This window comes from Amphibalanus amphitrite, unplaced genomic scaffold (assembly GCF_019059575.1).
Source record: "Amphibalanus amphitrite isolate SeventyFive unplaced genomic scaffold, NRLGWU_Aamphi_draft 000610F_arrow, whole genome shotgun sequence".
NCBI lineage: Eukaryota > Metazoa > Arthropoda > Thecostraca > Balanomorpha > Balanidae > Amphibalanus > Amphibalanus amphitrite.
Genome location: NW_024882104.1, coordinates 27,790 through 144,357, shown reverse-complemented (window position 1 = coordinate 144,357; position 116,568 = coordinate 27,790). Strand labels below are relative to the sequence as shown.

The 116,568-nt window shown below is 48.5% G+C and overlaps 7 protein-coding genes across 12 annotated transcripts in view; 4 read left to right on the top strand and 3 right to left on the bottom strand.

The window, feature by feature from the left end:
* Window positions 1–19,177: 19,177 nt before the first annotated feature.
* Window positions 19,178–28,551, top strand: LOC122363202. Of its 3 annotated transcripts, XM_043332175.1 has the most exons (9): window positions 19,215–19,369; window positions 19,750–19,948; window positions 20,909–21,083; window positions 22,305–22,537; window positions 23,556–23,766; window positions 24,274–25,483; window positions 25,805–25,921; window positions 26,317–26,585; window positions 26,857–28,551. In XM_043332175.1, exons 2-9 carry the CDS (start codon window positions 19,752–19,754, stop codon window positions 27,922–27,924), a joined length of 3,480 nt encoding a protein of 1,159 aa, XP_043188110.1. In that variant the 5' UTR covers window positions 19,215–19,369; window positions 19,750–19,751; the 3' UTR covers window positions 27,925–28,551. The 3 variants fall into 3 exon arrangements, with proteins under 3 accessions (XP_043188113.1, XP_043188110.1, XP_043188112.1); XM_043332178.1 differs by lacking the exon at window positions 20,909–21,083 and having other exon boundaries at window positions 19,178–19,369; XM_043332177.1 differs by lacking the exon at window positions 20,909–21,083 and having other exon boundaries at window positions 19,218–19,369; window positions 19,750–19,779.
* Window positions 28,552–32,754: 4,203 nt separating this feature from the next.
* Window positions 32,755–63,047, top strand: LOC122363211. Of its 4 annotated transcripts, XM_043332202.1 has the most exons (9): window positions 32,755–32,882; window positions 38,091–38,289; window positions 38,413–38,587; window positions 49,018–49,250; window positions 57,158–57,368; window positions 58,938–60,153; window positions 60,452–60,568; window positions 61,344–61,612; window positions 61,750–63,047. In XM_043332202.1, the coding sequence occupies exons 2-9, from the start codon at window positions 38,093–38,095 to the stop codon at window positions 62,398–62,400; spliced, it is 3,069 nt and encodes a 1,022-aa protein (XP_043188137.1). In that variant the 5' UTR covers window positions 32,755–32,882; window positions 38,091–38,092; the 3' UTR covers window positions 62,401–63,047. The 4 variants fall into 4 exon arrangements, with proteins under 4 accessions (XP_043188137.1, XP_043188138.1, XP_043188139.1 ...); XM_043332203.1 differs by lacking the exon at window positions 38,091–38,289 and having other exon boundaries at window positions 32,765–32,882; window positions 61,750–63,041; XM_043332204.1 differs by lacking the exons at window positions 38,091–38,289; window positions 38,413–38,587 and having other exon boundaries at window positions 32,772–32,882.
* A 755-nt stretch (window positions 63,048–63,802) lies between these two features.
* LOC122363204 (adult-specific cuticular protein ACP-20-like) lies at window positions 63,803–64,679 on the bottom strand. The gene is made up of 2 exons (XM_043332180.1): window positions 64,674–64,679; window positions 63,803–64,381 (listed from the first exon to the last, which is right to left on the bottom strand). Exons 1-2 carry the CDS (start codon window positions 64,677–64,679, stop codon window positions 63,803–63,805), a joined length of 585 nt encoding a protein of 194 aa, XP_043188115.1.
* Window positions 64,680–65,745: 1,066 nt separating this feature from the next.
* LOC122363203 (cuticle protein 7-like) lies at window positions 65,746–66,550 on the top strand. The gene is made up of 2 exons (XM_043332179.1): window positions 65,746–65,751; window positions 65,972–66,550. The coding sequence occupies exons 1-2, from the start codon at window positions 65,746–65,748 to the stop codon at window positions 66,548–66,550; spliced, it is 585 nt and encodes a 194-aa protein (XP_043188114.1).
* A 1,570-nt stretch (window positions 66,551–68,120) lies between these two features.
* LOC122363217 lies at window positions 68,121–96,207 on the bottom strand. Its single transcript, XM_043332213.1, has 9 exons — window positions 96,019–96,207; window positions 90,608–90,806; window positions 90,326–90,500; window positions 75,881–76,119; window positions 74,410–74,620; window positions 70,856–72,053; window positions 70,416–70,535; window positions 69,722–69,990; window positions 68,121–69,504 (listed from the first exon to the last, which is right to left on the bottom strand). The coding sequence occupies exons 2-9, from the start codon at window positions 90,802–90,804 to the stop codon at window positions 68,854–68,856; spliced, it is 3,060 nt and encodes a 1,019-aa protein (XP_043188148.1). The 5' UTR covers window positions 90,805–90,806; window positions 96,019–96,207; the 3' UTR covers window positions 68,121–68,853.
* Window positions 96,208–111,496: 15,289 nt separating this feature from the next.
* On the top strand, window positions 111,497–113,065 carry LOC122363215 (adult-specific cuticular protein ACP-20-like). Its single transcript, XM_043332211.1, has 2 exons — window positions 111,497–111,786; window positions 112,189–113,065. The coding sequence occupies exons 1-2, from the start codon at window positions 111,781–111,783 to the stop codon at window positions 112,912–112,914; spliced, it is 732 nt and encodes a 243-aa protein (XP_043188146.1). The 5' UTR covers window positions 111,497–111,780; the 3' UTR covers window positions 112,915–113,065.
* A 161-nt stretch (window positions 113,066–113,226) lies between these two features.
* The window catches only part of LOC122363214, a 3,346-nt gene continuing 4 nt past the window's right edge, over window positions 113,227–116,568 (bottom strand). Inside the window, exons 1-5 of the mRNA XM_043332209.1 lie at window positions 116,352–116,568; window positions 115,776–115,951; window positions 115,392–115,538; window positions 114,043–114,169; window positions 113,227–113,686 (exon numbers count right to left, since the gene is read on the bottom strand). The exon at window positions 116,352–116,568 is cut by the window's right edge and continues 4 nt beyond it. Coding sequence (XP_043188144.1) covers window positions 113,403–113,686; window positions 114,043–114,169; window positions 115,392–115,538; window positions 115,776–115,951; window positions 116,352–116,406 — 789 coding nt within the window. The 5' untranslated portion in view covers window positions 116,407–116,568 and the 3' untranslated portion in view covers window positions 113,227–113,402. The remainder of the gene's footprint in view (window positions 113,687–114,042; window positions 114,170–115,391; window positions 115,539–115,775; window positions 115,952–116,351) is intronic.

Here is a 116,568-nt window from a genome sequence, read left to right as displayed (position 1 = left end):
CGACAGTACTCAACAGCAGGTCACTTGGTGCTTCTTTGTTTGGTGTACCTATCCATGGGTCAGGTCAAATGAGGTCAACTGAGGTCAAATGACGTTTTTGCCAATAACTTGGCACATAATGACGCTAGAGCTTAAAAAATGAAGTCATTGTGTTCCTGGTGATCAGCCGAATCGAATGATATGCGATATGATGCAATTTGGTTAGTGTTGAATATTCTACCGAGAGCGCTCCCGGAAATGATCACGCGTGAGCGAAGTGTTTTAATTGTTGTAAATATTTTGATTGAAGAAAGGTCAAGGTTTTAGTTAGTTAGTAAGGAGGACAAAAACTTCGTAACGGGGGAAAATATTAAGGAAATAGCAAATGTGAAACATTTAAGAGAAATATTCATATAATGTAGACAGTGCATATTACGATAAGGAATTGCTGGTGACCACGATTGAAACGGTAATGTTTTGCGTTAAGATACCGCCTATGAGAGTGTCACTCAAGCAATAAACCCCGTAGAAGATGTCCTTTCTTTCTCTATGACTCAAGAAGACTCCGACTACAAGAAAATATAAAGAAACTATATATTTATAATTAACAGTACCAGAAGATCCCTCCAGGGAATTAACAGTTACGAAGTTTGTTCTTGCTCATAACAAAGGAATAGTTTCATTATATTAAATACGAACGATATGACCACGTAAAATCTACCTATTCAAGCATCACAAGGTACTCAATTTTGATGTGATGCGGATGGATCAGCGCTGCTACAAGGTAATTTACGAATCTTATTCATGTCCTTTTATTGCCATTCGTTTCGTGTCATGATGCTATAAGACCAGCTGCAAGATGCTGCTAAATATGAACGTCAAGGACTTGAAGCGCGAGTTAAAGGCACGAGGTTTGTCATGCCAGGGAAATAAGGAAAAGCTTAGGCTTAGATTTGCAGAGGCTCTAGAAGAACATGACAACGTAGAGCCAAATGACAGCGTATCCCAAGCAGGTACAAGAGTAACGACGTCAGAGTCTCTGACTTTGCGACAGGCAGATGAAGCTGCCGCCAGAGCTGGACTGCTGGCACGTTTGAAGGCCGTTAAGGAAAAACAGGAAATAGAAAGACAGGTTGCCGAGCTTAAACGTAAAGAGGAACTGCTAGATTTGGAAGCCAAGATAGCAGAAGTGTCCGCTAGAGAGCAGGCTATTAAATGTTTCCAGGATCAAGAAATGGCAGGTGCCGCAGTCAACGAATGTAATACCTCGCAAGGATCTCACCGTTGTCCAGTGCCGACCGCCGAGTCTGGTGTCGGTGGAGACAAGTCAACGAGCGCGGTTGTCATCGATGACCAGCCTGCCACGTCATCAAACAGGGTGAGCTTCGCCAGGGACGACGGCGCGTCAGATAACCCCGAGCCGGACAACAGACAGCTGACCCAAGAGCGCGAGCGAACTGCCTCACTGATGCGCTTACCGATCATAGAGATGAAGAAATTCGGAGGAGACGTGACCGAGTTCGCTCAGTTCATGAAGGGTTTCCAGCTCAAGATAGCCTCAAAGCTGGATTGCGCACAAGAGAAGCTCTATTATCTTGAACAGCACATGACACCGGGCAGCAAACCGCACGCTATAGTGACAAGTTGCATGTATCTGGAGAACGGATACCAAGAGGCTATAAGAATGCTGAATAAGAGGTACGGCCAGCCTAGCCATATAGCATCAGCATTCATGGATCGTATTAACTCGTTCAGTCCGATTAAGGCGAATGATGTCGAGGCGCTCGACCGATTTGCGCTGTTGCTGCTCAGCTGCAAAAATGCCCTCGGCTCTTCCTCGCACATGATGGGAGATCCCAGAACAATGCGATCTTTGACCAGCAAGCTACCGGAGACGATGCTGAACAGTTGGAGGAGACATGCCGATGACATTGAAGAGAGGCAGGGACGTGAAGTGAAGTTTGAAGACGTCGTGAAGTTTGTAGGAGATGAGGCTAGGATAGCAGCCAATCCCACCTACGGTCGTCTCATGTACAGTCGCGACAACAGCGCAGTGCTCCCCTCCCAAGGCAGAGCAGGCAGCAGCAGTGTGAGGCGCACCAGGCCCGTTGTTGCAGCCGCCCAAACCCAGAATCAGGCAGCCTGCGTGTTCTGTGACGTTATAGGGCACGTCACAGCCGACTGTGAGCAGCTTCGAGCTACTTCACCGGAGCAGAGAAAGGCGTTCGCAATGAGCAGGTCCCTGTGTTTCTCTTGCCTAAGACAAGGTCACATGAGCGCCGATTGCCGAAGACGAGCTGAGTGCAGAATATGCAAAAGACGTCATCCGACTGCGATGCATCTGGAACGCCCACAGAGAGAGAACCGAGCCCAAGGACGCCATGAACTCGCCATTCAAAGTCGTGGCCATGAAACTGGACCACCGAGAGAGACAGTTCAGCCACCACAAGAGAGGACCGGTACTACTGGTGCGACAGTGTGCGGAACTGCAGGAGCGGAAAACTCAGATCGGCCCACACTACCCCTGGTCCCAGTCATCGTCTGTAACGGCAACATAAAGATTAAGACATTCGCATTCCTCGACAGTGGGTCTACCCATTCGTTCGCTACTGAAAGCTTGATGGATCAACTCGGCATTAAACAACAGCCCAGCAGGCACCTGACCATCACGACTGTGGCTCAGGAGGACATCAGCATTCCGACACGGGAAGTGGAAGGACTTCACATCACGGACCTGTGCGGAGATAACAGAATGGACTTACCAAAGCTCTTCAGCATGGAGAATATACCTGCCGACCCAAGCGACTACCCCAAGACAGACGATGTAAGAAGATGGGATCACCTCAGATATTTAGAGCTACCAGAGCCCGAGATAAGTGAAGTTGGATTGCTCTTGGGAGCAAATGCGTTCCTAGCCATGGAACCAGTGAGAGTGATTCCAAGTGTAGACGGAAGCCCATACGCGGTGCTGACTAGATTTGGTTGGGTGGTCAGCGGTCTTGATTCACCATCACGAAAGTCGCACACCACAGTGTGTAGAGCGGCTGTGAAAGACGAGAGAGCGTCCATCGAAGAAATGGTGCGTAACATGTACGACAGCGAATATGAGGAGAAACTGCACTGCACAAGAAGAGGCCTATCAGTGGAAGACAAAGAATGGGTTCAAAAAATTGAATCCTCAATGGAGATGCAAGAAGGCCATTACAGCGCTGTTTTGCCAACAAAAACGCCAGAAGAGAAGATGCCAGCGAATGTGAAGATGGCCGAAAACCGACTGGAGCATCTCCGATCACGACTGCGAAAGGATGCAAAACTTGCTGAGGACTATAAAGGCTTTATGGAAGAAATGATCAACAAGGGGTATGCAGAAGAAGTGCCGGAAGAAGAACAGAGAAGAGCAGATGGACGAGTGTGGTACCTGCCACATCACGCAGTGTATCACCCGACAAAACCTGACAAGATACGCGTTGTCTTTGATTGCGCAGCAAGATACAATGGCGTATCACTCAACGACATGCTCCTGACTGGTCCAGATCAGACGAATTCATTGGTGGACGTGCTGCTGCGATTCAGGCTAGAACGGGTGGCGGTCACAGCCGACGTTGAAGGAATGTTTAACCAAGTGAAGGTCGATGGAGCCGATCGAGATCTCATCAGATTCCTCTGGTTTGAGAACGGAGACATCAGTGGTCGCGCTCGTCACTACCGAATGACGGTCCACTTATTTGGGGCCACAAGCTCACCCAGCGTAGCATGCTATGCTTTAAGAAAGACTGCAGCCGACGCGGGTGACGACTTCTCGCAAGAGTGCGTGACAACTGTCAATGAAAACTTCTATGTAGATGACGTGCTACGATCAGTTCCGACAGACGAAGAGGCCATCACTCTAGCAAATGAGCTAAAGGACCTGTGCAAACGGGGAGGGTTCAATCTGACTAAATTCGCATCGAACAGCCCAGCCGTGGTAGAAGCCATCGAAAACGAAGACAGATCGACTGAAATGAAGAAATGGTCTGGCCTCTGGGATGAGCTGCCGACCGAGAGGGTGCTCGGGGTGATATGGCACCCAGAACATGATCTTCTGAAGCTGTCTCCACAAATAGAGGGCGCGAAGGTGAAGACCTGCTCAAGACGCGGTTTGCTTTCTGTGGTGAGCTCGGTATATGACCCGCTAGGTATGGCTGAACCGACCGTGATACAGGGACGTCGTCTCCTGCAAGAGTTGACCCGGAAGCAGATGGACTGGGACGCTGAACTGGAAGAAGAGGACAAACTAGCTTGGAATGGCTGGCTTTCGACTCTGGAAGGCTTGGACAGTCTGAGCATCTCGCGATGCATAAAGCCTAGGGACTTTGGGAGTATCACCACTTGTCAGATACACACGTTCGTCGACGCGAGCGAGGCAGCTTACGGCGCTGTGTCATACATCAGGCTGGCGAACGCTGCCGGTGCCGTTCAGGTGAGCTTTCTGAAAGGGAAGGCACATCTGGCTCCTCTGAAAATGGTAACAATCCCACGACTCGAACTGATGGCCGCGGTGACAGGCGTGAGACTCAGTGCACTGATCCTGGGTGCATTGAAGATCCAGTTGGAGCGCTTGTCGGTTGAAGTAGAAGAGTTCTTCTGGACAGACAGCACTACGGTGTTGAGATACATCAACAACCGCAAAGCAAGATTTCACACATTCGTTGCGAACAGGCTGGCAATCATACATGACGGCTCACACCCTGCTCAGTGGAGGCATGTGCCCAGCTCTCAAAATCCGGCGGACGATGTGTCAAGAGGAACTCAGAGTGACAGGTGGCTGACAGGGCCAGAATACCTCTGGAAAAACGAAACTCAGTGGCCAGAAACGCCTCAAGCGTTACAAGACACGACAGATGACCTGGAGGTCAAGAAGATGACTGTGTGTGCAGCGAAGGCTTATGATGCGACTCAAGAAGATGATCTTCAAAACCCACTGCTGAAACTCACTGCACACTACAGCGACAGGCACAGGCTTCTCCGAGCAGTAGCGTGGATCTTGAAGGTGAAACAGGAGTTGATTCGTCGAAGTAAGGAGGAAGGAGTCACGACGCAAAGGAAGACGATTTTGCTGGAAACTCAAGACATCCGAGACGCAGAGAGAGCTATTATGATGAGCGTACAGTCCGCTGCGTTTCCAGAGGAGGTGGTGGCCTTGAACTCAGGCAAAGACATTCGTGCAACAAGCAAGCTCAGCAAACTTAGCCCCTTCCTTGAAGACGGCATCATCCGAGTCGGCGGAAGACTGCAACATTCAGCTCTTGAATATGATGCTAAGCATCCAGTCATTCTCCCGAGTCATGCGAGCTATGTGAAGCTACTTGTCGAGGACGTCCACAGACGAACAGGGCATGCAGGCCGACAGCATGTTTTGGCAGAACTAAGGAAGAGGTTCTGGATTTTGAAGAGCACATCGGCTGTCAAGAGAGTGCTTAAATCGTGCTTCACCTGCAAGCGGCTACGTGCGAAAACGGAAAAACAAAAGATGGCAAATCTTCCAGGCGACAGGATCACAGCGGGGGAGCGACCGTTTACAAGAACTGGGGTAGACTACTTTGGACCCTTCTACGTCAGCCAAGGTCGAGGACAAGTTAAGCGATATGGTGTTATTTTCACCTGCCTATCAGTGCGCTGCATACATATTGAAGTGGCTGAGGATCTGTCATCGGACTCGTTCATCTGTGCGCTGAAAAGATTTGTAGCGAGAAGAGGGAACGTCAAGACCCTGAGATCAGATCGAGCAACAAACTTTGTTGGAGCCCACAGAGAACTACGTGAAGAGCTGAAGCGGCTGGAGGAAAAGGAAGAGTGGGTGGCAAAGGAGATGCTAGCCAACGACATTGACTGGAAGTTCAACACTCCAGGAGCGTCTCATCATGGTGGAGCCTGGGAACGAATGATTAGAACAGTTAGACGGATTCTGGACACGATGCTCCACGCGAAAACACTGAAGAATGAGACGCTGCAAACGTTCCTGTGTGAAGCCGAGGCGATAGTGAACAGCCGGCCTCTGGTCTCGCCATCGAGTGACCCCCTCGACGCTCCGCCCCTCACTCCAAACGACATACTCTTACTCGGGGCCAGTTCCGGAACGACACCCTTGAATGTCTTATCTGCGTCTGACAATGACAAACGGAAAATGTGGAAACAGGCGAGCTATATGGCAGATGTGTTCTGGAAGCGCTGGCGTCGAGAGTACGTTCCACTGCTCCAGCAGCGGTCCACCAGCACCGCTACGGCCAGGCAAAACCTGGCTGTGGGCGATTTGGTATTGATGGCTGACGACAGTGTGCCACGGGGCCAATGGCCCATCGGTAGGGTCGAGTCAGTCAAGATGTCAAAAGACGGCTTAGTGAGATCGGTGACTCTGAACATCAGAGGTGTTACAGTGCAGCGTCCGATTACCAAACTTGTGAAAATGTAATAAGTGCTGTGCATGACTACTGTGTATGTCATGTCGTAGGTACCTTGCGAATGTAAATGTTGAAAGAGTTCTTTCAAGGGGAGGGTGTTGAATATTCTACCGAGAGCGCTCCCGGAAATGATCACGCGTGAGCGAAGTGTTTTAATTGTTGTAAATATTTTGATTGAAGAAAGGTCAAGGTTTTAGTTAGTTAGTAAGGAGGACAAAAACTTCGTAACGGGGGAAAATATTAAGGAAATAGCAAATGTGAAACATTTAAGAGAAATATTCATATAATGTAGACAGTGCATATTACGATAAGGAATTGCTGGTGACCACGATTGAAACGGTAATGTTTTGCGTTAAGATACCGCCTATGAGAGTGTCACTCAAGCAATAAACCCCGTAGAAGATGTCCTTTCTTTCTCTATGACTCAAGAAGACTCCGACTACAAGAAAATATAAAGAAACTATATATTTATAATTAACAGTACCAGAAGATCCCTCCAGGGAATTAACAGTTAGTTTGAACTTATTTAATTAATTTAAGTTTACTTAAAAATAAAGAAAAACTTTAAGTACATTCGACGCGCCTTGACGTGCTGAGTTCACTGGTGCTTTTCTTTTTGCTCTAGCTTAATTAGATCAAAAGGTATAAGCGAAAAACTTTTCACCTGTTTTTAGCGAAATTTTTACATTTATACCCCCCCAAAACCCCCCTAAATATTGACCTAGAGCAACCAAATTTGCACAGGGGCGAGAACTCCAGGGCGCCCACCTACCTACCAAATTTGGTGTTTCTAGGTGGCATAGGAGCCAATCGCGAGGGGGGGTCGCATCGACCCCCCCCTGCCAGGCCGTGTTATGAAAAATGCCCTGCCAGGGCGAGGGTTAAGGGTTCAAAAATGTGGATCCGAAATTCTGGCCCTTATAATGGAACTAGCCCTTTCTGCGAGCCGAATGGCTTCTGCTAGCCACACTTAAATTGCCATCGCATGTTACTGTACAGCGACTGCCCCCCCCCCCCCGTCCCTCCTCGACCTCTCCCCACCCCTCTCCGACCTCTCCTCGCATCCCTCCTCGATCGCGGCCCCTCTGCCTCGCGGCCCGCCGGCTCCTCATATTGATGTGGTGTTTGCTATCGGTCAGTGAGTACTTTCAGTGACTCTCAAACTTTTCCACCCAACCGATGCTGAGTCGGTGGCGTTTTCCCTTCAGCGCACCGATATGCACCGATGCATCTTGAAAGTGCATCTTGAAAGCATCGCGATGATTTCAAGAGGCTACACTTGACATACATGCATGAAATAAGTAAATGGTCTCGACGTTAAAGATGAACAGGTATGAGTGGCCTGCCAACCAAAAGTGTTATTTTGAATATCATTTGATTTGTTATTTTTATTTGATGCTTCGAAAAAACTATCAAATGCGATTTCTGCAGCTCTATAGCTCTTTTTGTTCCTGAGTCAAGCGCCAGTTGTCGGAAAGGGTCGAACTAGGCGAATGATTCGGCCTTCAATCACCTCTGGGCTCAGCCTTATAAACGCCGTGGAATGGATATGGCAGTACTGGCTGAAGTTCAGCTGCAGAAAACGACTATCAAATGCAAAATGGTTTTCACGCATTTCAGTCCATCGTAATTTGACGGTCTAAAGAATCATTTCGTTGACTCAGATAAACCTTTGTCAGCACTGGTACCACTGTGAATGTTACCAAATGCCGTAAATAGAATAGTACGGCATTTTATAAGATTGGGCCCTGGTGATGTAAGCCTTAACCTGGCCTAAAAATGACCAAAGCAAATTTCTTCATTTTTTGTTTTTTACCATCTCTCAAACCCCGCCTATCGTGTGACCTGGCCCAGGAGCCGAGTGAATTAGAGGCGGGTTGTTGCTGTTTTAACAATAAACACCCTTCCCCAGCCCTGCGAAGGTACAATTCTCGCGGGTTTTAGCGGTAGGTTTTGCACCTCGAAAATTTAGTGTAGGTACTACAGGCTATATCTTCGTCGTCTTAAGCTTTTAAGTGCTGAAGATGCAATCGACTTGTTGGTTCACAAGCCGGCCATGATCGTGTAAAATGGCTTCATTGTAGATCGATTAGTTTCTGAGATATAACCGGATATGTAAAAGTGCAAAACCTACCGCTTAATTTCGCGAGAGCCGTACCTAACGCCAACCACACCGGCCCGGCGTGTGTCCTCGGGTTAAACGTAGGTATTCACATCACTGATCAATTATTATATCTATTCACACATTATTGATAATCATGCACACAGCGCACCCATTCTCTATTCCGACTTAGACCAATTCCGACTTCCGACCAGACCAACTTAGACCTTATCAATGGCGGATCCAGGGGGGGGGGGTCATTTGGGGCAAGGGCTTGCTGGTTTTTAAGAATAAAACGAAAACTAAACAACTTGTATAAGGAAAACTTGTGTTTTCACCTCATCTTGTTTATGATTTTATGTACTGTTTTGACTGCACCTGTTAAAAGGGCGTTTGCCTGTGGGTTCTTGTAGTAAATACCGGGTGTTCATTAATGAATGGAATAAAGTAAGTAGGCACCAGAAAGATATATATTCATCTCACGTTATCAAATCACACAATGCATTTTCAGGAGAGGTTATCATTTATGATGACATCACCGCGATCACCGCTTGCCACTCGTGTCTCCTACAGGAGGTGCTCAAAGTAGCCACCTCACTCCGCCACGCACGGCTCTGCCCGGCGCTGTGTGTGCCGGACCATCTTCCTCAGCTGCTCTTTGCTTGCTTATGTTCTGGCGAAGTCCTCCACGACCTTCTTCAGTTCTTTGATTGTTTCCGGCTCCGATTCCATCACGCGATCCAAAGCTTGGGTCCAGAACGAGAAATCCAGGCAGGACAGGTCGGGACTGTATGCGGGCCAGTGCAGATGGGTACTTCCGCGCGAGATCGTTGAACTTCGATCGAGGGAGGCCATGACAGAATTAGGATCTTCAATACCTTTCCAATGGACATTTTAAGCTCTCCGCACGCCTGCCGAGCATGAGCTGTGGCATTTTTTCCGGAAGAAATCCTTGACCTTTTCCATTTCACCAGGGGTCATCGGCTGGCGCCCGGAGCGCACACATGGCCGTGTCGCTGCAACCATCCTAAATCTTTCCACCAAACGCTGAAAAGCATTCAGATATGGTATTGCTGCTGGTTTTCTCGGAAAGAACTTAAGGCGGAAAGCCTGCCTAACCACGGTAAGACTTTCCAACCCGGCACACTTCTCCACAACCCAACCCGCTTGTTCATAATTGAACGGCGAGTTTGTCTTGAAGTGCCGATTTGGGCTCTTCGAAACCAGAGCCATTCACAAGCGTTTGGATGACGCCGTGATTAAAGTTATCATGTATAAAAAATGATAAAGCCTTTGCTTCATATTTACAAGGCAAAAAATGCGCGTACGTGATTTATTGTTATCACGTGACGCAGCTACTTTATTCCATTCATTAAAGGAAGACTGCCACCTTTAAAAAGTTTTCTCAGATCGGCCTATGATTTATTCCCTGGACAAAACAAAATTTTAGAATTCACCTGACAAAGTATCATCACGTGAATCGCGAAAAAAATTGTCGATTTTCATACAATTATCAATCGGTTAATGTCTAGCGACAATGTTTACACATCACTAGACTTCAAGGTCATAAGATTATTACATTTTATTTGAAAAAGTAAGGTATTTTATGATTTACTAATATATGATTTCATGAGAAATTGGCCATGTTTAATTTATTTTGCATTTAAATTCGTAAAACATTAAAAAAATCATGGCTCATTTGGAATGGGTCTGGCCCATCTTAACCCGCGCCCGTATTGGTGTTTTTCCAGCCGCGAACGTATAAGGGGGGGGGGGTCCGTTGGACCCCCCCCTTGCCGTTTCGCCCCTGATCGAGCTAGAGCTTCGCGGAAAAAACGAGCGTGTTGCCCGTGACGAGAGGAAGCCGATGATACCCAATTTTAAGGTCCTAGGTCATCGGTTGACCTTCCAGGTCAGGTCAATGACCCAAAAGTCGGGGAAATCGGGACCTGTTAGAAAGTCGTAAAGCGTGGCTGCTAATGGGTTTTTCGGGGTGCCGATCACGAATATCATGTTAGTTTTGATCACAGATGATGTCTTCATACATTTAGGCCAGGTCGGGTCAGGTCAGGTCAGGTCAACCAGCCGGGTATTCCTAGTAGGTGGCAGCCGCCTCTGACAGCTTCGTAACATGTTACGAAGGTGCCAAAACTACTTCGTAAATGTTCATATGGTTGCTAAATTCGAATTCAGCTCCAAAAACTGGCCTAGAAACATGTAAAACTCGAAAAAGTGAACCGAGGTCATCAAAGGTCAATGACCTGACCTGACCTTCCGGTGACCTTGACACCCACCCTAATGCATGGGAGCAACATCATATCCCATGTTTGAACGCTTGAAACCACGAAAAGACTGCAAACGCGCGGCTAATGCGAGCCGACATACGCCGAATCGCGATTCCGGCCAAACATGGTCTCGAAAAGTAGGCCACAGGTGAAAGGTCATTAGGGTCAGGGTCATGAAAATTTCAGGGTAGGTGTAAAATTGATTAACGCGAGGGTACTGAAAGTTTCGTCGCGATCGGCCGCTTTTTACGCGAGTTATTCGCGAAAAACCGAGGGGGGGTCCGTTCGACCCCCCCCCCCCCCCTATACGGGCGAGGGTTAAACCCCATTTCCCACACTTTTTTGGAAAAAATGAACTACTGAATATATAAGTTTAACTTTTATTTTGACACTCCAAAATTCTACTCTGATCTCGAAACAATCAAAGTTTTGACATATATTTACCAAAAGATAAGAAAATTCATGTTTCAAAGTTATCGATAAACAGTAGAGATGTCGGTTTTCTTGGACTAAAAAAAATGGCATCAAACTGAACTTTGGTCTCCGATTTCTCGCAAACGGGTTCGAATTTCGGAAAACCGACTTCAGTCTGGGACATAGGTGGCTCAGCTCTAGTGAAAACCGTTTTGTGGAAAAAAGGTGGCAGTCTACCTTTAATGAACACCCGGTACAATACAACTTTGTTTTAAACTGCACAGCAGTGCGTAAGAAACTAAAACCCGATATGTTTTTGAAATTTTGAGAAACTTTTTAGGGGTGTGACCCCCGCAGCGTCCAATATTGCCATTCTGAATCCGCCAGTGTTGAGTGTATCTTATCCCCTCACTCAACAACCCTGATTGGTCGAAGCTGACGGGAAACGAAACTTCCCTGAAAAACAACAACATGAAATCGGATTATAGCGCTAAAAATCGCAAGGAAAGAGTTTACAAAGGCAGACAGCATTTAACATCACCTGATGACGTCGAAGATCCTATCCTCTCGGTGGCCGAGTGGATAAAAGCGCCGGAATTCGACGCTTAGCCGGTAGCGAGAGCGCGGTTCAAGCCCCGGCGCGGGCGGCCACATTTAGCTCCTACGTGTAATGGCGTGCGTTTCTGTGGCAGGGGCCGCACAGAAGCCAGGTATCGTGAGTGAGCGGAGGGGACCGTGTCCACTGTCCAGTCGTGAGGGTACGAACGTTCGGACAAAATTCTGCCATACAATTGGAATTGCACGAACGGGTGGTGGGGTCAGGGTCAGCGCAACAAGCTATGCTTAGTGCGGGCTCTTATTCCTCAAAATCCGCCCATTCAACCATTCGGACTAAATTTATAAAAAAACATCAATTATATTACGTCATAGGCACCAGCAAATGCAGTGTCGTGACCGGCCAAACCCCACTGCGTCAACACAAGGTCACCGGAAGTGTCGCATTAATAACGGCATTTTTTGGATTTTGCAGCCTGCAACATGTCTGTGCAACGTATCGTAATTCTGTGTAAGTTCTGTCTTATTCTGTCATGTGTCAGCGCGCGTGTGTTTGTGGCAATCGTAGCAGTCAGTTTGTGGTAGTCTCTGGTTGGTCTGTAGCGGGTTGTATACCAGTTGTAGCTAGCTGTCTGCGGCGGTTTGTGAAAGTCTGCCACTTTGCGTCGTATTGCGCCGACACATTTTACGTGTTTTACTGGATCATTTGCATTATCTTTTAGGCAATTTGATTCAGTTCGTTTCATCTTTTCAGGATGTGTCATGCTTCCATTGGGGATGAGCGTTATGGTGTGGTTCACTCAATACAGGGACTTCACTCGTCAGCTGACTTACATCCGGTCAGATAATTATTTAGTCCAACGTGCTCAGTGCACGTTGCACAGTGCACGCCGGCTGGAATTTCCGAGTGCAGCTGCAGATGATTGGACATTATGTCAAGCCATAAACCATCCTTTAGGGGCCCGGGGTGGGGAAGCGGCAAAAGCTAAATACAAATGTATATGTTTTGTACAAATGTATAATGTATATGTGTATATAAATGTATGTATTTTGTCTTATGCCTAATAAGAGTATTTTGCTTGAACGGCAAGAGACGGGAGAGGAAGAGAGAGAGAGAGAGAGAGAGAGAGAGAGAGAGAGAGAGAGAGAGAGAGAGAGAGAGACAGACAGACAGACAGACAGACAGCCAGAGGCAGAGACAGAGACAGAGTCAGAGACAGGCAGGCAGACAGACACAGACAGACAGACAGCAAGACAGATAAAGAGCAGACAGAGAGAAAAAAGAAAATCTGGGGAGAATGCTATGACTATTTAAACTTCAACTCAAATCAAAGACTTATTTATCTACCTCACTTTATCCATGCAGTCAACCTCGTGGTCATAATTAGCCGTTTTCACGACGGTCTCTCCGGCGAGTGCACCTAATTTGACCAAATCTGCACCTAATCTCTTTTACAGCAGATATCTTCATTTTATTAATTTATTTCAGTGTTTTAATCGATGATGCTCTCTGTAATACGACAAAGCAGGCATATATGAGCAATTAGTGTACATAGGTAACCCTAGCTGATAGCTACTATAGAGAGACACTGAACCTGATTTGACCAAATCTGCACCTGATCTGCACCAGATGTGCACCAAATGTGTCCAGACGGCCGTCGTGAAAACGGCTAATGTGATTTTATAAATACAGTCATCTGTTATTACATTAAACATTGAATTTCAATACAAAGTAATAAATAAAGACACAGACCACTATATATTTATATATAGTGGTCTGTGATATATAGATAGACCATTATATAGATATATAGTGGTCGGTGATAAAGAGCACACAAAAGTGCCCGGTGGCGTTTGCCCAGTGAACCGTGGTTTTCTAAGCCACATATTTCATACACACGAATTGGCTCACCGAATTTACACTCATATCAAAATGGATGACAGTTATACGCAGATAATGATTAACCAATTCTGGATTTTTCTACCACATGTACCGTTGGCGTTCACTGTTCGGTGCCTTCTACCGCGGGGGCATGACAGAAAGATTTTCATAATCCAGGGTGGGGCAGGGCGTGGGCTATATAAGACAGCGGGCAATGAGGAAATAGCGTCAGTCTGGGACGGGTGTGACCATATCACAGTCATGCAGGTGAGAGAGCGCAAACGAAGCGATTTAACCACATTTCCGGGTGGCTAAAGAATGGTTTTCATATTGATATTGGAAGCCTACTCGTACAATTGTTCAGTTCGTTCAGCTTAAAAATGAAACAAGGTAGGAACGTTTTTCGGCTACTAGTCGTTTATTGTTTTCGTTTCGAAAACGAAAACAATAACGACTAGTAATTGTACTAGTAATTTTCGTTTCGGAAACGAAAACAATAAACGACTAGTAGCCGAAAAACGTTCCTACCTTGTATTAAGATGTCTAGTCGTAAAAACTTGAAATCATATATTAAAAATGAAAATTGAATAGGCTGGTGAACTACTGCTTCTCTAATCTGTTTTCGATGTCAATGCCGTCCGAGGTTAAAAATTGAGAAATTATTATTGCTCTTTGTTTCTTGCACAGGATTCCGTCTTTCTTTTCTTGCACATGGTGCCGTCTCATGGTTTCTCGGGATATTAGTTTTTTTTTAGGCAACATTGCCATACCCGTAGCACGTTTTCTGTGTTTTTCTATAGGGTCTTTCTGAGAACATAACCTTTCCTCATTCCTGAAGCTTCTATAAGGTCAATTATGATGTTCATCTTTTACTCAATTTTTTATTCTGCCTGAATTTCAAAGCTTTTAGTCACTAATTTCGTCCATAATAAAATGGTAGGAATATTATATACCGTAAAGTGGGGCTATTTGAGGCAGTGGGGCTATTTGAGACAATTTTTAAAATGGCTATAAAATGAGGAGCGTTTGAATTTTATGTGATATTTTTGCTCAGGAAGGTGTGGAATCGAGCGGTAAATCGCCTGAGCAAAAATTAAGCATGAATTTCAAACGGTTTTTATTTTATAACAATTCTAAATACTGTCTCAAATAGCCCCACTGTCTCAAATAGCCCCACCTTACGGTAGCATAAATTTATACGCAAGCTAGAATGTTTGCAAGACGTTAACCTTTTCTATCATCTGACGTCATTCTGCACTGCAACGATGTCATCGTCTACCCTTTGCTGTCGCATCTCCTCTCCTCGGACGTCACTGTATGCCCCCAATGACGTCACCGTCTGCCGTCAGCTGATCATCCTCTCGGCGCTGGTGGCGGCCGCAGTGGCCAGCACTGCTCCTGGCGACTACTCTATCCCTAACTACAGCTACGGACATAGCACCACCGACCCGTACTCTGGAATAGACAACCACGTCCAGGAGACGCGTCTCGGACACCGCACCGAGGGCTCGTACTCGACGCTGCTTCCCGACGGCCGGAGGCAGATCGTCACCTACTGGGTGGACGGCAACTCGGGCTACAACGCCAGGGTGACCTATGAGGGCGTGGCGCACCATCCGCCGGCGACGCGCGGTGGCGCTGTGCAAGGCGCAGTGGTACACGATGCCGCTCATGGTGCCGTTAGTGCAGGAGCAGGAGCGATCCACGAAGGAGCGATCCACGGAGGAGCGATCCATGGAGGAACGATCCAGGGAGGAGCGATCCAGGGCGGAGCGATTCGCGGAGGAGCGATCCGCGGAGCGTTTGGTGGAGTAGGACAAGGACAGCTGACTGGAGGCCCCGGAGTTGGAAACTTTGGGCACGGCGGTTATGGATACCAGGGGTATGGACCCTATGGACAGCAGGGATATCGGCCTTATGGATACCAGGGATATCGGTCTTATGGATACCAGGGATATCGTCCTTATGGATACCAGGGATATCGCCCTTATGGATACCAGGGATATAGACCCTATGGTTTCCCCGATTATGGATACCAGAGCTACGGTGGAAACGGATATCCTGGATACGGATATCCCCAGCCGTATTACGGGTAGATGTCATGCGCACTAGAAAAGTTACCGCTGGCTGAGGAAAGGCAAGAATTGTATCGCAATTTCTTTGACTAATCAGGGTGGCTATTTTGACAATTGACCTAGGAAAGGTCAGCTCTTGTAACGTAACGCTTTCACGATTGCCTTGGATAAGCCCATTGTTGTATCTGATCGTACCATTTTGTTATATTTTGTCAAGAAGTGTTGAAGGACTGACCTAAACTTTGAAATGGTGGGTAATAAAATATACTTCCGTGTGTCAAGTATGACGTCCCAGCTTTACAATGTTGTAGAATAAAATAAGTGTGTTTGTTAATGCATTGCATGCATTTAGATATTGATATTATATGCTTGATGATGGTGTGGGAAAGTTTGTCTGTTATTTGCATTTCTTTGCTGTCAGCTTCTTTGAAAGTAAGACTGTATGCTCTCCTGAAAGTATCGATGCACTGAGGGGAGGGCGCCACCTGTCCCAGCCACGGCTGAGCAGAAAAGTTTGAGAGACACTGAAAGCACTGAGCGATTCCCGACACGTGACCGCAACCTATATACGGCCTTGACCCGTGACTGCAACTTGACCGCAACAAGCGCCGCGGGCTAAGGGAGAGGTCGAGAAGTGATGGGGGCTGGTCGCCGTCCAGTAACCGTGGTCACATAGCAAGAACATGTGGCTAGCAGAAGCCGCTCGACTTGCAGGGGGGGGGGGGACTGCGAGATTTTTTTCCGTTACAAATATGAATGATTGATCTCTCGCCGGGACATAGGGGGGAGGGGGGGGGGGTACGCATTGCACCCACGAGTCTGGTATAGCCCAATAACCCGTGAATGAACACAGAGCAAAGAACAATGGCATTCGTTGTCGTCATGTAGTGCACACATGATTGGAATAGCATCCATAAGCGAGCACCAATTTCGGGAAAATGTCTTCCTAGCCCTCCAGTCCTGTTGTTTCGAGTTCAAAAAGGCGCTATGCCACGGACATACCTATCAGCTGCTCGAAGGCGGAAAATTGACAATCCAACGTCATAGCGGTGACTGATAGTCCTTTTCTACATATAGCAACGTGGTCTATTTCCACTTTAAGTCTCCTAGCCTAATAACTATTTATTGTTCTTGTAACGACTATCTAACGTGCTACATGTGCCATTGTCTTCTTTCAGTTTATTGTACAAACGTCTTCGGCAAAACACAAACAAGTACCCATACACTGTTGAAACACGTTAACTCGGAAACCCACCAAGGTTACTGCCGACCAGCCCGGGTCCAAAGCCAACACCAATCACGCTGGCACCACGTCCAATGAGTCCAGCACCACCGGCACTGGTGACACGACCACCAGCACCAGTTCGCTAGAGCTTCGCGGAAAAAAACGAGCGTGCTGCCCGTCACGAGAGAAAGCCGATGATGCCCAATTTTAAGATCCTAGGTCATCGGTTGACCTTCCAGGTCAGGTCAATGACCCAAACGTCGGGAAAATCAGGGCCTGCTAGAAAGTCGTAAAGTATGGCTGCTATGGGAGTTTTCGGGGTGCTGATCACGAATATCGTGTAAGTTTTATCGTAGATGATGTCTTTAAGCATTAAGACCAGGGGCCGTATTCACGTCGACTTCGTAAGTCGATTTTCTTTCGTAAAGTATAATTTGGTATTCACGTCGACACTTCTTAAGTTTTTATCGACGGAGTTCACGTGAATAAAAAAAAAATTACTTAACCCGCGCCCCACTGGGAGGGGGCTATTTATAGCCCCCCTCCCGTTTTTCTGCAATAACTTCCAAACCGCTTGACGGATCGACGCCAAACTTTCAGGACCTTCGGCTGCATCAATTTGACACCTTGTGTCAAAATTTGAACTTTGTAGCTACCATAGGTCGGCCGGAAATGACGTCAGAGTGACGTCATGTTCGTCCGATTTCGACGCAAAACATTGAACCACGGCAATCGCTCCCAAGAGCTCAGTTTTTAAGCTAGATCCAATTTCTTTGCATGAAAGGACTCAGAATTGACAGCGCTATCAAACTGCTATCTCGGATTTTCAAAATTTTGAAAATTTCGAAAATTTTATATAATAATATTCAAAACTTATATTTTTATACTTTTTTCAAAAAGTTTTTTGACTTTTCGAAAAAAACGGAATATATGTGACAGAACGCATAATGTTGACTAACTCTAGTAAGTTTTAGCTAAATATCTTCAAAAATGGCCAAGTTATACGCATTATTGCAAAAAAATCACAATTATTAATTTTTCAAATCAATTTTTCAGTACGTATTTGACATCGTACACCAATATAAATGGCACCATCGTGTTCCTGAGCTCAAACTGCATCCATTAGACACCTTTTTTGTTGAAAAATGTAAACTTCAAAATTTGACCTTTTTTGACCTGAAAGTGACCTGACCTAAGCGAAATTCGACTCCAAATGACCTCGAATGACACAGACGACATCAAATTCGAAATCTATGGCCTAAATGGACCATAAAACATGTGTCACGTGACCGACGCATGATATAATATTTTCGTGACCTGTGATGACCTGACCCTGACCTGAAAATCAAAGTACAAGTTTGGTACCCTCAAAGTATCTAGAGCATCTCTTCACGAGTGTGGAAACCAAAAATGAGCCTGATCTGACTTGTAAGACGGCGGCCAGAGCCCAAAATGTGAACAAGCCAAAATGCTAATAATTTTTATTTGACCTGGCCTGTGACGTCATCGGTGACCTCGAGGTCAATGAAATTAGGTTTCGCTCGACAGTTTTTCCGGGGCTATCAGACGCCGTTTGAATTTTGACGATCGGCCCAGTAGTTTTGGAGTTAGGAGGGGGGCTATGAATAGCCCCCCCCCCCCCCCCAGTAGGGCGTGTTATACACAGACCCCAGTGGGGCGCGGGTTAAGAAGTAGGTCAAGCTTAAGAAAATTCTTACGAAAATGATCGACGTGAATACGGCCCCAGGGGCCCTTATGAGTCCGATTTATAGATAGACACAAGTGCACCTATCAAAATCATAATCTGGCACTGCGTCGTATGTCACCTTCGCTCGAGCTATCTCCCCTGCCGTCTTAAGTCATATGTCCATGTCATACTCATGATAAACCGATCCGCATCCCCTTACGTGTCCCTTTCCGGGCTGGCGGTCACCCCCAGCGGACAACCGGTGGAGAGGGCAACTCCTCATCGGACTAGCATCCTCTCCGGGGTGACCGTTTGAGTGGCAGGGCGGGCGTTCCCATCGGGACATCGCCGCCTCACCGGGACAGTCTCTCCCACCGCGATGGACCACCGCAGCTTCCTAATATCTACACCCTATCTTATCATCCCATAGCTTTGTATTTTTTTTTTTACACCGAAAGAGCTTGCTCTCAACAAAACACTCGTGATAGATTAGATAGACGGCCACCCGAAAACGGTATCGTGCAAGATGATTGGTCCAATCGCAGCGGGGATGGGACGGGTGGCGCTGTGCGGAGGTGGATGAGAGCTACCAATGACCAGCTGTCACAGGTCAGACAGTTGGGCGCGGCCGGCGGTGGAGCTGCTTTTCGGTGACGAGTGTGACCTGGGCTGACCCGGACGAACCCATGGTGGCTACTTGACAGCAACATTTCCCGGATCAAGGAAACGGTGAGTCGTGAGATGTCATCAACAATTTTGATGTTTGTTGGATTGTGTGTAGGTACCTACTACATAAACTCTTGACGGATGTTAAAAGTGACGATAGCTGTCGCAATTAATTTGGTCGAGGAACAGAAATCACGCCATGATTTGTGTTCTCTATTAGGCACTCCAGAAAGAGGTATTGAAAACAGGTTGCATATGTAGTATGTTCGATACTCGATACCTATCGATCAATTTTGTTTCGATCAATCATGTTTCAGCCTTTGATGATAGATTAATGGGGTTAACTGCATTCTAAAAGAAAATACCTACATATATACGAATGCGTGACAAGATATCTCAATGATAATGTGGTAACTGACGTCATGAATCCTGATATATTACAGAGATGGTCAAATATCTGTCATGGTTTGCAAGTAAGCATGGCCTGCTTCGTGAAGAATGTGTCTCCAACTGTCCGTTGGTAGTTGATGGCAATGATCTCATCGTGTCATTGAAAAACTGGTGTTATGATAAAATAGACGAAGGAGGCATCTACCAAAGTTATGCGAGGAACGTGAAAACGTTTTTCTGCGACTTGCAAAGGTATGTTGGGCACGAGGGTGATTTAACCCTCGCCCGTATAAGGGGGGGGGGCGAACTGACCCCCCCTCGGTTTTTTGCGAATAACTCGCGTAAAAAGCAGCTGATTGCGACGACACTTTCAGTACCCCCGCGTTAATCCATTTTACACCTACTCTAAGAATTCCAGGATCCTGACCCAAATGACCTTTCACCTGTGACTTACTTTTCGAGACCATGTTTGGCCGGAATCGCGATTCGGCGTATGTCGGCTCGTATTAGCCGCGCGTTTGCAGTTTTTTCGTGGTTTCAGGCGTTCAAACATGCAATATGATGTTGCGTCCATGCATTAGGGTTGGTGTCAACTGTCAAGGTCATCTGAAGGTCAGGTCAGGTCATTGACCTTTGCTGATCTCGGTTCACTTTTTCGAGTTTTACATGTTTCTAGGCTAGTTTTTGGAGTTGAATTCGAATTTGGAAACCTGAACATTTACGAAGTAGTTATGGTGCCTTCGTAACATGTTACGGAGCTGTCAGAGGCGGTTCACACCTAATTCGAATACCCGGCAGGACCCCTACTGGTTGATCTGACCTGACCTGACCTGACCTGGCCTAAATGCATGAAGACATCATCTGTGCTCAAAACGAACATGATATTCGTGATCAGCACCCCCAAAAACCCCATAGTAGCCACGCTTAACGACGTTCCAACAGGTCTCGATTTTCCCGACTTTTGGGTCATTGACCTGACCTGGAAGATCAACCAATGACCTAGGACCTTAAAATTGGGCATCATCGGCTTCCTCTCGAAACGGCAAAGAGGTCCAACGAACCCCCTCCTCTATATGTTCGCGGCTGTCAAAACACCAATACGGGCGAGGGTTAAAAAATGATACCACCGTAAAGGACGTGGGAGCTCGGCAACGGCACCCAACGCGCGACGTTGAAGGATGTTAAAACTTTGTACCTTTTCCAATATTCCAGATCCGGAATTTCTCCTGTTGTGCTGCTCCATGACGAGCTACCCGTCAGACTGGGCATATCACGGGTGTCCGTGGAATTCGACTCGGATTTCATACAGGACTCATACAAGGACCACGGCTTTCGACTTACTGAGGATCTAACCAGTCAGCTGCTTTACAAAAACATATTTTTGCAGGTATGTAATTTGGAAGTTGTCCAGCAGGTACCTGAAAACAGTGTTTACACAAGATCTAACTCGTTTTCATGTTTTCATTATTGACACAAATATCGTGTGTCTTAAATACAGATGAGTTTTATTGTTTTTCCGCGCGTTACTGATGGACCCCACGGAGTAGTGATTTCCATTAGAAGATTGAGATACCTATACAAAACCAAACAAACCATGAAAAGTATAAACTTTGAGCAAGCTTTTGAAATTGAAACTGAATGCGCATTTTCCGCGTCGGCCGATCCCCGCTCCAGCCGGCGACATATAACTCTTTGCAGGCTTTTAACCAGATGTGCATGGATCCCAGAAAATTAATCTGAGATCGAATCCCAAAAGCCCTGATCTCGGATCCGATGGGATCATAGATCCCGCTTTTTAGTTAACTGAGAGATCCACTTGGATCACAGGTGCGAGACAATTTTTTTCATTGAGACCCAGTAAGATCATAGATCTTCACTAGTTTTTGTCAACACAGGAATGCCAAAAATTCACTTGTTGTAAATTACAAACGCTCTGTTTTTATTGATTTATATGATTGCACGCCATAATTCATAGTTTTGACTTCTGCAGCACTTACTGACATAGAAACTCTAAAAAAATAGTTTGAAATGTTTTGCATGGTGGGATCCTTTCAGGTCATAGATCCATGCTCTTAGTTTATCGTCCAATCCTACGAGATCATACATAGATCCAGGATGAATTACTCCGGTGATCCGGTGGAATCATACATCCTAACCTGCAGTTTGTTTCGAGATCCACTGATATTGATCCATCACTCGGATACATGCACATGTCTGCTTCTAACCGCCATATTTATTGTTAATTAAGTATAGATTCGCCATACATAGGTACTCAAATATTTGGTCCGTCGTAAAGTGAACGAAATGGGAAGTCGGCCAGTAACTTTTTGAGTTATCGGAGTATAAACGTAAGAAGTCACTAATGTGGGAAATTTGGCCACGATTGACCCTAGCAAAATATTGACCTAGGGTCATGTTATTCCCAGACAATAAAGTTGTCCGCCGCCTTCAGCTACCAGTTACCACCCAAATTTCATATTTCTAGTGGTTATAGGAGTTGAGATGTTTAGGGGTGACATTCACCCCCCCCCCCTTCCACTAGGCTGAGTACTCGTAACCCTTCCACTGCGTGTGTTAATACAAATAGGTCATGTTTGTATTTCCACAGGTACTTCGGCGCCTGGAGATACCGCACATCGTCTGTTTGAATGATGCAACCGCCGAGTTCACTGCGCTGGCCCGAAAACTGGACTGTCCAATCATGGGAATTCAGAATAAGTACCTGACCCAGAACATAGTCGCCGTCAAGGTACCACGAAAAAGGGCCGTGCTGCAGCTTCGCCATCCGCCGCCGGGACAGAAGGGGTTCTACATGCCCTGTGAGGTGTTCCACCCTGAAAGGTGATGCAACTGCTGAAAAAGGCGGCTGATATTACACTAAAATGATGATCGTAAATAAACCCTAAGCGTAGCTTACTTCAAGTAACTCATGTTATGGCAGGAGTTTCACAATCGGGGCAGCGAATGGCAATGACTGACCTGACCTCCGATTGCCCTTACAAGAAGTGCGAAGTCTACTTGCAGAGGTGTGTCGAGACGAGATCCTTTTCAATTATTTGACGTTTTGTCATACTGAAAAAGACATGATACTGGTTAAGACTCACCTGGTCAACTCACCTTGTTGGGTTTCCATTTCCGTTCAGAGCCAAAAACATGGTTAGGAAATTGAATTCGAATTTGGAAACCTGAACATTTACGAAATAGTTATGGTGCCTTCGTAACATTGGCGTATTCAATGAGCACGAACATATGATATTGTCCACAGCGATACGGCCTTGCGACAGCGCAACATATTTATCATTGGTAGCTCTGCAACGCGCGTATGTCTAGAAAAGTGTAGGTACAACCGTCAGTCAGTGAATTCTTAGCCCAGCGCCTTCTCCAGTAACTTCTTGAAGCTAGCTAAGTTAGTTGTGGTCACAACATGCTGTGGCAAAGCATTCCACGCAGCTATGCATCTCACATTGAAGAAGTGTCTCCTTACATCGGTGTGAGACGTCGGAATGAAAATATTATTGCAATGACCTCGCGTGCTGCTGTGTTATAGGACGTTCAAACAGGTCAGATACATCTAGGTGACTCCTGCCATTAAACAACTTTCAGCACTGAATAAGATCTGCCCTCAGCAGTCTGCCCTTGACTGAGAAAAGCTGCAAGCTACGTAGTCTACCGGCATAGTCAAGTGTCTCAACTGAGACGATTTGATTGACGATTGACCGATCACCGAGACGACTTGAAGGCATGATACATGATACTGCTTCTCTTAGGTTGCAATCCTTAAGCGATAGAAACGCTCGGCCAAATCAAGTACGCATATACCTTAAAATATTATTCAACCTTGATCCGGTCGATTCGACAGATTCCTGAAGAAGTTCGACATCTCCGTCGAGATGCTGCCTCTCGTCTCGACGATCCCGGGCACCGGTCCACATCCGCCAGCCCTGTTCGACGCGTTCTTCGAGAAGCTTGAGGAGCAGTACCACTCTGTGGAGCAGAAGCAATTCCGACGACTGGACCTGCTGATGCGGTGGCTCTCCGACAAGGATTCCATTGAAACTGCCCTGAAAGAGGTTTGTCCTTCTGGTATTGCTTTATTCCTTGCGGTATATTCCGGTAGATTGCTTGCCTTTAACATCGCCGGCCGAGTGGGGAAGGGGGTGACGCACTCCCTTATAGTTTATTTTTCGCAATAACTCCGAACTCGCCGGCGATAGAAAGCTGAAACTTGGCATACCTGACCTTTGAACCAAGTCACATTTTGAGACACCAACTGCATTTTTAGGTCAGGTCATGTCACTGACCTATAACGTCATAAGTGAACTTCGACGTGAATCATTAAGCAACTGAATACATCATATTTAATTAGTCACCTCGTCAGAAAACAGTAAATGTCACTCGCTGGTGAATCGCCCGTGAACACATTGTGCTTATATATTGTTAAGGGATGATATGACATGACATTTAATTTGCCTATCTTGTGTATGCCATCTGCTAGGCTTATGTCTAGGAGAGTGGCACAACATCAGACCAAAAGAAGTTATAAGGGAGTGATTGCTGACAGTATGGATTTCTTTCAGGTGCTCTGCAGCTGCCAAATTTCCGAACAGGAAAAGTGGGACATCGAAGACCAAATTCATCGAATCATCAGCTGCCAAGAAAAAAGCAGTCTCGAGTTTTTCAGGGACGCCAGGACCATGATGCTGCCCAAAGGGATGGTGCTGTGCGACATAGCTGCTCCCGTGGCTCCTTCAGTCCTCTCTGGCTACACTCCAAGTTCAGCCCCCACTGACCCCACTCCAGTCCCCACTGGCCCCACTTCAGCCCCCACTGACCCCACTCCAGCCCCCACTGACCCCACTCCAGTCCCCTCCGACTTCAGCTCCACTCCAGCCCCCACTGACCCCACTCCAGCCCCCACTGGCCCCACTCCAGCCCCCACTGACTCCACTCCAGTCCCCACTCCAGCCCTCTCTATCCGCCCCATCCCTACCCGCAGGCCACCACTGTATGACCCCACTCCACCCGCAGCCAAAACCCGTCCCGCCTGGGTCAAATTCCCACATCCGCCGGCACTGCGACAAGCGGCAGCTAGCGGTACCGTGCGCACCAGCTGTCTCAGAGCCGTGTACAATGTGCCAATAAAGCTGATACCAAGAGTCGAAGGTGATGACCTCCCGTTCAGCCGCATGGCAGCTATGCCGCTGCAGGCGAGACTCTCGGCGCTGCTGGGAGCTCCGACCCAGCCGCTGGTGCTGCTTGGTGCCGTCCACAGGGGCGAGAATCACCAGCTGCTGGCGAGCTGCACATGGCGCGCGCCGCTGCTGGATTGCGTCCTGCTGGGAGGCGAGCAAAGCCGACTCCGAGCGGCGCTCAGCACGCTACAGCTGCGGCCGAACACGCTGGACGCGCTGCCAGAGCTGCTGCGGCTGCCGGCCGCCGCGCTGGTCGAGTGGCGGCGAGTCACGAACCCCCGCAGCGGGCGAGGTCAGGTGCGCGCCGTGCTGCTGACCCTGCTGGCGATGACGCCGGCCGACACGCCGCCCTCGGCGCTGGGCCTGAGCGCTTCAGCGGCCGCCGAGTGGCGAGCCCGAGCCTGGCCATGGCGCTTTGCACAGCCTTCGAGAGGTCGGACTGACCGGAAAGCGATGCACCTTCAGAACGAGCTGCAGGACGTGTTCAAGACGGTGCTGAGCGTGAACGAGGTGCTAGAGCAGCCCCTGCAGCAGCTGGATGTGGTCGATACAATCCACGTGCCGATGACGATGCTATTCGGCTTTGCCAGCTACGGTAAGTGATTCTTTGACCTATTGTTTCTATCTATTGTTCTCTGCCTTACTGTAACGACTCTCTGCCTTACTGTAATGACTCTCTGCCTCGTGTACTTGTGCCATTTGTCCTTTTTTGCCTGTGCTTACGCTCTTTTTTATTGCGTTTATGATCACTTTGTCCTGTTTCTGTTACTGGCAGCTGAGACGCGCATGTGCCCCTTATTGACCAGCGCATGTGTGTTGTAACGGGTTTTGTGTCATTCGAAGCCGCAAGTATACCCCAGAGCCATTGCGTTTGAATCACAATCGCAGCAGTGAAATAATGCCATTTCCTCCGCAGGCTACGACCCCGAGCCTGGAGAAGAGGTGATGAGCCTGGTCGACGCGGTGGCAGACACTGTCGAGGAGGAGGTCTGCTGGTGGCTGGACAACGGACGGCAGGACAGCGGCAGTGCAGGTGGCGTATCACCCCATCGGGCTCACTGGAGGACGAGGTCTTGTCACGTCCTGCGGGATTTCCATTTGGTTCATTTACAATTCAGTTCTTGACCTGATTGTGTTTGTAAAGTCAGGACTCGTTGTTAATTGCTGAAAGAAATATGGAACTTGACATACATGATCTCCATAACGCCAACTCTAGGAGTTCATCGCCCTAAAGAGCCACCAGTACCCTGCCCTACCTGCCAAGTCCAGATTGGAAACCTGGACACCAGATTCTCAAACCGAAGCACCAGGTTCCCAGGGTTTCTTAATAGCTTTGACATACTTTGTCTGCCAATTCACGTAAGCTGAACTTGTCCAATGCTGATTAATTCTATTCCCACAACTTCTTACGACTGCGTCCTTTCGCAGGTGCTCCTGCATGGACGCCTCCACACAGTCGCCAAGGTCCCTCCAGCTCGGAGCACACGGATCTTGGGGCAGTCAGAGAGCTCACCGGCCTCATCAACAAGCTGACCGGCGAGAACGCGCCGCACCTGCTGGAGAAGATGCGCCACGTCTCGGTACAAACCGAGTACGGACTCTACGCACTCGTCGATGTTGTCTTCCGAGCTGTGCTGAAGATGCCGCGACTGATCGATATTTGCGCTGACGCATGCGCAGTGCTTGACAAACTCCAGGTAAGTGGAAGGTGAGGGGCACCACGGCAACAAGATTGTAGAACCTCAGTTGCCTTGATTGTATTGGTCATGTGCGGAATTACGTAGCCGTGATACATTCTATGATGAATTTGATTGGAATCCTTAGCTTTAGATGTGTTGACCGATGTCTTTATCTTCCTTCGGAAACCGCTCTGGAGTCCGATCGACCCAGTACGAGTATGTCATCCGATCACCCCCGCGCTAATGTTGGCACCGCGTGACATCAAACCTCGCCCCAACTGCTCGCCAGGTGAAGTCAGACCGCAGAGACGGCACGGCCGTCAGCTTTGGCGACTTCATGCTGACCCGGCTGTCGCGTGGCCTCGCGCCCGTCAACCGGAACACACTCTCGCGGGAAGACCTGCTGCATCACCTGGAGACGGTGGAAGACCCCGCGGAGCGCCGACGCCAGCTGCGGGAGCTGACAGACTGCTGGCGACAGGCCGAGAGGCGGCGCTGCGTCTGCCTGCTGCTGCTGGCAGCGCTCATTCGCCGAAACCTGGTTCCACTCCGGGCAGCAGGGAGCTGCTTTAGCGAGCTGGTGTACGAGCTGAAGCCGAAAGGTAACAGGCTTCGCAGTGTGAAGCTGTTCGATGACGACAGCGGCCCGGGGATGAACGCTGTGAAGGAGGCTGCCGAGGAAATAGTCAACTTCATCCTATCTTTAACAATGCAGCCTATTCAATGGAAAACTTACATGCAAGAAGTTTACGACCAATTCGCTATGAACGACTCAACGGAGGATGATGACTCCCAGTCTCCTGACGAAGAACCTGAAGCTGGTTGCCAGCCTGAGGCGGAGGGGGAAGCACGAAAGACGTCCCTAGGAAGTACGAAGGGAGTTAGCTCACTTACGGAAGGAGCTGACGTGAGTCACGAGACTGTACTTGCTGAGGTGCTGTACGAGCCGGGGCTGAAAGGTTACAGGCTTCTCAGTGCAAAGCTGTTCGATGAGGAGAGTGGCCTGGATATGAACTATTTTAAAAAAGTCTTCGAGGAGATCATCGGCTTTATCTCACCTCCCGAGAAGTGGGCTATGCCGCACAAACCTGGCTTCCGAAGGGCCTTTTACAGATTCGCTATGAACGACTCAACAGAGAATGATGATTACCAGTCTTTTGAGGAAGAACCTGAAGTTGATGGCGAGCCTGAGGCAGAGGGGGAAGCACGAAAGACGTCTCTAGGAAGTACGAAGAGAGATAGTGCATCTTCGGAAAGAGCTGACGTCAGACACGAGACTGAGGAAAACTATGAGGCCGTGAAAGGGGTAACGTTATCCCCAAATGGTGGCAGTGTGAACACACAAGAAGTGCCTTAAAAGTGTGACACTTGGGAAGAGAACACTTTCAAAAGTGGACGCGTTCGCTACACGCAAGAGAGCTTAGTCTGCGGCAGATCCCAAAGCATCATTTGCTGTGAAGGTAAAGTACTGCTTTATGTGGTGTCATTTAATTTTTCTCAGATGAGCGTTGATATGCCGGCTTGTGATATAAGATATGAAACGTTGTACTATGTTAAGAACTTATGCTCTCTGAACAAGAAAAGAGACAATGTTTCTTAGAAGTTGGATGCAGATGAAAGATTGAAACAGTCAAAGGTGAGAAGTGATGCTGATGGGAGGGGTCGAGGACGAGGAGTTGTTGCGATGTGATGTTAAACCTGAAGAAGTCATAACTCGTGGAGGGTGGGAGAAATTCTTCTGACTTCAGCTTTTTGTTTGCTCTGTTGGTGATGTGCTTTGATGATCGACTCAAATGGTTTTAATTTGTGAGATTGTTTATCGTTGCGAATGATTTATCAAAGTGTGTGATGATGGATAGAACGATATTTAAAGGAATTCCATTTGTATTACAACACTATCTATGTGTAAATGCTTCTAGTTGTGTTGTGGGTTATGTTCGTTCTGTTGTGAGGAGGTACGCCCAGTGATACATTTTCCAGATGACGACCGACGTTTTGATCAGATTACATTTACTGGCACCCACTGCATCGAACTACAATAGCTCGTTTTGTGATTCTTATTCATTACTCATCTTAGCCATGCATAGTCTTTCCTCAAATTGTCGGTTCACTGAGGGGCGTCACCATTCGCATGTCGCAGCCGGAGCGAAAATGTTTAATTTGATTTCATCCAATTCTTCTAAGCTTGATGGATAACGAAAAATTGCGTGTCTGGTACATACTCGTATTTATCTCTTGTAGGCACGTCTCTTGTATATTTACACACATTAATTGTCATTTACCATACGCACGTCTCTTGTATATTTGCACACACATTAAATGTCATTTACCTAATTGTCACCTAATTTCATTTACATAAACCAATTTTCTCGCGTCCCAATCCCAGATCCTTCAACACTGATCAGAGGTCGCCGTAGCCCCGGTCGGCGGCACTGCGCGGCGGTACGCCACACCCGACCCTCGGTAACCTGACCCGAGAGCACCGTCCAAACCCAGTCCGGAGCCACCACCAAAGGCCGCACCACCTCCAACTCCGTAGCCAGGACCGCCAGAAGCGCCCAGAGCAAGTGAGCCCAGCCCTGCGGCGGACCGCCCATAGCCGAGGGGCGTGGTCTGCGGATGGTACGCCACGCCCTCGTAGGTCACCCTGGCGTTGTAGCCCGAGTTGCCGTCCACCCAGTAGGTGACGATCTGCCTCCGGCCGTCGGGAAGCAGCGTCGAGTACGAGCCCTCGGTTCGGTCACCGAGACGGTTCTCCTGTGAGTCGACGTCCACGCCTGAGAAGGTGTCCTTCACCGAATAGCGGGTGCTGTAGTTGGGTACCGAAAAGGAGCTGCCCTGACTGTAGGAGGCTCCCAAAGATGAGGAGGATCCACCAAGTCCTACCGCGCGACTTTGACCGAGCCCCACACCACGACTTCCGCCAATTCCTCCCACACGATTTCCACCAACTCCTCCCACACGAGTTCCACCAGTTCCTACTATACGTCTTCCATCAGTTCCTAGAGCACGACTTTTCCCAATTCCTCCCACACGATTTCCACCAGTTCCTACCACACGACTTCCACCAAGTCCGACGGCACCACGAAGATTGGGTCGAGTTCCTCCGGCCTCCCTCCCGCCGACGACTTCAGAGCCTCCATGACCTCCAACAGGTGCTCCAACGGGTCCAGAGGCTTGGAAACCTCCCATCCGGCCTCTGGGGCTGGTATAATACGGAAGAGGAGCTGCCAATGCCACAGCGACTACGGTAGAAATAATGACGTAATGACATGATGTGGAGATGGAATTAAATTGATGAAATACTAGGACTTACTCCACAAGGAGATCGAATGGGTCGGTTCGATCTCCTTGTGGAGTAAGTCCTAGTATTTCATCAGTAGAAATAATGATTATCTGAAAACATCGGATATTCACATTGGTTTCACAGTTGGCGCTGCTTCATTTAAGCAAACATCGATGCATACAAAGGTCACGGAGAAAGGAAGCCTGCAAAATATGACAATTTTGTCCAAGAATGAAATGCGTAGTTGCATATGAAGTCTTTCGCCTTGAAAACAATTTTTAGATTTAATTTGTGCTAACCGTCTTCCCTTGATCACATTTTGAAGGACAGAATCATATTTTAGGACGACTGAGCAGTGTGCAAAGCGAATTCATTCGTAACATTCACCGCCACGCCATCGACTCCCCGTTTCTTCTGGCTCAATTCCCTTTGGCTGCTCCCACTCGGCTGCTTCGCAACTGGAGCACTTTTCACGTGTCTTACGCTAGGGTGAACACCGTCAAAAACAGCCTGTTCAATCGCATACCGATGCTCAGCAATATGTTTCTGGACGCAAACCGTGACGTCGATGTGTGGCAACATAGCCAGCTACAGTATAAGAAACGAGTAGCAGCGTATGTCCGCTCGAGGCAGCCCTGTGCACATTAGATAGAACGGGGAGATGTGAACTGCAGCTTTTTCTCATACTTTTAACGAACCTAGGTCTGCTTGATATTTTCCATCCGTGTATGTGTGTGTATGTGTGCGTGTGTGTGTGTAATATGTAGGTATATGGGACTACGTCCATCAATGGGTGCCCATGCCCGTGGATGTTTTGAAAAATAAATAAAATAAAAATAAAATAAAATTCAATACATCACCGAAACTAAGCTTAAACATGAAACCAATATGCTTTACAACAAGATTACTCTACCTTTTGGCAATGTTTTCATACACTTCATACACTAAAAAGTAAATCGCACTGCTATATAGCAAGGTCAATACGCTGCAGGCGCATTATTCTGCATATCCCGCTGTTGGCAGCCAAAACTCACCCACATGATGTTTCCTCTTCTAGTCCAGAAATGACAGTAAATCTCCAGATCGGTGCTCGCCTTATAAATCATGGGCTGATGTTGCCTAACGATTCTGTCCTTACCGAAATATCTCCCACGATAGTTTGGACCGGTCTGAAAACAGTGTTCTACCCAAATAGAAAGAATATCAGGCAAGGCCGGTCAGCGCAACTGGTCCAGTTTGCACAGAACAAAAAGGACCGGTCATGGAATGGTGTAAGCGGATGGACATGCGTTGGCGGTCGGCACTCAACACTTCTCGCACGATCGACACAATGTTTGTGTCAAATATTTCATAACTATCGTCACGAAGCTGAGATGAGATGACACCCCATTACCTTTTTCGTGAACCGCGTGAATATGCGTGGTTAAAGTGATGACTCATCTATGTATGTAGCAATGTCTTGGATCACGAGTGCGCTAGCCGTGTTTCCAAAACTTATGACATGTCATGATCAATTTTTTTCTGCCATAGCTAATGCTTCACCACATACAGATAGGCGATACTTTCCACCACTCAAGGGAGACTTTTAAGTCTCAACGGAGACTTTAACCCCTTGATGTCAAAGTTGACACTGATGAGATTGATGTGAGGCGCAAGCTGAAGGATCGTACAGTTGCAGTTTGGCATTCCCGTGGTTCCGATTGAGTAGGCCACCACCATGGCGTAGTGAACACTCTCCGTCATGTCCTCCCTCAGGTTCGGTGCACTGGCGGGCGGCCGCACGCTCCACGCTGCGACAGCCCCCCTCCCCCCCCCCCCCCTCCCCACCACCACCATCACACACACACACACACACACACACACACACTTCAGCCCCCTTTCTCTCACCAAACAGTGGTTTTATGCAAAGGTCTTTTTTATTCTGCTTGCACTAAAATTGAGCATTTACACTTGAGCAGGTGATGGCACTTCGAGCACTTCCTATAGACAAACGAAGCGTCACAGCGGACATCCGTTTGTGTCATCTCAAATGTCCAAAATGTTCTTTTTAACGGAATGTTATTTATGCATTAAAAGCTATATTATGTGCCTCCCGCGGGGCTAACTTTATGTCGTTCTTTATTGATCAATGATTACCCTGTAGTTATTTACTTTTATGTGTCATGCGTCTCAAAATAAGGGTTTCAGTGACCACAGCAGTTGAGATGCAGTGTACAGTGTACACCCTCACCTTTGCCCCCTGCACTTACGTGGGACAGATTGCACTCCTCGGTCCAAGACTGCCAGCTTTGTCACTCTGACATCTGACGCCTATCAGCCAAACTGCCGGGGGGTGAGGTCTCAGCTCTTTGAAGTTACCGTGAAAACTACTGGTCACCGTGACCCCTTTATTTAAACCGATCATATATCGACACGAGTGCACATATCGAAAACATTATCTGCCACTGCACTGTATGCCATCAGTGAGCGTCTCGCCTGCTGTTTTATATTCAGTCACCCGCCCTTGTCTTCCTTAGAAAGATCCATCCACTCCCCCGCTCCCCCCCCCCATGCTTCCCTTTCCGGGTTGGCGGTCACCCCAAAAAGCCAACCGGTGGTGAGGTCAATTCCTCATCATTGGACTAGCATTCTCTCCAGGGTGGCCGTTTGAGCAGCAGGACTTCCATCGGGACGTCAACGTTCCACCGCTGTGGCCCGTGCCGCGGCGCACCATGTGGGTAGTCTGTGTATTCCGATACTCTATCTTATCATCCCATGCAGTGCTGCATTTTTCAGGCCGAAGGGGCTTGCTCTCAACTAAACACAAAGATAAGTGATCACCTGATGACGGGCGCGATTGCTCTAATCGCCGCGGGGAGGGGACGGGTGGCGCCGTGGATGGGCGGATAAGGGTGGACCAGCGGTCTCGGGTCAGACAGTTGGGCGCGGCCGGCGGTGGAGCTGCGTTTTGGTGACGTGTGTGACCTGGGCTGACCCGGACGAACCCATGGTGGCTTCTTGACAGCAACATTTCCCGGATCAAGCCAACGGTGAGTCGTGAGATGTCATCAACAATTTTGATGCTTGTTGGATTGTGTGTAGGTACTGCATAAACTCTTATAACGGATGTTAACACGCGCACCGACGCGACGGGGGGGGGGATATCCGCCCCCTGAGGTTTTTCGCGAATAGGGGGAAAACCGCGGCGCGTAGCGCCGCGAAATTTGGTACGACTATTCCCTCATCAATTTTACACATGGTGTGCAAGTTTGAACCTCCTAACTTTAAAGGTCAGGTCATCAGGTCACTTTGAATGACCCAACCTCAAGTCACTTTTTTGCAACTTTGTCACCGTGCCAGAGCTACAGTAGATGTCGGAGGCCTTTGAAAGTCGCAGGATGTTATTAGGTCATTAGTAGCTACAATTTTTATATCTCGAAATTTTGATATCGGTGACCTAAGGTCAGGTCAATTTCGCGACCTCCCCATTATAAGTCAATGGGGAAAAAATCAACTCCCTGTTTTTACCACTAAAACGGGTCGGAATGGCCCCATATACCATACATGACTTCATATACGATCAACCTTCACTACCTTGAGGTCTGTTTTGCTGTTGGGCAGCTGTAAGGTCATGTGACGTCATCAAAGGTCACCAGCGGTTTTTTGCCAATAACTCCGTACAGGAACAAGATACAGCCGCGCGGATGGTCTCATTGTGTTCAGCTCGTCAAGACGCATCGAATGGTATGCATGATGACCTCAAGGTCACGTGACCTGAGGTCAACCTTTGACCTTGACCTTTTGAGGTCAAAATATATATCATTCGATGCGGATTGACGAGAGGCTCACGATGATGCCCTTAGTTTGTTCCTATCTTGACTAATTCGAAAGTTATTCGAGAAAAACTCTCCATATCTAGCGCCGCCATTTTGACTTTTTGGAGCCCTGTGACGTCATCTTTGACCTGACCTGAAAATGACCTTTGTAAAAATTGTAGACCATGACCGTGCGTATCCGATGCCGTTTATCGCTTGTCGTTATCTTGCTCCGTTCTCGAGATCTCAGGGGGGCGGTCATCCGCCCCCCCCCCCGTCGGTACGAAGTTGGCGCAGACCCCCGTCGGTGCGCGGGTTAAAAGTGGCGATAGCTGTCGTAATTGATTTGATCGAGGAAGAGAAATCATGTCATGATTTGTGTTGTCTATTAATCCAGAAAGAGGTATTGAAAGCAGGTTGCATATGTAGTATGTTCGATATTCGATACCTATCGATCAATTTTGTTTCGATCAATCATGTTTCAGTCTTTGATGATAGATTAATGGGGCTAATGGCCCTTTCACACGTAGCAACTTTTCAGTCGCCGGCGACAGCAGCAGTCGCCGGCGACCGCCAGCGACCGCCAGCCAACGATCGTGTGTGACGTAGGTATGACGTAAGCAAGTCGGTGGCGATCGCCGGGCCACGGCCGGGCAATCGCCAGCAACTGGTGACGTCAGATCCGCGTCACAGGCCAGTCGCCGGCGACTCTTCTCGAGCAGCGGACGCCGCCATGACAGTTTTGTCCTTGGTGAGTGGTTTAGGTGATTTGTGATGCATTTTTGGTTGGTGTGGCTACCTTAAATTTGTTGCACAGTAGCATAGGGATTATTATCTTGTAGTTTGCCTGTCGTGAAGCTGTTGTGACTTGAATTTAAGCTTGATTCGACAATATTGGAGGGTTTATGTCATTTGTGGCGCACTTGCCCATGATCACCCATGATTTTTATTTGTGATAAATATGTATTTTTTTCATCAAAATTGAATATTTTAATGACATTGAAATTGACACTAGTTTCATAAGGTAATGAAAACTTGCTTGTTGTGTCACAAGAACATGGTTTACATTCAGTATCAGTGCCCGGCTTGAGGACAAAGTGCCTACCCATCAGTCAGCTATTTGCCTACGTATTCGTGCGCCACAAGGAAATATTTGATAGCAACAAAATATTATATTGCTGCTCATTAATTAGCATGATCAAAATCAAACAGGTAGCTTTGCAATTTTGTTATTGTTTCTGCTGGGGTTTTCCTTGGTACCATGGATAAACAACCCAGGCCAAACTTAATCCGCATTGGGTTCACATGTGTGTGCGTGCTCACATGGCAAATGATAATCCATGGCTTATTAGTACATAAATAATTGCATTATGCAACAGTAGGTGGTAGGTATGTCATGTATTTTGGCAAGGTATTAGGTGGTATGTATTTTGGGCCTGGAGCTGTTTCCTATTCATTGCAGCAATGCTGCCGTCATGGCTTATGTGTACCATGCGCACACAAGCTCCACCAATGTAAAAATGTCGTTTTCACACAAAACTCATAATTGGAGGAAGGTAGAGCAGACCAAGAATAAGCGGGCATTTGCTGCAGTGTGGAAAAAGTCACTAGAGGCTTGATACTTTTTTACATGCAGCAGCCTGGAGATGTCCACAGAGGCATGCCTGAGGATGTCCACAGAGGTGGATCCAGGCAATAGTTTTTACAATCTTCTCCCCTTGTGCCCGCTGTGTGTTGTGCTGACTGCTTGTCCCCCTTCTGGTGGTGCCTAGACTTGCCTCTGCATATCTCCCCAGGCTGCTGCATAATGTCTAAAAAAAACCCTCAAGCCTCTAGTGACTTTAATCACTCCAGTCTCTACAGCATATGCCCACTCATGCTACAGCTGCCTTAATAATACCAAAATTAGTAACAATGGTCTCATAACCATATTCAGTAGGAAATGAATTACCTAGAAAATTATATTAAAAAATACACTTGCTTTCAAAAAGAATGAGCACTGCTAAAATGCTATTATTTCAAATAATGCTAGGTTTCTGAACCACAAATTCCAATTCTGTGTCACTGAATACTGATTGCCAATTGTACAAGACAAAAAGCATCAACAATGCTACATCAAGGATAATGATGCTAAGATAGTTCTCATTTTAGCCTGAAGTGTAAAAACCAAACCTAACCTGATTTGGGTATTTGGGTAAACCAAGCCTAACCTGATTTGGGTATTTGGGTAGTTTTTATGATGCTAAGCAATAGCCTATTCCAGGCTTCCTAATTTGCAGAGCTTTTGGTTAAAAAATGATTTTTAAAAATGTATTTGAAGTATGTTCTGACATGTCCGCCCTCTGTGCCTGGCAGACAAGTCACAGCGTTACCTGATGAGTCAAGAGGTTCTGTACCTGATGTACCTGATCAAGAGTACCTGATGATTCTGCAACACCACCTGATGGCCAACTCGACGGCATTGCTGACCCGAAAAGGAGTCTAGCAGCTGAATGTTCAACTTCTGCCACTGCACTGTTGACTCTGCCTAGAGACAGCATCTGCACCACGGCCCACAGACGATCTTCCGTGGGACGGTGTGCTGCGCACCAGTCACCACACTGACGGCGTTCACCTGTGTGCTGCACAACTTTCTGTGAGGTCAGGAGATCGACACTGACGGCCCCGGACGGTGTGCTCTGATTGCGCCGAGTGTGCTCCCTCGTGTCCGGGCCTTGATGCCAATACCGCACGCGAGGCGGCGCGCGTCCGCCAAGCCCTCACATACTGCGTCCAAGGTGCAGGTGGTGTTCGGTGACAGTGTGCAGCTTCTGCCGGCCCCGTGGACGGCACCGCATGTGACCATGGCATGTGCATTCGATTTTCTGACATAAGTGCAGTGAATTCATTTGTCATTTTGCTTCTGAATGGTGTCGCCGCTCGGTAGGGTCGATTCTGCCAGAGTAAAGAGGTCGCCACGATCGGCGGCGGTGGGCGGTGCGGCAAGCCGGAGCAAGGCACTCAGCAATCAGCTGCCGGGAGGTGGCGGCGGCGGCGGCGGCTGACGACTCGGGCCTCGAAAATCCTGTCGTGTGCGTTGCTGGCTATTATGCGTTGTTGGTGTGCGCTGTTTTGCAAGGCCTTTGGAGCGGCATGTCGAGTTTTGGACGAAGGAGCCTTGGTGTTTTGTTGGTCTATTTTCGATAAAAACGGTCATGAAGAGTGAGCTGTGTCCAGGCTGATTTTAAGATTTCTGTCACAGTATTGTCACCTTTGACCTAGGCTTGTGTCTTCTTGGGTATCGGCATATTGTGCCACCGTCTTTGCCCCGTGTCCGCGCGTGCTGCATTTTTATGTATGGTGTCATATACTGTCACCTCGCCATGTTTAGTGATATCCACTGTGTGGAAAAATGCATTTTGTTATAAGGGGGGGGGGGGGTACACTTGTGTTCCCCAATCCAGCGCTTTAGATAATACAGCATCTGTTTTTGACATAATGAAAGCCTGTGTTTTATGTGGGTGGTGGGCTTCGCCGTTCCTCAGGTCCGTTTCTGGCATTTGAATTTCTGCTACATTTCTAGAATGCCTTTTTTTCTGTTTTTCATATACAAAGCACGGTTCAAATGTGTGACCACAAATCACTGTGATTGTCCCATGCTTACCACCAACCATTCCTTCAATGCTAATGTCGTTACAGCGAAGTTATTCATTTATTGAGAACAGGGTTGTAGTTGAATAAACAAGACAGGTGAGCAAAATCTGCAGCACTCGTAGTCTTGGCTGATGCGTTAGGAAAAATGGAGGAACTGCAAGTACACATCACTTTTCAGTTTTATGCTTGAGTGCATTGAATTCCAATGTAGAAGAATCGCAGTTTGATTGTATTTTCATTGATATTATGTATTGTTTCAATAATACTCGTAGATCTAATAAATATTATTCCAATATTACCTAGACGGTAGTTATCATCCTGCAAAACATGTCCAAATATTTAGTACCTTGAATAATGCAGTAAAATAAGCTGCGCCGCTGCATGTATCAGCAGCGCAATATCTGGTGCCAACTCAAGGTCAAGCGGGTCACGTGACAGCTGAGCGGCGGCTGGCTAGTACAGTCGCCGGCGACTTCAAAATGTTGGAAAAATTGAACTTTCTCGGCAACGCCGACAACTCTTCAATGATTGGCTGACACGACTGCTACGTCACACCCCGGCGACTGGTCAGCTGATATCGACAACTGCGGAGTTGCCGGCGACTGACCCCGGTCGCTGGCGATCGCCGGCGACTGACCCCGGTCGCTGGCGATCGCCGGCGACAGTTGCCGTCGCCGGCGACCGGAAAAGTTGCTACGTGTGAAAGGGCCATAAGCGTATTCTAAAAAAGCCGACATATATACGACATGCGTGACAAGATATCTCAATGATAATGTGGTAACTGACGTCATGAATCCTCATACATTACAGAGATGGTTAGATACCTGACGCCGTTTGCAAAAAAGCACGACCTGCTTCGTGGAGAATGCATCTCCAATTGCCCGTTGGTGATTGATGGCAATGATCTCATGGCATCACTTGAGAAAAGGAAATATGATGAAACAGCAGGGGGAGGCATCTACCAAAGTTATGCCAGGAACGTGAAAACGTTCTTCTGCGATTTGCAAAGGTATGTTGGGCACAAGGGCGATTTAAAAATGATGCTACCGTAAAGGATGTGGGAGCTCGGCAACGGCACCCAACGCGCGACGTTGAAGGTTGTTGAAACTTTGTACCTTTTCCAATATTTCAGATCCGGAATTTCTCCTGTTGTGCTGCTCCATGACGAGCTACCCGTCAGACTGGGCATATCACGGGTGTCCGTGGAATTCTTCTTGGATTTCATACAGGACCCAGACAAGGACCACGGCTTTCGACGCACTGAGGCTCTAACCAGTCAGCTGCTTTACAAAAACATATTTTTGCAGGTAAGTAGTTAATTTGTAACTTGTCCAGTAGGTACCTGAAAATAGGTACAGTTTTTTCAAGATCTTACTCAATTTCCATTTTTTCGTTATTGACACAAATATCGTGTGTCTTAAATACAGATGAGTTTTAACACGCGCACCGACGGAGGGGGGCGGATATCCGCCCCCCCTGAGGTTTTTCGCGAATAGCGGAAAAACCGCGGCGCGTAGCGCCGCGAAATTTGGTACGACTATTCTCTTATCAATTTTACACATGGTGAGCAGGTTTGAACTTCCTATCTCTTAAGGTCAGGTCACCAGGTCACTTTGAATGACCCAACCTCAAGTCACTTTTTTGCAACTTTGTCACCGTGCCAGAGCTACAGTAGATGTCGGAGGCCTTTGAAAGTCGCAGGATGTTATAAGGTAATTAGTAGCTACAATTTGTTGATCTCGGAATTTTGATATCGATGACCTAAGGTCAGGTCAATTTCTCGACCTCCCCATTATAAGTCAATGGGGGAAAAATCAACTCCCTGTTTTTACCACTAAAACGGGTCGGAATTGCCCCATAAACCATACATGACCTCATATACGATCAACCTTCACTACCTTGAGGTCCGTTTTGCTGTTGGGCAGCTGTAAGGTCATGTGACGTTATCAAAGGTCACCAGTGGTTTTTTGCCAATAACTCCGTACAGGAACAAGATACAGCCGCGCGGATGGTCTCATTGTGTTCAGCTCGTCAAGGCGCATCGAATGATATACATGATGACCTCGAGGTCACGTGACCTGAGGTCAATCTTTGACCTTGACCTTTCGAGGTCAACATATATATCATTCGATGCGGATTGACGAGAGGATCACGATGCTGCCCTTAGTTTGTTCCTATATTTACTAGTTCGAAAGTTAGTCGAGAAAAACTCTCTCCATACCTAGCGCCGCCATTTTGACTTTTTTGACCCCTGTGACGTCACCTTTGACCTGACCTGAAAATGACCTTCGTAAAAATTGTAGACCTTGTCCGTGCGTATCCCTTGCCGTTTACCGCTTGTCGCTATCTTGCTTCGTTCTCGAGATCTCAGGGGGGGGGGGCGGTCATCCGCCCCCCCCCCCCGTCGGTACGAAGTTGGCGCAGACCCCCGTCGGTGCGCGGGCTAATTAATGTTTTTTCTGCGCGTTACTGATGGACCCCACAGGGTAGTGATATCCATTAGAATATTGAGGTACCTATACAAAACCAAACAAACCATGAGAAAGTATAAAATTTGAACAGGCTTTTGAAATTGAAACTGAATGCACATTTTCCGCGTCGGCCGGTCACCGTCCCAGCCGGCGACATATTACTCTTTGCAGGCTTCTAACCAGTTGTGCATGGATCCCAGAAAATGGGTCTGGGATCTATTCCCAGAAATCCTGATCTCGGATCCGATGGGATCATAGACCCAGCTTTTTAGTTTACTGAGAGATCCACTTGTATCACAGGTCCGAGTCAATTTTTTTCATTGAGACCATAGTAAGATCATGATCTTCACTAATTGTTGTCAACACAAAAATCTCAAAAATTCACTTGTTCCAACTCACAAACGCTCTGTTTTTTTTTTTTTTTGATTTATACGATTGCACGCCATAATTCACAATTCTGACTTCTGTGGCACTTTCTGCCAGAGAAACGCCTGAAAACATACTTTCAAATGTTGTGTATGGTGGAATCCTCTCAGGTCATAGATCCATGTCCTTAGTTTATCGTCAAATCCTATAAGATTATAGATCCAGGATAAATGTTTAACTGCGGATCCGGTGAGATTATAGTTAGATCCTGACTTGCAGTTTGTCTCGAGATCCACTGAGATCAACCCATCACTCGGATCCATGCACATGTCTGCTTCTAACCGCCATTTTGATTGTTAATTAAGCATAGATTTGCCATACATAGGTACTCAAATATTTGCTTTGTCGTAAAGTGAACGTAATAGGAGAGTCAGCCAGTAACTTTTTAAGTTATCGGCGTATAAACGTAAAAAGTCACTAATGTGGCAAGTTTGACCACGATTGACCTCATTTGACCTTGGAGATATTGACCTAGGGTCATGTTATTCCCAGACAATGAAGTTGGCGGACGCGTTCACTTACCATCCAAATTTCACCTTTCTAGCTTTTATAGGACCTGAAATATGTTTATTGTTTTTATGACCCCCCCCCCCCCCTCTCCACTAGGCTGAGTACTCGTAACCCTTCTACTGTGCGTGCATATCCTTCCAGGCGGTTGGGGGCATTTTTTGCCCTCCTTTAATTTTTTCGATATATCTCCAGAACCGCTGCCCCAATCGTCACCAAACTTTTAGTACCCTCCCGTGAATAGCTTTTGCACATTGTGAGTAAAAATTTTCCAAAGGCTATGATAAATTGGCAGGTAATGACGTCAGTGATGTCATTTCTGCCATTTTCGACCCATAAAAAGTTTTGCGGAAAGAGCTGTTAGTCCTACAGCTTTAGAGATACAGAAAACTGTTTCATAAAAAGGTGTAGAATCAACAGGGCTACAAACCTGCTATCTCGGATTTTTGAAATTTTTGGATTTTGACCCCAAAAGTTAAAATAGCTTTTTAATGTAATGACCGAAAAATCCAAAGATTTTTTTGAATTTCGAAAAAAAACGGAATATATGTGATAGTGGGGGCATTCCACGATAGATCGTACCAGGCCCGTCACCCTCATCTCTCAGATTTTAATGAAAATCGGTCCTAGAGGTAATCATAGGCCCCAAAGACGCCTGGCAAAATATCAGACTTCTCAGATCAAAACTTTTTGAGTTATATTGCATTACATTTTTTTAACTTTGGTTTGTAACGGTGAGTTTGATGGCCTATAACTCAAGAACGGGTTATGCAACCAACAAACGGGAAACAACACTAAGCTTGCGATGAACCAAAAATTGATATTACTTTTTAAGAATTCTAAAGAAAAATTTTGATTGTTGAACAAAAAACTTAATCTTTTTTCATTTGCCACTAACGACTTTTGGGATCAAAATTTTTCACATTTTTATTTTTTGAAAATAAACTTCATGTCATTGCAAATCGACATGCAAAAAATTAGAAAGGTGGTCTTTCTATAAGTTCCTCATTTTCCCGCAAACAATATGGGTTTCGGAGGGGTTCATACGACCCCAGCACGCCGTTTTGCTTCTAATAGAGGTAGAGCCTCGCGGAAAAAACGAACGTGTGTGCCGTTACAAGTCGCAGCAATTGGTACCCAATTTTAAGGTCTCAGGTTAACCGGTAGCGTCTGAGGTCAGGTCAAGTGACTGAAGTTACGGGTTCGGTTTTTAGTAAATAACTTCGCAAAAAAATGGCCGCAGAGCCGCAATTTTGGCATCATTGTGTTCGCCTAGCTCAGGTGCGTCGAATGGTATACTTTTTGTTAGGGTGAGGTCAACTTAAGTAGTTGACCTCGGGTCAAGGTCAGGTCAGAGCCCCTCAGGTCACGAAGCTGGGCAAAGGGTATCATATGGCATATCATTCGATTCGGAAGGTCTTCCCGAGTCCATTGGTGGCTTTCCCGACTCTCTAGCTCAATTTGATCGGGAGTTATTGTCGAAAAACTCGTACGACCCTAGTGACGTCATAAATGACGTCACGCAAGGTTAACAATGCAAAAGTGAAGCATTGGACTTTGCAAGGAGTGCATGAAATCACGATACCATGTACGTGAGATAGTTTTAGATCATTATCGGCGCCAAAATAACAGATTTTATATTTCCCCATTGACTTATAGCAGTGATGTCACGTGACTCATGTGACCTTCAAAAATTCCCAGATATATAAGTTGTGAGACCTCTGAAGGACACCATGTATGCGTCCTGTAACTTTTATCTCGGGCAGCTATGGTCATTGGCGTCCAAAACAATGTCAGAACCAAACAGCCTTTTTCACTCTCGCGCTTATAGGAAAGAGGGTTGGATGAACCCTCTTTTCATTTTTTCAGATGACCAAGACTTCAATTGAAATTTCAGTAACCCGTGATGTCACTAGGCAGCTTTACCACGCCATTTGTAAGCTCCCCTCCCAAAATCACTATTCGTAACCGTTATCGTGACGTAAAATAAATACATTTCTCCGTCCCGCTGCGCTTGCAAAGACATGACTGGTGGATACGGGTCTATGTATTCCTGACATTTACCCCAAGTCATGCTCTTTGGGTGAGGGTAACGCCCCCGTGAGGTACACATCAGGGTAACAATATACATAGCCGGGAGCACGTTCACAGTGCTACAAGATAAACGAGACAGGCGGCGGCGGGGTGGCGGTGGACAGAACACATATTGTCACGTGGCACTGCGGGCGCTCACTGAGGCCTGAGGGCCGGTGGTGCTCACGCCGTGCGGTAGGTGTCGCTACAGGCTACAGTTTGCGCCCGCGTGCAGAGAAAGGCTTTGCTGCGCGCCACTGTTAGTCGCGCGCATCAAATACATTTCTCCGTCCCGCTGCGCTTGCAAAGACATGACTGGTGGATACGGGTCTATGTATTCCTGACATTTACCCCAAGTCATGCTCTTTGGGTGAGGGTAACGCCCATACCCCCACCCGAACCCGCACGGGACGGAGAACTTGGCGTGAGGCGATGCCATGAACATTGAACATCATCGAACACATGAATACACAGATGATCGGTCGGCTTAGGGCTGCCGTTCCGCCCGTCGGCGGCGGCGCGACTGAGTCGACTACAGACAACCCGTGGCATCAACCGACGTAAAAACATATTCCAAAATCATTCGGGAAAACCCTGTTTGCGGAAATCGCGGACGACTGGCTAACACCACGTCAGCATGGCCAAGGCTGCCGCTCCGCCCAAACGGGCGGCGGCCCGGAAACCGGGCCTAAAACGGGCAGCCGTGGCGTCGGCGGTGCTGCAGTGCCGCTCACAACGCGCAACATAAAACAAAACGCCTTGACACCATGAAATGCAGTATACAGTAATAGGTCTGTCCGCTGCGAGCTGTCGCTCCGCCTTGCGGCGGCGGTTCGAAGGAACCTGTAACAGACAGCCCGAGCATTGTCCAGCATAAAAATGTCCCAAATTCGTGTAGGCGTGACAGGCAGACGACTGGCTAACACTACGTCAGCATGGCCAAAGCTGCCGCTCCGCCCAAACGGGCGGCGGCCCGGAAACCGGGCCTAAAACGGGCAGCCGTGGCGTCGGCGGTGCTGCAGTGCCGCTCACAACGCGCAACATAAAACAAAACGCCACGACACCATGAAATGTAGTACACAGTAATAGGTAGGTCCCCTGCGAGCTGTCGCTCCGCCTTGAGGCGGCGGTTCGAAGGAACCTGTAACAGACAGCCCGAGCATTGTCCAGCATAAAAATGTCCCAAATTCGTGTAGGCGTGACAGGCAGACGACTGGCTAACACCACGTCAGCATGGCCAAAGCTGCCGCTCCGCCCAAACGGGCGGCGGCCCGGAAACCGGGCCTAAAACGGGCCGCCGTGGCGTGGGTGCCTGCTGCAGGACCGTTCACAAAGCGCCACACAATCGTAAAAACAAAACGCCTCGACACCATGAAATGCGGTACGCAGTAATAGATCGGTCCGTTGGAGCTGTCGCTCCGCTTGAGGCGGCGGCTCGACGGAGCCCATAACAGACAGCCCGAGCATTGTCCAGCATAAAAATGTCCCAAACTCATTTAGGGAAGCCTGTAGGCGTAACACGCGGACAAGCTGCCGAGTGCTGGCCCACGTCAGCATGGCCAAGGCTGCCGCTCCGCCCCAACGGGCGGCGGCCCGGAAACCGGGCCTAAAACGGGCAGCCGTGGCGTCGCGTCGGCGGTGCTGCAGTGCCGCTCATAACGCGCAACATAAAAACAAAACGCCTTGACACACAGAAATGCGGTACACAGTAATAAAATACATGATCGGTCTGCGTTGGGCTGTCGCTCCGCCTTGAGGCGGCGGCTCGAATGAGCCTATAACAGACAGCCCGAGCATTGTCTAGCATTCAAAGCATGCTGCTGCAGTGCCGCTTATAAGCGCGCAACATAAAACAAAACACCCTGACGCCCAAAAAAGTGCGGTACACAGTAATAAAGACAGATGACCGGTCTGTTTGAACTGCCGCTCCATGTGAGGCGGCGGCGGCCAGCGATCGTGGCGACGCCGGGTTGGCGACTGGAGCAGCGCAGGGCAGTTTCAGGGCCGCCACGACGCGGCGGCGGACGCGGCAGGCGGCATGTTGTCGAAGCGTGCGGCAGCCATGCAGGATCCGGTCTTGCCCAGCATGGATGGTCGGGCGGCCGGGTCGATGGGGCTGGTCCCGGCGCGGCCGGCGGACCCGCCGTGGCGACGGCTGTGCGGCGGCTTGGTGCACCGGTGGCGGTAGTTGAAGCAGCCGCCGCTGGGTGTCGGGGAGCGACGTGACGCCGCCCAGTCGCCAGCAACTCCGACATGAGGGGGGAGGGCAGGGCGCGCTCCGCCGGTGGACCGAACCGCGTGAAGCATCGCCGACGCGCATGGAAAAAAAAAAGAGAACGCTGTGTTAGACCGTTGCCCGCTTGCATGCACGCCAGGTTAGAACTGCTGACCGAAAGACACCTCCCGTGGTGCATATGTACGTCAGGCGATTGCTGGCCGGCTGATCGCTTGGGCACTATGCATGCAAGTGATGCTAAACACTGCTTACCGACCAGACACCCACGGGCCGGACCAAAACTAGGCCGCGGCAGACATGGCCGAAAAGCATGAGGAAAAAAAAAACATTGTGTTAGCGGGAGACGCGTTCTCGGAGTGTGCGAGCCCGCCGCCGAATCATAAAGTGCAATAAATCGGCCGCAGGCGGGAATGGAGACGAACTTGCGGCTCGCCTTGCTCCCGAAAGTCAAGTCAAACACGGACCGATTGCGTCCTCATCTGTGGGTGTGCCCTCAGGTTTACTATTGACCGGCCCGCGATCGCATGCACGTCCGGTCAAACCACGGACCGACTGGCACCCCTCGGGGTGCTTACGTCAGGTCGCTGCTATTCGAAGAAAACGTATCCGGCGCTGTGCGTGCACGTCATTATAAAATGGCAGACCGTCCAGATATCCCTCGGGGTTGGCATGCAGGCCAAGTACTGACCGGCAAACGCAGCCGGCGATAGGCATGCGCGGCATTTCGATGACCGCCCGAACCACTCTCGGGGAACGAACGCCACCACCAAAACGCTACCCGCTATTCGCACGAACGTCTATGTCAAACCGATGACTCACCGGATAACCCTCATGCTGACCGACCCCCGCGACCGCATGCAAGTCGAGAACAAAACCGCTGACTGGCCATGCTTTCTTCAGAGTCGCCCGCCAGGCCCTCGGGCTCGCCACTGTCTAGCTGTTCGCCGCCGGCGGTATGCATGCACGTCAGGTCAGACCGTTGACCAACTGGCACCCTCAGGTGCGGATTAGGCCCTCAGGCCACTGGCACCCTCAGGTGCGTATCAGGCCCTCAGGCCCGCCATGACCGGTCGTTTGCCGCCGGCGGTAGCATGCACGTCGGGTCAAACCGTTGACCGACCGGCACCCTCAGGTGCGTATCAGGCCCTCAGGCCACTGGCACCCTCAGGTGCGTATCAGGCCCTCAGGCCACTGGCACCCTCAGGTGCGCACCGGGCCCTCAGGCCCGCCACTGACCGATATTCGCCGCGGCGATATCCATGCACGTCGGGTCCACTTGCTGCCCGACCATGCGCCCCACAGGGCTGCATGCATGCTATCCGCTGGCCGACAGCCGGCAGCCGGCGATATGTATGGGCTTCAGGTCGACCACCGACCGACCAAAACCTCTCAGGGGGGGGGGGGGGCGTGCTGCCGGTCAACTGCTGACCGGCAAAATGCGCAAAACTACTGTCAGCGGCTGTGCCGTTAGAGAGCGGAGTCAGGCGTGCAGGGCCGGGGTCACCAACCGGCCGCACTGACGCGCCGCCGGAGACGGGGAAGCAGTACAACGAGACGGCCGCACCGGGCCGTAAGAATAGGCACTAGATATATTCCCGACACGGGAAGGACTCGCCTGTAATTGAAAAGCGGCGCACCGCACTGTTGGAGCGCACCAGACGCAAAGGAATTCCGAAAGCACACAGAACACATATTGTCACGTGGCACTGCGGGCGCTCACTGAGGCCTGAGGGCCGGTGGTGCTCACGCCGTGCGGTAGGTGTCGCTACAGGCTACAGTTTGCGCCCGCGTGCAGAGAAAGGCTTTGCTGCGCGCCACTGTTAGTCGCGCGCATCAAATACATTTATGGAAAGAACACCTTCCTAATTTTTTGCACACTTCTTAACAATGAGCTAAATATTTTTTTTAAAGAAATAAAAATTCAAAAAAATTTGGTCCCAAAGTCCAAAAAATACAAATGAAAGAAAATTCGATATGTCATATATTAAAAATAGCGTATTTTTCGAAATTTCACAAATACATATTAATCTCTGTTTCATTGCAAGTTCAATGTTATCTAACATTTGGCATTTGAATAATCCGTCTTAGAGTTACAGCCCGCCAAACTTAGCGCTGCAAAGCAAGATCCAAAAAATGTTATACTCCATAACTCAAAAAATACTTATCTGATAAGCCTGAAATTGTTACAGGTAGATTCAGAGCCCCTGATTACCCCTGAGACCAATTCTCGTCAAATTCCGAGAGATGAGGGTGTCAAATTGGAAAAAGTGGTACGATCTATCGTGGAATGCCCCAGTGCCTACCACCTTCTATCTACATACCAAATTTGAGATCGAAACCACTTTTTTTTTGGCCAATAGACCTCGTAGCGCAAAACAAAGACCACCATTAGACTCCCCGTGACGAGCTGCATCGACTCAATACCTATTTTATGCAAAACTATCAGCTTTGAAATTTGACCTTTTTTACCTGACCTTGACCTGAACTCCACCAGAAAGTGACTTACACCGAGTCCCCTCCACTTGGACTAGTGTCAGTTGGTCTAGTATCGTTTGGGCTAGTTCATTTGGTCTAGTGCTTTATTTGGTCTAGTGCCACTTGAGCTAGCTTCATTTGAGCTAGTGTCATATTTGGTCTAGTTCATTTGTGCTAGTTCCCGAACATTCAAAGGTGCCACTTTGAATGTTCCGTCCATCATCCAAATGTTATTTTTGCTTAATTCGTCTAGCATGACTTCGGAAGAAAAGACTATCAGTCTGTCGTTTCCATCATCTTCATTGTCATACAGCAGGAAACGATGCTCTTCTCCCCGTTTTGTCGTTTTGTACTTCTCTGGAATTATAATGCCTGACCTGTTGAGTGGCGCTACTTCATGTCCGATTTCTGAATGTTTTCGTTTTCTTTGGATACGTTGCGAAATTGCCTTTCTAGTTGGAGCTTCTGTTGTGGCTTCTCTACTCAAATTCATATCACTTATAATTCTTCTTGGACGCAAATTTGACGTTTCTGCCTGTTCCATGGCTTTGTCCAATGCCGAAACAACTTCAACTCTTGCCGGAACTGGGGGGTGGTTGTGAATTTGCCTAGTAACAACTTGTCTTTCGGTATGATATCGTAATGATGTTGAAACAGATCCTTTACATCCTTTGTTTTCGCATTGCCAATTTTGAGTGGTAATATTTGAAGTATTCTTTCGGTAGACAAAACCTTCGAAGCTTAATTTGTCCCCACCCCTTGATGACTTAAAAATTTCCATAGCTACAGCCGATAACCCGTAATTTGCATCTATCACACAACAAATTTACCTCGCTTCAGTCGAAACAGAAAAGGAATCTATATATAAGGAACTATAAGGATATAATAATAAGGAACTATATATGGCCTTGAAAGGAATGAAAGCTGCCTCGTGAAGTTCTGTAAAAAAATAAAATAACCGCAAAATCTTTTCCTCGTGAGTCTAATTATTGTGCCAAGCATGATAATACACCTCCATCATGGAAATGAGTCTGCTGAAAGCTAGACGAAATTACGGCACTAGACCAAAGGCACTAGCTCAAATGAATGGCACTTTGGCACTAGCTCAAACGAAACTAGCCAAACTGGCGCTAGACCAGCTGAAGCACTAGACCAATTGCACTAGCTCAAAAAGCACTAGACCAAATGATGCTAGACGAAGAGAGTGGCACCCACTTACACCGTACCTGATGGTCTTTTAACCATCACCATTGAGTTGGAAATGAAAAATTGGCCATAAAACATGCATCGCACAACCTTGGTAAAGCTGGGTTCATGTGCTGACCCTTTGGTGACCTGACCTGTGACCTGACCTGGTAGTTCAATGACCTCTAATAGCAACATATGTACTAGGCAGCTGACGCCCTGCTATCGAACGCCGTTTGAATTTTAAAAATTCGTCCAGTGGTTTCGGAGATACGGGAGGGGGCAAAAAATGTCCCCCCCCCCCACCGCGCGGAAGGTGGCCGGGAGGCCTGCCGGGATATAGGACATGTTTGTATTTCCACAGGTACTTCGGCGACTGGAGATACCGCACATCGTCTGTTTGAATGATGCAACCGCCGAGTTCACTGCGCTGGCCCGAAAACTGGACTGTCCAATCATGGGAATTCAGAACAAGTACCTGACCCAGAACATAATCGCCGTCAAGATACCACGGAAAAGGGCCGTGCTGCAGCTTCGTCGCCCGCCGCCGGGACAGAAGGGATTCTACATGCCCTGTGAGGTGTTCCATCCGGAAAGGTGATGCAACTGCTGAAAAAGGCGGCTGATATTACTCAAATGATGATCGTAAATAGCCCTAAGCGTAGCTTACTTCAAGTAACTCATGTTGTCGCGACCGGGGGGTACTGTGCGTTTGTTGCCTAGCAACGAAATTGTTGTCATATTTTTGTGCTTAGAAAATTAAGGAAAAGGGGCCTTTTGGATGAGAAACTGATTGAAACGGGGTCATTATTATAGCTCATTCTGAAACAGTGAAAGTAAATATGCAAAGCCAAGGACGATGCATTCACTGATTAACAAGTGTCAAAGTGACATTCAAGAAGGGTTTATCTTTATGTTTCAACTTATTTCTTAGTTTATTTTCTCTCGTTAGCCGCAATGTGCGACTTTTGGAACGGTGTTTTTCATTTCGATCAAGGAGCGAAGTGGATCAAGCCTGTACCAAAATAAACATTGATTTCGAAAGTGCATTTGCGGCATTAAGTTTCATATTTTTTAACGGCTAACGGTGACAGTTCCAAAATGTTTGCAAAACTCTAAGATGAACTGCACAGCATAAGTTTAAGAGAAGCTGCTCAGATATAAAGTAGCATGATGCAAACCAATGTAGCGTCTGAATTCAAGTTATCAACTTTGATTAAGATACACTGATTTATTTGCACCAATCATGTCAGCATCTGATTTCAAAAGGAAGCGTGGGAGGATGCTGTCAAATCTCACCAGAGTAAGAAGACGAGCCCTAGTAATGATTGAAAATAGAGGCTCTAGGACGCAGCTGGTCGACATGCTTAAGGAGCTGGACGCTGCACTTGAGTCTTTAGAAGAAGTGAACGAAGAGCTCAAAGAAGCAATAGCAGAAGATGAAGCACTTGTTCAAGAAGCGGTCGATTACATGAAGGTTGCAGAGCAGCAACACGACGAAGCATATCAATGCATACGAGAATATTTGAAATCCAGACAAGGTGAAACACCATCTATAGTGTCGGGCTCAATTCAGTCTCACCAGTCCAGCAGCTCGTTAGCTGCTCGAAGCGCTGACATTGCTTTTCAAGTGAAAGAAAAGGAACGTAAGCTTCTGGAGCGGCGACACCTGAGAGAAAGGGAAGAACAAGAGTTGCGAAGAAAAAATGAGCTTCAAGCCGCTAAAGATGCCGAAGAGTTAGCCAGGCTAGAAGCGCGCCTTACCGCAGCTGCTGAGAGTGAGCTCAGCTGGGACCGCAGAAAGGATTTTGATGGTGAGGCATCCGCAGTTGAAGAGCAAGGAGCTCAAACCGAAGGCGATTCCCCAGCTGAAAAGGAGTCTGAAGATGACAGCCCTGAAGTGCATGTGCCTATTCTGCCGTCCAGCGCCCGTCCTGTGCCAACTCAATCTGAATCTCTGTTCGCAAGAAGTCTCCCAAGAATCACGCTGCCAAACTTCAGTGGTAGTCCGGGAGAGTGGCCAAGATGGTTCGCGCTCTTCCGAACATTGGTGCACGATCAAGCAACCTTAAACTCCACTGAAAAAATGGCGCATCTACAAAACGCAGTAACGGGTCCGGCGCAGCAGCTGATCAGTGGGATGCTCTACGAAGGGACTCTCTATGAAGAAGCGCTGCACGCGCTAGAAAACCGCTTTGGCAGACAAGAGGACATTGTGCAGGCGAAAATGAAGGCTATCTTTGCATGCCCGTCGCCAGCAGATCTAGATCTGCAAGGATTGGAACGGTTTCACTCAGCTGTTCACTCTGCCGTAACAGTTCTTCAGAACCTGAAGTACGAAGGAGACCTTCAAAGCACAGAAAACCTGCGTAGAATAGTGGAGAAGTTGCCGCAAGAAATGAAGCGCGTTTGGAGCGCACACGTCGTTGAAATGGAGCCGGCCCGAGCTACATTGATCAACTTCGACCAGTGGCTCACAAAACAAGTGAGGATCTCTCAGAAGCTCACTGCCGTGACAATTCAAGACACTGATCAAGTCAAAAAACGCGCCTGGCAGTCCAGACCAGCAACTGGAGCACAACATCAAAAGACAAAAGAAAAGACACTGGCGACACTGGCTACAAACACTACAGCCTCACTCGATTCTGACACTTGTGTGTGTTGCAGCGGGAAGCATCATTTGAAGGACTGCGAAGCATTCAGAGCGCGAGACGCCAATGGCCGAGCTGAGCTAGTGTTCAGCTCAGGAATGTGCTTCATCTGCTTAAAGAAAGGCCACATGAGCAGAAATTGTGTCTTTTCTAAGAAGTGTGGAATAGACGGGTGCAGGATGAAACACCACAAGATGCTGCACGGCAGTCACCGTGTAAGGCCTCACGGTGGTGACCAGAGAGTCATAGCCGCAGTAACGGGAAACCGACCAGCAGAGGGAATGACGCTTCTCCAGATAGTTCCCGTTCGAGTGCACGGCCAAGATGGAAGATTTAGAGACACGCTGGCCCTGCTAGATCCAGGATCTCAGACCAGCTTATGCTCGGAAGCAATCATCAGAGATGTGAAGATTTCAGGCGAAGCGCAGTCGCTATGCATCGAAAATGTTGAAGGACGAGGAAGTACCAAGAGGTCTGAAAGGGTCCAGCTGACTCTGAGTCCTTTGTGCGAAGGTCAAGATGTTGACCGCAAGATCCTTGTTCCTGAAGCGTTCTCTGTGCCGCGAGTAAACGTCCGAGCACAGCACATTCCTAAACGATTGAAAGATGACTGGAAGCATCTACAAGGCATAAACATACCTGACTGCTCACAGGGAACAGTGGAGGTGCTTCTAGGCGCTAATGTCCTTGAAGCCGTTCTTCAACGCGAAGCCAAAGTTGGACGAGCAGGAGAACCGGTGGCGGTGCGCACGGCATTTGGCTGGACGTTGACCGGCACGATCGCTGGTTTCGTCCCACCTCAAACCAGAGAGGTGATGTTCATCCACCGTGCGGACACAGAAGACAGGCATCTCGGAGAGTGTGTCGAAGAGTGGTGGAAGACTGATTCATTTGGCACGAAAGTTGAGCTCAAAGGGGAAGCTTCAGCAGAAGACCTGCGGGCATTGCGTCTCCTAGATACATCAGTGAAGAAATGCGGAGACCGATACGAAGCAGGACTTCTTTGGAAAGGCAAAGATCAGAGAATGCCTGACAACAGAGCATCAGCCATGAGAAGTCTTCAGAGCCTTGAGAAAGGCTTGTTACGTAACCCGGAAAAGGCTAAGGCGTATGAAGCCGAGCTCCAAGCTTATGTTGAAGCGGGGCACGCACGCAAGCTGTCTCAAGAAGAAGCCGATCAGCGTTTGAAAAGGCGCTGGCTTCTACCACATCACGCGGTAGTAAACCCCAATAAACCCAAGCTGAGGGTAGTCTTTGATGCTGCAGCGACACACCTGGGAGTGTCCCTGAACAGTGAGCTGATGAAGGGGCCGGACATGCTGCAGAATCTGGTTGGAATTTTGCTCCGCTTCAGAGAGGAACAGACTGCCATGGTAGCAGACATCAAGAAGATGTTCCACCAGATCAGGATTCGCCAGGAAGACCAGCCAGCATTAAGTTTCTGGTGGCGAAACCTTGACACCACACGACAGCCTGATATGTACCAAATGCAAGTAGCAATATTTGGCGCGAAGTGCAGCCCAGCGATCGCAAATTTTGTACTACAGAGAGCGGCAGAAGACGGCTGCACTGGCACAGAAGAGTCCACAGCAGCCAAGAAAGCGGTTCAGACCAGCTTTTACATGGATGACTTCGTCAAGTCAGAATGTTCCAGTGAAGCTGCACTCAATATGAAAAGAGAAGTCTCCAGCATCCTCGCCAAAGGAGGGTTTTGCCTCACGAAGTGGATGAGCAATGAGGAGAGGGTGCTGGCTGAAGTCCCGGTTGATGAAAGAGCTGTCTTGAAGATAGACTCGTCGGGCAAGTCGTACTGCAGCGTTTTAGGATGCAAATGGACCCCGCAGGACGACTACCTGGCCGTCAAGTGTAGCGTAGTCGCGGTGCCGCCGACGAAGAGAGGAATCCTGAAGCAAGTCGCGTCTATGTTTGATCCTTTAGGGATCGTGGCGCCCTACACACTAGTGGCGAAGAAACTGATCCAGAGTCTCTGGGAAAGAAAGCTAGGCTGGGATGAAGGAATCACAGGAGAAACCCTACATATCTGGAGACGCTGGCAAGAAGAGCTTCAGCAGGTTGAGGACGCATGTGTTCCACGGTGGTATGGCGCGCCGGAACAAGAAGTTGACGCTCAGTACGAGCTGCACATGTTCAGCGACGCCTCCGAATTAGCGTTCGGTACCGTAGCATACATCAGAGTATTGTCCAGCGGCTACTATCACAGTCGCTTTGTGATGGCTCGCACTAGGCTCGCACCTCTGCGACAGCTGTCGATAGTCCGACTTGAGCTGCAAGGTGCCGTCATGTCAACAAGAGTAGCCAGTCTTATCAAAAGGGAAATGAACTACAACTTCAAGCGAATCGTCTTCTGGACAGACAGTCAAGTGGTGCTGCAGTTTTTGAAGAACGAAAGTCGGCGATACCACACATTTGTGGCGAATCGTGTATCTGAGATTCACGACACGACAAGCCCAGATCAGTGGCGCTTCGTGCCAGGCTCAGAAAATCCGGCAGATCTCTGCTCAAGAGGAAAGTCTCTGGTCAGAGTTGAAAAACCAGCAAGAGTGGTGGCTAGGCCCAGCGTTTCTAGAAAGCAAAGAAGAGCACTGGCCACCACAAGAAGACGTAGGAGACATCAGTCCAGACTGTGTAGAAGTCAAGAGGTCAGCAGCCATCTGTGCGACAAGTCATGCTAGTTCACCAAAAGAAGAGATCACTTCTCTACTGTCCCAGCTCATAGACCCGGCGCGGTTCTCTTCATGGACTCGTTACAGACGCATTGTCGCATGGATAAGGCGATTCATCAGCAACGTGAAGAGCAAGGTTGCTGGCACAGAAGTCATTGATGGTCCACTACGCAGCGCAGAAATTGATGCGGCTGAAATCAGCATAATAAAGGACGATCAAGAAACCTGCATGAAACAAGCTAGTCTCGACCACCTGTCTCCATTCCGAGATCAACACGGCCTCATGAGAGTTGGTGGGCGCCTGAGCAAGACTTCGTTAGACGAGTACACGAAACACCCCGTCATTCTTGACGCCAAGAGTGAGATCACCAGACTGGTCATTGTCGATGCACATCAGCGAGTCATGCATTGGGGATTGGAAAGAACACTTTGTGAGCTGAGATCGAAGTACTGGGTGCAACGGATGCGGTCAGCTGTGAAGAAGCACCTGTGGAAGTGTGCATTCTGCCGTAACCGCCGCGCCTCGCCTCAGCCACCCAGGATGGCAGACTTGCCAGAGGCCCGTCTAGACATGAGACGTCCGTTCAGCACAGTCGGACTCGACTTTTTCGGACCTCTGACGGTGAAGAAGTTTCGAAAGACAGAAAAGAGATATGTGCTGCTGATCACATGTCTCGCCACTCGGGCCATCCATTTGGAGCTAGCTGCTTTGATGGACACCAGTAGCTTCATCATGGCACTGCGCCGCTTTATCGCACGAAGAGGTAGACCTCGAACTATCTACTCGGACAATGGCACTAATCTAGTCGGAGGCGAAAGAGAACTGCGAGAAGCCATCGAACATTGGAATCAGGCACAGATATCCGATGCTTTGAGTCAGAGAAACATCCAGTGGGTGTTCATCCCGCCAGCCGCCCCGCATATGGGCGGTGCATGGGAGCGTCTGATCGCCTCGGTGAAGCGCTCCCTCAAAGTGGTTCTAGGAAACAAATGCGTCTCGGAGGACGTTCTTCAGACGACCCTAGCGGAGGTCGAATTCATGATCAACGGCCGTCCTCTGACCTACATTAGCAGTGATCCTCAAGACCCCGAACCTCTTACGCCCAACCACTTCTTGTTGGGCTCATCTGATGGAAGAGAAGGACTACCGCCAGGGGTATTCAATGATGCTGATGCTGATGTTGTTGGACGGAGGAGATGGCAACAAGTACAGATCCTCGCTGAACATCTGTGGAAAAGGTGGCTCAAGGAGTACCTTCCTACGCTGATAAACAGACAGAAATGGAAGACAGAGAAGAAGAATCTGCAGATAGACGACGTAGTTTTGGTCGTCAACAGTCAGAGTCCTAGAGGATACTGGGAATTGGGACGCATCACAAGAGTCTACCCAGGCTCTGACGGAGGAGTCAGATCAGCGGAAGTGAAGACAAAGAGTGGGACGTATGTTCGCCCGACAACGAAGTTGTGTCTCTTGGAGAGTCTCAACTAAGCCTCTAAATCGGAATCATCGGAGAATCCGTGCGACGGGGTGCACGGCCAACTGGCCCAATATGTGATGCTCATGTGAGACGAACCGTGAAAGTAATGTTGATCTTGATGGAGGGGGTACGTTCTGTGTTCGAAGACATTGATAATGATCCGCGTGGCTAGCACCCACATTTGTGACCTGCGTAAGGTCAACGCGAGCCGTGACAGAATCGGCATGGGCCGTTAGTGCTCAGAGCTGACACGGTGTGGTCGTTAAGTGCAGAGTGAAAGACACCGAGGGGTGTCAGGAACGTGTGGCCTGTATCGCGAGTGACATGTTTCGTGTTCCCCCTTGTGAACACTGGTGGGGGAGGATGTCGCGACCGGGGGGTACTGTGCGTTTGTTGCCTAGCAACGAAATTGTTGTCATATTTTTGTGCTTAGAAAATTAAGGAAAAGGGGCCTTTTGGATGAGAAACTGATTGAAACGGGGTCATTATTATAGCTCATTCTGAAACAGTGAAAGTAAATATGCAAAGCCAAGGACGATGCATTCACTGATTAACAAGTGTCAAAGTGACATTCAAGAAGGGTTTATCTTTATGTTTCAACTTATTTCTTAGTTTATTTTCTCTCGTTAGCCGCAATGTGCGACTTTTGGAACGGTGTTTTTCATTTCGATCAAGGAGCGAAGTGGATCAAGCCTGTACCAAAATAAACATTGATTTCGAAAGTGCATTTGCGGCATTAAGTTTCATATTTTTTAACGGCTAACGGTGACACATGTTATGGCAGGAGTTTCACAATCGAGGCAGCGAATGGCAATGACTGACCTGACCTCCGATTGCCCTTACAAGAAGTGCGAAGTCTACTTGCAGAGGTGTGTCGAGACGAGATCCTTTTCAATTATTTGACGTTTTGTCATACTGAAAAAGACATGACACTGGTTAAGACTCGCCTGGTCAACTCACCTTGTTGGGTTTCCATTTTTGTTCAGAGCCAAAAACATGGTTAGGAAATTGAATTCCAATTTGGAAACCTGAACATTTACGAAGTAGTTATGGTGCCTTCGTAACATTGGCGTATTCAATGAGCACGAACATATGATATTGTCGACAGCGATACGGCCTTGCGACAGCGCAACATATTTATCATTGGTAGCTCTGCAACGCGCGTATGTCTAGAAAAGTGTACAACCGTCAGTCAGTGAATTCTTAGCCCAGCGCCTTCTCCAGTAACTTCTTGAAGCTAGCTAAGTTAGTTGTGGTCACAACATGCTGTGGCAAAGCATTCCACGCAGCTATGCATCTCACATTGAAGAAGTGTCTCCTTACATCGGTGTGAGACGTCGGAATGAAAATATTATTGCAATGACCTCGCGTGCTGCTGTGTTATAGGACGTTCAAACAGGTCAGAGACATCTAGGTGACTCCTGCCATTAAACAACTTTCAGCACTGAATAAGATCTGCCCTCAGCAGTCTGCCCTTGACTGAGAAAAGCTGCAAGCTACGTAGTCTACCGGCATAGTCAAGTGTCTCAACTGAGACGATTTGATTGACCGATCCCCGAGACGACTTGAAGGCATGATACATGATACTGGTTCTCTTAGGTTGCAACCCTTTAGCGATAGAAACGCTCGGCCAAATCAATTACGCATATGTCTAAAAATATCATTCAACCTTGATGCATTTGATTCGACAGGTTCCTGAGGAAGTTCGGCATCTCTGTCGAGATGCTGCCTCTCGTGTCGACGATCCCGGGCACCGGTCCACATCCGCCAGCCCTGTTCGACGCGTTCTTCGAGAAGCTTGAGGAGCAGTACCACTCTGTGGAGCAGAAGCAATTCCGACGACTGGACCTGCTGATGCGGTGGCTCTCCGACAAGGATTCCATTGAAACTGCCCTGAAAGAGGTTTGTCCTTCTGGTATTGCTTTATTCCTTGCGGTATATTCCGGTAGATTGCTTGCCTTTAACATCGCCGGCCGAGTGGGGAAGGGGGTGACGTACTCCCTTATAGTTTATTTTTCGCGATAACTCCGAACTCGCCGGCGATAGAAAGCTGAAACTTGGCATAGCTGACCTTTGAACCAAGTCACATTTTGAGACACCAACTACATTTTCAGGTCAGGTCATGTCACTGACCTATAACGTCATAAGTGAACTTCGATCCTAGTCAGATGTTGCAATTTTGCAACGCCCTCAGTACCAGAGGATCTTATACAAGAGATAAAACTTACAGGATACAGTATCCCCTAGAAGTCCCAAACTTGTAGGTATATCTCGATTTTTTCCCCTGAAGGTCACATGAGGTGAGGTCGGTCACGTAACCTCCCTATAAGGGGGACTTGGGGTAATCCCGCTACTTGGGAAACCCCACCATACCCCATATTGGTGAGATTATGAGTTTAAACAATGCAATTAGCGTGATTTTTAGTCACCGTACTACGCACGACTCGGGAGGCGGAAGGGATGCGACACTTGCGGATACATACAAAATAATGATTTTACAGAAGTTATCGGGTAAAACCGTCATGCTAAGACGGGTACTCATCTGCCTTGCTTGAAAGTAGGATTAATAACTGTCTTTGAGGAAAAAAAAACAAATATTCCACCAGCTAGCTGCACAATTTAGTACGATTATTTGTGAAATTGTACATAATGAAGCAAGAGCATTCAATGGCGGGCTTACCGCCACCCTTTTATGACTAGTAAAAATGCAAGATATTCTTTTTTTAGAACAAATTCAAATTATATTTTGGAATGACGGAACCATTCATCAACTTTTGCATTGTTGACTTTGCAGACAACATTACCTCCTTTGACCAGGTTCGTGACCTGGGGTACACTAAGATGACTTTGAACCGAGGTCAACATCTGAGCTTGACCTCTGCACCCAAACAGAAAATAAACCATTTGACCTGTCTAAGAAAGACGAACACGATTATGGTAGTATCGCAGCTCTTTTTTGCGAAGTTATTTATGAGTAACTAGTAAGTGATCTCGCGCCTTTGGTCACTTGTCCTGATCTCACAGGTTAGCAGTTGACCTGAGACCTTAAAATGGGGTGCCAGTCAGTACTCTTGGTAGCGGTGGACATGCTCGTTTTTCTGCGACAATCTAGCTCCGTCAGGTGCGAAATAGCGAGGGGGTCGCAGCCGGCTCCCTCCCCCCCCCCCCGATCGGCTGGGGCCTATGTAGAAACCAATAGGTCCAGCGAGGCTTTTAATGGCAAGTGAATCATTAAGCAACTGAATACATCATATTTAATTAGTCACCTCGTCAGAAAACAGTAAATGTCACTCGCTGGTGAATCGCCCGTGAACACATTGTGCTTATATTTTTAAGGGATGATATGACATGGAATTTAATTTGCCTATCTTGTGTATGCCATCTGCTAGGCTTATGTCTCGGAGAGTGGCACAACATCAGACCAAAAGAAGTTATAAGGGAGTGATTGCTGACAGTATGGATTTCTTTCAGGTGCTCTGCAGCTGCCAAATTTCCGAGCAGAAAAAGTGGGACATCGAAGACCAAATTCACCGAATCGTCAGCTGCCAAGAAAAAAGCAGTCTCGAGTTTCTCAGGGACGCCAGGACCATGATGCTGCCCAAAGGGATGGTGCTGTGCGACATAGCTGCTCCCGTGGCTCCTTCGGTCCTATCTGGCTACACTCCAAGTTCAGCCCCCACTGACCCCACTCCAGTCCCCACTGGCCCCACTTCAGCCCCCACTGACCCCACTCCAGCCCCCTCTGACCCCAGTCCAGCCCCCATTGGCCCCACTCCAGCCCCCACTGACCCCACTCCAGCCCCCTCCGACTTCAGCTCCACTACAGCCCCCACTGATCCCACTCAAGCCCCCACTGACCCCAATCAAGCCCCTTCTATCCGACCCATCCCTGACCACAGACCACCACTGTATGACCCCACTCCACCCGCAGCCAAAACCCGTCCCGCCTGGGTCAAATTTCCACATCCGCCGGCACTGCGACAAGCGGCAGCTAGCGGTACCGTGCGCACCAGCTGTCTCAGAGCCGTGTACAATGTGCCAATACCAGTGTCACCGTTGGTGGAAGATCACGGCCTTCCTTTTAGCCGCATGGCAGCTGTGCCGCTGCAGGCGAGACTCTCGGCGCTGCTGGGAGCTCCGACCCAGCCGCTGGTGCTGCTTGGCGTCCATAGGGGCGAGGATCACCAGATGCTGGCCAGCTGCACGTGGCGCGCGCCACTGCTGGAGCGCGTTCTGCTGGAAGGCGAGCAGAGCCGACTGCGAGCGGCGCTCAGCACGCTACAGCTGCGGCCGAACACGCTGGACGCGCTGCCAGAGCTGCTGCGGCTGCCGGCCGCCGCGCTGGTCGAGTGGCGGCGAGTCACGACCCCCCGCAGCGGGCGAGGTCAGGTGCGCGCCGTGCTGCTGACCCTGCTGGCGATGACGCCGGCCGGCACGCCGCCCTCGGCGCTCGGCCTGAGCGCTTCAGCGGCCGCCGAGTGGCGAGCCCGAGCCTGGCCATGGCGCTTTGCACAGCCTTCGCAAGGCCGGATCGACTGGAATGCGATGCACCTTCAGAACGAGCTGCAGGACGTGTACCAGACGGTCCTGAGCGTGAACGAGGTGCTGGACCAGCCCCTGCAGCAGCTGGATGTGATCGATACGATCCACGTGCCGATGACGATGCTATTCGGCTTTGCCAGCTACGGTAAGTGATTCTTTGACCTATTGTTTCTATCTATTGTTCTCTGCTTTATGTAACGACTCTCTGCCTCGTGTAATTGTGCCATTTGCCATTTTTGCCTGTGCTTACGCTCTTTTTTATTGCGTTTATGATCACTTTATCCTGTTTCTGTTACTGGCAGCTGAGACGCGCATGTGCCCCTTATTGACCAGCGCATGTGTGTTGTAACGGGTTTTGTATCATTCGAAGCCGCAAGTATACCCCAGAGCCATTGCGTTTGAATCACAATCGCAGCAGTGAAATAATGCCATTTCCTCCGCAGGCTACGACCCCGAGCCTGGAGAAGAGGTGATGAGCCTGGTCGACGCGGTGGCAGACACTGTCGAGGAGGAGGTCCGCTGGTGGCTGGACAACAGACGACAGGACAGCGGCAGCGCAGGTGGCGTATCACCCCATCGGGCCATGGGGAGACGAGATCGTGTCACGTCCTGCGGGGGTACCGTTGGTTGATTTACAATTCAGCTTTTGAGCTGAGTGTAGATGTGGGGTCAGGGTTCATTGTGAATACGGTAAGAAGTGGAGAATTTGACATCCACGGCTTGTTTTCTAATAGTTGTCATTGTCATAATGTTTTCTCGAGGAGTTCATCGCCCTTAAAATCACAAATACCTTGAACAAACTAGCTGCCGTTTCCAGCATAGAAACCTGTACACCAGATTCTCAAACCAAAGTACTAGGATCCCAGAGCATGTGTCATGGTTTTGGACTAGGAGTAGTTTGAATGTCCCGTAGCTCAGTTGGTTAGAGCGTTGGACTCCGCGTGGTGAGAGCACGCGTTCCCGGTTATGACAGTCCGGGTTCGGAGCGCGACGGGCGCTCGACATTTATGGGCCTCCTGACAGGTATGGTTGCGGTTGGTGGCAGGCCGTAGCCAGGCGAAGTCAGCGAGGGGACCGGCCGTGCGCGGCTTTGTGCGCACGTTAAACTTTGGACTCTAAATTCTGCCATAGAACTGGAATTGCGCGATCGGAGGGTAGAGGGCAGGGTCATCGCAACAAGCTTTGCTTAGCGGTGGCTCTGTCCTTGTGAATCCTTCCCATCAAAAGGTTCGGACTAAATTTATTTTAAAAAAATGTCAATTCACTTGAGCTGAACTTTTCCAGTGCTCCCAAGTTGTCCTTCCACAACTTCTTACGTCTGCGCCTCTTTCGCAGGTGTTCCTGCTTGGACGCCCCCACACAGTCGCCAAGGTCCCTCCAGCTCGGAGCACCCGGATCTGGGGGCAGTCAGAGAGCTCACCGGCCTCATCAACAAGCTGACCGGCGAGAACGCGCCGCGCCTGCTGGAGAAGATGCGCCACGTCTCGGTACAAACCGAGTACGGACTGTACGCACTCGTCGATGTTGTCTTCCGAGCTGTGCTGAAGACGCCGCGACTGATCGACATTTGCGCTGACGCATGCGCAGTGCTTGACAAACTCCAGGTACGTTGTGGCATCCTTGGCTATTGACATGTAGACCGGTTTTCTTTTTCTTGAAAGATTTCTCTAGAGTCCGATCGACTGTTCGCCCCCTGATTTTGCATCGGTTGACACCAACTCTCGCTCTAACTGCCCGTCAGGTAAAGTCAGATCGCAGAGACGGCACGGCCGTCAGCTTCGGCGACTTCATGCTGACCCGGCTGTCGCGTGGCCTCGCGCCCGTCAACCGGAACACACTCTCGCGGGAAGACCTGCTGCATCACCTGGAGACGGTGGACGACCCCGCGGAGCGCCTACGCCAGCTGCGGGAGCTGACAGACTGCTGGCGACAGGCCGAGAGGCGGCGCTGCGTCTGCCTGCTGCTGCTGGCAGCGCTCATCCGCCGAAACTTGGTACAAGTCCGGGATGCACAGATCTGCTTTAGCGAGCTGGAGTTAGAGCTGAGGCCGAAAGGTAAAAAACTTCGCAGTGTGAAGCTGTTCGATGACGACAACGGCCCGGAGATGGACGCTGTGGAAGAAGCTGCCGAGGAGATAATCGATCTCATCTCACCTCCCGAAAAGTGTGATATGCCGCTCACCTACTGCCTCCAAAGGGCCTACGACCGATTCGCTATGAATGACTCAATAGAGGCTTTTCTGAAGTTGGTGGTTGGTGGTGGCGAGCTTGAGGCGAATGATGAAGCACGAAAGACGTCTCTCGGAAGTACGAAGGAGGATAGTGCACCTGCGGAAGGAGATGACCTGAGTCACGAGGCTGAGGGGCAAACCGTGAGGCCGTTCAAGGGGTAGTGCTATCCGTGATAACGGCAGTGTGAACACACAGAAGTGCCTAAAATATGCATCACTGAGGAAGTGAACACTTAGACGATAACGCTTCCCTACAGGCGAGAGAACTTAGTACGCAGCAGCTCCCGAGGCATTTGCTATGAGGGTGAAGTACTGCCTTATGTGATGCCATGTGGTTCTTTTAAAATGAAGCATGATATGCTGGCTTGTGAGATAAGATGTGATACGAGGCAAACTGATACTCTCTGAAGAGTAAAACAGCGAATGTTATTAAAAAGTTCGAGCCAGATGAAAGATGGAACTGTGAAAAAAATGAGAGCAGTGAATGCTGGAGGGAGAGGAGACCTTGCGCTATGCCATTGCCTAAAAGAAGTTATGATTTGTTGTGAAGGATGAGGAATCAGGAATCGTCTTCTGTCGCCTTGTTGATGCTAGGCCAGTCAGCTGAATTTGTCCTGGTTATTAACACCATTGTGTTTAATTTGCGAAATTTCATTGCGAATTATTTATAAGTGCGTAGTAGATAGTACGATGTATAAAGGAATCCCTTTTCTATTTCGCCTATGTATATGTGAAAATGCTGATAGTTGTGTCGAGGGTTATGTTCGTCTTGTTGAGAGGTACGCCTAATGATATATTTTCCACACGACGACTGCGTTTTGTTAAGGTTACATCTTTTGGCATATTCACAATAACGGTTTATTTCGTACCGAAATCGGTACATATACACAATACACATCACCACAACACTTCAACAAACACAAAGACACAGGAAGCGAATGTAAAATGCGTGTTTCCCTACATCCGGTACACAAACCGATCTGGAGCTTCAGCATTCTCCCCCGCACAATTTCATCGATCCGGGCAACCAATACATTTATGAAATTCAAAAGGCGAGATAGCGGACAACTCCAAGTCATTGAGTTCATACTGCTGACGCAGTCGCAAGTGTTGCTGCGCTGCCGGACTAGAGATGTCAATCGGATACCAACTTTTTGGTATACCGATACCAAGCCGATACCAAATTGGTATTTGGTATTTCAATCCTAATGTGCTTGGTATTTTGTTGGTATTATGAGCCCTTACTAATGTATAAGAGGCTGAGAAATTGGTACAAAGTCGGTATTTCCCTCATGTTATGAAATTGGTTCGGTATCGGTATTTTCTCCAGCGGGGCGCATGGTTAAATGTACCGGTGTATTGAAGAGAGGGCGTCACCCATCCCAGCACCAGCTGCGCTGAAAATACTTCACTTGCCTTTATCCCATTCTTCTAAACTTTATCTTTAGGTATATGTAGGTCAGAAAAAACTGGTCTTTTATATATTTGCGCGCATATCAACAACTAATTGTCATTAACATCAACCAATTCTCTCGCGTCTTAATCCCTGGTCCTTCAAAACTGATCAAAGACCACCGTAGCCCCTGCCGGCGGCACTGCGGTACACCACACCCGATCCTCGGTAACCAGACCCGAGAGCACCACCTAAACCCAGTCCGGAGCCACCACCAAAGGTCACACCGCCTCCAACTCCGTAGCCAGGACCGCCAGAGGCGCCCAGAGCAAGTGAGCCCAGCCCTGCGGTGGACCCACCATAGCCGAGGGGCGTGGTCTGCCGATGGTGTGCCACGCCCTCGTAGGTCACCCTGGCGTTGTAGCCCGAGTTGCCGTCCACCCAGTAGGTGACGATCTGCCTCCGGCCGTCGGGAAGCAGCGTCGAGTACGAGCCCTCGGTGCGGTCCCCGAGACGGTTCTCCTGTGAGTCGATGTCCACGCCCGAGTAGGCGTCCTTCACGGAGTAGCCGGTGTTGTAGTCGGGCACTGCGTAGTAGTCCAGGGAGTTTCCTGGCCCGTAGGCTCCTCCAAGACCGTGTCCGAGGGAGCCCTGGAGAGCTCCGACCTGACCTCCAAGACGTCCTCCTGCGAGCGGACGGCTGTATCCGCCGGCCGCGACGACAGCCACCAGCGCAGACAGCACGAACAGCTGGGATAAAGAATGAAAGTATCAGCAGTGGAACACTGGCTTACCGAGAAGAGATATACTTTCTTATAGTTTTTTTTTGGTTGAGAAATAATAAAGGGAAAGTTACTAATAATTAGCATTTAGTTAATATTTTACTTTATTACGGCATTGTATATCACATGCACCAATGAGTGATGTAACTTTTTACGAGGTCCACTATTCTACTCAAATGAACTGCAGTGCTGACGATTCTGTAACGTTCGGTTGCTGAGTAATTTGCACCGTTACAATATGCTCTTGTTGACTACATTACCTTCATGTTTGCAGAATGTGTGCCAGTAGAGACTGATGCCTTGCTTGGTTCACCTCTGGTCTTTATATTGCTCTGTATAAACTCTCTCACTGGGTACTGACATAGGGAAAACTGGGTCACGCACCACGCAAGCTTACGGGAAGGAGTATGGGAACCAAGATTACTTTATGGGAACTGCGAACAGAGGAAAACCATGCGAGTGGTCGGTAGAGAGGTAGCAAAACGCTAAGAGATAACGAGTTTCTTTAGCTAATTATAGCAGCGCACTAGTGTCCAGCGCAAGGTATAGTCTGATTGTAAAGCAAGTGATGATGTTGTACTTTTCACAGCCAATGAGTTTCCTGGAGTGGTAGGCTGTGCCGCATCACACGGACTGGGTTCACAGTTAAATGCTGTGACCCAACGCTCCCCATAGATACTATTAATTGCGTGATAAACGGCACAACTTAGCGCTCCAGTCAACTGATCAACTGAAATATGTAGTCAACTGTACGACAAGGGTCGCTTTGTAGGTATATTGATATCTGATCCTACACTCCTGCATGGATGTCCTGAGCGATTTGTTTTGAAGCAGATGTAAGACACGTTTGACGTTTCTTTTAACTGAATGAGTTTGACCTGAACAAATAACATCAGACGTTTTTACCTAAATCATTTGCACCTACTATCTGTATCATTTATAACTAGTTTGTTCGTTCTTTACCTTGCGGTAAAAGACGACATTTTTAATCGGGCTGCAAAGGGATTACAAGTTATGTACACCGATAAGTGATTGTATCTGCAGTGAGAACCGAAAGTGTATTGTCGTGTAGCAGCCTAACATCTCATACGAGTGAGCTACCTAAACCAATAGCCATTCATACGTTTATGCAACAAATCAATTTGTCATTTGCACACAGCATCCATTCCCAGACGAATTTCCTCTCCGGTCGATTACCATTCATATTCCCAGGCTGTGCGTGCACCCTTTTTCCTCCTGATCAGTTCCCCGGGTGCGGTTATTCAGAGCAGTATAAAGACCGGGGGTCGGGAAGGTCAGACATCAGTCCCTGCTGCTCCATTCTCTGCAAACATGAAGGTAACCAATGCATGATAGAATGAAACGCCTGAAACTATGTACTTATTTGAAGTGCATATTGCTTGATTGACTCATTCATTGACGCCTTTGTAGTTCCACGATTTACCAACAACCTTACGCATTTGAGAACCTTCTGGTGCTGTTTTGTTCTACATAGCTCAACCCTCATATTATCAAAGATATCACAAACATATTTAAATTCATTTCATTTTTCCTCCAGCTGTTCGTGCTGTCTGCGCTGGTGGCTGTTGTCTCGGCCGGTGGATACAGCCGTCCACTCGCAGGAGGACGTCTTGGAGGTCAGGTCGGAGCTCTCCAGGGCTCCCTCGGACACGGTCTCGGAGGAGCCTACGGGCCACGAAACTCCCTGGACTACTACGCAGTTCCCGACTACAACACCGGCTACTCCGTGAAGGACGCCTACTCGGGCGTGGACATCGACTCGCAGGAGAACCGTCTCGGTGATCGCACCGAGGGCTCGTACTCGACGCTGCTTCCCGACGGCCGGAGGCAGATCGTCACCTACTGGGTGGACGGCAACTCGGGCTACAACGCCAGGGTGACCTACGAGGGCGTGGCTCACCATCCGCAGACCACGCCCCTCGGCTATGGGCGGTCCGCCGCAGGGCTGGGCTCACTTGCTCTGGGCGCCTCTGGCGGTCCTGGCTACGGAGTTGGAGGCGGTGTGACCTTTGGTGGTGGCTCCGGACTGGGTTTGGGCGGTGCTCTCGGTGCGGGTTACCGAGGGTCGGGTGTGGTGTACCGCGGTGCCGCCGGCAGGGGCTACGGTGGTCTTTGATCAGTTTTGAAGGACCTGGGATTGGGACGCGGGAGAATTGGTCTATGTAAGTGACAATAAGGTGTTAATATGTGTGCAAATATAAAAAAGACGAAATCTTTTCTTATCTATAAGTTTTAGAAGAATGTTGCTTAGTAAAATTAAACATTTTTGGCTAAGCTGTGGCTGAGAAGTGGGATGGGTGACGACTGACGCCCCGTCCTTGCAATCAGCAGATACGTTTATGCAGATTTTAAAAAAGAATTTTAAGAGAGGATAAATTTCAACATTCGCCCGTATAAGGGGGGATCGAACGGACCCCCCCCCTCGGTTTTTCACGAATAACTCAGGTAAAAAGCGTTCCATCGCGACGAGACGTTCAGTACCCTCGGGTTAATCAATTTTACACCTGCCCCGGAAATTTCACGACCCTGACCCAAATGACCTTTGACCTGTGACCTACTTTTCGAGACCATGTTTGGCCGGAATCGCGATTCGGCGTATGTCGGCTCGCATTAGCCGCGCGTTTGCAATCGTTTCGTGGGTTTAAGCGTTCAAACATGGGATATGATGTTGCTCCCATGCATCAGGATGGGTGTCAATTGTCAAGGTCACCTGAAGGTCAGGTCCGGTCATTGACCTTTAATGAACTCGGCTCACTTTTTCGAATCGAACATGTTTTAAGCTATTTTTTGAAACTGAATTCGAATTTAGCAACCCTTTGAACATTTACGAAGTAGTTTTGGTGCCTTCGTAATATGTTACGAGGCTGTCGGAGGCGGTTACCACCTACTACGAATGCCCTTACTGGTTGACCTGACCTGACCTGACCCGACCTGGCCTAAATGCATGAAGACATCATCTGTGATCAAAACTAACATGATATACGTGATCAGCACCTTTGAAAAAAAACAGCAGCCACACTATACGACGTTCTAACAGGTCCCGATTTTCCCGAGTTTTGGCGGTGTGAGCGACTTAAGCGAGTGTCATTTGAGCGAACGTCATTTGAGCGAACCATTTTCAGCGAATGGCAATTCAGCGATTATCAAGTTCAGCGATTATCAAATATAGCGATAATCAATTTTAGCGAAAGCTATGTTTCAGCGACATCTATTTCATGGACTACAATTTGAGCGACTGTCAGTTCAGCGAAACACTTCATCGTCCTGTAACGGTGTATTTTTTTTTCTTTTTTACTTTTGCGAGCGTATACGTACTAATGGTTCCGGAATTTCTCATGGTTATCCGGAACTGGATGGCGGATGTCACGTTCAAAGGTCAGACATTGAGCTCCAAATTTAATGCTACATTTCTCTACATGCTACATTTGGGTCATTGACCTGACCTGGAAGGTCAATCAATGACCAAGGACCTTAAAATTGGGTATCATCGGCTTCCTCTTGTCATGGGCAACACGCTCGTTTTTTTTTCCCGCAAAGCTCTAGTTTGATCAGGGGCGAAACGGCAAGGAGCGGGTCCAACGGATCCCCCCCCCCCTTATACGTTCACGGCTGTCAAAACACCAATACGGGCGAGGGCTAATATAAGAGACCTTCAGGTGAGTAACATAACAATCACAAAAGCTATCTGGTCCCATGCGGTGGATGTCAATATATTCATTCTTTACAAAATATCAGCCCTCGTCTGGATAATGTATCACTGAGCGTACCTCAAAGCACGACGACCATTAAACTCGTCGCCGCTACCGCAAACACATTTTACTTGTTGTTATCATACAAAGGATCCCTTTACCTATATATCGTATTTTCAACACGCACTTTGATAATTCATTCGCGGGAATAACTTAACCATTTCGCAAATTAAACGCATTTGTGTCAATCGCCAGAATAGGACTCATTCGGCTAACTGGCGCAGCTTCAACAAGGCAACAGAAGATGATTCCTGATCGTTCACAACGAATCACCATCTCTCTTCATGTAATGTCTCGTCGCAACGACTAATCTCCCCAGTATCAACTATCTTTTTTCACAAGCTCCAGCTTTCATCTGTTTCTCGTACTTCTCAAGAACATTCGCTCTTTTAATGTTTAGAGGGCATCAGCTTTCAGCTTCGTATCACATCTTGTCTCACAAGCCTGCGTATCTTCGTTCATCTTTGAAGTATCACCTGGCATCACAAAAGGCAGTAACTCACATTCACAGCAAAGTCTCGCTTTCTACCGCTTGATCTACCGCACCCTGTGATCTCTCGCATGTGGCGAGAGCGTGAACTTCTGAAAGTGTTCACTTCTCAAGTCCTTGACTTCTAATGCGTTTCTTGTGTGTTCACACTGCCGTCATCCAGGGAGAACGTCACCCCTTTCACAACCTCACGGTTTCCCCCTCAACCTCGTGACTCAAGTTAGCTCTTTCCGAAGGTGCGCTTTCCTCCTTCGTGTTTCCGAGAGACGTCTTCCGGGGTTTCCCGGAGGGCTTGCCATCATCTTTAGGCTCTTCGCCAGAAGACTGGGAATCAGCATCCTCTGTTGAGTCGTCCATAGCGAATCGGTCGTAAACTTCTTGCAAGTAAGCTTTGCACTGTGTAGGCTGCTTTTTGACAGATGAGATTAAATCGATTATCTCCTCGGCAGCTTCTTTCACTTCGTCCATCTCCGGGCCGTTGTCGTCATCGAACAGCTTCACACTGCGAAGTTTTTTACCTTTCGGCCTCATCTCTAACTCCAGCTCTCTAAAGCAGATCTGTGCATCCCAGGCTGGAACCAGGTTTCGGCGGATGAGCGCTGCCAGCAGCAGCAGGCAGACGCAGCGCCGCCTCTCGGCCTGTCGCCAGCAGTCTGTCAGCTCCCGCAGCTGGCGTCGGCGCTCCGCGGGGTCTTCCACCGTCTCCAGGTGATGCAGCAGGTCTTCCCGCGAGAGTGTGTTCCGGTTGACCGGTGCGAGGCCACGCGACAGCCGGGTCAGCATGAAGTCGCCAAAGCTGACGGCCGTGCCGTCTCTGCGGTCTGACTTCACCTGGCGAGCAGTTGGAGCGAGATGTGGTGTCACGCGTTCATGCTAAAATCAAGGGGATAACAGATGGCATTTTATGACGATCGGACTCTAGGTCGATATGAGATCGGAAGATCGGAAGCATGTGTCACAGATACGTGATTCCGCAGATGATCAACACAGGCAAGGCAACTGAGATTCTGCAGCCTTGTTGCCGTAGTGCTCCTCGCCTACGACCTACCTGGAGTTTGTCAAGCACTGCGCATGCGTCAGCGAAAAAGTCGATCAGTCGCGGCATCTTCAGCACAGCTCGGAAGACAACATCGACGAGCGCGTAGAGTCCGTACTCGGTTTGTACCGAGACGTGGCGCATCTTCTTCAGCAGGTGCGGCGCGTTCTCGCCGGTCAGCTTGTTGATGAGGCCGGTGAGCTCTCTGACTGCCCCAAGATCCGGGTGCTCCGAGCTGGATGGACCTTGGCGACTGTGTGGGGGCGTCCAAGCAGGAACACCTGCGAAAGAGGCGCAGTCGTAATCGCATGAGCTTGTGGAAGAAAAGAAATTGGTGGCACCGGGCATCTTCACCTTAGGTAAATGGGCAGAAAACTACATCAAAGCCATGAGACATGCTCTGGAAGCAGTTGGTACTTCGGTTTGTGTACAACTCTGCAATTTTCCAGGGTTTAAACAGCAGCTAGTTGGAACAAGGTGCTTGTGACGCTTGCACGTGATAAATCCCTTTAGTAAACTTGATGACTTCATTAAAAACAAATCGTAAATGTCAAATTTCATAGTTCCTAGAACAATAAGCAATGTTGTCTGACTTAACAGACACACCTATAATACAGTTAAATAATAAAATTGAAGGTCAACAAACGGACTCCCTCCGGATGTGACACGATCTCGTCCCATTGGGCCCGACGGGGTGATACCCCACCTGCACTGCCGCTGTCCTGCCGTCTGTTGTCCAGCCACCAGCGGACCTCCTCCTCGACAGTGTCTGCCACCGCGTCGACCAGATTCGTCACCTCTTCTCCAGGCTCGATGATGGTGTCGCCTGCGCAGGAAATGGCAGGTAATTTCACTGGTTTTGTGAAGTGAGCACAAAACCAGTGAAACCAGTGTAATTGAACTCCAACTCACGGTATATCCGCAGAGTTAAATGACTCAAACATAATTACAAGAAGAACAGACGCTGGTCAATAAGAGGCACATGCGTGCCTCAACTGCCAGTGACAACAACAGGATATAACCCTTAAACGCAGTCAAAATAGTGTAAGCACAGATACATAGAAAGGGAGAAAGGGAAAGGGAAAGGGAGAGGCACGAGTACGGGAGGCACAAGCAAACGATACAAAGGGTCAGAGAATCACTAACCGCAGCTGGCAAAGAAGCCGAATAGCATCGTCATCGGCACGTGGATCGTATCGACCACATCCAGCTGCTGCAGGGGCTGGTCCAGCACCTCGTTCACGCTCAGCACCGTTTTGTACACGTCCTGCAGCTCGTTCTGAAGGTGCATCGCTTTCCGGTCCGTCCGACCTCTCGACGGCTGTGCAAAGCGCCATGGCCAGGCTCGGGTTCGCCACTCGGCGGCCACTGAAGCGCTCAGGCCCAGCGCTGAGGGCGGCGTGTCGGCCGGCGTCATCGCCAGCAGGGTCAGCAGCACGGCGCGCACCTGACCTCGCCCACTGCGAGGGGTCGTGACGCGGCGCCACTCGACCAGCGCGGCGGCCGGCAGCCGCAGCAGCTCTGGCAGCGCGTCCAGCGTGTTCGGCCGCAGCTGTAGCGTGCTGAGCGCCGCTCGCAGTCGGCTCTGCTCGCCTCCCAGCAGGACGCGCTCCAGCAGCGGCGCGCCCCACGTGCAGCTGGCCAGCAGCTGGTGCTTCTTGCCCCTGTGGACGGCACCAAGCAGCACCAGCGGCTGGGTCGGAGCTCCCAGCAGCGCCGAGAGTCTCGCCTGCAGCGGCACAGCTGCCATGCGGCTGAACGGAAGACCGTGATCTTCCACCATGGGGGACAATGTTATGGGCACATTGTACAGGACTCGGAGACAGCGCTTCTGTACGCAACCGCTAGCTGCCGCTTGTCGCAGTGCCGGTGGATGTGGGAACTTGACCCAAGCGGGAACGGTTTTAGCTGCGGGTGGAGTGGGGTCATACAGTGGTAACCTGCGGTCAGGGATGGGTGGGTCAGAAGGGGCTTGATTGGGGCCAGAGGGGGCTGGAGTGGGGTCAGTGGGGGCTGGAGTGGGGCCAGTGGGGGCTGGAGTGGGGTCAGTGGGGTCAGTGGGGGCTGAAGTGGGGTCAGTGGGGGCTGGAGTGGGGCCAGTGGGGTGTGGAGTTGGACTAGAGGAAGCTGGAGTGGGGTCAGAGAGCTCTGAAGTGCGGCCAGAGGAGATTGAGGGAGCCACAGCAGCAGCAATGTCGCACAGCACCATCCCATTGGACAGCGTCATAGTCCTGGCGTCCCGGAGAAACTCGAGACTGCTCTTCTCCGGGCAGCTCACGATTCGGTGAACTTCGTCTTTGATGTTGCACTTATCCTGTTCGGATATTTGGCATCCGCAGAGCACCTGAAAGCGAGTCATGCTATCAGAAACAGTTCCATTATAACTTCTTTTGGCCTGATTATCTGCCACTCCCCTACATAGATAGTAGATATATATGTTTTCAAATATAACCTTATGTTCAATGATTGCGAAATGCAAAAGGTTCCAAAGTTAATTACAAAATGAATATATTTCGGACACTGTCCTTCTTCAGTTCAGAATTGCAACTTAAATCATTTAGTCACAACAGCGCCAGAATATGTCGATAACAGCTAAGTTAGGAAGTCTCACATTGGTAAATACTCGCGCAAAATAGACAACCATCTTACAGTTGAAATGTTCACAAGGTACCCTTTCATATAAATATAATACATGTGTCCACAATTTACACATTAATTCATCCCTATCATCTATCAACCAGTAAAACGCCTTTTGGGCGAAGAACGAGCGAGCGAGATAGTGAGCCCTGCACGTGCAGAAGGGCGAGAGGGTACTTCCAACGGGCCTGCGCAAAGCACCCTTCTAACCGGTAGCTAGCGGTGTACCAAATTTGAACGCAATCGGCCCAGCCGTTCCTGAGATCTGGAAGCGGCATTCTGCACGTGCGCACGTGCAAACGGGGTCCAAACTGACTTTTGCACGGCACCCTACTAACTGGTCCCCAACCTTGTACCAAATTTGAGCGCAATCGGCCCAGCCGTTCTCGAGATCTGGAAGCGCCCCCTGCACGTGCGCACGTGCAGTAGCACCTTAACCGTAACACATGGGAATGCATTGCCTGGTGGGTGCCTACCTGTATGCCAAGTTTCAGCGAAATCGCCCCAGTAATTACCGAGTTATTAAAATGGGAACAAATTTGACACCTCTTATTGTTGTATTTTGCACGTGCAATGGGGGTGACCGACATGCATCGAGAGTATCCTATTTTTGGTAGAAGGGATGCTGCTACCCTATAAAAATTACCGCAAGTCAATCGCCCAAGCGGTTGCTGAGATATGAGCCTCTCAAAATCACTACTTTTGCAAAACAGCTTGAACACCCTTGACTTTTCACGTAGCACGTGCCACGACGGTCACTGAGATGTATCAAAAGTAGTCAATTACGGGGTAGAAGGGATGGGGCTACCCAGCAAAAAAGACCGCAGGTCAATTGGTCCAGCGGTTGCTGAGATATAAGCCTCTCAAAAGCGTTACAGGCCGGGCTGGGCCGGGCCGCTCATACTGAGATTTTTCCGTTATATTGAAAAGACTCGCTTCGCTCGCTGCTCGCTCGTAATCACTAGACCACAAGCATCTAGTCGTCTATTCGACCATCGAGCCATGCAATCAGTCAAACATCCAACCATCCATGTACTCACACATCACTCAGCTATAGATAATTTGACAATCAAGTCATCAAAGGCCACCATCTTACATCAAAGAGTTTAAGTACTTTACCATTAAACCATTCATTCAAACCTCGAAACAATACTCAATCGTTCAATCATTCATGTTCATCCATACATTCATACATTCATTCATTCATTCATTCATTCATTCATTCAATCATTCATTCATACAATCATCCAATTATTCAGTCCTTCATTCATTCATTCATTTTCTCACACACCATTCTTCAATATGGTTGAATATAAAAGCCACTTGTCATCAATACACACATGATCAGTGAATCAGTGGCAAAGGCATCAGAACAGAAGACGTTACAATAGCGAAGTTGTAAATGCTAGAGCACTACAGGACAGGATCAGTTCCTCAGTTCTTTCCCTTGGTCTATGACTCGTTACCCTTTAAATGATGGCCCAGGCCGCTATGTTGCTGTTTAGAGCTGGGCGAATCTGTTTGATCCAAAGAGACTCCGCTATTTTCCTGCCTCTACTTTCATCGCATGCCTGCAGAATCTTTGCCCTTACATTATGGGGTCCCGGCCGACACTGGGGATGCTGTGTTCGGAAATGCTCGCCCCACGGGGAGTCATTCCGCTTGTTTTTAGCATCTCGCAAATGTTCGTTGTAGCGGAGGCGCACCGAACGTCCCGTCTCACCAACATAACTCTGGTTACACAGTTCACACGTGAGCTGGTACACCACACCTGAGCTGTGGCATCTTCCTTTCAGTCCGGTGGCGCACGAGTGGCATCGAGAGCCACCGGGACAGGGTGGAGGCTGGAGGGCTGACCTGACCAGATCAGGATATCTTTTCCAAGCGGGTTTCTGAAAAACCGAGCGACGTTCCGCGTATCGCTACGTGGCCCAGGAGCTGAGTTAGAAGGGGGGTGTTCAAACACACCCCCCCCCCCCAGCAGCCGCGTGGAAATCCAGGACCCCCAGCCGGGCGCGGGTTAAGACTTGCCGTGAAAGGTAAGCAATGCCGGAAGAACAAACCTCTTCCAGGGCAGCTTCCATCGACTCCTGGTCGGAGAGCCACCGCATCAGCAGGTCCAGTCGTCGTAGTTCCTCCCCCTCCACTGAATGGTACTGCTCTTCAAGTTTCGCAAAGAATGCGTCGAACAGGGCTGGCAGAAGCGAAACGGTACCCGGGATTGTCGAGACGAGGGGCAGCATCTTGGCAGAGATGCCGAACTCCTCCAGGAACCTGTCCAATCAAACAGATCAATTTTGTGTCATATTTTCAGTGATGTGTTCAATAGGTTTTGCCAAGTGTTCCTACCGTTGAAGAGTTGCATTGCAACCCAACAAAGTAACCGTTATTATGTCTGTCTTTTTTTCAGAAAGGCGGAACTTCAAACAAGTAAAAAAGGTCCTAATTCATTAAAACGAAAGCAAATAGATTTAATGCTCTTTGTTAAGGCAATCGGAGGTAAGGCCAGTCATGAGCGCATCGCTGCCTCGATTGTGATATTTCATTTACGGGAGCTAAGCTCACGTTTAACCCTCGCCCGCACATGGGGGGGGGGGTTGCCACCCCCCCAGGTAGTCTTTCTGCTCTGCACTCAACATTTTTAGAGCTAGAGCTGATTTTTCGTATAGCTGCTCCTCTATCCTTTCCTAATGTCCACTGAAAATTTCAAGTTTCTGTGGTTTTTGGTTTCGGAGATATGACCTTGTTTTTCAGGTCATGTCATGACCCAAATGGCCAATTTTCAACATCTTGCGTTGGCTATGGGCCTTGTGAGCTTTTGACACCTTGATTTCGGCCTTTTTTGCCAGTCTTACCTCCCACCTATCATGGAACATGTTGTTCGACGATGTACAGATGTCAAGGTCAAGGTCAAGGTCAACCTAGGTCATCTAAGATAATTGCGTTTTAGGCAAGCGGAATTTACTTTTTGTGAAGTTTTTTGACTGCATTTTTGGTAAAAGCTTCTCAGATCATTATTTCATGTAATACATGGACACATAAACAGTCGGTGCACACATCAGTATACACACAGACACACACAGACATACAAACACATATAATTGACCTTGACCTAACTTGACCTGAAATGACCTCAGCAGCAAAAAACTGGTCGGGTAGTGTGACAAAGAGGTTCTAGCTGGCTTGGCACCAGAAAACGGCATCGTCATCGGTATATGATAAGCAGCGCACTTGATATCCAACGGTGACCAAAAACAGCAACATTTTTTAGTTTGACCTGACCTGGAAGGTCAATGACTGACCTGAGAAGGTAAAACTGGGTATCATCGGATTTGTCTCTTCCCAAAGAATCTTTTTGGTCTTTACCGCTAAGCTCTATCTCCAACAGGAACGAAATGGCGCGGGTGGCGGCAACCACCCCCCCCCCCCCATGTGCGTTCTAGGATGGGAAAATGGCATGTGCGGGCGAGGGTTAAGCTATGCTACGTTTAGGACTATTTAGGATTATTTATGTTTAGCCGTCTCAGTCATCACCTTTCCGGATGGAACACCTCACAGGGCATGTAGAACCCCGTCTGTCCAGGCGGCGGGCGACGAAGCTGCAGCGTGGCCCTTTTCCGGGGGCGGGGTACCTTGACGGCGACTACGTTCAGGGTCAGGTACTTGTTCTGATTTCCCATAATGGGACAGTCCAGTTTTCGGGCCAGCGCAGCAAACTCGGCAGTGGCATCATTCAAACAGACGATGTGCGGTATCTCCAGGCGCCGAAGAACCTGTGGAAGTAGGGGAGACCCGGGAGGTATGGGCCGGTTTTGTGAAAAGGCAATTGTCTTCCAGTGCGCAGTGGCTAGACCTGGTTTTTCACTCTGTGTACGTGAAATTGCCTTTCGCCTGTAAAGTGTGCCTGATATTAGGCATCTGGGATAAACTATTTTGTTTCGAGATAGCTTTTAACAAATCATGCGCTTTTTCGATCAATCAAAATACACCGGGAGGCATGGGCCATGGCCCGGGAGGTATGGGCCGGTGCCATGTTTCATATTCTTTTCTCAACATTGAGAACAATACTCGTAGCTGGGCTCTACCTTGAGCTCTCTTAGAGCTCAGGTACCGCATAAGCGGCCAACAGCTCAGCGGCCAACAGCCAACAGTTCATACTGAAATGTACAGTACCATTTGATGAGCGGTTTCGTAGTAGTTACATTGCCAGAAAGCGATCAAATGCACCATACCATGTATTTGTGAACACTTACAAGCGATGTTTTCCCCTAAGATCATACGCGCGTCCAGGTGCTGAATATTGGGGAATAATTAGTAATTACATCTGTATCCGCCTATGATTTTTGAAAATGCATATTTTTAGGATCCATGTGAATTCCTGGTTCATTCTCTATCGATCGGCAAAAGTTGCGTTAAGATTGGTTCAGAAACCTGGCCGTGATAAACAGTCTAAAATGTATTTGCAATTTGCCCGTTTTTACCCCCCTCTACCCCCCTATTGACATTTTTTAATTTTTATTTTTTTAGAAATGTAGATCACGTTGAGCGAAATCGAATGCCGTTTGAATTTTGAAAATCGGCCCGTTAGATCTCGAGATATCAGAGGGGGGGTCGTAAACAGCCCCCCCCCCCCCAGCCAGCAATTCGCTTGGGCTGAACTGTGGCAAGCGTCGGGCAGCTTGGGCTTAGCTTGGGTTTGCCCACTTTGATGAAAACCAATGTATTTTTTACTAGGGCTGAGCTGGGGCATGCCGCAGCTATGCCCACGTGCGGATAGCAGTAGCTCAGCCCGACATCTGCCCGCGCATCCAAAACAGGCTTAACTTGGGCGGAGCGCGGGCTGATCAAGCTGGCTGTGTCCTTCGGCTAACTGGAGTAAAGCCGGAGCTTAGCCATACTTGTTCGGCTGTTCGCGCATGCGCAGTTCTGCGCCAATCATGTGCAGCGTTTGTGACAGTCTGTGCGCTGTGCGACGAAACGACACACCGGTGTTGGGGCATTTGGTGGTTGATGTTTGGGCGCGTGTGACAGCGCGAAGAAGGGATAGTGCTCACTAGTCACTGCTCTTATCAAGTGGACTGGCATGGAGTTTTACGGTAGGTAAGTGTATTGATTAGTGCGATTGATCGTATGTAAACGTCATGATTTTGACTGGGTTTCACGCCATCAAACATGAAGCTGAATAGCTGTTCAGCCTAGCGACTTATACCCTCGCTCAGAAAAGCTGCATTCCGTGCCTTTATATCTTTGTGAAATACCAGCACTTCTGACCCAGGAAAATGAAATACAAAACACAAATATTTGTCTACTTATCACCGAGCACGCTCATTCTCTGTCCGCATTTAAAATCAAATGAACATTTTATACGGATCAATGAGAAGTGTTTTTACAGTATTAATGCATCAATAAGTTATTTTTCAAGCAAACATGCAATGTAAATTAAACCAATTAATTTCTTTTTCAGGTACGTACCATTAGAGCAAATGGTTCCAAAAAATGGAAAAGTTATACAAACCAGGACCGGGTGGACCCGCAGTCGCCCTCGCCAAGTGGTTTAGCGGAAACTGCCTGCTTATAATTAAGTAGGTATACCTACATATACGGAAACTGCGCCGAAAGCTGGCCGACCACCTACTGCAGATGTGTGTGTGTGGAGGAGCCAGACGCCTCCAAAGCTCCCATTCACCAGAGTGAAGTTCCTTATAAACGATTGTTTGCTTATTGCTTTATGTCTTATGAGCGATTACTTGCTGTCCTTACTTTATGCTTTCAGTTGAGTGTTTAACCAAGTATTATGAACGGGGAGGGAGGCTAGCGGGCCTTGTGATTGTTTTATGGTTTTGATGGCGTTTTTCATGACTCATGCCATATTACTGCTGCAGTTTGCAGTCCACTGTTTCATGTATTTGTGTTTCATTTGACGTGTCTGTAGTCGTTTGAAATATACATTCAATTAAAGTCAACCACTACTTTCCTTTTGCAATGCACGAGCCTCGATGTCCGGTTAACAGAGCATATGAGTGACCGTAACAATTTTAAATATGCATTGAAACCGCACAACCTGCTGAAAGTGCATTGGCTGCTCCTTGCTACTTGATCCAGTGTGAAGCAAAAGCAAGATGAAGTCAAGTCGAGGCTTGAGAAAACAGGAGCCATCACTCGAGCCGAACCCGAGCAAAGCCACAGCAGTTTGCAATGTATAAACCCCATTCACTTCTATGGCTTAAGTCGGGATAGACAGGGCACACAGAGTGGGCTTGCCGGAGTTCAGCCCGCTCGGGCCCAGAGTAATCTCCATTATATAAATGGATTCACTGCTCGGGCTTAAATCGGGCTAACGCCAATCGTCGCTCAACTAGGGCTAAACTACGGCTGTCCGGAGCTCGCAGAGCGGGCATACCTCCGGTAGAGCATGGGCTTTAGTCGGCGTATTTGTGTCATACGCCGACTTTAGCCCAAGCCCTAGCCGACTTTAGCCCGACTAAAAATCTCGGGCAATCCGCACTTGAGCCTGCTTGGGCCCGGAGCAAAATTGCTGGCTGGGCCCCTGCCACTAATAGGGGTAGCCAGGAGCCTGCCACTAATAGGGTTAATAGACAAATTATTAGATGAATGTGATGAATGTATGATGGGTGTTGAGGCAAGCATGGATGAAATTCGAACAAAATTTGCCATCAAGACAAAGGCTGAAAATGGTCTTTTCACGTCAGTTCCGTGAAAAATACGTTAACGCTTGGCGTTAGAGGTGCAGCCGGCCCCCCGTTTCCTGGAGGTGCCCGGCATATGAGGGAGCCGGCCACAGAGGGTGCGGGCGCCAATTGGAGGCTAGATAAGAGCCAGCGGTCGGGTAAGCAAACACAGCCTCACGTCAGTCCAACAACTCCACTTACACTGTCGATTGTCGAACACGCCTCAACACTGTCCCACCGCTGCTGTCATGCCTCTCCGGACAACCCGTGCCGTGCCCGACACGGGCGTCTTACCTGTTGCCTATACTACTGTCATGTCCTGCCGACAGCCCTCAGCCCTGAGCCCAGTGCAGCGGTATACGCACGCCGCGGCTAACAGCCGCACCGTAAGGTTTCGCAATTACCGTACGACCGTCACGTATGTACTGACACCATGCCCCGCGCTGTCACTGACCGGCTCACCGCACACAGTCCTATAGCGACAGCCGCCATGCCGCCGCTAGAAAACGCACTGACTCACGCCGCCTTGCCATCTAACACATCAGTCGTGCCGCCGCTGACCGCACCGCCCCGCCCGTTCGCCATGTCGTTCCCACCGCCGCGCCGCGCGCTTGTTTGCTAGGCGCCCACTCTCCTCCCTGCCCGCACTCGTATGGGCGACGCCGTTATCCGCCGGCCTCCCACCCGCTCTTGGCAGCCCTCGCGGCTCAGTGGTTTGCCCGGGCGGCATGTGTGCCGTGTGTCTCTGGGATCCCAGCGACCAGGCTCAGTCCCAGAGAGCTATGGAAGTTTGTACAGCGATACCGGGCGCGAAATTCAACGCTGCGCCCCTGCTACGCCCCGTTTCCACTCACTTTCTACCCAGCGTGGCCGGTTGGTGACGCATTAAACGTTTGCTAATGCTATCCCGTGACCTCACAGCGGCCGTCACCGAGCTCGTTTATTCCACCCCAAAAGTCCCGGGGTACTTATGATCCCCCGTGCCCGCATGGCATACCTCATGCCGCCCCTTGCCGGCATCGTGCCCATATATTTGGGCAAACTTTGGCGTCTTTCAGCTAGGGAGAGCTGGAACACACGCAATAGGAGCTGGCGGAGGTCGAGGCCGCACTACGCCAAATCCTCCCGGATACCGAGGTAAGCCCTCAGTTTAGGCTCATCAGTGATGAGCTTTGTCTCCTTCTGATGAGTCATCACCCCACGCAGGCGCCGGCGACGCCAACGTTAATGGTCTTTTCACGTCAGTTCCGTGCAAAATACGTTAACGCTTGGCGTTAGAGGTGCAACCGGCCCCCCGTTTCCTGGAGGTGCCCGGCATATAAGGGAGCCGGCCACAGAGGGTGCGGGCGCCAATTGGAGGCTAGATAAGCGCCAGCGGTCGGGTAAGCAAACACAGCCCGCCCGGCCTGGCGAGGACACTGCGCCGGCCGCCGGGCGCCTCCAGTGCGTGAGTGGCACGTCAGACGGCGGCCGCTCATGTTTTTCGTTTTTTTTTCTTTCTTATTTTTCCTTTGTCTCCTTCTGTCAACTCCGGCGTCTTTCAGCTAGGGAGAGCTGGAACACACGCAATAGGAGCTGGCGGAGGTCGAGGCCGCACTACGCGAAATCCTCCCGGATACCGAGGTAAGAGACGGGTAGGTCCAGCCCCTCAGTTCAAGCTCATCACCCCACGCAGGCGCCGGCGACGCCAACGTTAACGTTAAAATTTCAGAAATTCACGTTAAACCTTTAAGGCCTGGCTACACATGCGTTTTCTGCGTGCGTTTTTTTGCGAGTTTGCGTGATTTGCGGAATATCGTTCTAGAAAGAAACGACATTACGTTTTTGTTAAATGTTTTTCATATAAACTTTTAATTAACATAAACGTTTTATTAACTTTTATATAATTATTAAAGAAGGTTAATTAATAATAACCTTTTTTCTAGAACGATATTTTGCAAAACACGCAAACTCGCAAAAAACGCACGCAGAAAACGCATAGTGTAGCTAGGCCTAGATGCACCGCGTTTCTCGGGAAATATCAGACAATATACAAGTTTCAAGCAGGATTATCTTCGACTAATAACCAAACAGTTCGGTAAGGATTCTTATGCACTTCGACAATGCTTGTCAGGAGCTGCGCTGGAAACGGTGAAAGGCGTAGAAGATGATTACGAAGAGATGTTTCGGAGGTTAGATCTAAAATATGGAGAGACGAGAAAATTAGTCGATTCGATTATACTTGATATCAAAAGACTGAAGCCCATTCCAGAAGGCGAAAACAAAAGGTTTGTTTCCATGGTAGAAGTGGTAGAGCGCAGTTGGATGGAACTTCAAAGATTGGGCATGTCTCAAGAAATGGACACGACCACAATGGTCACCATGGTCGAAAAATTACTGCCAAGAACTCAAAAGCGGGAATGGGAAACAAAAATGGAAGAACTGAAAAACAGCAGTGAAAATTGTGATTCTACCTTTCGTACTTTACTATCTTATTTAACCCGCGCCCCGCTGGGGGGGGGGGGCAGATTCTGCCCCCCTCCCGTTTTTCGCCAATAACTTCTAAACGCGTTACGCCAGCGACGTCAAACTTTCAGTACCTTATCATACATCAATTTGACACGTTCCCTGAAAATTTTAGCGAAATCCGTCGGAAATTTTTTGAGAAAATGACGTTTTAGTGACGTCATGTTCGCCATTTTCGCCTCAAAAATGGCAAAATTTCAAACGCCGCCAACATCGTCATTTTTAAAGGAATCAAGACGCAACAAAAAAGGTTATACGTGATTCTACTTTGTCTATCAAATGGCTATCTCGGTTTTTTGAAAATTTTGGATTTTGGCCCAAATTTTAAAAAAAACTGACTTTTTTGGAAAATATTTATAAAATCCAAAATTTTGAGTGTATCGAAAAAAACGGAATATATGTCAAAGAGGTGGTCTATGTGCACCTACATACCAATTTTTAGAAGAATCGGTTCAAAAATGTGGAAGTTATTCAAAATTTTCTGACGTCACGACACACAAAAATTTTGAAAAATGATTTTATTGGAAGTTCTAGACCTCGTACGGAAACAAAAATAGCACCATTCGATTCGCCGTCAAAAACTGCATCAGATAGACACCTTTTTAGGCCTTAACAACCAACTTCAAAATTTGACCTCAGTTGACCTGACCTTGACCTGACCTCGACCTGAAATTCATCCAGAGGTGGTTCATATCACTTATTGAGTGTGCCTATTGAATTCTATGAGTAAAATGACCCATAAAACATGTGTCGCACATGCCCTTTTCTATATTTTGTTTTTGGTGACCTGACATGACCTGACCTGACCTTGACCTTGACCTTTGAATGACATTGTATGCAACGAATATTGTCTTGGTAGTCTAAGAACACGTTTTGGGCAATCAGTCTCAGTCCATTCTTCGGCAACTACGGTGCAAGGCCGATACTGTAGAAACTTGCATCTTGTACCCTTGACCTGACCTTGACCTGACCTCTGACCTACTTAAGCAAAAAAATTTGGGCTCTTCAGATCCGCCTTGTTGAGAGCTTTCGATTGCCGTTTTTCCCGTCTTTCTACGACCATCGGTTCGGAAGTTAGACAGGGGGGGGGGCAGAATCTGCCCCCCCCCAGCAGGGCGCGTATGGCTGAATAGCCCAGCGGGGCGCGGGTTAATACCAGAAAAAAGGGTCATCGAATATATGGACGACGACGTCCGAACTTATACCGGTACAAATTCAAAATATGTAAATCCAGCAATAAATAGTCTTCAAGTCGATCTGAGCGACTCGATATCTGCCGATACGAATCCCGATACGACAACCGATGCATTGCAAACAGATGTTGTGAAAATATGCAACCAAATTCAAAACATGACTGACCAAATGGAAACTCTGTTAAAAAACCCAAGCACGAGGAAATTTACAGGTATCAAAAAGAAGAATAACATAGATATCGAGAATAGTCGCTGCTGGATCCACAAAACGGATTTTCACTCAATTTTCAAATATAACGCTTTCCTCAATTCCACTCGCGAAGACAAATTGTGTACTCTACGACAAAATGGAGCATGCTTCAATTGTCTTCAACAGGGACATATGTATATAGCCTCATCATGCCCATACGAAAATCAATGTGAAAAACGGAATCATTTGAATGAAAATGTGGAAAATGTCACCAATCGTGTCTGCATTTTGAACGGCCTCCAAACGAAAACAACGCGTCCATACATTCAACTAGAAATAACAAGCGAAAATCAATGCTCGCGGTGAGCAGTGTTATTTGCAAGGACAAACGGCTGACAGTGTTATGGGATTCAGGCGCCAATATATCTTTGATTACACATAAGGCTGCATCCCGGTTAAATTTATGCAGTGAAGAAGTTGAACTTTCAATTACAAAAGTGGGAAATCAGGTACAAGCCTTCAACACGAAACGATATATTGTTCCTCTTATAGACGCGGACGATAAATGCTGGCAGGTCCATGCATATGGTATCGAAGACATTACGTCTGACATCGAGCAATGTGATCTGTCTTCCTTGTCATCAATTTTTAACGAACCAAAGGTGCAAGAAATCGAAAGGCCGCACGGAAGAGTTGACATGCTGATCGGCATCGACTGCTGTGTGCTGATGCCAGACGTAGTCGAAACGGTGGGCAGTCTACAGCTTCTTAAAAATCAGTTTGGTTACTGTATTCGCGGTTGCTATGATCCAATGGATAGTACTTCAACGCCCAAGACACAATCAGTAGAAATTGGTTGCGGGATAGTCGTGTCCGATATTAACAATATGAGGGCCGAATCAATGACAAGCTTAACAGAGAAATTAGACGAGTATTTTGTCATTGAAAATCTTGGCACACATCGTACACCACGCTGCGGCGGATGCAAATGCGGCAAATGCGCAATGGGTAGTAGCAGTTACACCTTGCAAGAGGAACGAGAACTGACGCTCATTAAGAATGGCTTAACATATGACTCGGAGCAACGCAAATTTACCGTTCATTATCCCTGGATCAGGGATCCGTTGCAACTTCCCAACAATGTTAAGGCCGCTGAAGCAAAATTAAGAGCCACTGAAAGAAGGCTGATCAAGATTGGCGCTCCACACGCAGAAGCATACAATGATCAAATGCAAGACATGCTTAGACGACAGGTAGCCAGAAAATTGTCGGAGAAGGAAATAGCAAGTTATGAAGGACCGGTGCATTATTTGCATCACCACGAAATACTCAGGCCAGATTCTGCGTCGACTCCATTGAGGATTGTATTCAATTCATCAGCGTCTTTTATGGGCCATGTCCTCAACGACTATTGGGCGAAAGGTCCGGATGTGATAAATAACCTACTGGGTATTTTGCTGCGTTTTAGAGAAGAACAGGTTGGATTGGTTGCTGATATAAGCAAAATGTATAATTCCATCAAACTGGCTGAAATGGACCAACATGTACATCGCTTCTTGTGGCGCAATATGGACATCCATCAAGAACCTGACCATCATATCTTATTAGCTGTTGCGTTTGGAGATAGACCCAGCGGAACTATCTCAATGGTTGCTCTAAAATCAATTGCCGAAATGCACAGAGATGAATCAGAAGAAGCTGCTGACATGATAATCAAGAACAGTTACGTTGATGACTTGATTCAATCAGTTCCAAGCGTGGAGATGGCACTGCACTTAGCTGAAAACGTGCAAAGTATACTACACAAGGGAGGTTTTGAGATCAAACACTGGATAATGTCCGGAGATGATACTGGGGGCATCTGTCCCAGCATCCAAATCTTAAGCATTGACAAAGAGAAGATACTCGGCATGTGTTGGGTACCAAAGGGCGATCACTTTTTGTTCCAAGTCAGAATAAACTTTTCTGTGTCGAAGTGGAACAAAATGTCAGCCACTCCCGATTTAACAGAATCGAACATCGATGCTATTTTCCCTTTACGGCTTACCCGGCGAATGGTATTGAGCCAGGCGGCACGCCTATACGATCCATTCGGGTTGATCATACCAGTTACGTTGAAAGGAAAAATTCTCTTGCGAAATTTGGTCACACGACAGAGAACTGAAAATCAAGACGGCTCTTCAGCGATTGGATGGGATGATCCTATATCAGATCAAGACAGGATGGATTGGAAGTTCTTTTTTCTGAAACTACTCAAGTTGCAAGATGTGACATTCTCTCGTTGTTTGAAAGTTGAAACCAAAGGAAGCGAAAGGAGACCCAATATTAATCATATTTTCGGATGCCAGTATGCATGCGTACAGGGCATGCGCCTACGCCCGATGGGAGCTCGAAACAAGCCACTTTGAGGCTCGACTCATCGCAGCAAAAAATCGGATAGCTCCAACAAGACAGCTGACTGTTCCTCGATTGGAGCTTTGTGGGACAGTTCTTGGATGCCGACTACGAGAAGCCATTCAGAAGGAAATGAATTACAAGTACGAAAAAGTATTTCACATTGTCGACTCAGCGATAGTGCGAACGTAAAATCAAAGGAATCATACGGTTTTGGATCATTTGTTGCGACAAGAATAGCAGAAATACAAAATAAGTCCGATCCCAATGAATGGTGGTGGATCGGCACAGGCGATAATCCTGCCGACATGGTGACCAGAATTGCCAGCCCGACACAAATCGGGGCCAATTCTATTTGGCAGCGAGGACCGCAATTCTTCGATCTTCCGGTAGAGAAGTGGCCGATCAGCCAAGAGTTTCACCAACAGGAGAATGAGTTACCAGATAGAATACGAGTACACATTGCGCAAGGAAAACAAGGAGATGACGCGGGCGATGTCAGCGGGTCGATAAATTTGGATAATTTCAACAGTTACGTCAAGTTACTGCGAGTTACTGCTCGCATTAGTCAATGCGCAGAAGAAAAAACTTTGAAGGCGATAGGACGACCACTGACGGCCCAACAACTGTCGGATGCTAAAATACTATGGATCAAACAGGCTCAAAAACAGTTGTTAGAAACAGACTGGAAAGCCCGATTTAACCCGCGCCCCAGTGGCGGTCTCAGCCAACTTCTCCCTAGTGGGGGGGGGGGGCATATGTTACCACCCACCTCTAACTCAAAAACTAAGAGGGCTAGAAAGACGCGGTAAAAAGCAGTCGATAGCTCTCAATGCGTACGTTTGAAAGTATTTCAGTCATTTTTCATCTTAGAGCAATATTGGGGTCACCAGAGGTCATCAAAGGTCAAAATTTGCCAATGGTCATCATATTTTTCAGAAAACATGCCGTTTTCTCAGGAACTATGGTAGCTAGAAAAACGCATGGAAAAGCAACCGATAGCTTTTGAACTCTTCTTTTGAAAAGCTCATAATCAAAATTGACCTCAGGTCAACGGTTTAGCCTCCAGAGGGCAAAAACTTCAAAAATAGCTGTTTTTACGAAGTGTTTTTCGACAATAACTTTCGACTACAAAAGCCACGACATTTCTATTGCCAGAATCGTGTTCCTCTCGCTAAGACGCGTCGAATGAACTATAATTTGACCTTGAAAGTTCAACTTGAAAATTTGACCTCAGGTCAAGGTCATGACCAGACCGGAAAAGGTCATGTTGCATATCAGTCGATGCGTCTCGGCAAGACAAACACAATGAGACCATCCCCAGCGTTCTATCTCTTTCCAATCGCGAGTTATTGACAAAAATCTGTTTGTAGCCTCAAATGACCTCGGATGACCTTTTTAGAGGCTATCAGCAAAAATGACACCTTGGTCATCACGGGTGGTCCAAATCATTGTGATTCTGAAATATTTGGACTGTTCCTATGCGTACACACGGATCTAGAGGCATTTTCATTTTTCTCTATTGACTTGTAATGGAAAGGTCACGCCACTGACCTGACCTTAGGTCACGGATATAAAAAATCCGAGATAAACAAATTGTAGGCGCCCATACCATCATGCAATCCACCAAGTTTCAAACCTTTCTGACAAACATTGCAGGCTGGAGAGGATTGCAAACTTTTTTTTAGGCTTGGTCAGTTAACTTGACCTGGTGACCTGACCTGACATGACCTGGGGTCAAAAATTTCACACATTGTCCAAAATGGAAGTACCAAAAGCTACCTTAAGCGGCGCGGCGCTACGCGCCGCGGTTTTTTATTTACACGCAAAAAACGCGACAGGGTGGTAACATATGCCCCCCCCCCCACTGGGGCGAAGGTTAAACGATTGGGACCAAGCCTAAATGATATAGGCATGATTGTCGTTGGACAGAGAATGTCAAAATGGCTCAAGGAAAACTGGAACACGGATTCATTCATTCTCCTGCCCAGTGATCATCGGTTCACGAAGCTTTACATCCTTCACGTGCACAATGAAACTCATGCTGGCGTTGAAGCAACTTTGGCTGCAGTTCAAAGTAAATTTTGGGTACCAGGATCGCGCAGAATCATTAAGCAAATTAGGAATAGTTGCGTGAAATGTCGAAAGCTCGACAAGAAAATACAGTCGCAACTGATGGGCCAGCTTGGAACAGAAAGGCTACAACCGTCCCCGACTCCCCACCATTTAACCACACAGCGCTCGACCTTTTCGGACCTTTTCTTATTCGAGACACTGTGAAGAAGCGGACGAGATCCAAGGCATACGGAATCATTTTCAATTGCTTGGCCACCAGAGCTGTTTATTTAGATTTGGTGGACGGGTACGGAACCAAGGATTTTCTCGTAACTTTCCGCCGCTTCGTTACCATACGAGGTTACCCCGCGACGATTCATTCGGATAGAGGCTCACAGCTGGTAGCCGCGAGCAGCGAATTGAAAGAAATGGCACGCAAATTGGACTGGTCAGAAATTTTTCAGTGCGGTTCATCGGCAGGCCTGAAGTGGACTTTCAACGCATCTGCTGACGCACCCTGGCAAAACGGATGCAGTGAATCACTAATTTGACTGGTAAAAAGAGCACTGACTTCCGCTGTGGGAGACAGTGTATTGACGGCGGGGGAGCTCCAAACTGCGTTATTCGAAGTCGCGAATCTTCTAAATCAACGACCAATCGGGCACAAGCCTGGAGCCGATCCCATGGCGACATATTTGTGTCCCAACGATTTGATCTTGGGGCGCACGAACATTGCTGTTCCACAGGGTCCTTGGGATGAAGAAGCAAGTCCTAATCACAGATTACAAGCGATTCAGAGAGTGGTTACGTTATTCTGGAAAAAATGGCAGCAAAACTATTTTTCAACGCTCCTCATTAGACAAAAATGGCACGTGGAAAGAAGAAACTTACAGCCCGGAGACATTGTATTGGTTCAAGACAAGAACGCTCTTGGAGGACATTGGAAATTGGCTGAAGTGTTGACAGCAAACGCTGGGCGAGACGGCAAAGTGAGAGACGTAGTCCTGCGATACAAAAGCGAAGCGCAAGGTGCAAAGGGGCATAAGATCTGGCAAATATACCGGCCAAGCAGACACAACTATCACAAGATCGGTGCATCGGCTAGTTCTCATACTAGAAGCCGAAAACCGACACAATATGAGCGGCGGGGGGAGTGTATCGCGAAGTCACGATCAGCGATAAATCTCGACGCGCTGGCCGAATTTCGAAGTCGAATATCTCTGCCCGAAGATCTCTGAATCTGTTCCCGCGAGTTTTGTTAAGGTTTATTTAGTTCACGGTGTTTTTCGTTTAGATATCGATTTGAATATTTGAATTTAGAACCTTGGCTGCAATGAAGTGAGTATCAAATTAATTGTTTTTTGTTTGTTTAACCCGCGCCCCACTGGGGTCTGCGTATAACGCGCCCTACTGGGGGGGGGGGGGGCTCTCCATAGCCCCCCTCCTAACTCAGAAACTACTGGGCTGATCGTCAAAATTCAAACGGCGTCTGATAGCCCCGGAAAAACTGTCGAGCGAAAGCTAATTTCATTGACCTCGAGGTCACCGATGACGTCACAGGTCAGGTCAAAGTAAGAATTATTAGCATTTTGGCTTGTTCACATTTTGGGCTCTGGCCGCCGTCTTACAAGTCAGATCAGGCTCATTTTTTGTTTCCACACTCGTGAACAGATGCTTTAGATACCTTGAGGGTACCAAACTTGTACTTTAATTTTCAGGTCAGGGTCAGGTCATCACAGGTCACGGAAATATTATATCATGCGTCGGTCACGTGACACATGTTTTATGGTCCATTTAGGCCATAGATTTCGAATTTGATGTCGTCTGTGTCATTTGAGGTCATTTTGAGTCGAATTTAGCTTAGGTCAGGTCAATTTCAGGTCAAAAAGGTCAAATTTTGAAGTTTAAATTTTTTCAACAAAAAAGGTGTCTATTGGATGCAGTTTGAGCTCAGGAACACGATGGTGCTATTTATATTGGTGTACGATGTCAAATACGTACTGAAAAATGGATTTGAAAAATTAATAATTTTGAATTTTTTGCAATAATGCGTATAACTTGGCCATTGTTGAAGATATTTAGCTAAAACTTGCGAGAGTTAGTCATAAGCATGCGTTCTGTCACATATATTCCGGTTTTTTCTAAAAGTCAAAAACTTTCTGAAAAAAAATATAAAAATAAAAATTTTGAATATTATTATATCAAATTTTCGAAATTTTCAAAATTTTGAAAATCCGAGATAGCAGTTTGATAGCGCAATCAATTCTGAGTCCTTTTTATGCAAAGAAATTGGATCTAGCTTAAAAACTGAGCTATTGGGAGCGATTGCCGTGGTTCAATGTTTTGCGTCGAAATCGGCCGAATATGACGTCACTCTGGCGTCATTTCCGGCCGACCTATGGTAGCTACGAAGTTCAAATTTTGACACACGGTGTCAAATTTATGCAACTGAAGGTACTGAAAGTTTGACGTCGATACGTCAAGTGGTTTGGAAGTTATTGCAGAAAAACGGGAGGGGAGGCTATGAATAGCCCCCTCCCCCCCCCCCCAGTGGGGCGCGGGTTAAATATTTGTATATTTTCAGTATACGTGTTTATATCGCCGTTTCCTTACCATCAACCTCCTGTTTGTTTCAGGATGAATTTTTTTCTACTCTTGAACTTGACGTATATGTAGCTTGGTTTGTTTGCTTTTGAATAAAATTACATCGCATTGCAGTTACAAATACCTTGTTTACAACTTGAATTTAAGGCTAACAAAACAACTTCTTCAAAACTGCGATGGCCCATACCTCCCGAAAGCCCATCCCTCCCGGGTCTCCCCTATGTAGACATTAGATAGTCTTAAGTCTTTTTACAACAGGCATCTGGTAGGTACACATTTTGTTCTCAAGATCACAGACCTTAAACACAAACTTGCAGTTACTCAACTACTCCACGGATCATTTATATACCTGCAAAAATATGTTTTTGTAGAGCAGCCGACTGGTTTCATCTTCAGCGTGTGGAAGGCCGTGGTCCTTGTATGAGTCCTGTATTTGATTTGACTCAAATTCTAAGACAACCGGCGGTATGCCCAGTCTGGCGGGCAGTTCATCATGGAGCAGCACAACAGGAGAAATTCCGGATCTGGAATATTGGAAAAGGTAGTATCAACAACCGTCAACATCGCATTGCATCATCCTTCATTGTTGGTTGGCTCTCAAACATTTCAAACACCCTAGTGCCAAACATACCTTTGCAAATCGCAGAAGAACATAGCCACGTTCCCGGCATAGTTTTGGTAGATGCCTCCTTCGTCTGTTTCATCATAACACCAGTCTTTCAGTGGTATCATGAGATCATTGCCATCAATCACCAATGGACAGTTGGAGACACATTCTTCACGAAGCAGGCCGTGCTTTCTTGCAAATGAAGTCAGGTATCTGACCATCTCTGTAATGTATGAAGATTCACGTCAGTTACCACATTAGATATTTACCGTATACCGTATGTACATATTGATCGTACCTATACGTTTGGATACTGTACTTGCACATCGTGCCACTTTTTACAAAATCAGCTCTGGCGCGCACACGTTCAACAGCTGGTGTTTGACACCTTCCTGGTATATTCCCTACAGCAGGAACCTCAAATGTCTCATCAGTGTTCAGCTTGCATCTCAATTGGTTTCGACGCTAGAGTCGCTTATGTGCCGATGAGTTATCTGACATACACTGGTCAGTTTCTGTCACGGCTGCAAGGGCACATTCTGTCAATACTCAGTAATGGGACGCATCCTTTTATCACCGCACGCCATCCAGTGTCCCTGGAATGTTTTATTTCAGTGTGTTCCATTCATCAGTCATCCTCGTCAAGTACAGTCTACAGAGAATGGCAACCAGATTTGATCCTGGCACCAAATTTTCTCAGGCGTCTTTTATCACGCGCCAGGTATATTTTAGATACCTCCAGGGTATGTATGTATGTATGTATGTATGTATGTATGTATGTATGTATGTATGTATGTATGTATGTATGTATGTATGTTGCAGGGAGATTGAGAAATTCGCGAGTTTGCAAACTCCCTGACCTATCAGTGAGTTTGCAAACTCACTAGGGAGTTAACAAATTCACTAGGGAGTTCGCAAACTCACTGACCAGTCAGGGAGTTTGATAAATTCCAAAGCGATTGGGCCAAATAAAAACAAGTGTGTAGCATGTGGGTGGCATACGTGCCGTCCGTGATGTTAAAACAAAGGCGGCTAGTTGTAGGGCCTCGCACGCTGACAAAAAGCTTATAGATCATATGCACACCATAAATACCTTCTTTTGATTTTTAACTGTTCAGTGATCTATCCAAGCATGTACCACCGCTTTATTTAGTCATACATTTATTTAGTTCACGTCCCAACTAGATCCATTCCACTCAATTAGTGTGGCTATTCCAGAGTCAGGCTCAATATATCAAAGTAGAAAGTAGAAACAGCTCAGTTGGTCACTTATTCTAAAGTACAGGCACACGCACCAATTCACGCCCATTCCCACATCGCCATATACGTGTCATCAAGAGCCGGCGCTGCTGGCAGCCAGCTGCGACTGGAACACGTTGCTTGTTTGTTTTTGTTTAGTTGGGTCTGACTAAACCCTTTCGGTCTGACAAGACCATTTCAGAGCCGGAAGGATGATAGGAATTAGGGGTAGACATTGGTCTGGGCAGACACCCTAGAGAGTCGCCGGGGCTGAGCCCGTCTGAATGGACAGGCCGACCAGCCCCCCAAGCACTCTCTGCACCCGGCTCGGGAGCAGCAGTGCCGCTCCAAGGGAGCAGCCCGCATGAGATAAAGGTGCCTGTCCAGTCCGGAGTGGGGGTTCCGGCGTGCAGGAGAAGGATTTCAGTATCCTGAGGATGGAAACGACGGAACGGAGGAGCACGTTGCTTCGAACCTCCCTTTTACATAGCCGCGAGTAGCATTTTTTTCCGGTAAAACAAGGATCTGTAAGCTTTTTGTCAGCGTGCGACGGTTATCATTGGCGGATCCAAGGGGGGCCAACCCGGCCAAAATCAGGTTTAGTGGGGGGCCAAAATGGGATTTGGCCCCCCTTTCTGCAACTGATTTCGTCCCTGTAAAATTGCCTCTGGGACGCGATCGGCAAACATGCATGCTAGACAAACTACTCAGTGCGTCGTCCTCACAACTCACGTGAATTATTTGAATACCTACCTAGCTGCTTCCTGAAGTGGATGGACAGCAGTAAGCCGTCAGCTTAGCAACAGACTGGGATACGCTGACTGCCCTCGCAGGCCAAGTTAATCACACTGAACAGTGAACTCGAATCCTGTCTCAAAAGTCTGGTAATTCTTAATCTATTCACTGAGTTCAGTCATCCAAAGGATCAATGAAAGTTACATACGTACGTGTCCTATTTTATCCAAAATGACTCCTCACAAACCACTTTGGAGTTTGGACATAGTAAAATGCCACCTTCCGAGGCTTACATAGATATTTCCAGTGATGCATCTGTATTGTATTTGTATTGTATTGAACAATCATGAGCGATCCACATTCTCAAAGTGCGTGGCGATTACTGCAGTGCTCATCTATTTGATCCAAGACCAACAAATAAGTTTAAATGCGCGTTGCCCCAAAAATATATCTGACATATGCTCTTCTCATTTGTTTCATTGAAGCCAACGCTTAGAGATACTTGTCCGGGCTTCTGATGGTATTTCCAGGGTTGCTCCAAATTGCCCAAAACATTTACCGAACCGAGACCATGCGCGAGACGATGAACACTAATTCAGTCTCAGAAGTGTGTTTTTCTCAACGAGTTCACCAGACATGGCCCTCCGAAGTGTCATGCGTTCCTGGGCCCCGGGATGGGAAGAGTGTCGTGCCTTTGAAGCCGTTATGGGACATCGTCATGACCGTTGGAACAGCGTCCCAAAATTACATTTTAGCTTGAGTGTCAGAGGCATGGGTGGAAAACCCGCCCCGGCCACCCCGGCCGTGACCGGGATAACTTTCAGCTTACCCCGACTAACGAGACTTCTGTTCAAATTTGTTTCTTCGCGGAGCCCGACAAGTTTGCTCAAACAGAGTAAATGCTATTTAAGGGCCGTTATCGTAAGATGACACCGCATTAGCATCACAAGACATGTCTAGAGTAGTATCAGTGATAAAGAAGAGCATCAAGAAAGAGCTGCTGGGGCTCAAGGCTCCTCAAACTTAACCCGCGCCACGGTGGTGGCCCTATCGTAGCACGTTGAGTCGAGAGGTGGGCGCTTCGGGTGGGCGTTTCACGTCCCTTCTAATTCGGATACTGGACTACGTGGCCAGGAGCGAAATGCCGTTTGAAAGAGCGTCAAATGTGATCGGAGACATTCGTTCATGTTTTAGGCAAGCTCAGTGGTAGAATCACCATAGACCATCAAAAGTCTAATTTCTGCGACTTTAGCATTCACTTTTATCACAGTTCATGAACATAGCAGAGCTTGAGAACACTGCATGCCAACAAAACATGCGAAGGCTCTTTTAAAGAGACTATCCCACCTTCAAAAAAGTCCCGTTTAGGATTCGGAAATGTTACTCAGGGTATTGTGACGAATTCTGCAAGTTATTACGCGTTTTCATACTATACTTTTTGAGATATTGCGATTTTTATATTTCATCGTGACGTCATTTAGATCGGATCTGTGACGTAATGAAGGATTTACTTCATGCCAATGAGGGGGGAAATTTGGCAGCAAATATATTCGCTTTCAAATATGACGCGGCTCATACAATAACAAAAGTGTCTCTGATTAGGCATTTTGTAGTTCTTCCAACTTATTCGTAAAACAGGTTCTGGCGTTCAAACGGCTGATGACGTCACCAAAGCGCCGTTAATGGTTAAGAGATAGGGCCTTAGCTAAGGCCCACTTTTCAAATAAAGGGAACGAATTTGTTTAACACCACGAAGCTGAGGATATTGCGACCAGGATATATAGTGGTTTCTGAACCTGGCCGCCAACTTGGCTATCTCAACTCAGAACTAATGCAAAGGTGGGATAGTCCCTTAACCCTCGCCGGACCTATTGGTTTTCTACATACGCGCCGGCCGAGGGGGGGGGGGGGGGCGGCTACGACCCCATCCATCGCCGTTTCATCCCTGGTGGAGCTAGTGACCATCAAGAAGTTTTCCCCCTCCCTATGCCTTTCACTCGCCAATTGTCACGTGCTCTATGCAAGTGAATTTCAAAAGCCTAGATCAACTCGCCCCAGGCGCCCTGTTTTCACCGTCCACCACTTTTACCGGCATCGTGTTCCTCACGTTATGACACATCGAATGAACTATAATTTGACCTAGAAAAGCCAACTTGAAAATTTGACCTCAGGTTAAGGTCATGACCTGACCGGAAAAGGTCGTGCTGCCTATCAGTCGATCCGTATCGTCGAGCTGAATACACCTAAGGCATTTTCATCGCTCTAGCATGCCTCTATGGAAAGTTATTCTCGAAGAACTGTTAGATACCAGTCGTGACGTGATATGACCTCAGGGAAAAAGGGGTCACGGAGCCATTTTCCGGTTCATCGTGGCATGTTTACTTGTAATTCGGTGTTTGAATTTAGAATTGTTTTGCGTGGCATTCGTTCAGAAGAGGCGCCTTTCATGCTTCTTCCATTGACTTATAATGGAGAGGTCACAAAATTGACCTGACCTTAGGTCACCGATGTCAGAATTTCGAGATAAGCATTTGGTACAGTTGCTCTTACGGTTGCTCTTATCAATCGCTGGAAGTTTCAAAGCGATCTTTCACTCGGTGTAGCTATGGCAGACATCGAAACTTTTTATGAGGTGAGGTCACTTCACGTGATCTGGCGACCTGACCTTGAGTGACTTCGGTCTGAAATTTACACATGTGCAGAAAAGATGCATGATCAAATTTGCCAGAAATACCAGAAATGCCAGAAATAACTCGCACCCCAGCAGGGCGCGTGTTAAACTTACCCTGCACCGTGTTTTTTTCGGGGTGGGTTGGGGTAATCGGTGCATCCTAAACCTCAGTATGGAGTTTTGAATGGGCTCGGAAAGTGGCCGGTTTTGGCCCCTCCCTTTGAATATGGCTGGATCCGCCCCTGACGGTTATATAGGCCGTACCACTAGCCGTCTTTGTTTTAACATCACGGACGGCACGTATGCCACCCACACACTTGATTATATTTGTCCCAATCGCTCTGAAAGTTCCCAAACTCCCTGACCGGTCAGTGAGTTTGCAAGCTCCCTATTGACTTTGTAAACTCCCTAGTGAGTTTGCAAACTCACTGACTGGTCAGGGAGTTTGCAAACTCACGGATTTCTCAAACTCCTTGTAACGTATATATTGTATATATAGTCCCATTAAAATATATCATCAAATGAAAAGCAGAACATAAAACACAATTGGTCGAAACAAAATTTATCGATATTGATACAACGCAACCTTCCTTTATTGCCCTTTTCAGGCGTAGACGACTCAAGACATTACAAAGAAAATGATTTTGGTTCTTCGACCTCATTATTATGGCGACAGCTATCGTCAATTCTGACATCCTTCATTAGTGTATGCTGTACATACAATCAAATCTAACTAATAACAATTTAAGAAAATCTGATAACAACATCAAAACTGCTGATGATCTCTCACCGTGTGCTTGACCCGGGAAATGTTGCTGTCAAGTAGCCACCATGGGTTCGTCCGGGTCAGCCCAGGTCACACACGTCACCGAAACGCAGCTCCACGGCCGGTCGCGCCCCGCCGTTTGTCCCGAGGCAGCTCTGAGTCACCCCTGTCCGTCCCATGACCTCCACTGCGCCAACACCGCGGCGATTACACTAATCAACTTGCATGATACCGTTATCAGGTGGTCGTCTGTCTATCTCTTTGTGGTAGGCGACTCTGTCCTCTCTGAAGTGGTGGATGCAATGGCCACCAATCTCTGCAAGCCGCGCAATGTCCGGGCGGACAGTCGGGCATTCCACACCCGTGCTCATTACGAGAGTCAGAGTTTTGAAGAGTTTTTGGGTGACACCTTAGAACTCGCAGCGTTCGAGTGAGTGAGCTTGGCCTTTGTAAAACAGAGGTTAACAAGACCGTCCTTCTAAATCAAGTCACAAAAACCCACTTCTTTTACCTCTTCAATGACTGAATTGATAATAAGCTCTCTCGAAAAGGGACCAAATTTTTAGACGACATAGCTGCAATGTTCCTGTGGCAAGAGTCATTCATCCATTACGTACCAGCCCAACTAGTCATTGACAGACAGCTCCTACTTGTACCTACCTTTCCTCTCCGGTCAATTACCTTGCAATATCCATATTCCCAGGCGGTGCGTGCACCAATTTTCCTTTAATAAATTCACCGTGTGAGGTCATTCAGACTGAGTATAAAGACCCAGGATAGGGCAGGTCAAACATCAGTCTCTGCGGCTCAATTCTCTGCAAACATGAAGGTAAAACACGTCTGGCAAAGTGCAGTTGCTGAAACACTTTAAAGCGCTGAATGATGTCCAAAAATTTATCCAACAATTTGAAAGACGCATGACGCTTCATGCAAAAGAGTAGCGGTCTTCAGTACCGCTTAGCACCGTTAAGGATATCTTGAGAACACCTTAGTTCTCACATTATCCAGGATATAACAGAGCTACATGAAACCGTTACTTTTCTCCTTTCAGCTGTTCGTGCTGTCTGCGCTGTTGGCTGTCGTCTCGGCCGGCGGATACAGCCGCCCGCTCGCAGGAGGACGTCTTGGAGGTCAGGTCGGAGCTCTCCAGGGCTCCCTCGGATACGGTCTCGGAGGAGCCTACGGGCCAGGAAACTCCCTGGACTACTACGCAGTCCCAGACTACAACACCGGCTACTCCGTGAAGGACGCCTACTCGGGCGTGGACATCGACTCACAGGAGAACCGTCTCGGTGACCGCACCGAGGGCTCGTACTCGACGCTGCTTCCCGACGGCCGGAGGCAGATCGTCACCTACTGGGTGGACGGCAACTCGGGCTACAACGCCAGGGTGACCTACGAGGGCGTGGCGCACCATCCGCAGACCACGCCCCTCGGCTATGGGCGGTCCGCCGCAGGGCTGGGCTCACTTGCTCTGGGCGCTTCTGGCGGTTCTGACTACGGAGTTGGAGGCGGTGCGGCCTTTGGTGGTGGCTCCGGACTGGGTTTGGGCGGTGCTCTCGGTGCCGGTTACCGAGGGTCGGGTGTGGTGTACCGCAGTGCCGTCGGCAGAGGCTACGGTGGTCTTTGATCAGTGTTGAAGGACATGGGAGTGGAACACGAATATTTTGTGGTCATGTAAATGACGCTTAGGTATTTAGAGATGTACAAATATACGTGAGACATAATTCGAGTTTTTCATTCTCTGTCAAGATTCAAAGAAAAAGATAAAGATAAAACAAGTAAAATCAAAATTGTTTAGGATGTCCAATCAAAGAAACACAAACAGGTATCGTTGCATGGGCAAATATTTGACCACAATAGTCTTCATTGCCAACGAAATTCCGTCACATGCAAACTATAAGGAACAAACACGTGACGTGTTAGGCCTTAAAACAACGTCAGTTACGTGTGTTATTGGGATGTTCTCACTTTCTTATAGCTATAGGTATCAGAGCTTTCCCTAACATAATGTTAAAAGTTTTGCATTTTGTGACGTCTCGCCTTTTTGACTTTCGACATAACAAATACGAACCTGACCGATCATACGATTATATGAAAACTGTATTGACTGTAGTCATGTAGGTATATATATATGTGGAATGTAGACTGCTTGTGGCGGCCGTCTGGCTGAGCAATGACCAATCGTTGGCGTTCATATGAACAGGCGAGGAAAAAAAGTGGACAAAAATGAGGATAAAACATTTGTTTGCCTTTAAAGATAACATATTCGAGTGGAGTTACCTACTTCATAGCCACTGGAAGCGATAGTAAAATAAGCGGTCCATAAGCTTTCAAGCTTGAGATGGACAAGTGGAAAAAAAACAATAAATAATCCTAGGGAGTGCTGCATTTGCGAGCCATCGCTTAACCCTCGCCGGCCGAGAGGGGGGCGGGTACCGCCCCCCCCCCCCCATAGGGTTTTTCGCGATAGCTCCGAATACGCTGGCGATAGAGAGCTGAAACTTGGCATACCTGACCTTTGATTCAAGCCGGATCTTTTGACACCAACCGCATTTTTGGGTCAGGTCAGGTCACTGACCTATGATGTCATAAGTGAACCTCTGCACGGTCTTCAGATGTCGCAACTTCGCAACGCCCTCACTGCCAGAGGAGATGTCACAGGGAAATGAAACTTGCAGGATCTAGTATCCATTATGAGTCTCACAATTTGCATATCTCGGATTTTTCCTAAAGGTCATATGAGATCAGGTCATTTTCGTGACCTCACCATTATAAGTCAATGGGGAAAAATGAAAACTGCTATCCTGGCGCCGGGAACGATCTCCAACTATCTCAAGCACACAGAATCGTGATTTGATGCACTCCTTGCAAGGTTAGATGCGTCACTTTTGCAATGTTGACCTTGCGTGACGTCATTTATGACGTCATCAGGGTCAAATTAGTTTGTCGTCAATAACTCTTGATCAAATTGAGCTAGCGAGTCGCGGAAGCCACCAATGGACTCAGGAAGACCTGCCGAATCGAATGATATGCAACATGACCTCTTCTGACCAACTTCGTGACCTGGGGGTGCTGACCTGACCTTGACCTCAGGTCAACACCCCAAGTTGACCTGACCCAAACAAAAAGTATATCATTCGACGCGCCTGAGCAAGGCGAACACGATGCTGCCAAAATCGCGGCTCTGCGGCCGTTTTTGGCGAAGTTATTCAACAAAAACTGAACCGTACCTTGGAGCACTTGACCTGACCTCAGATGTCACCGGTTGACCTAGGACCTTAAAATCGGGTACCAATCTCTGCGTCTCGAACGGTGCACACGCTCGTTTTTTCTGCGACGCGCTAGCTCCACCAGGGGCGAAACGGCGAGGAGGGTCGTACCCGCCCCCCCCCCCTCGGCCGGCGCGTATGTAGAAAACCAATAGGTCCGGCGAGGGTTAAATACTGAACCACGACACCTACATGATGATCTCAAACATACAAAATTGCACGTGAGTTCACAGGACTCGTGCCTGGGTATGATATCCAGCTTGTCCTTCCTTTAGTTCTCACGGCCTTTCCCAATTACGCCCCAGTTTAATATCTGCCAAGGATATGGATTATCCGCGGAATGATGCATCATCCGATGTTCGAGTCTCGACTCACACCTGTGGGAAATCGAAATCTCTGTCGCAGTTTTGGAATAATGCTGCACGCACCGTTCGTCACACCGCTGCTCCGCATTGTATGCTTACTGCAGCGCAGATAGTAGCCTGTAGCGATCTGTAGAACAACTGACTGGAGAGAAGCTTGCGAATGGGTGTGCTGTTCGCCTGCAAGGAAGAAAAGGGTAGAAACGGACTGCTGACATTAGCAATGAGTTCATGGGGTTATGAGTTTTGATTAATAGCTCAGCTTCCAAAAGATTATGAATGATGAAAATTGAAAATAATAAATTTAATGTAAACTTTCTAAAGAAGTACCCATATGTTTACCATCGCTAATAGCTGAAAGGAGTAAAGGCGATTTTGAAAAGAAAATCGAGCATTTATACGACACCTCTTCGTGATAACAGTTAGAAGACAACAATGATGAGCGCAACAGTTGAAAACAACACCTACAAACGTTGCAAGTGTCACACCAAGTAGTTGGCACCGTCAAGAAGCGAGGGAGGAAAGCATGGATAAGACATCGATGGCTTATATCAGTAGCGGCGGAACACCTTCAATTTAAGGGGGGGGGGCACTGCCGACTTTTGGTCCCATTCTTTCCATGCAAAGCCCATAGGGCTAATGTTAAAATGCCAAAATCAAAGGGGGGCACGGTGCCCCGGTGCCCTCCCCCCGTTCCGCCGACTATTGCTTATGTAGCGGGGTTTCGCGGCGTTGCGGGGCTAACCGGGCAGTGTCTTTCGATAGTGAGATGAGACTAGAAAGCTCCGTCGGTGCGCTCCTAGAAGCCCTTCACTGTATCCAGCCCCTCGCGAACCCGTTCCGACTCATGAGTCTATCTTTCCGGGGCGATCAATCATCGGAAACACATAGGCCAGGGTTAGGGAATGGGAGATAATGATAAATGTTAATCAATTACCCTCGATCATATTGGTATAGAAAATCAACTCTATTTAACAAAAAGTCCCACTCTCAAACAACAGCGCCCTTCCTAGCTTGAGGGTCATCTCCCACCAGATATATGTATCAATCATTCGTCCATTTATCCATCCCCTTACAACCATGTCATTCGTCCACTTATACCTCGTAATTTACCAGAGTTGACCATCTCCGGTCCCTCCCCTTTTTCCTAACTTCCCCCGGTGGTGCTAGGGCGCGCGCAAAGTCGTTATCGAGTCATTGGCCTTAAATGTCATTTAACCGTTATCCCTTCATAACCACAATGTTCCGTACATCAGACAAACGCTTCATAATGCTCACGCTACACAATTAGAGATACGACCCACCACATATTTCGGCACTCGACCTTCGCGTTACGTGACTTATTGCGGTCCGTCCCATCACCATGTCGAACTACCTACACAAAAAAAACATAAATGTCTTCGGCCAGCGGTTCCGAGACTACGGCTCGCAGGGCACTGTGTAGTCCGGTTTCCGCGGGGGACTTATTTGAAATTTGAGACCGGGGCTGGGTAACTAAGGTCCGTCCGGGCTGCCTGCGTCGTCTCCGTATAGCCGCGGTTTTCGGGCCAGCCCCCGGCGACCGAAAGGGGTTAGTCGTTCGTCGGCTTTACACGAATCCATGACTACCAGTTTATGCCAAATTGCCTATAATAAAACGAAAACTAAGCGTACCACGGCCCGCAATGGGCTTATCTAAAATTTGAAACCGGGCTGGGTAACTAGGTCCGTCCGGGCTGCCTGCATCGTCTCCGTATAGCCACGGCTTTTGGAACAGCACCGGCGACCGAACGGGTAAGCCTCCGTTGGCTTCACACAATCCACGACTACCAGCGTTATAGGTGCCCGAAGCCCTATCTATCCGTTGCTGGTAGTTAAGCTGTCGTCACAGACCTAACCGAAATGACCGCTGCACGGCCGGAGTAAATCGACTGACAGCGGGGTGGCCAGTACCGACTTACCGCGATCACCCGACTCGCATGCTTTGGTATTTAATGTTCACCCCCGTCCTGCAGAATCACACGTTTCTTCGCGGGACATTACTTAACCGGCGGCATACGTCTCCTCGCTGGGACGCCTGGGGTCCTAACCATCTCCGAAACTACCTACGTCACTTATCGAATGTCATCCTGCGCTGATCACTCAATGGACCGATAGCGGACCTAACCTATCTTTTAAAACCGGGCGGGGTCACTAGGTCCCTCCGGGCTGCCTGCATCGTCTCCGTATAGCCACGGCTTTATGGGGCCCGCGCCGGCAACCGAACGGATTAGCCTTTGTCGGCTATGCACTCATCCTCAATAATCGATCCTCAACTCGCTCTCACCCTTTCTCTTCACTTCGCGACTTATTGCACGTATCTAGGGCTTACCCAAGCGAGGCCTACTATTTAAGTGGGGTCTATCCGAGCTGAGCTTCATTCAGGAAATCCGATTCCTCTACGTGTACAGTCTTCAATTCCATTTCACTCGCTTCTTATCTCCCTCCTAACCCATGGCCGCGTCGGTGGACTTTCCACGCACAGGGGCGTGACGTGCATCATCTATCTCCCCGGTTCCGTCCCTTGCAGTGTCCCCAGTGTCCATGTGGGGTAAAGTTACAAATATTTCGTGTGCGGCAAGGTCTATGTGTGCTCCTTATATTCGGACCGCTGGATAGGGTAGAGCGCCAGGAAATCCGCTGGCGAGGGCACTTGGGAGTCAACCGGAGAAGCTCCAGTATCGGTTGGGCTAGGGAGGTCCCGTATGTGTTGTGTATAATCGCTATCATTTGGACCGTGGGATAATTTGGGGAGGATGGAGTGCCAGGAAATCCACTGGCAAGGGCACTTAGGAGTCAACCGGAGAAGCTCCAGTATCGGTTAGGCTAGGGAGGTCCTGTATGTGTTGTGTGTAATCGCTATTGTTTGGACCGTGGGATAATTTGGGGAGGATGGAGTGCCAGGAAATCCACTGGCAAGGGCACTTAGGAGTCAACCGGAGAAGCTCCAGTATCGGCTAGGCTAGGGAGGTCCTGTGTGTGTTGTGTATAATCGCTATTGTTGGACCGTGGGATAATTTGGGGAGGATGGAGTGCCAGGAAATCCACTGGCAAGGGCACTTAGGAGTCAACCGGAGAAGCTCCAGTATCGGCTAGGCTAGGGAGGTCCTGTGGGTGTTGTGTGTAATCGCTATTGTTTGGACCGTGGGTTAATTTGGGGAGGATGGAGTGCCAGGAAATCCACTGGCAAGGGCACTTAGGAGTCAACCGGAGAAGCTCCAGTATCGGCTAGGCTAGGGAGGCCCTGCATGTGTTGTGTATAATCGCTTTGTGCACTGTGTAAACTCAACAGATAAAGAGAACTGATCGTTGTAAATTACTCTGGCCGGACACCTTGGAAACGACCTCTTTCCTGACTGTGGGTTAGCATATGGCCTTTTATGCTCCATCCTCCGATCCCTGCCCCTTCAGCACTACTCACACTCGTATTTCAATATTTACAAGTCCCATTTATTTACATACTCCGACGCAACACCTTAAATTCCCTTACAAGTCAAATTTAAAGGAAACATTCTGGGCCCAGGCCGCCCATCAACTGAGCCCCACAAGCCGCGCGGTGCGGTACACAGTCGCCCGTCCCTTTCCCGACCCCCCACGGTGCATAATCCCCTCCGTCCGCTTAAATCACAACGGGGCGCCAGACGACTGAAGAGGGCCCACGTCGGCACGCGTGTCGCACTACGCGCACAGTTACATAATTGATCGAAATCGAATTGTGAAATTAAGCTACCTAGACTGAAAGTCCCAAGAATAAATTTAAATACCTAAGCTGAATGGCCTAAAATATTGCGGACGACACCTAAAAGGGGAATATAATGTGGCTCACATAGCAGTAACGGAAGGGGGGGGGGGTTACTTGGAGGATTTAGGGACTAGGTGCGCACCCGTGTTCACCGCGTGACCTTACTTGAGATGGAGTCGCTGACATGATGGTCGTGACCGTCCAGCGCCCGGCCAGGCGGCCGGAGCCGCCGCCGGCGCCGTGATGCCTGCCGCTGGTCTCTCGTGGGCTGTCCACGGTGTCAGATGTGAGCCGAGAGCGAAGAGCGGCGTGGGATCCGTCGTCCGAGAGAGAGCCAGAGAGCGCGGAATGCCTCGTCCGAGAGAGCTTTTCAGTTCCGTTTCATCAACTTATACTTCTGATGACGTCATACTTCAGAGGGCCGGGCAGCATCACCTTGTCCAATCTCCGTCCTCCATTCTCAGAAGCTGCACTCGGCTCCGCCCTCGAAAGTTCGTGATTTGCTGACAAAGTTCGGTTCCCCTCCGGCCATGGCAGTCGCACCCTTTCACGCAGCGACCGGGTGGAATTCGCCGCCGGCGCTCACGGCGCCTGAGGCGCCAGGTGGCGGGCCTGGCCCTCTGCTCCCCTTGTTTTGAAGTCAGGTCCGGCCAGATGTCCTATATTTTGTCGTTGGCGACCGAGTTCCATTTCATCCTGTTTTCGTACAACCCGGGTCGGTCTCCGCTCCCCTTTCTTGTTTTGGTTCAAATCAGGGCCGGTCTGCACTCCCCTCTCCTTGTTCTCTGGCGGGGTGCCGAGCGTGGGACAGAGTCTTGTTTTCCAAAGGCTAAACTGATTAATGGCTCGAGGCTGGCAGAATGGCGCGTTTCGGTATGCTATTTGTTGGCTTCAGATCCGGGTTCTCATGAAGTGGGGTGGTCATCTATAGAGGACCCCTGTTTGTCAGAGCCTACTGCGCCGTCTGTGTGGACGCCAGCTGGGACGGAGAGAGGGTATCACAGCCGATTTAGCCGGCTGACCGTGTCTGTGCGGCGCTCGCAGATGGCCGTGTTTCAGCTTGTGGCACAGCTTGCAGTTCAGCATGAAAGATGAAAAAAATGTAACGCATCTGCGTTACATTTTCAGACCTCTTTTTATAGTCGCGCCCCGCGACTAAACGTTTGAGAGCCCGCTTCTGCCGTGCTATTTGGTGCCGTTTCGTCGTGTTTCTTGGTGACTTCTGTGACGAGAGCGGGTGGCCGTCTTCTAAAGGATTGGTAGCTATTTCAACAGGAGTGTTCGGTTGGGGAGGATGGCATAATACGAGCTTGGATGATTGGGACATAAGGAGTGCGGGTTTTTGTGTCATTGCACAGTATTTCAGGCCATCCTTACATTTCCAGAATTAAAAACATTCACGTACTATCCCGTAATACACCACCAACTACACATCAAATTATTTGCGCGCAAAACAATGGAAATTGAATGAAACCATTGACATAATTAACACATGACAATACAAAAAAAATAACATTGGTACATTTGGTCACTATAATTCAGATCAAATTAGCGATAACATACCGGTGCAGATTGTGGTATGCCAAAGAAGTGAGCACGGCACCTGATGGTGGCTCCATGAGCCACGACAGCTCCGGTCCGGGATGGCCGCGATGACGGACTGGCGGTCGTCCGCGATTTGGTCTCGAACCGGCCGGCTGCTGCTGTAGTCGTGTCCCAGTTCCGGATTTCCCCAGTCTCGTAGTTGTAGTCGTAGTCCTCGCCGACCATCGATGTCGTACGCAGCTGCCCTGGTGAGCTGTCAGGGCTGGCTATGATCGGCCCAGAACTCGTCGTCTGTGGCTGAGCCTGGTTGAACGTGGCTTCCAAGCTGTTTCTGCTGGTCTGGTGGCCGCAGAGGCTGCGCTCTGGTGTAGACTGCCGATGATGGTTTGGCTGTCACATCTGGCGGCAGGTGTGGTTCCACTGCAGCCTGCTCCATGATTACTTGGCTGTGACGTTGAGAACATCGCTCCGGCCTGCTGCAGATCACATGATCGGTCTCGAAGTTTGGGAAATGGGAGCCACCTGCAATTGATGAACGGCGGATCACCGCCTGCCAGTGCGGCGGGCGGTCCAGAAATCGGCCCGCAGACTGGCCCGGTCCATTACAGCTGTCCATTTTGGTTGAAATAGGCAGCATTGAGGTGTCCCTGAATGGTCGTGTCTAATGATGCTTCATGGTTGTAGTTGTCGTCACCATTACTCCGGTTGCCGTCTGATTTTGTCGTCACAGACGTGCGATGTAACTGCTAACAACATTGTAGTTTTGGTTCTATTCGTGTCTCCTTCTCCTTCTTCCGGTCTTCTGTTGTTATTTATTTCCGGCGTTGCCCTCATTTTGAGTTCCATTGGGCACTGGCTGTCAGGCAGTCGCTGTTGATGACTACCTTTTTTCTGTTCTTCTGTCGGCGTCTCTTCTTCTCTGCGCTGCACGTTTGCTCTTCCAAATGGCTTCGTGATGTTACAGTTCTTCAATCATTTGCATTTTACTCTTCTCAGCTGTCGTTTCCTTTCTGTGATTGCATGTATCCATTGCCATTTAGTATCAACGTCGTTTCCATCGGTATACTACTTCAATGTCTTCTTTCTCGCCGTCACTCGGCTGTGTGTTGTCCTTCTTGTTCTTATCGCAATTCAGCTTTCCATACTGCTTCTAAAACGTGCCTCAATCATTTACAATCTGCGCTGTCACCTTCATTTCAGTATGCTGCGTCCTATTGGTGACTTTTGCCTTCTTCAATCCTGATTTTCATTTCAGCACATTCAATTTCTTCATAGCGTCGTGCTCAGTCGTATTTTTAGTACGTTCATTGGGTTCGGCAACATACATGACTGCCTGTTCTGTAACGGGGGTTTCCGTCACGGAGAACGGCTCGTGGACGGTTGCCGGTCTCCTGTCAGTTCTCTCCAGAGGCGGGTAAGTCCACGGGTCACACATAGGTCACTGCACCTTTTTGGTATAGGATGGGTACAATCTCTTAAAAATTGGGTTAAAATGGCATCCTCGGTGTGATTACTCTAACTTTGGATCACGGGATTTCACTCAAGGTTAGGGTTCGCTAGATGTGAGCCACATAATTTTAGTTAGCGATACCTGTAGCCGAAAAAAAAAAAATATACCAAGCCCGCTCGCCCGTCACTTAAAATTGATCCTCGATTTACCCTTATCGCTTCATGATATATACACCCTCCAGCAATCCACGCTTTCTGATTTCAATCAAATCAATTTAACCCGAGTAACGCTGCACTGAGTGACCAGCTCCCACTGCATCTAGCTCAGACATAATATGTTTTCTCACTCACGCTCGCATTTCCTCTGAAATTTTAGCTTTGGGTTCGGCAATGCACGTCGGTCCACCGACTTCATGTTTCCTTTGATTGATCCTACCCCACGTTGGGTGCGCCAAATCTGTAGCGGGGTTTCGCGGCGTTGCGGGGCTAACCGGGCAGTGTCTTTCGATAGTGAGATGAGACTAGAAAGCTCCGTCGGTGCGCTCCTAGAAGCCCTTCACTGTATCCAGCCCCTCGCGAACCCGTTCCGACTCATGAGTCTATCTTTCCGGGGCGATCAATCATCGGAAACACATAGGCCAGGGTTAGGGAATGGGAGATAATGATAAATGTTAATCAATTACCCTCGATCATATTGGTATAGAAAATCAACTCTATTTAACAAAAAGTCCCACTCTCAAACAACAGCGCCCTTCCTAGCTTGAGGGTCATCTCCCACCAGATATATGTATCAATCATTCGTCCATTTATCCATCCCCTTACAACCATGTCATTCGTCCACTTATACCTCGTAATTTACCAGAGTTGACCATCTCCGGTCCCTCCCCTTTTTCCTAACTTCCCCCGGTGGTGCTAGGGCGCGCGCAAAGTCGTTATCGAGTCATTGGCCTTAAATGTCATTTAACCGTTATCCCTTCATAACCACAATGTTCCGTACATCAGACAAACGCTTCATAATGCTCACGCTACACAATTAGAGATACGACCCACCACATATTTCGGCACTCGACCTTCGCGTTACGTGACTTATTGCGGTCCGTCCCATCACCATGTCGAACTACCTACACAAAAAAAACATAAATGTCTTCGGCCAGCGGTTCCGAGACTACGGCTCGCAGGGCACTGTGTAGTCCGGTTTCCGCGGGGGACTTATTTGAAATTTGAGACCGGGGCTGGGTAACTAAGGTCCGTCCGGGCTGCCTGCGTCGTCTCCGTATAGCCGCGGTTTTCGGGCCAGCCCCCGGCGACCGAAAGGGGTTAGTCGTTCGTCGGCTTTACACGAATCCATGACTACCAGTTTATGCCAAATTGCCTATAATAAAACGAAAACTAAGCGTACCACGGCCCGCAATGGGCTTATCTAAAATTTGAAACCGGGCTGGGTAACTAGGTCCGTCCGGGCTGCCTGCATCGTCTCCGTATAGCCACGGCTTTTGGAACAGCACCGGCGACCGAACGGGTAAGCCTCCGTTGGCTTCACACAATCCACGACTACCAGCGTTATAGGTGCCCGAAGCCCTATCTATCCGTTGCTGGTAGTTAAGCTGTCGTCACAGACCTAACCGAAATGACCGCTGCACGGCCGGAGTAAATCGACTGACAGCGGGGTGGCCAGTACCGACTTACCGCGATCACCCGACTCGCATGCTTTGGTATTTAATGTTCACCCCCGTCCTGCAGAATCACACGTTTCTTCGCGGGACATTACTTAACCGGCGGCATACGTCTCCTCGCTGGGACGCCTGGGGTCCTAACCATCTCCGAAACTACCTACGTCACTTATCGAATGTCATCCTGCGCTGATCACTCAATGGACCGATAGCGGACCTAACCTATCTTTTAAAACCGGGCGGGGTCACTAGGTCCCTCCGGGCTGCCTGCATCGTCTCCGTATAGCCACGGCTTTATGGGGCCCGCGCCGGCAACCGAACGGATTAGCCTTTGTCGGCTATGCACTCATCCTCAATAATCGATCCTCAACTCGCTCTCACCCTTTCTCTTCACTTCGCGACTTATTGCACGTATCTAGGGCTTACCCAAGCGAGGCCTACTATTTAAGTGGGGTCTATCCGAGCTGAGCTTCATTCAGGAAATCCGATTCCTCTACGTGTACAGTCTTCAATTCCATTTCACTCGCTTCTTATCTCCCTCCTAACCCATGGCCGCGTCGGTGGACTTTCCACGCACAGGGGCGTGACGTGCATCATCTATCTCCCCGGTTCCGTCCCTTGCAGTGTCCCCAGTGTCCATGTGGGGTAAAGTTACAAATATTTCGTGTGCGGCAAGGTCTATGTGTGCTCCTTATATTCGGACCGCTGGATAGGGTAGAGCGCCAGGAAATCCGCTGGCGAGGGCACTTGGGAGTCAACCGGAGAAGCTCCAGTATCGGTTGGGCTAGGGAGGTCCCGTATGTGTTGTGTATAATCGCTATCATTTGGACCGTGGGATAATTTGGGGAGGATGGAGTGCCAGGAAATCCACTGGCAAGGGCACTTAGGAGTCAACCGGAGAAGCTCCAGTATCGGTTAGGCTAGGGAGGTCCTGTATGTGTTGTGTGTAATCGCTATTGTTTGGACCGTGGGATAATTTGGGGAGGATGGAGTGCCAGGAAATCCACTGGCAAGGGCACTTAGGAGTCAACCGGAGAAGCTCCAGTATCGGCTAGGCTAGGGAGGTCCTGTGTGTGTTGTGTATAATCGCTATTGTTGGACCGTGGGATAATTTGGGGAGGATGGAGTGCCAGGAAATCCACTGGCAAGGGCACTTAGGAGTCAACCGGAGAAGCTCCAGTATCGGCTAGGCTAGGGAGGTCCTGTGGGTGTTGTGTGTAATCGCTATTGTTTGGACCGTGGGTTAATTTGGGGAGGATGGAGTGCCAGGAAATCCACTGGCAAGGGCACTTAGGAGTCAACCGGAGAAGCTCCAGTATCGGCTAGGCTAGGGAGGCCCTGCATGTGTTGTGTATAATCGCTTTGTGCACTGTGTAAACTCAACAGATAAAGAGAACTGATCGTTGTAAATTACTCTGGCCGGACACCTTGGAAACGACCTCTTTCCTGACTGTGGGTTAGCATATGGCCTTTTATGCTCCATCCTCCGATCCCTGCCCCTTCAGCACTACTCACACTCGTATTTCAATATTTACAAGTCCCATTTATTTACATACTCCGACGCAACACCTTAAATTCCCTTACAAGTCAAATTTAAAGGAAACATTCTGGGCCCAGGCCGCCCATCAACTGAGCCCCACAAGCCGCGCGGTGCGGTACACAGTCGCCCGTCCCTTTCCCGACCCCCCACGGTGCATAATCCCCTCCGTCCGCTTAAATCACAACGGGGCGCCAGACGACTGAAGAGGGCCCACGTCGGCACGCGTGTCGCACTACGCGCACAGTTACATAATTGATCGAAATCGAATTGTGAAATTAAGCTACCTAGACTGAAAGTCCCAAGAATAAATTTAAATACCTAAGCTGAATGGCCTAAAATATTGCGGACGACACCTAAAAGGGGAATATAATGTGGCTCACATAGCAGTAACGGAAGGGGGGGGGGGGGTTACTTGGAGGATTTAGGGACTAGGTGCGCACCCGTGTTCACCGCGTGACCTTACTTGAGATGGAGTCGCTGACATGATGGTCGTGACCGTCCAGCGCCCGGCCAGGCGGCCGGAGCCGCCGCCGGCGCCGTGATGCCTGCCGCTGGTCTCTCGTGGGCTGTCCACGGTGTCAGATGTGAGCCGAGAGCGAAGAGCGGCGTGGGATCCGTCGTCCGAGAGAGAGCCAGAGAGCGCGGAATGCCTCGTCCGAGAGAGCTTTTCAGTTCCGTTTCATCAACTTATACTTCTGATGACGTCATACTTCAGAGGGCCGGGCAGCATCACCTTGTCCAATCTCCGTCCTCCATTCTCAGAAGCTGCACTCGGCTCCGCCCTCGAAAGTTCGTGATTTGCTGACAAAGTTCGGTTCCCCTCCGGCCATGGCAGTCGCACCCTTTCACGCAGCGACCGGGTGGAATTCGCCGCCGGCGCTCACGGCGCCTGAGGCGCCAGGTGGCGGGCCTGGCCCTCTGCTCCCCTTGTTTTGAAGTCAGGTCCGGCCAGATGTCCTATATTTTGTCGTTGGCGACCGAGTTCCATTTCATCCTGTTTTCGTACAACCCGGGTCGGTCTCCGCTCCCCTTTCTTGTTTTGGTTCAAATCAGGGCCGGTCTGCACTCCCCTCTCCTTGTTCTCTGGCGGGGTGCCGAGCGTGGGACAGAGTCTTGTTTTCCAAAGGCTAAACTGATTAATGGCTCGAGGCTGGCAGAATGGCGCGTTTCGGTATGCTATTTGTTGGCTTCAGATCCGGGTTCTCATGAAGTGGGGTGGTCATCTATAGAGGACCCCTGTTTGTCAGAGCCTACTGCGCCGTCTGTGTGGACGCCAGCTGGGACGGAGAGAGGGTATCACAGCCGATTTAGCCGGCTGACCGTGTCTGTGCGGCGCTCGCAGATGGCCGTGTTTCAGCTTGTGGCACAGCTTGCAGTTCAGCATGAAAGATGAAAAAAATGTAACGCATCTGCGTTACACTTATATGAGCCTTTTTCACGACAGACCATGTGACGAATGCACCTAATTTGACCAAATATGCACCAAATCTCTTTTACAATAAATATCTTCATATCATCAATTAATTGCAGTGTTTCAGTCCAAGATAATGCCTGATGATTGGAAAAATGATGCCTATAAGCATCTGTGGAGCCCAAACTGAAAACTTTTAAGAAACCACTGAACCTAATTTGACCAACTCTGTAGTCTGTACCTAATCTTCGCCAAATGTGTACCAGATGGCCGTCGTGAAAACGGTGAAAACGGCTATTATCAGAGGGGTGTTGAGAATCCGATCATTTCCACAAAGAGTAGCTTGGAATCAATGGCCGCCTAGGCATAACGGTAGCTAGTTCCGCCATCCGTCAGATTCCCATTCCTGCAAGCCGAACATTTAGCGCAAGCTGCAACGGAGGAAACTTTGCAATGATCTCACGCGCAACCCCCGCATCTGGTTCCACCAATCACTGTCACTCAGGAGCAGGTCCGTTGCAGCCGCACTGAAATGCCCTCGCCTCGGGCGCCTCTCACAAAACCGAAAAATTTCGAGTCACGTCACCATAGCAGCCTTCGTACCAGGCTGCCCTTGCACTTTACTGGTAACGCACGGCAGCAAACTCCGATTTTCCTCCCGGTTAAAGTGAGAGGGCGTGGCATTGACTCTGGGAGAGATTGCTCGCAGAACAAACGTATATAACCCAGGTTTGTGGGGAGGAATGTATCAGTTTATTGCTGACCACCATAGCAGACATGAAGGTAAGAAAGACTGAACCATCGCCCCCAGAACGCTAACTACGCATTATATGTAATGCGTAGCTCTTCGTGGCGGACTTAGACGTGGACTACAAGCGCTTCCTCTTGTTCTTGAGTGTCACTAATAATGCCTGGAGAGTAGTCTGAAAAGCATTAAGCTATTATGATTATTTGTGACAATCCCAACACAATGAAGGGCTTTACCTTTGCATGTTAGCTAAGCTTGTTTCAATGACTGAATCTCACGTTTTCAATAGAATAGTATGGCTTGAAAAGGCCTAGAGATGCGATTGCTACATGAGCATAAACGATCGCCTCTTAGACTCCATCCAACCAATTTCATTAATTCATTCCCATCAGAACGTTGCCACTCACCAGTAACCAAAAATTTGTTTTCCTTTTAAGCTGATCGTGTTGACTACCCTTGTGGCCGCGGCCTCGGCCTCTGGTAGCCTCGGTTACCATGGAAACGCCCTCGGCGGCGGCGCCCCGTTCCGCGGAGTCGGGGGCGCCGGTTTCCAGGGCGTCGCCGGGGGCGCCGGCTACGGCTCCCAGGACTACTACGCCAAGCCCAACTACAACTACGGCTACTCGGTGAAGGACCCGTACTCAGGTGTGGACATTGACGCCCAGGAGAACCGCTACGGCTACCAGACGCAGGGCTCCTACGGCACCACACTGCCCGACGGCCGCAGGCAGAACGTCAACTACGTCGTGGACGGCGACTCGGGCTTCGTGGCGGACGTGCAGTACTACGGCGTGGCGCAGCACCCGAGCACGCCCATCAACGCCGGCTACGGCAAGGCCGGTCTTAGGGCTGGAGCTCTTCGTGGCGGCGCTGGGCTCCGTGGGGCTACCCTGGGCGGCGCTGGCTACTCTGGAGCTGCCGGCTACGGCGGCGCTGGCTACTCTGGTGCTGCCCTGGGCGGCGCTGGCTACTCCGGTGCTGCCCTGGGCGGCGCTGCTCTCAGTGGTGCTGGCTTCCGCAGGGCTGCTGGTTTCGGTGGTGCTGGTTACGGTGGTGCTGGTTACTCTGGTACTGCGCTGGGCGGTGGCCTGTTCCGCGGTGCTCGTTTCGGTCGGTCCGGTCTCCGCAGTGGTTACGGAGGCTGCACGGGCTACAGCTGCTAGAAAACCCGTATGACATACCAAAAAAGATAGCGTCTGTGTTAATTTGTCCTGCGTTTTTTTTTTTCACTGTCACGTCCGTGATGATCTGGTTATCTCATGTGCTCCGAGCTGCTGTCGCGTGGTATTCTTGAATACAGCTTGATGATGCTAAGTGTGATACAAAAAAGTATTAGACACAAACATTGATATCAGCAATAGAAGACACTGAGTCGCTATTACGGTGCTTTGTTGACTGACGGGTTGACGTTTCGGCCCCTTCCTGTCTCCTCTCCTCTATGCGTCTACTGCCGATATCCATCAAAAATCTGTCAAACGACATCTTTTACTCATGGGGATGTTTTATTTTTCAGCAAAGGCGAAACATCTTTCTATCGTCCCGGGGATCAGGAGGACAAAGGTATTGACCAAATTCGCTGACGGAATACATTCAAGGTTTTCCTTTTTGAGCCAGCAGAAGCTTTGACTCCTTATCTTTATCTCACGTCTGTTTACCCTTTCCAGTGAATATCACTCAGATTAAACTTTACCTCATGCAACTGTATGGGATAAATAATTTCGGCCGAGTTATTTGGCTTCGTGTACAAATTTCCACACAGATGGCGAACTTTGTAATCAAGACACAGTGGCCTCCAGGAGCCTTTCACGTATCCGGGTTGAAACTTATTGAAGCAGTGCATGCCTTCGTTGACATCACACACCACATGGAAGTCTTTGGTGAGCGCCGCGTGTTGCCCGTCCACTGTGCGGCAGTCGATATCCAAAGGAGTGCGTCCTGTGGACGAGATGAACACGATGGCGCTTGTTAATCGATAGTGTTCTCAATTCTCATGCATGAAGATCAGGCTAAATCCCATAATATTTTACAGCTTTTGGTATCCAATGGTAAAAGTGTATACATTAGCTGTTATGCATTTTTAGAACGGACTTTGCTTCTGATATTGCTAGAGAATTGAATAAATGACACTCGAAATAAACTTTCATAAAACTTGTTGTTAGAATTACGATATTATTGCACTCTATAAAGTGGAGAATCCTCCTTCCTTGCTACGATCAGTTTCTATGTAGAGACACAGGACTGTCTTTATTGGCGGTTATGGACCAGTGAACACCTCAGTCTGCATCTCTTACCATCAGGACAGCCAGGGCGGGTGTTGGCTCGCGTTTCACAGTCACAGTGACCACTGGGGTTATCAATATCACTCCAGGCGGTCCACTTAAGATGGCGGCACTTGTCTGTCCAGCAGAGCAGTCGGATCTGTCGTATTCACAAAGGAACGAGTCAACATTACCAAGCGGTACCTACGCGGGACGGCGCGGGTGGGGGCGGGTCGCCCGCCTGGAGCACCGGGGAGGTACCCCAGTCCCCACAGATCTCCCCGGCTGGGGAGGCAGCGTTGAGTTCTTCCAGGGGCCGGGGCGGACCATTCCTCATGCATTGGTGAATGGTACGAGGACCCGCAGTTGCTACTGTACACGAACCCCAACTCTAGCCGTCTGCCCTGTCCCGTAACAACCGATAACATTGATATCGACTGCCGGTCCCAGTACAAGAGCAGCTGAGGTTTTCTGTGCGTGCCCTCTGGCAGCTTATTGTTGTTCCCTGTGAGCGTGCTGGGACAATTTACTCAGAGTCGCTGTACAGTAGCAACTGCGGGTCCCCGTACCGCCCTGGCCTGGCCAGGCGGGCCGCAGGAGTGTGTGTGAGACTGGGAGAGTTTTGGCATGAAAATGTTTGCAGTCGCCATATCAGGCGAGCATAATCCTTATATCAGGCCCCATCTCTGCCGATGACTCTCTTGCAACAAGCTCGGCTTAGCTGGAGGGCATCGGAAGGAATGGCAAGACAATATGCATGAATTAGACCAGACCTGATTTACCCCACTAATGTCCCCTTCCAAGTGAGTGTGTGCGTGTTCCTCGCTAACAATGTACGATTGAACCCTTAGCGGACAGTTTATGCTGGAATTGGCATTAACTACTATGGCTCTCTGTATCTACTAACCAAGTTAAATAATATCATACGCAGTCAGTTCGGCTTCTTTTATGTATGTTTTTCCTCTTCTTAGCAGGGAGTTTTGATTTTTTGATTTTGATTTTGACGTTAACGTAAGGGTTCTGTGCGTCGCTGGGACTGAGGGTGAGGGCACTCCTGCAATTGCATGATCACGGATAACGGACTATTAGTTTAAAAAAAGCTTTTCCTCCATATGCTTATTCGATTCCCTACTTTAAATTATTTAAAAAGTATACCATGCCTCGCTTAAAACTTCGTACAGCATTATAAAAGCACGCTCGGTAATCGATTTTTCCTTCCTACGCTGAAAGAATAGCTCCTCATTCCCCATCACCTACCAACGCATTTGGCCGCGAGCTCAATAAATTTTCGATCGCCTTTATATTTTGCACTCCACATCACTCTCAACTCTCACTTCCACTGCGTTCTTACTTCTCACTTTTCCCTCAACCCTCACTCTTACCTCATAATCATGACATTTGCCGCGAGATAGATACTTGTTCTGACACCTCATGCCTTCGGCGAGGGAGCAGCGGGCATACTTAGGTGATCTGGAAGCATCTCCGGTTTGATACCAGTGACGCTTGGTGGAGGCCTCCCGACACTGCACCTGAAAGAGAAAAGAGTAGAAATAGCAGCTGCATGGTCAATAAAGAGTATAGCACACATGGACGTAGTTTGTTATTTACCTGACACAATGATTAAGTGTGATATACAGGAATTGAGCGTCAGGCTAAGTTGGTCCAGTAGAAGACAAACCTCAGCTTTCATTGAACAGGGTCTCCTTGATTCAAGTTGAATCAAAACGCTCGGATCTTCACCATTGCATATTGCACTCGGCACAAACCTGCACGGGGTTATTGCAGACAATGCCCCTCCGCGCCAGCTCACGAGTCACCCGGCCAGGTCGGCTCCCCTCCACGTCCAAATTGAAGCCGATCAGCTCGTAGTCGCCACCGTCAGTTGTATTTTGGTCGGCGTTGATCCATGGAGTCCACTGAAGACATTCGTGGCTATATGCGTCTTGTGGGTTTGGAGAAGAGAAACATTATTAGTCTTTGCCTGATGAGAGGATAGAGAATGCAGGGGGACAATTAGACGACGGTTTTTGTGAAGATGACAGAGACAGGGGTTGAACAGTTCGGTTCTCATTAGCTTTCAACTTAGCGCCGCCGATAAATTAAGAAACAACCGACGTCAGACGTGTCTTCAACGTAACACGCCAGCCTAATAAAATTCGGTGTTAGTGACAATTTTTGTTTGTCTCAATAGAAAAACGTTTTTGGGATTCCACAATAATGAAGAGGTGAAGCTGTATACCCTAAAATTAACTTTATGACGTTTCGCAAGTGCAAAGCCTATTAAAACAGCCCTGAAAAACGTGTGCTTGGCTTCCCATTAGAGTGCCTAATTATAATCTTACTTGCCGTCGCAGAGATGGCAAACAGCACTGCCAAGAGACCTGCCGCTAAAGCCATCGCTTCCAGGCTCGTAACGACCGGCTACCAAAACTTTGTTTTTATGTAAAAACACTCCCTTTGCTAATGAAGCACACACAAGGCAGCTATTTAGCATAAATCGTGATTTAAACACAAAGCACCGAACTGACAACAGTGTGTGTGTAGCAATGCTAACCACTG

Coding starts and splice junctions, on each gene's coding strand:
- LOC122363202 (XM_043332175.1), top strand. CDS start 19,752: ATGGTCAAATATCTGTCATGGTTTGCAAGTAAGCATGGCCTGCTTCGT. Junction 22,538..23,555: donor GAGGTGTTCCACCCTGAAAG/GTGATGCAACTG, acceptor TCGATTCGACAG/ATTCCTGAAGAAGTTCGACA. Junction 25,922..26,316: donor GCAGGACAGCGGCAGTGCAG/GTGGCGTATCAC, acceptor GTCCTTTCGCAG/GTGCTCCTGCATGGACGCCT.
- LOC122363211 (XM_043332202.1), top strand. CDS start 38,093: ATGGTTAGATACCTGACGCCGTTTGCAAAAAAGCACGACCTGCTTCGT. Junction 38,290..38,412: donor TTCTTCTGCGATTTGCAAAG/GTATGTTGGGCA, acceptor CCAATATTTCAG/ATCCGGAATTTCTCCTGTTG. Junction 60,569..61,343: donor ACAGGACAGCGGCAGCGCAG/GTGGCGTATCAC, acceptor CCTCTTTCGCAG/GTGTTCCTGCTTGGACGCCC.
- LOC122363217 (XM_043332213.1), bottom strand. CDS start 90,804: ATGGTCAGATACCTGACTTCATTTGCAAGAAAGCACGGCCTGCTTCGT. Junction 74,621..75,880: donor GAGGTGTTCCATCCGGAAAG/GTGATGACTGAG, acceptor TTGATTGGACAG/GTTCCTGGAGGAGTTCGGCA. Junction 70,536..70,855: donor CGGCTTCTTTGCCAGCTGCG/GTTAGTGATTCT, acceptor TTTCCTGCGCAG/GCGACACCATCATCGAGCCT.